This window comes from Rhopalosiphum padi, chromosome 2 (genome assembly GCF_020882245.1).
Source record: "Rhopalosiphum padi isolate XX-2018 chromosome 2, ASM2088224v1, whole genome shotgun sequence".
Taxonomy (NCBI): domain Eukaryota; kingdom Metazoa; phylum Arthropoda; class Insecta; order Hemiptera; family Aphididae; genus Rhopalosiphum; species Rhopalosiphum padi.
Window position 1 is genome coordinate 40,765,200 of NC_083598.1, and position 107,707 is coordinate 40,872,906.

At 28.8% G+C, this 107,707-nt stretch overlaps 5 protein-coding genes and 1 non-coding gene across 9 annotated transcripts in view; 4 read left to right on the top strand and 2 right to left on the bottom strand.

The window, feature by feature from the left end:
• LOC132921915 (putative ammonium transporter 1) overlaps positions 1 to 1,802 on the bottom strand; it is a 13,478-nt gene extending 11,676 nt beyond the window's left edge. The window contains exon 1 of the mRNA XM_060985157.1: positions 1,359 to 1,802. Within this exon, the coding sequence (XP_060841140.1) occupies positions 1,359 to 1,482 (124 nt within the window). The 5' untranslated portion in view covers positions 1,483 to 1,802. The remainder of the gene's footprint in view (positions 1 to 1,358) is intronic.
• Positions 1,803 to 5,641: 3,839 nt separating this feature from the next.
• Positions 5,642 to 14,471, top strand: LOC132921178 (vitamin K epoxide reductase complex subunit 1-like protein 1). The gene is made up of 3 exons (XM_060984046.1): positions 5,642 to 5,848; positions 13,237 to 13,346; positions 14,020 to 14,471. The coding sequence occupies exons 1-3, from the start codon at positions 5,679 to 5,681 to the stop codon at positions 14,244 to 14,246; spliced, it is 507 nt and encodes a 168-aa protein (XP_060840029.1). The 5' UTR covers positions 5,642 to 5,678; the 3' UTR covers positions 14,247 to 14,471.
• Positions 12,029 to 12,102, top strand: Trnai-aau (transfer RNA isoleucine (anticodon AAU)). Its single transcript has one exon. It is a non-coding gene; the product is annotated as a tRNA-Ile (tRNA).
• Positions 14,472 to 40,067: 25,596 nt separating the features above from the next.
• On the top strand, positions 40,068 to 98,739 carry LOC132919268 (uncharacterized). Of its 4 annotated transcripts, none has more exons than XM_060980695.1 (11): positions 40,068 to 40,398; positions 64,892 to 65,002; positions 69,208 to 69,244; positions 75,134 to 75,303; positions 76,686 to 76,871; positions 87,552 to 87,770; positions 88,208 to 88,549; positions 88,631 to 89,035; positions 91,853 to 92,739; positions 96,363 to 96,510; positions 96,966 to 98,739. In XM_060980695.1, exons 2-11 carry the CDS (start codon positions 64,892 to 64,894, stop codon positions 97,824 to 97,826), a joined length of 3,366 nt encoding a protein of 1,121 aa, XP_060836678.1. In that variant the 5' UTR covers positions 40,068 to 40,398; the 3' UTR covers positions 97,827 to 98,739. The 4 variants fall into 4 exon arrangements, with proteins under 4 accessions (XP_060836678.1, XP_060836679.1, XP_060836673.1 ...); XM_060980696.1 differs by having other exon boundaries at positions 40,070 to 40,398; positions 96,984 to 98,739; XM_060980690.1 differs by lacking the exons at positions 40,068 to 40,398; positions 64,892 to 65,002 and having other exon boundaries at positions 68,619 to 69,244.
• Positions 98,740 to 101,303: 2,564 nt separating this feature from the next.
• LOC132919955 (probable cardiolipin synthase (CMP-forming)) lies at positions 101,304 to 104,391 on the bottom strand. Its single transcript, XM_060981911.1, has 2 exons — positions 104,126 to 104,391; positions 101,304 to 103,633 (listed from the first exon to the last, which is right to left on the bottom strand). The coding sequence occupies exon 2, from the start codon at positions 103,597 to 103,599 to the stop codon at positions 102,673 to 102,675; it is 927 nt and encodes a 308-aa protein (XP_060837894.1). The 5' UTR covers positions 103,600 to 103,633; positions 104,126 to 104,391; the 3' UTR covers positions 101,304 to 102,672.
• A 132-nt stretch (positions 104,392 to 104,523) lies between these two features.
• Positions 104,524 to 107,466, top strand: LOC132919957 (DNA replication complex GINS protein PSF2). Its single transcript, XM_060981916.1, has 4 exons — positions 104,524 to 105,067; positions 105,128 to 105,236; positions 106,049 to 106,210; positions 106,361 to 107,466. The coding sequence occupies exons 1-4, from the start codon at positions 104,817 to 104,819 to the stop codon at positions 106,445 to 106,447; spliced, it is 609 nt and encodes a 202-aa protein (XP_060837899.1). The 5' UTR covers positions 104,524 to 104,816; the 3' UTR covers positions 106,448 to 107,466.
• Positions 107,467 to 107,707: the final 241 nt, after the last annotated feature.

The following is a 107,707-nucleotide window of genomic DNA, read 5'->3' on the forward strand; positions in this document are numbered from 1 at the left end:
TAAGTTGATGCGAATGTTTTTTAGTCCATTCTTTATACTTTGGATTCCATGACCAAAATAATTATAATTTGACATTTTAAAATTCCCGCTAAAATATTGATTCGAATTAAAGCGTTCACGTGCATTTCTTAATCCCGGAGTAAGAGTTAATTCGATTTGACGAATCGAATTAAATAATAAATGCGCATCAGCTTAATGCGAATTAAAAATGCGTTTAGATGCACCTAACTCTCGGAATAACACAATGTGCATTAACTGATGCTTATAAACGTATAGTAGTTGAGATTCAAGTTAACATAAATTGAAATGCAGGGGCCATGGAATTCCTTCAAGTTATCGAAAATTCGACTTATAGTTGTTCGAGTTAACGAGGTTCCACTGTAATTGAACGTACTTTGTATGGGGATTTTAAACTTGGAAACTATACGCTGAAAAACTAATTGGTATAAAACTGTACTCAAATATTCCTTGAAAGACGCGGTGAGTGTCCGTATAACTTTGTTTTTCAAGTGTTATAGGTTGCCATAGAATAACTCATACAAAAATTTCGTTTTAGCTCACGAAAATCAAATATATTTTTGTTTATTGCCCATCGGTTACAATAAAAGAGACTATTATTATAATTTATAATATAATATAATATAACATAATATACATAGATACTCAAAAACTACTTAATCGATTTTGTATAGAACAGTATAAAGAGTAATTTGAACCACGTTCGAAAATATAATGGTATATGCAATTCACCACAAGCTTTGGCCATTTCGGTCGAATTATACCGATATCAATTTGCCAGTGAATTGGGATCACTAAAACCGATATACATCTCTAGTGTTTTAAGAACAATATTTTATGCGTTTTAAGTGATAATCAACTATGCAATCATTTAATTTTTTTATCAACAATAATTTTTATTGAATAAATACAAATTTTGGTTTCCAAAATTTAGAAGACTCTTTACAATTACATAATTATATTATACCTTAATGCACCAAAGGCGGCTTATGAATATTCTATACGTTATTGTTATCATTAAAAACAAAGTACCCTGGAATAATTTTTCAAAAATAAACTCTCAAAATCTATTCGCACTATAAGTTTTCCAAATGACGATTAAAAATAATTAGTTAAAAAACATGCATACATTTATTTTAACCAATTCGCTTTTAATATTTTTTTATACTTAAAACTAATTAATAAGTTACTAAAATGAATAAATAATATACATATAATATAGGTAATTCGACAAACAGTTCAAAGAAAAGTATATTTTTTTTATGAATATGATTATGAAAATAATGTAATTAAACTTTTATAATATAATTTAAATTTAATAAGTTTGTCTATATACTCACAGGATACAATTATTCCATTCATAACTAAAAACATATTGTCGATGTTGTATTTTAATTCTTCCAATTCCAGGTTAGTGGCCATTATTTGGTTTAACATAAGTGTAGTGCTAATATTTATAGACATTTTACAATGGAAATTTAAAAAAAAAAACACAATTTTAAAATTTATCAAAAGTTTAAAGGAAAATCAACTTAAATGTAAAAATGACTGAATATAATATGTTTAATTTTAACACATTGTTGGATAGTATAAAAATAATGTAGGCAGGAGATAGTAGTTAAAAAAATATTATATTATATTGTATGTTATGCTGTAATAAAATAGTACTACTTATACCAGAGAAAACTTTTTGAAAACTTAAAAATAGTCGAGTGTGGTTCCGGAATGAGCAGAAACCAACTGACAAGTAAAAAATCAGTAATGCACGCCAAACCAATGTGCGATTATACCGGTTATTGCGAATAGGACTTATCCATACATATAGGAGAGGGCAACGACGGCCATAAAGATGGAACGCGAATAACGATCACTAATTACCTATACACACATATTATATATATATATTTTGTTTGGTACTAAGTAAGCTAGTAAACATATTAAGTTTTTTTTATGTACTCATCGACATCAATGTTATACTATGACAGTATTTTTCTGAAAATTCTCGGACAGAACGAATTATATTTAATGTTGCGGACTTCGGTGCATCACGATTTACGAGACATAATAATATTAATAAGAATTCGTGGTACGCAAAAGCATTATAATCAAACGAAGTATGTACTATGTACAAGTTTGCAGGGCTGAATTGAGCCCAAACATATAGCCTTATATATATATATATATATATATATACAATAATAATTAAGTAAGGTCATCGAGGAAAAATGTTCAAATATTTTTAATATTTTGTTTACATAATCCAATATAATATACCTACTCGAACTGAAGTGTCAAGTCATTTAAAAATTACAAGTTGTAATAAAAATTATACGATATAGAGTTAGAAAAAAATACATGTTGATACATGTACTTGTGTACCTACTACCTACCTTCACATTATTCAAATACATTTTTTTCGATTCTTATCTAGATTCTTGAAACAATTTACCAATTTGTTTAAACATTTTAAACTCTATAAATTAATGATACTTTAAATAATTAATTGTTAATAATAAAACGGAATCCGATTATTTAACATTTTTTTCTGGCATATGCAATATAGTAGACCGTATGTAGTTACATTAGTTATATTTAGTATGATTCATAAAACATGGATTACCTATTTGGCCGCGCATACTAATAATCTTTGATTATACTCACGAATTTTTATTTTCATATTACATACCATTATTATATTATTTACTGTTACACTATGTGCCTTGTAGTTTAATACTGATAACCTATAACATAATATTGTACCACTATTGACTATTGAAACTATTGTTTCTTTATGAAGGATATTATTTACTACTTACTATTTAAACTTCGGTTACTGTCAGTTTCTTTTTAACCATAATCACGACTGGAATTATTATATTCATGACTTCATGAGGCATTTATGTATTATATACCAGAGAATGATGTGTATCTGTAGCTTAAAATGGTAAGCAATTAAAAAGTGAAAACATTATTTAATAATCTGAATTATGGAATAATATTAATTTATTACTGGTAAAAAAATTAATGTACAGAATTTTCCAACGTCTGGTCTTAATCGCCAGGCATATATACCTAATACTGAATAGTCTATATCTTTATATCTTTATATAAGGGTAGTTTTGGTTTGGTATATTTATAGATACATGACTATCGTCTATCAATATATATATAATAGTTTTATTTTATTATATTTATCTATGTATATATCTTTTTTATGTTAAATCAATGTTACATACGTTAGTAATTTCATCCCTTAGTCACAAATAGACAATCTTTTATTAATTGAAACAACTTTCCTCAGTTATATATAATATATCCGACTATAAGGTAGATTATGAATTATGATGTATTGAAAAAATTTCTAAACTACGATTGGACTTCATTACGGGACTTAAAGGTGTATACTTCTTTACGTAGGTATACCTAATAAGTAGTAGTAAGTATAACTAACTATAATAATATTTCACATTTTAAAGTTTGATTATCGTTGAAAAATCCTGCACACTAATTATTCACTTGTCTTGGTCAGAGCGACTAAGGGCTGACACATGAAGCTCCCGGCATACAAAATCCTATCATTATCCGAAATATGTCAATAATAAAATAGTATAATAACTATTAATTATTTTGGTGGTGTGTGTACTAATATCTTGTATCATCGAATCTGCAGAGAAAAGCGAGGAATAGGTATAATATAAAGTTATTCCTATATATTTACTATGGTTTGTTTTTTTTTACATCACATTATTAATAGCGATCATTTTCAAGTAGAAGGATTCGTGCCTAATCTGTTTCCGGTAACAAATCACGTGTATATACTACGTATCACGTGATTGCGGGCATACTGGTCATTTTTTAGGAACCAAAATATTTTTATAATGAATAGTATTGTATAGGTAAAAATAAAAACTTTTTTGGTTGAGTTTGGGTAAATTCAACATTTTAGTAACAGGTTTACTCGATGTTTCTCTTTCTCACTTTTTTTTTTTCATATAATAAAACGTAAGAAAAACCCTCTAAACATTTTGCCGAAACTCGCTTTTTAATAAACAACTAACAACGTTTTTTTTGTAGTATTAAATCCTGTTTTTTATTTTTGCTATAATTTAAAAATTATCAATGCTAGACTTAAAACTCTCGAAAATTTTATTAGGTATATGTACATTGACAAATAAATAGAATAAGACCGTTTTACAAAAAAAAAATTTCTAATTTGAAATATTTAAATCTGTGTCCTGATATTTTTTCACAAAATATTGCTCTTTTAAGCGCGATGTTCATTCCAGAATAATTATTTTCTATATTAACTATTTATAAAAAATATTAACTGACTTTTTCAAATTGATTTTAATTTGTACATTATTTTGATAAATAAATAACTGCATAAACAATGTTGATAAAATTATACTATACTAAAACTAAAACTTGTTATTTTAATTATGATTACCTACAAATATTAACGAAAACTGCGACAGCAAGATGTAAAATGAAAATGGTTTTCGGGGTACTACATTACATTACGTAAAAAACATCAGGACGTTATACATTAATAATAAATTAAATATATTTTAAATAATCATTGTAAATTATAACAGCTACGTCGATTTATAGAACACGTGTGACAGTTTTTATGTTATTATATATAGCCATATAGGTATAAATATTAATATAATTCCATTAAAAATTCATCGTGACTACTCGTCTGTGGTGCACATCTCAGCCAAACTTGTGTGATGTATTTAAAATTATAATTTAGGACGAACCACCAATTTGTAGTCATCACAGCGATTACAAGTATAAGTATCAGTAATCAGGTATGTACAGTTGTTGAGTACATCGCTCGACCATACAATTTGGAATTTGAACGCGTCTGCGTGATATACTTGCCAATACTGTCATCCGTTGTATGTTGTGTATGTGTGTATATTTTGATATATATATAATATAATATTTTATGTTCATTATTATTATTAATAATATATTGTACACGATCAAATTTGATAAAAAAATTTAATTTATTTTGTTGGGTCAACGCATATTTACTTATTCTATTCTATTATATAGGAATATCTTTATGGGTTCCGTAAACCGAATAACAATAACAACAATAGTATTATGATAGGAACACAGAACTGCGTTAGACAAATTCCGTCAGGTAGTCGTAAACTATATAGCGATTCACGAAACATTTCTCTCCCATTTTTTCTTGGTTTAATAAAATAAACCAAATATCTCTTGATCGAAATACGTCACACAGCATATTATATTATTTTTAGTCATATAACATTTCAATTATTACAATAAACCTTAAAAAAATCCAAGGAAATATCGTATATTGTATTATTGTACAATAATAATAATAAAAAAATAAGAAGTCGGTGTTGATTTTTTTATAATTTAACATTTTTACAACCCAAAAATTAAAAATATGCTGAAATTTGTCGTCATCTCGGGTCGATCTAAATAATAGGATGACCCAGACACTGGTAGAGTATAATAATTGGTGCAATACAGTGTGAGTAACGCGACGTATAGGTATTTGCATAAAACCAATTTCATGTATGACCGAACACAATAATAGATAATGGTAAAAGGGTTGAGTGAGCAATGCGCGCAAGTTGCATCGAGTGTATACGAAGGGGTGACACGCTTGCCGAAACATGGTCCAGCTCGGTACGATCAACATGATCATCAAGGCGTACGCGTTGATCGGCTTTTGTGTTTCCGCATACGCGCTGTACGTGGAAATCTCACTGGAGAATGATCCGGATTTCGAGCCGCTGTGTGACCTCAGGAAGTACGTCAAATGTTCTCCAGCATTTATTTCACCGTAAGTTATTTATTATTAAACAACAATATTATTATATAACATATTGCTGAAATGTAGTTATATTAAAATTTCAGCTATTATATACATATATGTAGATAAATATTTAATTTGTAATGTACTAATGTATAATCATAAATATAACAGTGCAAATAAAATGTTTATAAAAGCACCATAAATTCGTATTAGCATTAAAAAAATATACGATACATTTCTATAAAACTGAAATATATAAATATATGCTTAAAAATATATAAATTAATATTTTTAGTTTTTAAATTAAGTATGTACAATGATTGAATAATATCTTGTTCTATGGATTGAAACAATATTATTAAGTTTTTGACTGTTAGTAGGACGCCATTTACGAAAAGTAAATTTGTGATTTTTTAATAATCTATAGTTATTTTAACAAATGATCTAAAACATTAAATATAAAGAATATATTACTATTATAAACATTTTTTTTTTAAATTATGATATAAACATATGAATAAATCACCCAAAACTTCAACGTGTTTATATTGTTACCTTAATTTAAAATTTGAGCTTTGTAAAAGTAGTCTATTTTATGATATAATAATATATTCTATCGTCGGGATGAATTATACGAGATCCACCTGGGTTGTCAATTTTTATCAAATTTTACGGTCTTATGAATTTTTATCCTTCACGACTATAATAGAATTTACATGAATGTAGTCTCAAGCAGACCACAAACTTTACAGAAAATGTATTTTTTCTGTTTCAGTAAGCAGGATTTTTACATAATAATATTAATAATTAGTCAAATAATAATAACATTATCGTAGTAAAATATAGTATGGTCTAAAATAATTAATGAATATAATGAATTTTGTATTAAACATTTTTTTTTTCATAAACAACTTCATATAAATATTTATCTGCAGTTAGGTTTGGCTTGAAAAGGTATTTTAAATTTTAATATATTTTTTATGTAACATATACAATTAGGTATACAATATATATTTTGTAATAACTAATTATAGGGCAGAGGATTTAAAGACCTAACAAAACACTAGATATGCAAGTTCGTGTGGACTAAAAATTGTTTTTATAGTTTAATTAAATTAATAGTGTATAAAATAAAAAAAAATACAATTATTTAATTAAAATATATTTCACACTATTCTAAAGTAAATAAAAACACATTTTGTAACATTTCTACATCACCTCCAGATTTTTGTGCCTGTTTATCATTAGATAATTATTTAATATTATAAGTATACAGGGGGGTTTTGGGTGTCCCCCCACGAAAAATAAAAATAATTATTAATTAAAGTTGTACATAATATAATATATATGCGGAACTTGATTATAGGCTAGGTCCATATGGAGGTGGTATCTTTGCATCACTATCGTGAAACTATTCGTGTCATTTGAGCGATATATAGGAAATCCGCATACCTATAAATACGCGCGATTGACTGACGCGCGTGTACGATAACAAATCGGCTATCGTATTTATCTCCAAATTTCCGATATGAAATGTGTTCCATGTATAGCCTCGTAAAAGAATTAAAAACGGTTAATTTCGGCCAAGTTAACTATACAGTGAACAACATAAAAAGATTTATAATACGATATTGCCACGTAAGTTTAATATTTTGTACTAATTTTTGTTATAATTTGTAGAAGATGAAAAGGTCAGGAAAAATAATGGATTTGTTCCAATTAAAAACAAATAAATTCCCAAAGACAACTAACTGAATACTGATACTGACAACATAGGAGATATCGAAAACATTAAAAATGAAAATTTAGTTTCTACGTCAATAAATTTCGATTCTCAAGACATTGGTCCGTACATAAACTTAAGAGAAAAAAATATTATTTTAAATGATTTGAAACTTGAACTACTACGTGAATTATACTTACATCTCTATGGGTCGCCTTGAGTGGATATGTATTTCCTATAGACAATACCAATAAACGAAATTTACGTTTTCAAATGAGTTGGATTTAAGTTGGATTTAATGTATATTTTGTTAGTACTTAGTTTTAAGAAAACACAAGCAGCATTAGCTTCATGAGATTTTGTATTAATTCAATTTTATTTATATATCGTGGTCCGTCGAAAATACATTTTCACAACTTAGGTACTGTTGACGTGAATATTAAAAATATATATATAGGATTCAGGATGGAATGAATCGGTTTTTATTAGTACAAAATAAGTTTGGAAGCGAATCCAAACTTTCAACACTTTATAATTTTTACAATTAGTGTTAAACTGATAAATCATTTAAAAATAATAAATAATATTTTAAACTTTATTTTAATATGGTTTATTAAATAATTGAACAATGTGATAAAAATATTTTTTGAAAAAAATTTTTAGTATCGAATTGTAAATTAACCATATCGAATTATAGTATAATTACTGCAACATCATCCTTAATGTTGAAAATCAGAGCATTGTTACTGCTTCAAAATGTGATGACAGATGCTAAAAAGTAAGATCATTAAATAATAAAAACATTTATCGCTACATTTAGAAACTAAAATGTACAATAAAAAGCCAAAAATAAAGAAAATATATGCCTTAAATAGCAATATTAAGACTAAATGGTAAATATATCTCAAAAAATCAAAAACATTCCAATATGCAAAAATATGCAATACAAAATTACGAATTTGGATTTGTCGTGATGTAGAACAAACTTGTACCTAGTTGACCTTTTTTTTACGATTGTGCAAATAAATATGCAAATAATGCTATAGAAGTCATCTGCCCTACTAATAAGTAATATTTGATATTATTTAAGGCCACACATATTCAACGAAAAATAATTTATAACTTTCATGCAAATATAAAATAAATTATGCATATTTTCGTTTACACACTGCATCTACATTAATGAAAACTCTGCAGGATGTATTATAATAAAATATCAATGATAACATGTTTTATTATTATTATTTGGTTATCGAATATAAAGAACCGCTATTGAAGCTGTTTGCGTTTATGTTTTAAAACCGAAAGCTTTGTCACTCAAGTTTATTATTATTTTGAAATCTAAAAAAGCATTTATTGCTGTCATAAAAAATAATAAACTAATTAAATGTTACAAATAAATAATATTTTTTACAAAAACTATGCAATTTACTTATTTTACTTGTTTACTTAATCTAACTGTTTAAATTATAAACATTTATAACTAAATGTAAATAGTAGTAAATTAATTTAAAAAAATATGTAGATAGGATACTGGATAATATACTATTATTATCGAACGCGATCCGTGTTAATTCTCCGCCATGTTGTACATTGCAGATTAGTTTACAATATGTACAAGGGCACAAAGCACACAGCGGTTGACGGTATTGTTAATCGATTTGTCTGAAGTGTAATGATTTTTTTTATAGTTATTGTTACTGAGCGTTTATATGAGCCATATAAAATTGATAAATTGTTGGGTATAATCACTAATTAGGTCTATTATTTAAAATGTATACATTATTTTTTTTATATAATAATAATATCTTGCATGAGTTATTAAGACAATATTTTTAAAAAATTATCCTAAAATTAACAATTCTTTAGATTCCCAAAAAAGTCGGAATCAGGAATTCACCGGAATATCTAAAATTATCTAATTGTGAGTGGAATATAACTTAATATAAGGAAAAAAAAATCAAAATTGTTTTATTGATTACTCATTATCATCGTAATATTAAGAATTTAAGAACACTAAAAAAATATTTATATGACATAGATATATTATATAGGCATATAGCTCTATTATTTTTTTAGTTAAATCTATAATAATATGGACATTGGTCAAGGGCCTAAAATGTATATATTATACTCTATAATGATACCAATCCGAGTATTATTATAATTCCTTACTATAAACTAGTATCGCATCATTTTATTATTTATATACTATCTTTCAAGGATATAACCTGTTTTTGTCATGTTTAAACGATGACATTTTGCGTGTTAATATTATTTAAAATCTGATTTTTTTTTTGTATTGCCTTTTTAAAAAAATCAGAGCTTTGTAATGCATCGATTTTACTAATATGGTATCGACCCCAGAGTACATAATTATACATATTTCAATTGAAACTGAATTTTCAGTTTTTATATTCTATTATTTATTTTTAAGCAAATTAAGTGATCTTTTAATTGTACATTTTTATAATTTGAATATTTAAATTATATAATTAATTGTTACGATTAAAAAAAAAAAAAAATTTTAATAGCCTAGTTGTCACCATTATATAACTTTATAATTCATAAACTATTCGTTCCATAATATTTCTGTATAATTCCAGTTAAATTCCCAGACATTCCCATCACGTTACAATGTTCCCAAATTTCCCATCCCTATAAATAGGTTCTCGCCGCTCGACAAAACTAAAAAATACAACAGTTATAGTGTAGTGTGTACAATAAAGTAATGTACGATTAGTTATTAGTGACTAAAATAAATATAAAACTAAGCACCATCTCGTTATAATTTATAAGTGATAGACTATGTAAAAACAATATGTGTCTTCCAAAAAAGTTCTACATTTTAATAATAATGGTCAAAACACAAAGAATGCATAAATATTAATTGTTGAAAAAATTATGTAGTTTTATATTAAAAATAGCATTGTGATGCGGATACACGGCGCGTGTATTGATAATAATCAATTATTATTGTTTATATAGTATTATTATTTAAATAATATTATTCAAAATATTCATTCATTTCAACAAGGACCCGCGTGAGTACTAAGTAGTCTCCATTCAATAGAGACAATTTTCAGTATAACATTTCTAAGTGTTAGCTTTAACATTTTAGAGTGAAATAGTGAATTAGCCTATCATCATCAAATTTAAAAGTAAGAATATTATCCGTGTTTATTTATTAGTAGTTGATTTTTATTGCTTATAGAGTAATAAACATTTTACACACCCATAATCAATTAAAAATGAAGGTATCCTAACACCAACATACAAACACAAATATTTTTTTAACTTTGAGATTAAATGAACAAATTAAGATTATTTTCACATTTGTTTAACTGCTGAAAATTTTGTAAATTTCTATTGTAACTCATATCCCATAGGAAGGGAACACTTCAGTAAATACTAAATTCATTAAAGTTTGATGACATTATAGGTAACCAATTTAAAAAAAAAAAAAAACTAGCAATAATTATCATTTGATTCTATTATAATATTATATAATATAGCATCCAGCAAATAATAATATAATATTATAATAATAATGAGAATTAATTAAATATTATTTACTCAAAAATTCATGTGCTATATGCGCCTTGTAACAGGCAAACGTAGTACATGTATGTTGACTAATTTGACAACACTGGTTTGCTTTAGGTGTTTGTTATAGCAACCATAATTATACTGTAATAATTTCATGTCGATCACGAAATAATAATAATAAATGATTTATCACTTGGAGATGTGATGAAAAATTCAGAAATCATGGTTTTCAAATTTAATTTTCAAAGTTGAGTAAAACATTTGCAAAGTTTACTCCGTTTATTTTCAATTATTAGGTAATGCATATTAAAATAATGTCGATATTATTATGAGAATGTTAAACCTGTATGTGTTGATTCCGTTTGACAAACACATAACATAGAACATTTTATAGATTCAGAAGAATTCATATTACAGAAAATTTTAAACTACTTATAGATCAATTTACTTTAATATTATATGTATATTACAGACTAAAATCAATTCTTTTTGACTTTTAAAAGTTTACTTCTTTTACAGGTAAGATAGTGACAGTGCGGTAGGAGTTTTAGTAGATAGGACGTCTTGAATATTGGTTAATAATTAAAAAGGCTGCGAACGATTTGATTCCCGTGTACCTGTTTACCTACACCGATACTTTTGAATTGATTCCCGGTTAATTTAATGATATAAACAATAGGGAATTAACTCGTACGCACCTATTAATGACCCGGGAATTAACTTATGTATATTGCGATTAAAAACACAGTTATATGATTATATGCACCCAACGGCCAGAAATGATATATTTATCACGCATTAATGTTAATGAATATAAAAATATTATTTTGCTGCATTTGTTACGATACTACTAGCTATTATCTATAAATCTATTTTGATACTAGGTATACATAATTCTCATTGAAATCATTAAAAATCGGCCTTTGAAGTACATCGGCCCATTAGCTCAGTTGGTTAGAGCGTCGTGCTAATAACGCGAAGGTCGTGGGTTCGATCCCCCCATGGGCCAACAATTTTTTGCTTTTTTTATATTTTAAAATTCTTTTATTATGCCGATTATTGTATTTTATTCCCAAAATTTTAAAAAGGTTCAATATTTTTTTTTTAAATCTCAAAACAATAATTTTATTTTTAGTGCAATATAAAATACAAAAGGTATACAAAATATACATAAATATCAAAATTAACTTTACAACTATCTGTGTTGTTGTTGATTAACACTTATTTTTATTTGCGGCGATATCAATTGGTCAATATCATTGGTTGTAAACAAAACGATTATCCTAATTTAGCAGTAATTTAGCAGTATTACAATAACACGTACATATAACTTATAGAATACTGCAGGGTGTCCCGTGAGGATTTACCTATTGCAATATCTCCTGAAATAATGGAGATTAATAATAATTAATTACGCTGTTTTTTTTTAGGACTTAAGTCACAGGGACAAGAACTACAAATAATTCATATTTTAATTTAATCTAATGTTTTGGTAAAAGAATTAAAAAAAATTATTTTAATTTAATTATTTTCAAAAAAATTGAAGATAGCCATTTTGTAGAGTTATTTGTCTAAAAATGTTGACGTTTCAACATTTTGTATTCATTTGCATCGTAATTTTAACATTTATTTTAGTATTGAGAATATTTTTGTATTATTAGGTATTTGTGCACACCCTGGCACACATATTTGATATCACTGGTAATTATTATATGGTATTATATACACAAATTTTCTCGAAACTATAAAAGTATTAAAAATCATGAAATTAATGAAAAAAAAATGCTGAAACGTCTAAAAATTAAAAATAAACTCTACAAAAAGGTTATTTTCGATTTCTTTTTTAAATAATAAAATAAAAATATATTTTTTTAACTGTTTTATAAATTAAATTAAAATATGAAATACTTGTAGTTCTGGTCTCCGTGAGTCTCATAAAAAAAACAAAATTATAGCATCTTCATTAATTTAGGAGATATCCCGATGGATAAATCCTTAATGAGACACTGTATAATCGCATCATTAGATGATGCATAATAAAATTAACTGATTATCATACAATAAAAACAATAACGATAAGTATCACTATATAAAGCAGTATTAACAATTATAATTAATTGTCACTATTAAATTATATTTACAGATACGCCAAAGGTTTTGGGATCGTCAGATACATATTCGGGGAAAATTCCGCTTTCAACGTGCCTAACGGACTCACTGGAATGTTATTCTACGTCCTGTCGTTCATCCTGAGTACGTTCGTGCTGCTTAGTGCTTACTTAATAGTTAATCGTATTGGTTTTCTTTGAAACACACAATTAGGCGTTTTGGTTTCTACCTTTAATTATAATATATACTTACAATTTACCATAGATGTGCTCAGATTCCGGTTTCAGGAATAGTATAAGAATAATCAGGCCCGTGTTGCAAATTTGTCATGAAATAATACCCATAATTATTAATTTCAATTTTTTGATTTTATATAAATTGTATTGATTAGTTGTAGTTTTGATAAAGTTTTATTGAATACGATGAATTTTTCAGAAACCCAAAATTAGTTGACGATAATAATTTTTCTATACTTTTAATTTGGGTATTAATTACAATGTTTAAAATTACAGTTCTCATCGCTCCCGATAAATATATATTATTGGATTTTTACAGCAATTATTCTATAACTAATAATTGTTTCTTACGTTTAATAATGTAGGTACATAATTACTGTAAATATAACTTTATAGAGATAAAACTTACCGAGGCCCATATCTAATTAAATATTTTAACGGCCTTCGGAAACCCGAAATATGCTGCTTTGGCTACCCACGTGCGCACGCCTATACGACTTACCAATTTACCATACATATTATTAATAATTAGTTGTTTAAAATTACCTATCATGTAATTTTTGTTCATTTTTGAATTTCAGGTTGTTCGGACAGGCATAAAATCGTAAACGTCCACTACTACCTGGCGATCATGTCCAACGTTTCCACGTTTTACTTGGCTTCCGTGTTGGTGTTCATCGTTCGGGAATTGTGCTTAGTTTGCTTGACCACATACTTCATAAATGCTATAAGTCTGTTGTGTGTGTCGTCCAAACGGCGTCAATTGTTGTCGCTATCTACGGACCATAAATCCTGCAAGGCCGATTAAAACATAATATATGTACCTATACCTATATTATATATTTATATCTTTATAAAATAGCGGAACACGTACCATAATATGTAATGTCACAGCGTATATAATATATTATAAAAGTAATAATTATCCAAAATACGCTAATTTCATATTATGTATTATACCTACCATTATAATGTTTTAACAACTGCAGATACGCATTGGCGATTACATAAAAATAAAATACGTTTGTGTTAAGAGTGGTCTTACGGTTTTAGTCTCCATTCAAGTCTGCTTATTATCTGTCTAAATACGTTATGCGATTTGCGTGTTACTATACCCGATGGCTTAATACAAATTAAAAATAATTAGTAACTGAAACAATATAATAACAAATATTTTAATTCGAGTTAAGGTAAACCAATAATAATATACATTTGAATCTTATATATATTATATTATGTAATTTAATAGTTATGATCTTATATTATAGTGTAATACATTTTTCAAAAGTATATAATCAGCGGCTAAGAGTGTGAGACACTTTGCAACTGGTATGTCATAACCGTGTTCGGCAACGAATAACAATTTACAATAATATATAAGTCGTATTTTAATACGTGTATTCCGCGTGGGACTCGTGGGCGCGCGCCTCATATAATAATAAATAGCTGCGGAGCTACATCATCTGCGACTGCTATATAGTATATTTAATATTATATACATATTACATATTTCAAGCATATAATATAATATATATATATACTGCATAGTATCAATAAACATAATAATATATAACATTAACATAGATAATATATATATATCGTTTAATGTATAATGTATATATTATATATTATATTATTGTACAATAATATCTCAATCGTATCTCCCGCGGCGGTGGCTCAAACATACGATCGAGTGGGTCAGATGCGGAATAGGTTTTAATTTTTTTTTCGGGAGTGTCCCGCAATCAGCCACAACAGATCCAAAAACATCACAATGTATAGCTCTCCATATTCGTTTTGTGACATATTTTTTATAATTTATAATATTATTGGAGGTCGTCTCAACGAAAACCACGCGTGCGCGCACGACATTGAAAATGTAAATATAATAATAATATATTATATTATATTTATGTATATAATCGGCTTTGTGTATAAACTTGCACTTGACACGAAACACACCTCGGATAACGGGCGAGGCGAATGCCATACCTACCTCATTTTTTTGTTTTAGAAAAATAAAAAAAAGTTTACATCATTATTACAGTAACAATAATATAGTATAAACAAGTATAATATACCAATTTAATACCCGAACGTTTTATAACAATATCTATCAATATTATTTTTTAATCAATACTATGAAAGCTTTAAAACTCTCAACATTTTACTCTAGTTGGGCATAACTATAGCTTATATTGTTAATATACATTATATAAAGTACAAATTTCTAAAATCATAATATTATTTTATATTTAATACAAATAAAATATGTATTATAGCTGACAGCCGTCTAAGCATCTAGGTAATCAGTATAATGCCAAAAAGCCAGGATATTGGGAATCATCCTGTGTCCCAGTAAGTCAGGCCGTCCCTTTCCTTAGCTAAAATTACGAATAATAAGTTGACATTGTGATTTGACTGTAATTCATTATGATTATTATTATCATTCTATTATTATTTTGTTTGTTTATGTAACATTTTAGATATTGTAAAGTTTAAATTGGAGTTTCTTTAACATGTTTATCTTGCACAATTTAGATTTTTAAATATTAATAACCTTGGTGCCTTTATATATCCCCCTTCTTAATAATGCATACTTTTCTGTAGTTCTTCACGCTAGAAATATCGTCGACTTCTAAAAAAAATCCAGTGAAATTTATCTATACTTATAGCGATTAGTATGTTCAAAAATAATATTGTACAATAACATACAACACGTGTACTTAATTAAAATATACAATATTGTAGACGCGTATATATAGTGGGCCTGGACTTCTCGAGATTTCAGAAAACAAAAGGCAATCTCCTCGAAACTTCGCAAGTCAATAATATACTGAAACATATTATATCGGGCTCTAACACTTGGTTGTAAATAAGGATATTAATAAAATATAATATTATAAAGTATAAAATTACAATCGACGAAAAATTACGTTTAAAGATAACAAACCAAATAAGTAATCCATCACTTCAATTGCTATATATTATATTATATAACTTTTTAGAACACAATATAAAAACCAAAACAATAAAATTATAGGTAGGTCGTAGGTACCTACTTATGTATAGTACGTTAAATTATTGATAATTGAAATTTTTCACGTACCCCACCACCATTCGATTGCACGGCCCACGCGTAATTTTATGAGTTACCTAATATTATGTGTATTATTAAAATTTAAAATATACATTTTTATAATAGGATTCACGCTTACAATTGGCCGAGTTTGTACCGGCTTTTTCTAATCTCGACTTTCACGATATCGTTTTAATTGCCGCACATCTTCGGCGCCCTGTAATAGTGTAATACTATATAGCTAATATATTATAATACTCGTGTATAATATTATACAGTAATTATTCGCGGATCGTTTTAGCAGTAACGGCGGTGATCGCAAGAACGACGTCTCGTTACAAATAGTATCATTATAATAATATATTATAAACAACTTTCACGCGCCATGAGCGGCTACGCCATTATTATTTATAATACTCAAATTCGCTGCGGTGGACGTCACGATGAGTTAAATCTCGAAGACCACATAAATAATCGTAGGCCGTATAATTGATATCGATAAAATACCGTACATGTTAATAATTATATGCACGCGCCACCAGAATTAATTACAAAGTCGTGTGCGTATAATAACTATAATACAATATATTCGCACCTTTACCGTAAAATTAACGCGGGCGTTGATCTATCGCGTGTATCTATAATACGTGTATCTATATACGTCCAATACCATTCCGTTTATCGTCAGTTGCGTTCAAATTTTGGTTGGCGTCCCTACGATGGCCCATCGTCGACGCGTTACTCATAAGTCATAACGTGTGAATATGAATTATGTTGACGTTGTTTTGTATAATATCTATGTACATATACCACAAAGTTATTACTAAGTCGCTTCGCAAAAAAAAAAATCTACTAGACTTTGATAAAATAATATTTTATTTAAAATGTTGTAAAATTATCAAATATTATATGTAATACGCTGAAAATTTTTATATATAGTATAGAAAATAGAAATATTAATAAAATACGGTTTTCTACGATCGATGTAAATACATTATATTGTATAATATGGATATCAATCCAGATTATAATATTGTGATTTATTTAAATATTAAGTTTGGTTAGAAGATAATTTTTTTCAAGAAAGTTAATAATGAAGAAAAAAATATTTACAATCGATGTTCATCAAATGTTTAAAATGTTTATTTTATCATTTTCTATACACGATAATTCAATTTTTTCTGTTTATATATTTTTATTTTTTAAAGTAAAAGTAACTATAACCTATATAATATAGATACTTGTCATATTATAATCATATATTCATATCGAATCGTCATTTAATAATCTATCCTCATTCCCCAGAGAATACCCAAGATGCAGTATAATATATTGAATTTATTAGTTATATTTACAATAGTACTTTTATGGCATAATATGTGCAAGTCGATGAAAACCAGTCGTCTGCTCAAACTTTTACGCACGCAATTCGACCTGTCCCGAAATATACTCACTCGCAACCTTGCTCTGTCACAAAAAAAACTACGCACGCAATTCGGTTGTTGACCAAAACTGCTCATTATTTTGGCACGCTATTCAGATGCAGCCAAATAGTTATAATACTAGTATATTTATTAGTGTTTGTATATTTGTATATACAAGGCTAACAGAAAGAACTAAATATTAATTATGCAATAAATCGTTAAAATTGTTAACGTGATTTTTTATACATCAATTTTATAGAGTAAAATATAATATAATGTATTTATAAATTTATAATAAAATAAGTTATTTATTTTATACTTAGACATGGATGATTTTACGAAAAAATGGTTACTTGACATTAGATTAAAACATTTGAAAGTAAATTTTTTTAACTTTTGAATTAAATTTATCGAGTTAGAAAATAATAATATAATTTTTAATAATTTAATAGTAATATTTAATATATAATATAAAAACGATATCACTAAATTCAATGTGTGATTAAAGGGCTCGCAGTTTAAAATATTTTATTACTTAATTTTTGAACCTTGTATTTTTAAAAAATTTAAAATTAATGTCATCTATATTAACAAAAAATGACACTTGAAAAATATTTTCTCAATCTAAAGTAGATCAATAATATTCAATAGTTTTAAAATTGAAAACATAATACATTTTAGGTAAAATGATGAAAGGCAATTAGATTAAAATTTTCGAATGATCTTTTTTCAACATATAGTTGAGTAGTCCTAACCTTGGATTAGTTTTAAGATATTATATTTTATAATATTATTTTTTAGAAGAAGAAATTAATAAAACAACATTATTTATGTTGACTGAATCAATGTTAGTAGACTTAGTTACAAAAATTAGACAAAGGACCAATTTTATAATAAATCAATTAGAAAAACTAAAAAATCCAATTGGAGTAAATATATTATAGTTTTCATTTTATTTATATCTACTAAATCAATTATTTATAATAATTAAAATTTAAATAAATGTTTCATTAGTAATTATTCAACTTTTTAAAATAATAATTCATAGGTTAGGTAATAAACACGTTTAAAAATATTTTCTAATACTAATAAAATAAAGTGTTACCTGGCGTATAGTATAGGCAAAATAGGTACATTACTGCAATGTTATTAGGTTGCCGATAATTATATTATCATTAAATAATAAATTTTATAACATAATATTCACGAATTACATTAGGCTTATATAAAAATATTAAGTATTATATCAGTTAGATATGGTCTTGATTGGCCGAAACCAAAATAGAAGAAGAAGAAGAATATCAGTTATTTATATTACTTATTTCCCAATGATAAAAGTGGAAACAACAATTGTGTATACATTAAAATTGTGTACGGTCAACTCAGTAAAAATATAATAATTATGTTGTGCAGTGTAATACTATTTACACAGATATAAATTAATACATAAAATATAATGAGTAATGACTTATGACTACGACTTAGTAATAATATTATGCATTGAGCACTCGGAAATAAAATATGCGTCAATATGTCTCCTGGTTATCAGATTATCCACTATAATTAATATTTCTTTAGTATCAATTAATAATTAATGTTAATTTAATTTATCAAAATAATAGGAATAATAACTTACTTATTAATATAATTAATAACTTATTCTAATATTAGTATTAGTACTTAGTAGTACAAATAAATAAATAAATTTAAAATTTAAAATTTAAAAATAATTTAAAAGAAAAATATTGCTTAAAATTTTGGATAAATCTGTATTATTTCTTGATAATAAGCACCTTCTCAATTTTTGAACTTATATAATATATATATAAATATAAGGAAAATTAAAAATTATATTTTACATTTAAATTAATAAATGTATTATTTTATATTTGTTTTACCTTCATTTTTATATTGAATAATTCAATGTTTTCGAAAGTTAAAAATTGCGAAAACATACGAATACACGATTGCATTAATATTTGTTTTTCAATTAAGTGCTTTACTTTATTTTTCTGATTAGTTGAAGTACATATCGATTTTGTTTAAAATTTGAAGAATTTTTTTAAATATGCAAAAAATACGATAAAACTCTTAAAAATGCTGTTGTGTTGTAAACTTACTGTTGTGTTAAATTTAAAAAGCACATTTTTTATACATTTAATGTATTTAGATTTTTTGACAAAAAGTTAGTAATTTTTTAATTTTTTTTAGACCATTCAAAAAAATTATTTGCATCATCATTCACATTACTATCTGATACCTTAATTTCAGGCATATTTGAATTAAATAGCTGTATCACTGCATAGTGTATAAAAATAGTAGAAAACAAAATAATTTAATATTACTAGATAAAATAAAATAAATTATTTGAAATTTGAGGAGGTATATTTAAATACTGAAAATATGATTGAACGTTAAACAAGTAATTATTCGAAATACTGTATTCTAAATACTTGTAAAAAGTTTTTAAAATACTGTATTAAATACTTTGAAAAAACAGTATTTATAAAGTATTCTGAATACAATATTTCAAATACTACCCAAGTCTGGCATTCTGTATCATGTACGATGTAACTAATAAATAAACAACAACAATTTGAAATCAAACAACAAGTATGAAAAATCAATAATATTATAAGCAAGACCCGATTTTGATACCGTAGTCTGTCTTCAATAACCCAACATGTTCATTACTACATACAACTTACAATAACTAAGCTTTAAGCTTCACCACATCGACCGTTCCTATTTTTTGTTATTACATAAAACCATGTACCTAAAAAGAAATTCTTCGTTTTGGACTTATTCGCTCTGTGAACATTCATCTCCTTAGCTCATTTCAAGAGAAATCGATTACTCTTGTCCGCGCTATACACATGTGTATATAGTAACTGCAGTTAAGAAATTATAGTAATAATTCTATCCAAAATAAAAGATAAACTGTAATAATATTAATAATAAATGTAATAAAAATAAATCATCTTATAAAAAGGCACATTAGTCTAGGTAATATTAGTAATGTAACAAATATAACCCTTTGATATGAATTTACTTTCACTGCTCGAAGATATTTGGATAATTATATATTAACATATAATAAAATAAGATTAAAAAATGCATTAACACGCGTTTTTAGCTATAATACCTGTATTGAAAGTGCTTGACTATAACATCCTAGTTAATATATTGTTATAATAGTTAAAATATAATATTTCATTCATAGCAACGCTCACTTCCTTCTATTTTTTGGGTTATTATTTATATTGATCTCAAATTAACCAACACAACGACTTAAAATCAAACTAAAAGTTCAAATTGCGTACCCGAAGACTAAATAATCTAGATCAATAAAAAGAAGTAAGCGGACATTGTTTTTAAAATTATGTTTGCAATAGCTATATATCTATTCTACAATATATTATAAAAGTAAAACGTGTATGATGATAATTGTAAAATATTGGCGTTTACTTTTAAACAACGAGTTTCACCTAGATGATTAACTGCAAGCTTATTATATTATATGTTATACCACCATCAAAGGATTATTAAGAATTCGAATTTTTTTAATTATTGGACGGAACGTGTTTATTATAGACAAGAAAAACATTTTCCAACATGCATACTAATTACCATATTATTAATAAATTGATCATACATTATTTTATACCAATGCCATCGAGGCATGACCTAAATCGCCATCATTATTTTATCCATAATAATACACAATATTATTATAAACATAGAACATGCCGTATATTATATTATACAAACACGATATCGAACAAAATATGTATACGATATACCTATATAGCTATATAGCTACATATAGTTATATATATATTCGTACAATAATGTAAAACAAAAATATTTTACTCGTATTTTTTCTTTTAGTATTATACATTATTATGCATCACGCTGCAGTGTATTCTGTATTTGTATATATTTTATAAAATGTACATGTGTTATTCGTTACTTTTCAGTTTACACATAATACATTATTATAATGCTGCTGATGATGTACCTATTTATGGAGGCACTTATAGTACACATAATAATACTTGTATTTATAACCTTATAGGTATGAGTGTATGACTGGTAAGTGGTATGAACTTATCACAGATATTAATACGTATATACTCGCACTGAATTATATACGCATAAGCTACGAAGCTGTTATTATATAATGTATTATACATATTAATATAATAATAATGTCATATGTGTACACATCATACAATATAAGTACACGTATTATCTACTTCGTTAGGTTATTTCATGTATATGGATTTTTCGTCGAAGACCAATCGTAATAATGTAGGTAATCATTATTACGTACATCTCAACAATAATTATTTGACATTTATAGTGTTGCGCAATGCACATGTGCACGATCATAAGATGCCGCGGGTCGTGTTAATAAATAAGTGATAAATATATTCAATATGTTTTGTCTGTTTTGTATAATATGTCATATACATTGTATATTGGCTGAAGTGAAGACTGACGAGGCTATCGAATGATCTGCGCGCCTAATTTAAATAAATATACTGCAATAAGTGCAATAGATTGCATTTTTTATATATAAATATACGTTATAATAATTTAAAATCACGACCTGTGTAATATTTTCACCTCGTTGACCTACTGAACACGTATAAACCGAGAAACACGTAATTACCGATTATTTTAACATCTATCGATGTATTATAATATATCATTAGAAATGCCTAATTATGAAATTGACCATATGAATAACACCGCGTGTGTATAATAATAACACACATATCACACAGGTTGGTTATACGGCTCGATATAATATGTATATTTTTTTAACATCATTAATGAACTTTTTTAACTGAGTAATAGTCCTTTAAACCTATATAAAAAAAAAATAAGATCACTCGTAGTTTAAATTTGTATTTTCTAGCACAATTATTTTATTTTGATAGCTAAACAATAAAAATATCGGTTACTATGGAAATATGGGTACTTGATTTTAATATCGGAATATTTTCATTATTAAAACAGTATTCAATATTACGACTTATTAGAATATATTTTCTATGCAATTTTTGTATTGATAAATATTTTTTTCTATATCACTTTATTATATTGCGTTGAGTTTTAATTTGAATTCGACGTCGACATGGTGGAGTTATGGAAAACCCCAGTGTAAGTGATTTTATATAATAATATGTCGTACAATTGATCATCACAGTTAAATTTTTTTGTGCGCCATATAGAGTACAGTGTGCTGGATTTGTGGACGGGAAATTCACTTGTAAGTTACGCCACATGAAACGGTACCGGAACATATTTGATCCAGTACAGATTTGTGAGATATGCGAGGAAAAACGATATTGGCCGTATTCCATTAGGAAATGTGAAAGTAATATACACGACATCCCGAATCAGAAAACTTACTTAATAATCTAATATGACATTTTTTGTGTCGTTTTTCAAAGTATGTTCGTTCAAAGGCCATAAATTATGTATCGAAGATGCGGCGTTGGAAGCGTCGTTAGTGAACTTACTACCTTACGATTTCGATCCTATTATACCTAGAAGATCCCGTGATTCCGAAAGGAGTTCCGTAAACCGTCCCAGCACCGGCTCAGAGGCGGGGTCGTACAGTAATAGAAGTCGTCCCAGCATCAGCTCAGCGATGGGGTCGTACAATAATAGTAATCGTCCCAGCACCAGCTCAGCGGCGGTGGGGTCGTACAATAATAGAAGTCGTCCCAGCATCAGTTCAGCGGCCAAAGTGTATAATAAAAGAAACATTCCGAGTACCAGTAAAACGGCGGCAGTAGAGGATGACAAAGGCCTGGCAAGTGGCAGTACTGTTGCCGTATCAGTAAAAGATACTACAAACTCTCCCAGAGCCGACGAAGTAGCGGCGGTAGTGGGTATTACAAGTGATCCCAACAACAGTACAGTGATAGCAGTGGTAGATACCGGCACAAGCATAACGAATACCAGTGCTGCAGTGACGGCGGTGGAGGGTAGCACAAGCCTGTCAAGTACTACCGGTACAACAGCGGTGTCGGTAAAAGATACCATAAGCCCTCTCGGTACAGACAAGGTTACCGTGGTAGTGGAAAATACAAACGTTCCAGATGCTAGTATGATGGCGACAGTGGTGGACAATACCGGCACAGACATGGTGGTCATTACCAGTGCTGCAGTGACGGCGGTGGAGGGTAGCACAAGCCTGTCAAGTACTATCGGTACAGCAGCGGTGTCGGCAAAATATATCACAAGCCCTTTCAGTACTGACGAGGTTACCGTGGTAGTGGAAAATACAAACGTTCCAGATGCTAGTATGATGGCGACAGTGGTGGACAATACCGGCACAGACATGGTGGTCATTACCAGTGCTGCAGTGACGGCGGTGGAAGGTAGCACAAGCCTGTCAAGTACTATCGGTACAGCAGCGGTGTCGGCAAAATATATCACAAGCCCTTTCAGTACTGACGAGTTTACCGTGGTAGTGGAAAATACAAACGTTCCAGATGCTAGTATGATGGCGACAGTGGTGGACAATACCGGCACAGACATGGTGGTCATTACCAGTGCTGCAGTGACGGCGGTGGAAGGTAGCACAAGCCTGTCAAGTACTATCGGTACAGCAGCGGTGTCGGCAAAATATATCACAAGCCCTCTCAGTACTGACGAGGTTACCGTGGTAGTGGAAAATACAAACGTTCCAGATGCAAGTATGATGGCGACAGTGGTGGACGATACCGGCACAGACATGGTGGTCATTACCAGTGCTGCAGTGACGGCGGTGGAGGGTAGCACAAGCCTCTCAAGTACTATCGGTACAACAGCGGTATCGGTAAAAGATACCATAAGCCCTCTCAGTACAGACGAGGTTACCGTGGTAGTGGAAAATACAAACGTTCCAGATGCCAATACAGCGACAGTAGTGGACGATACCGACTCAAACATGGTAGCCATTACCAATGATGCAGTTGTGTCAGTAGATGATACAACAATCTTATCCAGTTCGGTGAATGAAGGTAATACAAGGGTTCAGAGTATCAATACAGTGACGGCAGTAGATGATACACTCATATGCCTGCCCGGTACCAGTGCAATGACCGCGATGAACGATATAAAAAGCAAGTCCTGTTCCGATATAACAGTGGGATTGGAGCAGACTTCAAGTCCATCCGACATGAATGATGTTATGCATGATTCATATTCCAGTGTAAATGATAGAAAAAAGAAAAATCGATTCGGTGTCAAGAGCCAGTGGTATAAATGGTGTCGAAGGTCTGTTTTTATTTTCCTCATTTACATGTGCTAAAAAAATCCATGGTTACAGTGAACATCGCAAAAGCATTCAGTACTTTCTAAAGCAAGTACTTTTATAGCTGACTGTTCGTCTAAAAATTATTTGTACGTTTTTCAAATACCTAATATAATATAAATAAAAAAAAAAATAATATAAAATAATATGAATATTGAATTTATTATTATAAATGTATTACGATTTTTTTATTTTGCTGTAACTCAAAAACGAATCATTGTAAATACTTGAAATTTTCTCCAAATGTTTATATTGACGTTTTCTATTTACGATTAAATTTTCAAAATATTTAGAATTTTTTTAATCTACTTATAGACAATTGAAATTTTTGACTTTTTTTCTTAAAATGCCGATAAAAAAAATTTGGCTATTCAAAAAATCTTTAAAATTTAATACAAGGTTTATTATAAGTTAAACTTATATCGTAGTAAAAAAAAAATCAAAAATCAAAAATTTTATTTATAAGCATTTAAAGTTCAAATATTTACGAAATATATCAAAATCGCGAAAATTTGCAAGGAATTTTGAAGTTGAAAATACATAAAATTGTTGTGATTTATACTTAAGGTTCAAAAATCCAATACAAGGTTATTCATAAGTTTTCCTTTAAGTAATTGTAAAAAAAAATTCCAGCGTCAATATAGAAAACATTTTATGAGCGTATGCAATTTAATTTTTTACGAAATCGCGTAAAATAACGATATATTACAATTTAAATATAAGTAATAATAATATAATATATCCAACTAATTATCATTGACTGACAAATCATCTCCGTTCAGAATGGTTTTTCGTATACAATGATACCCGTCATTGCATTCAAATTTAACACATCCACACGACCAGTGACCTACTCTCCATATCTACTATACAGCAGAGCGATACCCACTTGCCCACTTTTTTATTTTTGTTATATAGATTATATAGTATAAATGATTCGTTTTACATAATATTTATTATAATGTTTAAACCAGTACTTAACAAACGTATTATTATTTTTATAATAAAAAATATTCCTAATAGACCTGAAACGATGTTGTCAAGTGTAGTAAACCATCCCCATATTTTATATAGTTTATTTTCTATCATTTTTTCAATGCATTTTCAACTATAAGATTGTGTAGCTCCCTTGCCAAGGAATCCTTGGTCTGTAAAATCATATCTCAGATATCGTCTGGCGATGTTTTTTATGCTGCTTCAATTTATTTTAGAAATGGCTGGTGTTTTATAAGACAATTTATTATTATAACATGGGTTGGCGGTAATATTACGTTGCAGTTAACTCTAGTGCCATACTTATGTAATGTATATATTTTGGGAGCCATATATTAAATTAAATTTTCATGTGTTCCCGGTATTTCGTTACAACGTGGTTCAATGTATATATTTGCACATTGGCTAACTTGCACTTGAGAAGGTATATTATTTCTCTTGCTTTCATAACAATTTACCCAATTCGGCCAGTTCCTTCGCCCTACATGTATATAAATTCTGATAAACTATATACGACGATAAAGATAATTTAAACAACTATAAGTGATATTTCCGACACCTCAACTTTACATAGCTGTTACCTTCTCAGAATTGTTTTTTAACTATTTCATAACAGCGTTTTTAAAAATTATTATTTTTTTTTTTTTATTAAACGACCAAAATTTAATTCATTTTGGACCAAACATCATCATTGCAGCTAATGAAGTTACAATAGTGTGAACCAAAAATAACGATAAATATTTGTACTATTATACTACTCAATAAAATACTAATTTCCAATAATAACTAATAATTGGTAACATGTATAAAACAAAAATCTGTATGTGCGTATTTGCCGATTACTTAAAAAAATAACTCGATTATCATTAATTTATAAAATTAGAAATAGGCTTAAAACTGTTCCACAATTTACTCTTTTACTTTAAAAATAATATCAATATAATCAGATGAGCAGTTTCAGAGAACATGTGTGACAAACATTTTCATACTATTATAAAATATAAAATTTTATAATTTATTTCATACAATTTGTATAAAAAAAAATAGTTATGTTTGACATTGATCTATCCCCTCCCCCCCTCCCCGTTTGACCAGCACTGAGCTGACTGCTGAGATATTTAGTGGTACCTAAAATCGTAATCACACTGTATGTCATATAGATTGAAGCACCCCGCGTCAAATATTGCAATTTGTGAAAAAACAATGCTGGGTAGGACAGCGCTGCTATGTGAGCTATGTAAAGTTGATGTGTCGAAAATATCACCTATACACCAAATCAGAAAACCAAGAATATTATTTATCCACACACATTACGCTAAATGTTAGCATTTTTATTATTTATTGATTTTTTTTTGTAGCATAATAATGTGAATACCATTGTCCATTACAATATTATTATGTTTATTATATTATAATTGCGCGCAGTTTTCATGTATACTTTTTTTTAATAAAAGGAAATTGAAATTTGAATACATATAGGTATTATAATTTTCTAACGAATTTAAAGTACCAAGTTTGGTTCTAAAATATACATATACTTGCTATGTAATATTTTCTCCACTCCACGGAAAAACATAGAATCATATAATTATTATTTTTTTTAAATTATGATTAAAAAATATATATTAACGAGGTTTACTTTATTAAAACTTTCTTTGTTTGTTTATTCATTTTAATTGATAAATTTTTTACTCTACATAATTCATACGAAAAAAAATTTACTTGACAATTGCAATAATTGCATAACATATGTAAAATTTGCTTACACTGACGCTTTCCACAAAATCACCATGTTTGACGTCGAATTCAAATTTAAGTTAAGTATAATATAATAGTAGATAAAAAAAAAATATTTATATTTCGCGGGTCGAAAAAAAAACGTGTGTGGTGTGATAACTGATAAGCAATATGTATATTTTATCGGCACGTTGGACTGATATGAGCATATTCAAATGTCCCGCCGTCATCGCGCGTTGCCGCGGTTTGGATAAGCAATATCGAGCCGATCGCTGCGTTCCGACCGATTCGCCATCTGTTGGTGGTGGTGAGCGTTGAGTCGTCGTACGCCGCAATCGGCGTCGTCAGTGAACGCCACAGTCGAGCGATCCGATTGCGGCCCGTCGAAAAATCGGTCGCAACCGATTGACGATCAGTCGGACCGACTCACAAGACACTTAATCAGACGTGGTGTTAGTCGGCCCGTTCGTCGACATCAGGCCTGGCGACTTTAGTCATACACAAGTCACAGGACGGATGCCGGGCCAAAATCCTCTCCCCTGTAACTGAAACTCTCGGACTGGCATGTATATATACCGGCGATCGACTTGATTTTAATGGGAGTGGTGTGTCCAGTGATGGCATGCTGAACATCGATCCCTGAGTGAAGTTTAGGCCGATCTGCTCATGCGTGTTCCATCACATGTTCCGGTGTCGCGGTTGGAGGACACTCCCGATGCCGCCGCCCGTGCCGCCCGGTCGCAGTGTCCCGACACAATCCTACGACGCGCAATGGGTTTCTTCCGCACAGAGAGGCACTTGTTGTACCCGTATGCAATCCGAACCGCGCGTGTCCCACACATCCCAGAAACGGCCCTGCTGTTCGCAGGTTGCCATTTTTTGATTTTTTTTTTTTCATCTTTTGTCGTGCTAATCTTTTTGAAAAATTATATCCTAATTTATTTATAATTCAGTTTCCAAGATCATTTTTAACGATACACCAATACAATGCATTTTTTTTTATCGTGCACGAGCACTTTGTCTACGGTCATATTTTTGCAAAGAAATTCGACCGTGATTCACTTTTATTCTTTAATATTATACTCGTTGCATATTTTCACGTTATCACAATAACAATAATATTTATATATGTAATATAATAATATTTGACCATGGCGGTTGATTTCGTCCGCAATGACACGTTTTAAATCGTTCCGTGGGCGAATGGTAATGAGTTACAGATATCTTACAGATATAACAGCTATAAAAGATATCGGTAATATAGTCGTGGGTTATGACTTATGATCAGCAATTCTTAGAAATTATTGTCGATTTTCAAACATTTTCATAAACACTGAAATAGTTATTTTAAGAAATAAAAATATATTTAGTGTATTAAATTACAACCAAAAAAATAAAATAGATATTAATACAAATTATTATAAAATATTATTTGTGTGTTTTTTGTTACTTTAAACTAATTAATTGTATGAAAAAAGTTTGAAAAATCAAGAATAACAAGAATAACAAGATAAAAAGATTTTTTATAATAATAATAATAATTAATATGTGTTAAAATGTGTATACGGTAAATATTTTTGTGTGAGCAGGAAATTGACGGTCAAAGATTGTGTAATATCCCTGTAAAATGTTGCTGTGAACATAAGTTACACGTTACACGTTTGAGAATTACAATAATTTTATTTTTGCAATAATCTGTTTTATTATTAACCCTTTATATCTGCTTATTTCAATATTGAACAATCGTCGATAATTATTTTACTAATACAACGCCATCAGTTGTTTTCTAATATCAATCATTTCAATATTCAAATTTTTGCTGATCAATACATTTTTAAATAAAAAACGTCGTGGGGAATATTATACGAATAATATTTTCACGCGATTTCGATAGAACACAATTCCAAATTCATTTGCATAAAGCGATTTTATTTCACTAACCGAACTGAGTACCGAACGGGATCATCGAACACGGAAACATCGCGATTTCCGGACGGCGAAATGCGTGGGCGGCAAAGTGGTGGTGGTCGGTCAAAGCGGTTGGTTCAAAATGAGACTAGAGCTGTCGGAATGGTGGGTGGGTGGGTTCAAAATGGGACTGGAGCCGTCGGAATTTAGGTCGGGTCGCGGCCAGCCACCGATGTCTGGGCCGCGAGCACTAGGATACTATGAAGCCGAATCGCCGCAGCGCCGCCTGGAACGATCGCCGCCAACGCCGCCGCCCGAACTCCGGCGGCGGCGGCTGCGCGGTTGCTGGGACCCTGGTGATCGCGGAGGATGTACAATACTTGGATTACACAACCTTGTTTACGCGCAACCCTTTCTCGCAGTTTGCGCTTACTACGTAGTGACGATAATAGTAGTAAAATGATATATATATCACGTTTTATGGTTATTGTACATGACGTACGCGTTGTTGTTGTTGTTGTTGTTCCGACGGCACGGCGGAGGCTGAAGTAGCCGTTGCCGACCTTGTGCTGCACGGAACGCGGATTTTATTGTTATCGTAAAATGTTTTTTGTTGTGTTTAGTTTTATATACTGTTATATATATTGGGTACTGTTGCCGCCCATAGGAGATCGATGATTCGGCGTTGCCTCAGGGTGTTTGACCTGAAAATAAAAACACGAACATCGCCAAAACGGTATTATTCTAGAGCAATATAGTATTATGCAAATGCAGATTATAATGTTTTATCACGAAATTACTATATAACTAATAATAATAATAATAATAATAATAATAAATATTATAAACATATAAACTAACACTTCTTATAATATGTAACTACACTATGTATTACATTATAATTTAACGTTTTAACGCACTCCTAAATATTATTTTACCGCTATTATTAGTAACAGGGAAGTCGGAAAAATGTACAGACTATATTTTAAAAATAAAATAATATAATGCATACATTAAATCAGCATTTTTTGTCTGCAGATGTTTAGGCTAGGTTTGAATGTAAATTTAAAATTTTTAAATCGCCAGATGGTATAAGTGAAAGAACTCTTCGATTTTTATACTTCTATAGATTAGGGAAATATTCAAATACGGGAAACAAATAAGTTGTAAGTATAATACGAGGTTATAAGTCGTTTTGATAAATCGATAAATAGATGATGATGACTGATGGCAATAATAATTATTCTTTGTTCTATAATTAAGGTTATACCTCTGTTCGAGAAACCTATTTTCAGCAGTCGAATCCGATTTATCTAAAGGATAATAATATTGTGTTTTAAACACTGTTTTGAGTTTATTTTATTAAATACCTATGCGTAAAAGATGTCATTTTTTTGTATGGCGAGATGCCGAGATGTGATATTGGTGATATTGCCACGTGGATAGACTGGATAGAGTAATATTTAATTCAGTTTTTTTTTACATATTAAATTTAGCTTATCATTTCGAAATTATAATCATTCGATATCATTATAATTGAACAACAATAGATTTAAAAAATTATTATCGAGACGAAAGGAAAAAAATATTTATTTTTTAAGTTCCAACGCGCAATATTATTCTATTATACGTTAGGCAACTACATCGGCTGCAGCGGATGCATCTAATTGGTCGTGTCGCACCTTTCTCATTGCGTATTGCGACATAGTAATAATCATTGATATCATTATATATTATTATATGTACACGTCAGTGATTATAATATTATGTGTGTAAAAATGTATAGGACGCATGCCAATGTGCGTGTTATCATTATTATTACTAAATACTAATAATTATATAATTGATTTATCACCACAAATATTATATTAATATGAACAATACGAAATTATAATATTCAACCACCGGCTATCCCGGAAATATATAACAATAAAAAACAGTATAATACTATGATCTTGTTGACTTCATAACCGTGTAAATAACGTTTATAACTTATAAATTAATTATAATTTAAAATCTGTCGAGTGCTGGTTACATAGGTGTAAATTGGGAGGAGGGGACTTAGGCTGTACAAAATGCTCTATATGTTGATACGTATTATAATATCATGTGTATCGTTCGATTCGTTCGGTCATCAGATAAAATTATTTTGTCGTAAATCACGAGAGGACCCATTGTCTACGTGATAATGATTTAAAATATATATCACAATATAATATTGTGGTTAGGTACAACATGTATTTATAATCTCGATAGCCGACTATGCGATTAAAGTATAAATTACATAGATAAATACATAATTATATTATTCATTGTTTTTTCCTTAAATAAATCATTATAATATTTATTTAAAATACATATTTTACAATATTATTCTTCTGTAACTCACAAATAGAAATTAGAATAATTTATATTGATTAAATTCAGCGTTCACCTTGTATAATGTAGGTGCACAATAGATCAATTTTCAGAATAACAAACTCGTGAACTTCATCAACTATATCGGAATACTACTGCAGTTCTGCACGTTTTAATTTATGAGTTGTAAGTATTGCTCACGTGAATGGTAGCAATACCATAATAGTAAATCAAAAAGTTATCGTTTCACGAGTACGAAGGCACATCGCCAGGATATTATTTTTCTCTATATTACACATCACGAGTAATAAAGTTAAAAATACATTTAAAGGAAACAATATCTCAGTGACCAGACTGGTCGCAGTGACCACTGAAAAAAAGTAATGAATGGAATTAATAACTTGATGAATACTTAATAAATATTATAACCACATATAGTAATTTATAAGTACAATAGGTAAATAAAATAATATGTATACCTATATGGCTCTATGTAGGTAATCATAATAATATAGATTCTATTATTCTAATAATATATAAGTATTATACAACCACTGTCCATACTAACGACATTTGTACGTCATAAACTTAATAACGAGCCTACGTTTCGATGTAAATTCTATAAAAAAATTTTATTTAAAAGTTTAAAACACCCATTCGTATAATAAATACTATTATGGAAAAACAATAAAAACCATTCGTATGGAAAAAATTAAGAGGCGTCGCGACGTTTATTTGAAAATTATTCTAGATTGTTTCATAACTGTATACGATTTAAATATAAATTGCATGCGATGCAGTCCATTATTTATAATAGGAGCTAAAACAACAAAATAGTAACATTTTTATTATTTTTGTTTTATGAATGAGTCGCATATTTTATGTATAATATATTAATGTATATTATATACATGTTGTGTTAGTGAAAATAAATTCTCAATGGTAAATTTCGATGTAAACAAACCCACTCGAGATCGAATTCTATGAAACGTGCTGCCCTATGTAAATTGTTATTAATTATTCATTTTCCGCTAAAAAGAAACGTTATTATTATTAAATTTAAATTTCGAATAGTCACTGTATAAATGAGTATAGGTACACCATACAATTTTCATGTATATACTGTAAAGTATATATATATATATATAATATATTAATATGTCATAAAATAAACGTATATGTTTTATCTGTAAGATTACTGAAGAAAAATTAAATAAACACAAAATAGTTTAATATAACCATTATAATATATTATGGTCTGTAAAAATAAAATTGCGCAATGTACATTTTTAGTATGTATTTTTTATAGTACAATAAAAATATTAAGTAGTTGTCATATAGACCAAAATTTCTCTAACTTGATCTAAAAAAAAAAAAAATTGAGTTAAAAAAAGTGTTTGAACAAAACATTAAATAAAATTTACTAAAAAATAGAATAAAGAATGTGTGGTACTCGTACATTTGGTTGCCTGCACATAGTCATTGGTTTGCCCATTGCATATTATAATATAGGTCCGTGTACTTATTTATATAGTAGTGGTGTGCTCTGCAATTATAGTGATAAAACTATATAAGCTACACACACCAACTATAACTATAAAGAAAAAATACTTTGATAATATAATGTATTCGATTCCTACAGTTTATGAACTTGTGTACCTTCGAGCCTTTTTAAATATAGGTAAGTATGTTTTAATTTAAAATGATTTCGATTATTTTTAGCTATTAATATAATAATATTATAATATGCTAATATTTTTTAACAATTATTTACACATTCAAAAGTGTAAATATTAAAAATCTAACCGGTTAAAGCACATGCAATATTCTTTTTTATAAAGTATATAATAGGTGCCTTTGCCCTAAACTGAACCAGAGAGTTGTAATCATGGAAATAAGGAATATCTTTGTTCCTATATTATGTGGGAGATGACAGAGAAAACAAATGTTGGTGTGGCGATCCCTTAATGGTATTCCGTATCCCGAGTAATATAAGTTGTTATCTATTTATAGTTCAAAATATTATAATTTTTGTGCTCACGAGTCCCATGCAAGTTCAATTATAATGAGGGAAATGTCGGTTGAGCGAAGTATGCCTCTATCTTCTCCTATAATATTACCTTATTGTTTTAAAACCTTCACCAATATTTTGGAATTTAATTGTGATTAATACTATTTGGTATAAATCAGTTTCTAAAATGATCCAAATGGATTTTATTTCTGTTTTAATAGGTCTAATATATTATATACTCTTCTCGTTTGAAAAATAGAGTTAACTCAAATAATATACACATGTATTATTTATAAATATACCTATATGGCTATATTTAATATTTATTGATATAAGTATTTAGTATACAACTTTAAAAGTCATTAATTTATAAACATATAATCCGATTTTAATACAACGAAATAATCAGTTTTATCAATCATATAGTAATGTGCCTATACACGTTTAAACATTTTTTGTGTAATTCAGAATTGTAATCTAAAAATTTAAATCCACAATGTATATAGTTATATGTAGTTATACATATAGCTATACATATATGCTTATAGTTTATAAGTAGACTGTAGCTATATTATAGATTATACTGCACATGTATACGTGTATTAATGTATTATAATACCATGTATTACCGACATCTTAGATGATGGTAAAAAAATTGCAGACGTTGAAACAATTGGCAATATAGAGGTGTACAAAAACTATGTTGGATAACCCAATAAATTCACAAAGCACGGAATATACATATTATTATGTATATCTAACGTATAGATAAATCCATCATCCATCAATATTCAAATCAATGACATTATAAGCAGCGTGAAGGATAACTGAACCTTAATAATTTCCTCTCTAAAAAAATGTCTAACCTAACCATTATAGACTAAGAAGGTTATATAGTTTATCCGATTAAGGTATATACCTTCTTATAATACATCTATATGATATCGGTAATAGGTAATACTGGTAATAGTACGACTGCGCGAGTGTAATAAAACAAACATTTTATTAATATTATTATTATTTTTTTTATAAAGAATGTTAGAAAAATTAATTTCCTAGAATTTGATATATTGCGACATTAACGATATGATATAAACGTATTATCATTGACTAAGTGCTATAGTAAATATTTGAATTTATAATCAATGATATCAAATAAATTAAAAACATTTTCTTAGATATATAACTTTGTATATCTTATATGCAAATTAATATTGTAATACTCAACAGTTCTATCAGAAAATTATATTGTTTAACTATTTTCGACGTTAGGTAAACTACAGTATTACACAATCATTTTAACTTATTCGTTTTGAATTTAATTAATACATTAAATAATATAAAACTAATTAGGTACTGATTGTATTTAATTGTAGACTCATAAATTGATAAATTATACGGGTTTACGTATGAAAACCAGGAAGTTGGCATGTTTGTAAATTGTATTTTTCTTACATGTTTTTATTTATCGTATCAACAAAAATACATTTTAGCTAATATTTAAGTTATTTCTTAATATTTATTATAATACATAGGATAATACAAACATAATAATTCCATAAATCATAACTGTAGGTTAGATAATATGACAGTCATATGAGTAAATTACACATTAACTTTTTGATTATCGATACTTCCAATCAAATTAGTTATAACATATAATTCGTTATTAATTTTATATTTTTATCTACATAATAATATAAAAAAATATTAGTATTTAATAGCTACTATAGTATTATATTAAATACAGTAATACTTCCATATAACGAAGTCGAATAAGCAACAAAAAAAAAATTCGTAATAAGTAGGAATAAATTCGTTAAATAGAATTGCGTATTTATTAACAATGAAGGTCATATAGGTCTTAAAAATATTTCGTTAAACAGAAAATTTCTTAAAATGGAAGTTCCACTGTAGTAATTACTAATTATCTATTATATGCACTGAGGGCCGTACTCAGCTTAGACAGATACAGGGAAAACTAAATCTTCCAGCCCTCTTTTCTTCTTAGTGTTATTAGAACTGATTTTTAAAAACAAAAAAAAATGTCTTATTATATATAATACAGATAATTAATCTATTTACAATAATACACAATTAAAAAATTAGTTGGGATCCGTTACCTAAGATACAGCTGGGGTAGATCAGAATTATTAATTTTTTTCTAAGCATGGGACTTTTAAAATATGAGCATCGAAAAGATGACTAGAGAATACCGGTCTGAATGTTGCCCCGTACACTTTTTATTTTCTAGTAAAATAGAGCTAACGATTATAGTAATGTGTATTTTTCAGTAAAAAATGAGTCAAGGATATACTTATTGAATAGACTTCTGCATTTTTTTACATAGAGTTTCATACATTATTATTACCTATGCATAAAATAAATAAAAATGAGCTCTTCATCTCCTAGGACCTAGATCACACTATTACGTGTGGCACTTTACGTTGCTATACAAGAAAAAAAATATTTTTCGTGACGCTTATATCAATCTATGATATGCATTTTGTGTACAACTAATTTTCTTTATTATTGGAAAATAAACAGTTTCCTATACATCAAAAACAGTTTTAAAAATTTAATAGCACATTAGCACCTATAAAATGCTAGAGGTTAATCATAATATCAATCGATCATAATCATTAATCAATGAAGCTATGAAGCTTTTTAGCAGATGTATTAAGTCACTTTCGTAATTTAATATTAATCCGTGGGACCATGAGAGGTAAATAATATCGGTAATAAATATCTAAGTATTAATAATAGTTACACGCTTGTATAATCAATACCAAAATCGATCATTTTATTACGATGTATTACAATAATAATGAGTAAAACATTACTAAGATGCAAATAATGCACATACTCGCATTCCACAAAACACATCACTTTAAAATCAATTTAAATAAAACAATTAAGTAAATTATAATTATAAAAAAATAACATAAATTAATCGCTCCATAATAGTCAATATTTCATAATTGAAATGATTTATTTATATTTTTGTAGTCTGTTTCTGCATGTTTTCTGGGTTTGATAATTACATATTTTTATGATCAACTCTAAAAAGGGGGAAAATAAATTATACAACAATATATTATATGATCATCGTCGTGTTGTGTACGTATATTTTAGCTAGTAAAATTTTTAAATAATAAAATATATGTACAATATATTTGTTTACGACTGAACCACCAATTTGAGAAACATTGTAAGTCAATAAAAGGTAATTCGAAGAAAACAATAATGAACTGTTTTTATGCTATAAGTTATTTACGATGGAAAAATACATATTACATCCATTGCGCGTACGCAAAAACAGCTGTGACCATTATTATAATGACAATTTGAATTTTAAGGGGATTGAAAGCGGTGATTTTCTGTCTTTGTCTAACATACACCCAATATAGGATTATAGACGTGTTCTATTTTCAAAGTACTGATTTATAGAATGAAGGGATAAGAATTCTAAAAACAGATTTGGAGTTGGCGTCAAGTCTTCTGGAGATCGACTTTCCCACATTTTTGATTTTTTGATTTCAAGTTCTTCAAAAATTGAAATATGTCAATTTTTTAATTATTCTTTTTAATATAACGTTTTTAGGATTTTGATGGGATAAAATCAAAAATGTGGGAAAGTCGATCTCAAGAAGACTTTACGATAAATTTAAATCTGTGTTTAGAATTCTTATCACTTCATTACATTAATCGGTACTTTGGAAATAAAACACGCGTATAATCCTATGTTGCGTGTGTGTTAGACAAAGACGCATAATCACCGCTTCCAATCCCCTTAAGTTTGTGGTCTAAGCAACACTTTTATATTTTGTCTTCTCTAATAAAGGGTTTAAACGACACAAATTGACTTAATTTATAATCAAAAGTTAACTAAAAATATCAATACACGTTAAAGACACATACAAAATAAAAAGGTATGAAATGAAATGAAAAAATACCCTATTCTTACTGTAAAAACTTATTGCTTATAAAAAAAAAAAAAAAACTAAATCATCGAAAAAAGTTTTTTGGCTCTCCTGAAAACTATATGAATTAAGTCGCTTAGACCCTTTTGCAGTGTCATCATCAATAATATTTTCATTTCACTTGATTTTTTTTTTTTTTGATATTGATAGATTTCATTTTGACACAGTCATTATTTTACTATAATTCATGCGACTAGATTTTAAAAATGTAGAAAATGTTTTTTTTTACTTAGTTAATGTATAAATATCAAATATATTATACCTATTATTTTTTAATACATTATATACATTATAGACTATTATAGTCGTTATATATCTACCAATCGTGTTTATAACCTATTAATTCTTGTTATAGGTATATAGTCGCATAGCTATATAAATAGCAATTTAGAGTGTTTTAATTATACAGTATTCTATGCATCATGATTTTTACAAGAATTTGTGATAGGTAATAAAACCGAATAAGAATTTAGTTAGGTATATGCAGTTATCAAAACGTAATTTAATTCAAGTTATGTTGAGGCCGCGATTGGTATACTATCGATATTATAGCAGAGAATGCATCAATAATCGATGTAGCAGAATGCCATTAAAACTGAATGTGTATTTTTTAACACAACGTAGGTATACAGTTTTTTAAACTGTTGTAACTAAATCGTTAGAGGCTAGAAGCATTACTCTATTAGTCTAGTAGTATAGTACTGGCACATTCTATAGTTGGTATAATATACTCTTATCGCAGAAATCTCGTAGGCATACCTTATATCTATAACATAACCGAGCTTATTACAATTTACAAGCTATACCTATACGTTATTAAGTGTATTCAACGTGAGCAATAACAACGATTTTGCCGAAACGACAATATCATTATTCCGTCACCAATCGACTGCGAAAACGACTAAAATATATATAATATTTATATCAACTATCAATGTATCATTATGTAAAACGATATTTTCGGGAGATAAACACGGGATTAGTGGGAATGGAGATTTGCAAAGGTTACATTTGCTGTTAATTGCATTTGTCTTCGAGAAAATAATATTGTCGATCATAAATAATTAATACGGCTAAATATACTATATTTTATAGTAATATCGTAACATAAGCATAAAATATGTTTTAGCCATTGAATCTTTCAAAATCTCACATTTTTAATGGCCATATTAATTTTTCTTCGTTTAATTTTTCGTTGTATAAATTTATGATTTTATTTGAAATTCCAATCTAGCATATTTTTTTGTAGGTATGCAATTTATTTTGTTTTTCTTCTGATAATCTCATTCTATATCTTTTTATACATAATAATATATAAGTCTATATTATTATAGTCTATAGCTTACTATTTTTTTAGTTTTAGTTTTTTTTTCGAGTGTTTTAATTATTAAATGTTGGTAATTTTAAATATTTATATAAGTATTAGGTAACTATTAAGTAGTAATCGTGAATAATATTTCATGATATTTTAACTGTAAACAATAATATTAATAATATTATACCTATTGCTATTCATTTAAATGCTTTTGACCTTTAATATTATTGTTTTTATTTCAATTCTAAACCACATTACGTTTTATTATTTTTAATTTCGATAAACGTATACAATACCCATTATTGTTTATACTTTATACATTAATGTTGTTATTATTTTTTCTATTCCCCACAGGCCACAGAGTTCGGATGCAAGTGGTGTAGGTACACACTACACTGTGTGGTGCCGGTGCGTCAACGTGACGGTAGCGCGTAGGCCGCAGACGGACCGGTTTGCCTACGAACACCGCTAGATGTCTCCGCCTCGTCGGCCCGCCGCTATTTTGCCGCGGACCTACGACCAGTGCGACCGGTCACCGATACGAAGTCAGTCAGAGTGTCAGTCACGCGTTCCCTCCAAAAACCGGCGCACGTGCCGATTACTCCGATTTTCCAAATTTCATTATTCCGCCATCGACAAAATTATACGCGATATTGTACTATTGCTGCTCTAATACGTTTTCGTTGTCGTGAAAAAGGACACGCGGGGTTAACTTAATGCCGTAAACGGTTCCGTGCCTGGTTGTGTTATTCTCAACTGCAGCAGCAGCAGTAGCTCTGCAGGTATCGATAGCGTACTGCACGTCCTGAAGACAAAAGCGACCGAAAAAACAAGGTAAGAAATTTAATAAGAATATTATATTTTAAAACGGCAATATTAGCCAACCGTACGTGCACATACTGTATACGAGTCGAATAAGCAAAAAATGTTGTAATTTATATTCAATTAAATAATATTATGGGGGCGTGGAGATAATAATAATTAACAAATGCGAGTCATAATACAAAATAGACGTGCCGCGCAATAGGTATCTATAAACTATTAATGACAATAAATTCAATAGTTATATAATTTAATAATTAATTATAACATTGAATCACACCTTGTGGACATTGGAATTCACTGTTTATAATTCATTTTTGTTTGTGCGACACCTATTGTTTTGGATCCACCATCCACAAAGTTGAGCTACGTGTGTTTCAGTAGACACATAAGTCACATATTTTATTATAGTTTTTGGTATAATACGCGATTGATTACAGCGAAATTGAATAGATATCAATAAGTTTTACAATCATTTTGACGAAAAAAAAAATGTTGTTTTAAATAAAATTATGCTCGCCACATAGATTTTTAAAGAAAAAAAATATTTTATAAATATTAATTGGGTCTAGTTAGTGAATATTACGGATTATTTTTTTAAACATTTGTGTAATAAAAATATTGACATTTTGAAATAATTTTCTTTAAAATTAAATTATATAAATGCGACTTAAAATTGTTTAAGATAACCAAAGAATGTTCATTGGATGCATACAAAAACGTATTAGCTTAGACTTTTAAAATATACCTTTATTTACCTAAGATACCTATGCGGATGTTATATCATAATTTTTCTGAAAATGTATTATTTTGCTTGTATCCTTTACATATTTTAAGATAAGTATTACATTATATTATGTCATCATAATAATTTTGTCTGTTTAATTCATATTAATTATAATTTATCAAAATAAAATCAGAAAAATACTATCATCAGTCTAGTATTAGGGAAATAAATACATTTACAATTATTAATAAGAATACAATGGTATATTAATTACATATTTATATTTTTAACGAAATTAATTGATTTTGATGGTTAAAAAGATGCATGGAAATGCTATTTATCGTATGCGTTGGGTATGGTATATTACACATTTAAACGCTGAGCTTATTATACATTAACTAAATTGAACATTTTAATCATTGTTTATAATATTTAATATCTTATGTCCTTTTTACACTATATGCGCAGTATTTGTATATTATATAATGTAGAAAATTTAAATTAGTATAATAAATTATACTCAAAATCCAGCAAAATCAAATGCTGTTCGGTTAATATTTAATATTTGAGATACCTATATGTCTACAATATAATTGGTGCTTAAAAATTATTTTAAATTCCATTGTCATAAACTCATAACTGTTATTTACTAATTTTTAATGCCGATTTTTCTTTTTCTTTGTGATTAAATTGAAAGTTAGAAAACTTATTGTTTTTGTATTTGAATGGTTTTATAACGTACAATTATATAATACTGTTATATTTATTACTCTATGATAAATATTGTTATATATTATGCATTTTTCAAGATATTAATACATTAATACCTTTAATTCTTTAGAACATTTTTATAAATAATAGCAGTAAAATAAATACAAAAATAAGCAGGTATCTAGTCTAGTATATAATACGATATCATTTACATTTTTGAAATTAACTCAGAATAGTAATAATATGAGTCTATTAAAGTCAATATTGGAATACATGCATGGTTATTATAGAAACAGGTCAGTACCTATATAGAAATTCTCAGAGGCGTTTTAAGCGAGATTTTAAGTTTCACTACTCATTAACTTGAGCAATGTCGAATTGTTCGATTACCATGTTTCGGTCGTATATAGTTCGATGTATTATGTTAATTTCGAAAATATAGTTCGCGGGTTGTCAATAGTATCTACTAGTCTATTATATTAAGCTAAATAGTACCTATAAAAATAGTTGTACCAACTCTGCGTTTTTTTTTTTTAATTTGCCCGTCGTAGTAACTATTAGTTGTAGGTATATTATATACACACACGGTTTGACGAAGCACTTTTCCCTCTGGTCAAAGATAAATAGTAGTTTTCTGGTTTACAATAACACACGCTATACGTCGTCGCAGCGGTTCTATTTGGGCGTAAGGTGTCGGCAGACGTACGTGGGGGTTATGAAAATATATAAACACAGTGCGCATATACAAGAACTGAGAGTCGGATGATTTTTTCGCATGTAGGTAGTAGGTACCGAATTAATGTTGCACACGGGACTATATAGCCGCGCGCGCAAAAAAAATAATACTTTCGAAATAGAAATCTGCGATGTCTGTTGCAAAAATAAGCGAATTCATATTCTCCGGTTTTATATACCGTCAAGCATAATATATATATATACACATTGTGGGCTAGGTGTGTACCTATACACATAAACATATTACTATACCATAATATTATGTTGTAATAATTGTCGACTCTGCGTTCGTGTAAATTGAGTTTGATGTTAAATCGCGTATATACCCACGTCATGGATCCAAAATATGTCAGAATATTAGTCTTGATATAATATACATTATATATACCTATGCCATGTATCTGTATATTAAAGTACAAAACTGCGAGTTCCTGGAACTGGAGAATTCGGAGTATGACGGATGTGACGATGACTAAGTCGGATGTTCGTCATCTGATTACGGTGTGACATCATACTATAATGTGATGGAGACGCGGTGCGGACAGAGCCAATACGATATTATTATGAACAGGTGCAGTGTTTCGACTGTTTTCGGCGGTGTAAAAATAATGGTTTAACAGTGACGATGGTGGTTGTTTTTTCAATGTGTCGAAATGAATTATCATTGTCTGCGTTGCGGTCGGCATTAAACATCATAATCTCAACAGCGAAAACTCGTTCAAAATGCGTAATGTAATTCTTGTATTTCAGTGATTTTAAGGAAAACTTTGCGACGACTATCAACACTATATATATATATACGCGTGTAACAACTTATATAATAGATGGAGGCTATCGTTCGTGAATATATACCTATTGTTCAAGCAATTTTATAGTACGTCAAACGCGTCAGAGTGTTTTCAAATGTTTACATCGTTCACTTGTTACTACTGAAAACAACATTTATATACACATCATAAAAAACGCGAGTACGCGCCTATATAATAATAATATATTACGTATTGTATTGTTTAATCGATCGCGTACGAGACAGCGAGCGTCACCGCCGAATGGTTTACGCGCGCAGACTTTAAATCAAGTCCGAGTAGGTACAGTCACGCAGAATATGTATGAGATATTTATTGCAGGCAATGGCGGGAGAGTAAAACGAACGCACATATTATTATTATTATTATTATTATTATTGTTAAATATACTAATTCCATGCAGCTGTCGTAATTTTCACGGACGTTAAACGTGAGGACGGAGACAAAACTGTTTACATCTATGCGTGTACGAAACGCATAAGATAATATAATACGACTATATAGTAAATATGTATGTGTGTGTGTATGTGTGAATGCTAAAAACACTGATCTCGCTTGACTGACTGTCGTCAACCCGCGCTGTAGCTTTTTTCAAACAACAATTAATATAAAAAAAAATATCTCAGCACGACGAGATCCTTGAAGTTTATATACCTATATAATTCATTGTGTCTATACTAATGTTTAATAATAATAATAATAATACACAAAAACGTGTACACATACGACGGCGACGGCAACCTGCAAAGAGTGCATTTATCGTTTATGTAATAATATTATATATATATATATATGTATGTATCTATATATGTATGAATATTATTAAAATATTCAATAAACCGACAATGCGTTGTACGGATCTTCATTTCGTCTGTTCGCGCGATTCTGATTCGTATATGAATATGTATTTGACAACATGTCGAATTCTATTTCTATTGAATGTAAACAGCCTGCTGTATATATGTTTATCACGATGGTATAGATACTAAAACAAAAAGTCAAAATATATTATATATTTTATTTTTACTTATTACATATACGGTGTCACGATAATAAGATTATGTACTACAGCTCTAATTTATACGAATCTGCAAATCGATGGTCACGATGGACTATCGGTATTGTAGTATTGTGTAATAATAATACTTTGTTGTTGGTTTTGAAAGGTTTTGGTTTTTTACGAGGAACGATGACTTACTGAAATGTAAAATTTGTATCAAATATAGAAAACTACAACTTTTTAGGTAGTGAATAAATTGCAGTATTATTTGAATTGTCAAAAGTTGTTGAATGATGGTAAATGTATTTTAAATTGTAATAATAATAAGACAATTTTAACAACCGCACTGTATTTTATATAGTTATATAGGCAACTATAATTATTAAATGTAATTTGAATGTTTAATAAACATTTTTATTAATTTATATCCAAGAAAATATAGAATATTATACATAGGAAATAAAAATGTGTTGCAATATTACTTTGGAATATATATAATGTAGTGGGCTTTATTATGGATTTATATAATATATTACAAACATATAAATGTATTTCAATTATCCATATATGTTGAATAGGGTCCCCTAAATCGAGGATAACGGGCAAACAACGTTGTCAAAACATAAAAACAAACTAATAATTATATACACTATACAGTATAATATTATACAATATTATGTATCTACTTAGTTTCCGAATATTCCGGTGTATTATAGGAGAGAACTCAGAGAACTGATTAAACATGAAAAAATAATAATGATTGACTGTTGTCCAAACAGCTATTATATCTGATTTTATAATCAATTTAAAAATATTATAAGAATTTCATGTGTGGGTCCGTGTGCTACTAGATATAAAGTTTCAGACATGTACGTGCAGAAGATGTATATCGCACAATATTCGTGACAGAAAAAATATTCACTTTATAGTTTCTATAATTTCATATTATGGGTCTAGTCTTCGCTTACCTGTATCTTCATATTACTTAACATATAGTTTCATGTGTACCTAGTCAATAAACGTAAAACAAAATGTAATTGTTGCTGGATCCATTAAGCGATAGATTTATGTATATTTAGCAGACATACCTCCGTGAATTAGCTTAAAAGCAGCGGTAGTCGAGTGGTGACTGGTGACACTTATTCAATGCCGTATTTTGAATTGGAACTAAGTGTAATGTGTTGCAGGACACAATCGAGTTGATTTAATTAAATATCGAGATCATAATATATTCAATTGTCCTTTAACAAAGGTGATAATAATATTCGTGATAATAACAATAATGTAAACAATAACACGTGCATGGACATCTGATACACCACGCATATATAGATGTCTATATCTTGTGCCCTTGACACATTGATTTCAAGTGATTATGTTACAAAACTACCTTTATAATATAAAGTGCCCATCCCCAGAGGCTTGGCAACGCCCGCGGAGTTTCATACGACTCAGAAGCCTTTTTCAGACGAGTCCATTAAATTAAATTAAATTATATTATAATTATTATGTTATTATTATGCAGCGGGGACAATGCGTTTGGGTATTTTATGAAACGATCACAATTATAACATTAGTCTCAAATCTGGGCGTTACGCGGTAGTAAACAGCTGGAATGGTATATCAGCTGAGGGCGCAGAGCGTAGGCTCTGTTCATTACATTATTTGATTATTAATATTGAAGTCTCTCGTCGCGCGGCCTTGTCTATACAACGCGACTTCTGCCTATATTATATACAGTGTCGTTTCCGGCTGTATCCGCGAAGCTTCCTACCTGCTTTCAACAAACGAGTTATATTTATTATATACATATTTTAACTGGGTTATTACAATGTTGTTCCGAGGCTGGTTGACAGAGCCGAGCTGATTTTGGCATTAACCTTGAAAGTCCGAAAAAAGTTAACAGGGCTGAATAGAGTACCTAATTTACTATGTAGCACAATAGGACTACGCTAATTGGTCGATTATTATACAGATAGTGGGAATTCTACGTATGACTTTAATCACACAAGACCATAATTATTACGTACATGAAAAATAATTTATACCATAATAATATCAATCTGAAAACTATGTCTTTATTATTATTTATAAAACAAATAATTTAAATTCGAGTGATTTAAATTTTTCGAACATCTCAGTGGTTATACAAAAATGTCATAAAAACCCAATTCAGAGTTGTATACAAGTATACTTTTGGTGAATTGTGAAGCAACAGCACAAAATGTGTCTTTTTACTATTATTGGCAAAATGGCAAATGAAAAGCAAATAATCGTTAAGTGGAGTGAATTATTATTACTACTTTTACTACTTCAGGTATAAAGCAAGAATACACGATATTCAATTATGGAAAATAGAGCGTACGTTTTTCAACTGTTGACCTCAGTCGTATTGTTTTTGATATAGAAGCAGCGTTTGATATATGTGTCTATAAGACATGGGACGTGGGTATTGCTTTTATTTAAGAATCCTTGAAACAAGGAGGTTATGAAATAATTCTAGCGAACAATATAAAATATTTTTAAAAAAAATTACGAGTATTTCCTAAGGCAATATTTATTAAGAGCCCCACGTATGAAGTATGAATTTATAAGAATTTAATTAATGAGAACAATAAACCCATAAAATTTGGAAATTGTATTCGTGTCTACAATTCAATTATAATTACAAAATAATATCATGTTCAGCATAATTCAATGATTTTTTTTTTTATGCTTCATAGAACAATGTTATATAATAAGTAATTTTAATTTTCACAGATCGTAATTCATAATCTCGTCAGTATAGTACTTATAAATAAATTAAAAAAAAAATATATATCACTCAAAGATGCGCCTAGTGTATACACGCGTCATATAATATCGAAAGAGTGTTAAGTAATCAAATAAGTACCTAAGTGGCTAAGTACATTACGCACACGATGAAAAAGAAATATACCTATATTATATTAAAAGGCGTGTATTCAGCGTAAACCACTGCGATGAGCGAATGAGTCATTCGATATACTGTCCACCAGCAGATTTTACCTTGTTTGTCCGTATATGGGCGAACGACTCTCGTGCCGGGGGACACTTCTATACATGGCCGTAACCTTAAAAACCGCTAATGTTAATAATACGTGAGTATTACCTAGATATTACATAGACGGGCAAATGAAGGATTCACCCCCGAAATTCAAAAATTCTAACAATATATTGTACGTGATATGTATTAATATTCTGGATGTCTGGCGCACGTAAAAACTATATTGGTGTTGCCGAAAGCGTATACGATTAATCCGAACGACACAATATTGTACACGAACGGATGTGCATCACAAAATAATTTAATATATAGGTACAATAGACGAGTGCATCCGATGGTGTAATACGCGGTGCACCAATGGGGAAGTGTCGCGGTCCAATGCAGACGACTACTATTATATTGTTATTGTACACACGATTGCGTGCCCTTGAAATCTACACTAGTTTTTGGTCACGATATTGACGTCATGACTCACCGGGAATTGTGTATATTAAATGAATAGGGGTGAGCTTTAAAAACTTTTGAAATTTAAAAACGCATTTATTGTAGATTATTGTTGAAAAATCGTACTTGGATTTATTGATTTGAGGTAGCTTTTGAGACATACTGTATTACTATATTCAATATACGTCATGTGCGTATTTATTACACGGTGTAAATAGATTAAAAACAAACAAACGAAAAAAAAAAGTTAATTTTAATCGTATACTAATTAATATATATTTATTTGTTTTAGTGTAATATCTCCTCTATATAGTCTCTATAATTTTAAAATTAAATTATCTCTTATAAACATTACTCCGAAGCTAACAATTACCGACCAAATAGTTACAGAGAAATTTGCATGATGATGATGACAATATAAATAGTTATGTTGGTTAAATAAAATCCTACCACACTATATACTTGTATGTCATATACTCATATTACATAATAATAAAATAATAATAATATGCAACGTAGAAAAACCTATTTGATGTGTAGCGGTCGCGTAATACCTTGCAGCAACGTAGTACGTCCAATCCCTCTCGTTTACCAAGAATAATCTAGTTAATTATTTGTACACAGATCTACATATACGGAGCGTGTGCCATGAATATAGTTTTAAGACGAACGTTTTGCACAATATTACACGTAGAAATCTATCCCGGTTAATCTGATTATAACAATAATAAATGTAGTTTTAATTAATCAGGATACTTTTATATTTTAATATTTTAATTATTTGTAATATAATAAATATGGATAGGAATATAGGATGCGTCTATAAGAATAGAAAAAAAGAAGAGGTTAGATAAAAAATATGCACCTGTAATAATTTATAATACTCATATAATAATCGCAGTTTTAGAAACGATATTGGTACCACTAAAAATATTGTAAACAAATATTATGCGCATATTTACCGTTACACACTAAAATATTACAATTTTTTTTTTTTTTGTAATTCACTATAATAAACGAAAAAGTATCTTTTAAATATTATCCCAAGAGTGAAGCTTCAGCCCACACAACTATCTTTCTATCCTGTATCCCGCACTGGATCGTGACTAGGTAATAAAACGAAATCGCGGTTTTGACTTCAGCGGCCGAAACGAATAAAAATAAGCCATGTAATATTTAAGTGCGTGAGTTGAGTTTATGCGCGTATTTATTTAAACATGGTTCACTATATGACAAAAGTTCTATAATTAATTAATTTTCCGTGGGGCGAAGTGGCTGGACAAAATCTACAATCCATAATTTTGTGTGAAAGTATGATCGTGTTACCTATGTAAAAGCACACATGTTGTAACTGCTTGTTCTTTTAATGTTTTTTTTTTCATTATTATTATTATTATTATTATTATTTTACCAACGTCTTTGATAAATACGATAAACAACGACGTTTATAAAACCCTATATCACTGCGATTTCTCATTGAAAACGAGCAATAACAATATTATTATTATTATTAAAACTATTATAGTCGGTGCACACTGCACATATACATAAAATATAATATAATCGCAATCACGGATTAACCTCGTTGAACTTACACGCGGACGGATCGCAAAGAGGGAAAGTCAGCGGCGGCGGTGGCTACTGCGGCGTTGACCTTGGCAATCGTCGTGCATTACTTGTCAAATCCCGTATGGGTTCAGGGATTTAAATTCGTTGTACATATTTATACCGAGATGGTAGGAATGTGCTTTTGTCCATCTGAAAATGTTTATTATCGTTAAAAAGTGTCTCTAAAATTTTTACGTAAATTTCCGTTCATTAATGATAATAATTTTCTCATTATAACCATCACTCAGTACTCGTTATATAAATAGTATACCTACTATTTTTGAGTCTCGTTTTACGTGACACATCTCAAATAACATTCTTCTCTCGCGATTTATACGTATAATCCGTAATCAAGTAGATAATAGCCACGCATAAACGCATAATATATAATTATGTAGATGCATCTCGTCATCGTATCCGCGAGAAAACTCCAAAGACCGCTCAAATCCTTTTGGTAATCGTTTGTACATTGCGCTATATTGTTTACACAATATTATATATCATAAATGGATTCCATCTGCACTTAACTCGCTATCATCTCCGTCAACAAAATTCTTGTTATACCATTATTTAAACGTGTAATATTTCTGCGCAATCAAATTCACTCGTTGTAATAATAATTATTTAACGTGTAATTATTATTATATTCATTTCCTAATCTATAAATTAAAAAAAAAACAAAAAATAAACCCTATAGGCTATTATAATAACCATCGCATGTATCGTGGAGTTTTCTCGTCGCAAACGAACACAATAACAATATTGTTATTATCGTTCCGAGTCCGGAGATATAAATCGCAATCACGGATTAACCCCGTTGAACTTACATATACTCGGACCTTAGGGGGAAAGTCGGCGATAGTTGACCTTGACAGTCGTATAGGTACGTTACTCGTTTTATATATCACTCGCACAGCGGCGGTGGTAGTGGTGTCGAGGAATTCACTAAACACCGAAACGCAACAACAATATAATATGTACTTATATTCATCTCATACCTAGCTATAGGTATCCGACACGGAGATAATATGACTACGTCTCTGTCGTCGAGGTTGTGTGAAAGTGGTCCCGGTGTGGAATTCGCTTGCGTCCTGCAAAAAAAAAATCGTCGACAGACGAGCTTAGGAGAAAAAAAAACAAATTAAATTTTTTTCCAATGTAGTTATCCGCGACTGGTTTTCACTTTTAACGCGCGCGGAGAAATCATTATTATTCCGTTCTCGATCTGGGTCAACACCAAAAATATGTTATATTATGTGCATATGCGCACGGCATATGTCTCTTGTGTGTACCTATAATATGTATATATAATATTGTATATGAGTTCGAGAGGCGGAGGGAACGGGAATATAATAATATTATTATGATGTATCGTTCGGACTACACAGGGCGAGCGAATGGTATATCTACGTTTTAAAACCCGCGCACAAACGTTCGCCCCGTGGCCACAGATCGTAATAGCTATTCGTTTATCATAATAATTGTTATTACGCGAACGGTGGCCCGCACCGCGTTTGAAATAAAAACGTGCATAATAATTATTACATATTATATACGACTTGAAATACATTATATATAATATATATATATATATGACTGATAATGTAATCAGGACAGATATATAATATTATGATTATTATACTCGTACCTGTAAATTTAGCTACCGGTTTTTATTGCAGCACAACGAACCTACTTCAATTCGTTTATCCCCTGATCGCTCGTCACGTTAAAAAAATTTCGTTTTTCGATTTGACAATGGTAGCCTATATATTATTATCGTTATTATATGTGTCGCCTGCCCCGGAAAACGTATAATAAATATAATATAAGTCATCGACCGTCCACTACAGTAATCCCGTCACGTATAGTCGACTGCTAAGTACAATATATTATTATGGTTATAAATTTGGACAGCCAAATAATTGTATCGTAAGAAATTGGAAAAAAATAAATTGTATGATGTCAACCCCGATTTGTCGAAAAAAAAAACGTTATCCGGTTGAAACGAGTACCAGTCTTAATTTTAACAGACATATAGGTGATTTTTTCCACCAGTTATATTCCGGATATATACCTACTATGTACATTGTACAGTATATCATATTCGCATACATAATAATAATACATATTATATAAAACGAGGTATATTTCTCTTGCATCTTGCATACATCGATCTCAATTTCGTTAAAGACTGCACTCGTATATTATATCAATTGTATCGTATATATTATAATATTATGTTCGTAATTCATGAAGTACTCTGCAGCTGTTATATAATTTGCAAATGTAATGTTTTACTGCGTGTGAACAGTATATTATAATATTATATACATAATTATACAGATTGCACTTCATCGTACGAAAATAATCATATGATTTCAAATTTTTGTTTCGACATTATTAAACTATATACTTACCAGGATTATTTTTAAAAGTTCTTTAATAATAGTAACATATTATTTTATAATACCGATTTCTATTGAAGTGTCATTAAATCGTTTGGTTTGATTTAAAGCAAACTGCAATTTGCATACCTTTTGCAGGCCGCACCTTTGTGTTGGGCGTGAATATGCTAAAAATAGGATCACATTACTGTGCATCAAATATAATTAGAGGAATTAATTTGTTCGCACCCAATGATGTACTCCTACAAAAAATGTGATCGTTATTATTGTAGTTCAATCGTGTACCGTTTTAAATATAGAATGAGTTATAGTTGTGGCAATTTAGACTTATAACACAATAGTATCAACTATAAATGTGTAGCATTATATTAACCACATAATTAATTAGATAAAATATGAATTATGTTAAATGTGTTTTAAAATAGATATACTTTTAAAGTATAAAAAATCTTTACCTAAAACAATTAACAATGCCTGTATAATTATTTTTGATTAAAAATTATTAACTCCATTTAAAAAAATTATATAACCTTTAAATATGTAAATTCAAAACTGTACAGTAAATTTTATTTTTTTATTATAATATAGGTATGTATAGTTAAATATTATGCGCAATATAATACGATTTTATGCTAAATGATATTGAAGTACAAAATATTAAAATACAAGCAGTTTAATACTTTTATTTTGGATTTAAATTCATCAAAAAAATATAAACAATAACAAATTAAATTGAAAGAATTTAGTTAAACAATTATAAATTTTGTATTATTTTGAACATAATAAAGCGATTGTGCTAGTTTTGAAACACATGTTAAAAGTATAAATAAAAAAGTAAATAAAAAATGTAAGTATAAAAAAAAAATTATAATATATAGATATACTATATGGCAGTGTAACCAACTTTAATAAACTTCTAAGTTTTTCCAGGTTGTCGCGATCGACTAAAAAAAAAAAAGGTTCTCATTAAATAAAACACATTTCATATATACGCGTGCTGCTCTTTTTTTTTATTTCTTTTACTTAGTATATTAATAAGTAATAATAACGTTTAATTTCATAGTTTTACATAATACGTATTTTAATATATTTGATTATAAATTATTACCTACTTTTAACTTATAATTAATTATTTTTTGAAAAAAATTCAAGAAAATTCGAAAGAGAGTCGCGTTCGACCTGTTGGCCACCTCAAATATATTGTATATAGGTACATACGGTATATAATATATCCAATGTACCTATTTAAATTTAAAAATATTATAAATAAGAATGATGACACATTTTTAATAAAAAAAATTAACCTTTAATAAGTAACTATATTGAAAAGGCCAAGGCTAAACAAGTTACTGAATAATTTAAAATTAGTCAAATTAAATTAAATAAACAGCTAAAAATAATTGTATATTTTTAAATAATTTAGTAAAATTGAAAAAAAAAATATAAACTTAATTTTACTTTTTAACTTTTGGGTGAAAATATTTATTCAAAATGATAATATAAACCAGAAAAAGTATTAAGCATTTATTAAATCGAACTGCGATCGAATTTAAAGTACCTCAGCTATTTCTATTCAAAAAAGTTATAAGTTAATAAATTATAGTTAGATAACTCAACCTTAAATAATTATATCAGAAATATTAAAGCTCCGCAGCTTGGAAACGACCATAATTTTTCAAAAGTAGTCAGCCACCAATGAATATATTTTTATAAATTAAATTAAAATATCGTATACTATAATAATTGTTGGACACGTGTAATGTGTAAACTGTATGTGTGAACAATCCGTAACGATGTTTGAGAGGAGAAACAAAATCTAAATGACACTATTCATTATTATATTTTATCATTTAAAAAAAAAACATTGTTGAGCGGCTCTATCATAACTATGTATGAAACGTATTTAATCTTCGTTATAATATTATTGACTTATATCGGATTCATTAAACGCACGTACACGAAAACGGTATACCATGCGTTGAGCACGATGCGTTTAGACCATAAGAATGCGCACCACGTGGGAAGAGACCGCCAAAACGCCCATCGGTGCTATCAGATTTTTGTCGACTGTATAATATAATATAACATATAATATGTATATATATATATATATACAGAATATTATAATAAACGACGCCCAATTCGGTGCGCCGACACTGACTTCGAGGCCTCGAAGCAATTAGCGATACCGTTTCGGGTACACACGCCGATATATAGGTACATATTATCTTATATAGTCACGGCGTGCCGATTAATCATCGACGGATAGTCATTTTATCGAAGACACCCTCTGATGAGCCGTCTACGGAATGCCACGAGTAGAATATTCAAATCTAATTAAAAATATCATTTAATTTCAGGCTCTTGCATTAATATCAAAATTGTTGGTTGTTATGTATAAATCACACAATTATATTATATGGAAAAACGGTTCTCGCAGTAAAGTACCGAGATGGCTACTGCAGTTTTATAAGTATATACGAGTACGGTATTAAATCTTAATCACAAAAAGAAGAAGACTTTAACGGTTTGGAATCTCTTTTTGTATAACTCCTGTAAAAGTTATTCAAGTTTGAAAAAAATTACAAAATATATAACAGTGTGGGCATTAATAATGTAAGTGTATTTACCTAAAACAAAACAATAATAACATTTTTTGAAAAAAAAAAACAATTACGTGGCACTAACAGACAGTTCTCCTCTTTTTACGCTGGACATTTTATAAACCAATCTTAATTTATAGGATTAAGTCTATGAGTTTTTTTTTCATGTGAACGATTTTCATCAAACAAAAATTATGGACGCGTTTTTTTTTTTTGGATATTATGTACATTTGATGGTTATGGGATATGCGTTGCCGTTGGTTGTAATAATGTATGCCTGAAAATATTTTACCTATAGATACGTTGTATTATCACGTTAAAATAATATATTTTATCGATGGATTCGAATATTTGGTTACTCAATATATTATGACATCTGACGGTGTGTTGGGAATTGTATAACCTATTAAATCGTTTGGGCAACTTCTACATCATTACATTAAACTGTTTAGTATACATTATATATATATATGTAAATATAGGTATACGTTTAGAGTTCGATATTTAAGAACAGTTATTGCATTATTGATTAATGTATCCCGATGGGAAAAGTGTATACTATGGGTATGCCAATGTATTATTATATACCAACTGTTATGAGTTGGAATGTTAAGTATAATAATATTTAAAAAAAAAATCAATAACATTATTTTAAACAATACTATAATAACTCATTAAAATAAATATGGGGTAAGTAAGAGTAACTTTACTTATTACTCAGTAAAACATTTGTGTAAAAGGTGCAAGTTTGAGTAAGACTATAGAGTTGTTGAACATACAATTTACTATTCAAATGCATAACATGTTACACAATTTTTAAAAATATATTTATAAAATAAGGATGGTGAAATATCTGATATACTTATTATAATAGCGATATCATTATTAAATATCCAAGGTCGTTTTGTAGATGTCATATAAAGCTTAACATGGAATACATCCATTTTGGATGATTTTATCTAACTGTGTTATCGACATAACAAGCAGTACTGATTTTTTTCACTCGTCATGCACTGACACAATGAATAATATTATTAAGATTCAAATGACCGAATTTTGAAGTAGTAAACTCACGCGTCTAAACTTAAATTGAATTTTGGCACACGATTGAATAAATAATATAGACATAACAACAAAAATTGTTCGTTACACTGTGTATAATATTTACTAAAAGATGTAATTAATTTTTATTATTGTTCACTATAAATGTATTATAATTTATAACAAACAAGAAAGTAGAAGGTATGTCGGTAATAATACCAAACGAAAATTATGCGTTTAGTTTATAGTTCACTTAAATTTTTTAAATTACGTATTCAGATTCATATCTCATGAAATCATATCAAATCTCAAACTAGTTTAAAAAGTATATCTTTTTATAAATACATTGTATATATTTACCTACTTATTGCGGTCACAGAATAATGTTGGATAGCAATACACGCGTGTTATACGTATTTATAATATATACCTTGGCCTATTGGCAATTTTTTAACATTGACCGATTTTTATCGAAGAAAATAATCTTTTCAAGATTTAAATATAACTATTATTATGAAGGATTATCATCTATATCAGGGGTGGCCAAACTACGGCTCACTTTTTAATATTGATATTGAATGATACACTAACTTCAAATAAAATAACATACTTAATATAATTTGATACTATAAGTACTCAATTTAAAAATTATTTTTTACAATATTATTAATTATTCGATTAAAAATCGTAAATATTACAGAAATTTTTTCCAAAATAAGATTTATTTTAATTCAATTAATACATTTTACACTCTAATAAATTATTATTTAATGAATAGTATTTAAATTTAAATAAAACCTAAAACATCACTATCTCTCTAAATGTATGATAATAACAATTGTATAACTTTATAAGATTATAAAAGATATACATAAATGGTAATTTCTTATAAAACATCTCTAATTTTTTTTTTTTATTTAGCACAATTTCTGATCTATAATATTATGGTAAATAGTAAATCAGCACACTTTTTCAGGTGTTTTTATTTATAAATATTTCGAGAAAATTCGTTTTAACAAAATCTAAATTTACAACAATTATCGAAAACAAAATTGTAATATTGTGTAAAATAATATTTTTCGTTTTTAGATTTCTACGTTATATATTATAATATTATATTGATTTTAGTGAGAGATGTTAAAAAAAAATTCTAAGTACGATAAAATGATAATATTTACTATATTAATAAAATAAATTGATTCAATGAAAAGCATATCAATGGAATTGCTAACATTTTAAGATATTATATTGGTGAGAAATATTATTTGAATATTTTTTTGATAATTCTTTACCCATACAAATATTTAGTATATTATATATATTTATATATATTTGGGTATTATACATTTTTAATTTTTAATTTTTATTGTATATGAAGGTAATAGATATTCATGGTTTTTGTATAAAATTAAAACGTATTATAGATAATTTAAGCTAAAATTCTAGTTCAACAGTATTATCATCTCCATACTTAATATGATTATGATAATTTTATAGATTACAAGGTATTTTTACTAAAACAATGAAATGCTATAATACTATAATACAGATTAAATCAATAATTTCGTATACAAAATAAAATGTATTTTTAGCTTATACAAAGATAAAATGTGGTTTAAGAGTATTATTTCTATGCTTACTTAATACTTAATGTTATAATTAAAATAATTTTCGAGATTAATGCTAGATTAAGAGGTATATAAAGTATTAAGTAAAACAATTATAGTACGAGTTAATTCACGTGTCACGCATTGCACGTGTTCAGAATAGATGTAAAATCGCAGGTAAACGTTTTTTGTAACTAAAATATTAAATAACAAAAAGTTTATGTTTTTTTTCGTATAAAATCAAAAGAATTTACGCTGTATCGCCCGGTTTCCGGTTGTCAATGAACGAACGCCTTCGCAAAATCTACTACGCAAGCAGCCAAACATATATTAAGTAATAGCTGACAATAGTAAAATCATCTAAAACCTGTTTCGCTGCGCTTTATAAACATTATTAAATTTGTACCTAGGATAGTTCCTTCGGTTCTCGGGCCACATGTGTCAACGCGTTACATTATAAAGTAACGATCCTGATTAATTTAATATTATGCTAAACACCAGTAAAAGTAGTTACATGTTTCATATAAATACAAATATATATGTAGATAAACCTATAGCTAATGCAAACATTACTTTTGTTTATGTACAATTATCACCGATTTTTGCGCTACATTAACAACCGTAATTGAAGTAAACGGCCGTATTATCATAAACGCCATAACATTTTTACTACAGCCATCGTGACGAAAAAATTATTACACAATACACACAGAAATAATGTAATGTAATGTTACAGTGTTACACGCGTACGGACAATCGTTTTTAAATCAACGCATTAAAGGTCACCGCAAAACGGAATTTACCCATCGTCAAATTTTAATTCACCTTTAACGTTTTAAATATTATACAAACAATATCAAAATCGATTTAAATGTGTGTATTTTACATAGTGCACGAATAACAATACAATACTATATTAAATTATGGTTTAAACTAGGTAATAATATAGTCACAGATAAACCTATTTCGTTTTACGGTCAAATGTGTTTAAATATCACGATAAATTGTACTCAGCATTGGATGGTCTGTGTACCAATGTATGCCTAGGTCATTTCAATAGATAGTTTTTACTCATGTATACGTCATTTTCGTATTTAACTTATCGAACTAGAAAATCTAGTGTTATATTATTCAGTCTGCGGCTGTTTATCCTATCTTAATGAATTGCTATGTATAATGTTGTGGTCGCACACTCGAGTAATTCGTTGTGACTGTTTAAAATATATACACGAGAAGAAAAAAAAATAATCGTTTGCAAAAAATTATTATTATTATAATACATATAGGACATAGGTATAGTTGCACAATAATATACGAACGGGTGCTACCGTTACACAACGCGCGAACGTTATGATTTCTACGGAAGCGGTCGTGATGTATACAATAAAACAAGTAAAACCAATTCGAATCGTTAAAGAATTAAAAAATACAGTATAATGTAAGGTCCCTCTATTGGCAGCTATTATAGACGTTTTGACCAATACGTACAATGTATTATATACATAGAGAGAGAGACGTGTTTTACAATTAATCTTTGATCTATCACTATTTATCTACATAATATAATATAGTAAATCAACTGGGTCTTTATTAATGAATAATACACGCGCGTATACTCATACCTATCGCATTTTTCCAATCGTGAAAGTCTCATTGCTGTAGGGTGGTGTTGGCGAACAAGAGGCCGTGCCTATTATATGCGTCTTTATATAATTTTCCAACCGGAGATCAGCTACGTCGTCGTCAGTAGCTGCAGCGGACACCCGTCAACTCGTATTAGGGCCTATATAATTGATAACCGGTCTGTTAGATTTAGATGCACTCATTATAATATTATTATATACGATAGCAGTATTATAATTATTATTATACTTCGTCCAATACACAATGGAGGAACGTCCAGCTGTATATAGGCCTAGCGTGTTGCCGTCGTCTTATGAGTATGCAAGGAATTTTTTTTTATATATATATATATTATACGACCAAAGCGGCTGTTTTTTTAGGTCATGCTGTACAAATACCACAATAATAATATTATCATCGTCATTCTTTTATATCTCTGTATAAAATCAATGTATTCGATGACGTGAAAAATATATGTAACTCCTAATTTTTCCATTGATCTCGTTTTGTATTTTTATAAGGTATTTCAAGCGGAAACATATATATTGTGATCACTGTTGGACTAATGAATGTCTGTGAATATATTATTTATTATAAAATATCTGATTGAGATGCATATTATGTGAGCTCTGACCTAGGAGTAGTGAACACTACATTATATATACAGTATAAATGAATTAAAAAGTGACACAAATCTTTTAATAAATATATTGTACAATTTTTATTTATTGTTTTAAAATTAACATCAATTTAATTCATTAGGTCGTATAAATTATAAATTATAATAGTATTATATATTATAATGCATGTTTAATTTTTATTATTTAAAAAAAAAATATACTATACTTAATAAAATATTTCAAAATAGTTATTAATCGTTACTCACTAAAGGAACGTCGTTTCAAAGAAGATAATATAAAATGAGACATATTATCTATTACACGATACCTATATTATCGCTTCGTGTCTTGCCTTCGTATACTCGTATATACATGTAAAATATAATAATGTATATCCTGTGCGATCACAGCCAGAAGAAATATGATTGTTAGAAACTACAGATGACTCGGCATGGGGTTAATCCTCTGCGACAATAAAAGTCTGTCGGTATGTCAAATCCCTCGTTTTAGTATTATAGACATTAGATACAAACAAATTAATGATAAAAACACGCGCGCACAATTTATATAATTTATATATTCATATATATTACTCATATTAAAAATCTATGTAAATACTAAATTATTATTTTTTCCCTGAATAGTCATATAACAGTATTATTTACGACTTGAGATTATTTAATTTCTCTTTCAAAAAAAAAAAAATAAAAAAATATATATATTATATACCTTATATCACGTTGGCATGATAATAAATTAGAATTACGCGAGTTATAGCCTACAAGACAAATTTTATTATAATATATTACAGCTGTTATAAAAATATAGGTTGAATATCTTAACTTTATGGTTAAGCGTTTTTACTTTTTATACTTATTATAATATGTGAAATACTATTATATCTTATAATTTAATAGTTTATTACATATTTTTGTATTCATTCATTTTTTATACTAACTGTTTATTCTTGTAATTTCGTATTTAAATTGTACTTTTTGGTTCTTATATAATTATATCACATACATATAAACAATTAGGGAACTAACTTTTAAATTGTGATATACGTGCTCCCTACATTATGCGTTCATGTTATTGTGTTATAACTTATCAGTTAAAATGTATTATCAAATATCATAATAAAATAAATATTGCCATGTCAAATATGATACTATTGAGTATACATTAAAGGATTACGAATATCGACTTTGAATTGTTTCGATTAAAATAGGATTTAGCCATTTAAATTATGTTTTATAAATATTTTATTGAACGCAGTAATATCTTGAAACACAAAAAAATTCATTGCTAATGAGAAAATTAATTAATAATCTAAAATATAAATGAATTGTTTATTTGTTAATACAATCTTAGTTATTTTTATATTAAACCTAAAAATAATTAAAGTATAGATTAATGTAATAGCATATATATTTCTTAAAAAATTTTTTTACAAATTGTGTTGTATTATAATATTTATTGAATTATTTTTATTGAATGTAATAATATAACGTAGAACTGAAGTCATGTAATATATATTTAATTATAAAAAAAATTAAAATATATTGTTTCTAAGGTTTTTAACACATCATAATAGAGTGATGAAGTACTTATTAAAGTTATCACACCAATTGTTTTTATTCTCACGTTATTATCAGGAAAATTAATATTTACATAATTATTATTATATTTTACTTAGAATGTATGGAAACCAAAAATTATTTTCAAACAGCTCATTAAGTATACCTATTAATTATTAAAGAACAAAGCAAACATTTCATTTTTTAATAATCTTAACATTTTGGATATTACATATAAATAGTACCCACAGGCCTCAATTACTGACTGTAGCTACAGTTGCTATAATACGTACTTGGAAATTAAGTAATTTCTATGTTTTATTTTCCTATAGACGATAAAATGGCAATTATCATTGTTAAAATGTTATTCTTACAAATATCTATTAGAGTTTAATTACAGAATAGAAAAAAAGGATTCTACTATTTTACAATAAAATCGAAGACGTGATTTTATACGTGTGTGGTCGATGGATGACCCCGAGAGGTCATGTTACTTATGTTTCTTTACACTTTGATTTGTTTTTAATAACATTCGTTATTAAAAAGACCAAAAATAGTCATCGGAACACAAATAAGAAATTGCACCCGTTCCCCAAAATTAATATCTCATTTGTCTCGCAGAAAATACAAATATCCTTTGTCTTGTGCCGCTGACCTCAAGCGTATAACAATACATCTGTCATCGAATGTGTGACCTTCGTATATGATTTATGTGTTGTGGTAACGTAATTCAAAAATTCAATAAGCAAAACTATTGTAATACCTAATAATTTTTTATAACAGTTTTCACATATGACACATTTGTAAAATTGCATTATTATAATACTAGAAAATATATATTGTTATCATAGATTAGATAAACACAAACAATGCAATAAGATAAAGTTTTAACAGTTAAATATCATTTAGTTTTAAAATAAAATAGTATTACATTTTATTTTTATGTACAAATAGGTAATAACATAAAAAATAAAAATTTCTCAACAAACACTTTACAATTTACTGAACCGCAAAAGTTAGATTACTATAGTAATAAAGTATGAAACCATATCGAGCTTAAAGCAGAACTATCTCTACATTATTTTGAGTGAATTATGAAATAAACCAAAAATACAGTAGTATAATACTATAATTAATACATTAATTCAGTATATTATTATAGTTATATAATTAACATATATATTGCGTGCGACTAGGAAATGGGCATTCTTAGAAATTAGGAGGTTAAAGGGTAAAAGAAACATAACATGTTTTTTCCGTTTTACGCTAAACAGTACATTTTACGTTAACAGCAGATTTCTATAATAGGCTTCTTATTATTAACAACACGTCACCATACAGCAGTGATAAGACTCGTATAAATACAAGTCAAGCATCAAACACTGATCAGAAGGTAGTCACAGTTCTAGACTGTCTATTTACCCCATATGTAAGACCATTACTCGTCGTGGACATTTGTAACAGCCACATCGCCACGAGTATATTTAGTCATTTCTGGTCTTAGTGGAATTGTGTAATAGCAGTAAGCTATATTAGTTTGTTATATTGTCTTATGAGTAATAAAATATTTATAATTATTTATATTTTAAACACAAGCGTTCTACTTATTAAAAACCTACCTTTCTCATTACCACTTCAAGTTAACCGTGCGACGTCGTAAAATAATTAACGTGGTAACAATTCCAGTGTTCTTCGCAGCGATTACTACATTTATTATTTTTCAATAGTTTTATGTACGAATTCGGAAAAACGACAAATTTTTAAAATATGGTTTTTTTTCTTTGTATTATTAATTTATAAAAGGAATGTTTAGCTTGTTCTAATTTAATTTTATTGACTTTTTATAAATACATGAAATATTTGTGAACCTTTATATTAGTACATTAGTGTATAAAAAAAGTGTATGTAAGTATGTAATATTGTATTATAGAAATATTATGCAGGTTGTTAAGTAGAATAAGATAAATTAAGGACGTACTTTTAATACTTACTTATGGAATGTCGAAATAATAATATTTAAAATATACATTTTAGATTTAATTATTTGTTATAATTGCTATAAAAGATAATAAAAAATGCATTATAGTACAGGCATTTTAAGATGTCGTAGAAGAATGTACATATATTGCCTAGCCATCACGCCGTCGCTAGTTTATACGAATTTTGTATAACATAAATAACTATATTTCGGTAAAAAAAACTTAAAACCAATTGATTAATAGCGGGTATAATCATGAAAACAATTTAAATTTTAAGTTAACCAAAAACATAAGTAATAGTATAGGTTATTTTTCTGATATCTACCGGAATTACAAATGGTAAACAGGATTTTAGTTGTTTACTGAAAATTATTAATTTTGAATGACTTACAGATATTATTACACTTTGAACTATAATTTCTATACCACGCCACCGATACTTGTATATTTAATGCATCTTCATAAATCTGAGTTACTTATCTAAAACACCGCTGAAAGTTATTTCATAATAAATTAAGTAAATCCAGAATCGTATTCGTGTAATGCTATCATGTATTATAACATTGAAACTAAACTTCCTTAATACGCGTTGAAAAAATACGTTTATGAAAAGAAATTGCGTGCCATGGGTATATATATAATTATTGTACGCACCGTAATAATAATAATAATTACACGTTTAATCTCATTGTGTCGAAGAAAACAACTTGTGTAAAGAAAAAAAACACTTCTCGTTCGCACGTGAACAGAGCATCAACTGTAATTATTGCCCCTCGACTACCATTTGATAATTACCTTTTAAGCGAGTGTATTACGGTTGCTTGCTGCTAACCGTTGAACATCATTTTTCTAAACGTTACGATGTTGTACGCGTTTACCTGCACTTTAAAACGATCTTAACGTCGTCGTTTGCCATTATTATATTTATCAAGAAAAATTTTTCCGCTTAAAGTGTATTACATGGACCGTGTGATGGGATTACTTCATTAACATTGTATTGAGTTTTTATTTATGTTTTAATCTCGATTATATAATAATAGTGTTATTAAAAAATAACTCAATACGAAAACCTATGTCCGTACTTTAACATGTACATAGATACAGAATAACCATTAGATATTTAACATACATATTTTAGGTCTTACTTAATAATATTTTAAATATGTTGACAGCATTCGCCTGTTAGTTATTACACATTTTAAGATAATATATTTTCACGAAAATAAAAACCATAGAAACAATTTGGGATCAATCGTATTTTGTAACTATGCTTAATAAATATTTGCAATATTTGGAAATTCACCATCAATACAAACTTATTTTGGCGTTCGCTATTATCTACCAATTTATCAATCTCACTAAAGTCCGGTTCGTATTGTAATTTATATGTTCGTATTATAGCGACTGTCCGAGTCTAATAGTCTAGTGTCATCACTTTTCGCGGGATATCTTCTTCGTCATCATTAATATCACCGCGCGTTATACAATGGGTCTGTTTAATGAAATCGCCTTTGTTAGAATACTTTAGGTATACAAAATATAAATAATCAAATTTTCTTTAAAATACCTAAAAAAAAAAAATTATATTAGTACTATAGTTACCTAACACTGACACATATTATACAGTTAGTTTATTATTTGTTCGCGCATATGTATTTTGCGTAATTATTATGAATATCTACTGTCTATTATACTATTTAACTTTTGTCACCCTTACATAACGGATTAACTTGTCCGTTGTATGATCTATATGCCTAGGATAAGTAGAGTTATTATTTTTGTTTGTATTTACACGAGGACAAACACCGTTCCGGCATTAACGGCCCGGAACATTTCTTATATATACATATTATACATTATACTTACCACCCGCGGCGTATGGTTCACTACTCGTATAATATATACGAGCAGCATATAATACAATAATTTGTATATATATATATATATTAAATATATAGTGATATAGGTCTAAATTAAACCGTCGAATGTTTCAGATGACTGAAGTGACGAGCAGGACCGTCGGTTTCAGAACATCTGCCGACGGCGACAGAAAAGCCTTGTCCGTGAGAAGATACGAGGCCAAACCTCCAGAAAACTTGGAACTGGTAAGTCACACGCATAATCACACTATACTGTACGACAGTGACGATGACAACAATAATAGATGTTGACAGTCGACTATTTTATATATATAACTACATGGTTACATAACCTAACCCAATCTGTGTTTTAAACATGTATATATATATAAAAAAAAGGTGAAATATGTTGTTCAATCTAGACAGCAGTATTTTAACCGCAGGCACGATATGTAAGACGATACCTTTCGAAAGATTAAAACTCCCATAAAATACTATACTTATAATTTCAAATTGGTTTAAAATCAGTTAACTTTTGGTTGATCAACTATTCGTCTTCAATCCTCATTTATTAAATAAGAACATGGCGCAATAACATAATATTATAATGATAGAGGAGATAATCAATAAAGTACGACAACTATAATGACTCACGTGTCTGCATTTCTTTAATTTCTATTTTCTAAAGTTATATTATAAGTAATAGTATATACTATCCACAATATATTTAGCATAATATAATAGTTATATTATAGTTTATTTTATATTATTATATTATTTTTTTATCAATGTGTTTAATTTTAACTGCATTTTGTTTTGGTTTAATCTCATTATTGATGTAGAAATAATGAAGACTATCTGGAATGCCTATAAATATAGGTACTCTAAACAATTTCAAAAATATTTCAACCAAAATTAATGTCGTAAGATTTCTATACGGAAATTTCAGGTAATATGAAATTTATGACCTGTGACAATATATTATAGAATCCCTATAAAGTATTATTAGGTCATAATTTGAATAATATGTCATTTTCACCGTACATACATTATAAATACATGTTGTTTGTGTAGTGTCATAATATTCTCCAAGATAACATGTCAAAATGCTTAACCCGTATAAGTACATTGGCTTATTGTTTGTACACTTTCTAGTTGTTCAAAATATTATTCACATTTGTAAACGCAGCAAATATTTTATTGTTAAGCCCATATTTTTATTTTTTTATTGCATTCCGCGCGTACCTAATATTATGTAGGTACCGAGTATTTTATAATATTAGTTTACCATATGATTGTATATTTATATTGTCTAAAGTACGTACCTAGTACTTATAACATCAAAATCTCATGGCTGTTGCGTGTACAATAATGTATTTTATTTAACAACATTAAACACCATTGTGCATATTATATTGTATAGGTACTTAATTAACATAATTTACCGTATCATACGTATAGTAATAAAACCCGTATAATGGTGTATCGCGTAAATTCTTACAAAAATAACTGGGTACCTCTATATCCATATTTTAATGACAATTATTATAGTCGAACAACTGTACAAGTTAATTGAACAAAAAACGAACATATTATACACGAGCGTTGGACAAACCACTGTGGTTTCGGGTGAGCCATTGGGACGGGCGTAAATGATGAATTTTTCTCTCGAAAGCGTTCTAGGTGCAGTTTTTCTGATTGTTTTATTGCAACAAATTTATTTATATTATTTTAAAAAAAGGAAAAAGCTGTTAACGTTTATAACGTAGAAACATAATATAGGTAATTAATATAAATTCAAATTCAAAGTTAATAGTAATTAAACATTTTAGTAGTTTATATTTTCATTGCTATAATATAATTAACTATAATTTAAAATTGCATATAAACTAGAAGACAATATAGTATCATAAAAATCAGAAAGTCATTTAAATATATTGTGATTTTAAAATCGTTTCGTTTTTTGTCATTTTAACTGCTATGACATTTTTTTTTTTTTTTTGGTATAATATTATTCCAAATATATTTAAAATAACATTCTTAGAGTACATTATTACGATTGTCACCTCGAATTAGAACATAATCATAATATGAAAAAATACCTCCACTATCCTCCAGATTATAATTAATCATGAAATATAATTAAATGTAATGATTTTTTTTTTTTGTGAATGTAATTGAATCACAATTAAATTTTTGAACGTACGTATAGTTAAATCCTCGACGTTGATAACCACCGTTCATTTTAGAATTCGAAATTAAGATCATAAACGTAAACTCTTTGAATAAATATATTACTTATTTTTATTATGTTGTGTAGGTTTTTTTGAAAATCTGTACATAGAATGGAGAGAATGTAATGTCGTGCGTACGAGTATATAGGTAATAATGGATTTTCGAATAGTTTCCATTTGCATAAGTGACACATATTATATTATTATTATGGATAGACATTATAGAATTTAAAACCGCATAAACGTGTCGTAGTTGGACCCGTGTCGACCTTTATGCGCGCATTGACTCGTTTTTCGATCAACAGGTCAGATACCGCCATATATACTTGTAATATATTATAATTTATATGTCTACGAACACCGCACAACGTTTAGTATACCAGAATCCCGAGTTTCCGGTTAAGCATGCATACGTGGTAGCGGTCAGTATAATAGTATGCCTACAATATACAAGTATATATTATAATAAATAGAGTGTCGATATTGCGTGTATATTAAACAGGATGATTTACCAAGCATGCTCGCCCCCATTTATTTCTTAAATAATGAATTTATTCGAATTCTGAGTTTTAGAACTTTGAAATATACGCATAGCCCATATTTTTAAATACTTAGATGTTAACATTATCTAAGAAGTATTCTGTGGTCATCCATATAACTTCTTTTTTTCAAATAAGACTTATCATTATTCTATTATAAATTGTTAATTATAGATAACTTCTGAAAATTGTGATGCACGAGTATTTAACTGAAATTTTAACTAATAGCTTTAAGTTATTTAACTTTGTGTATTAAAGATAATAGATCCACAATAAAGGATTTGAAATATACGAGAACATAGGTGATTTAAAAATTGTAGTAATTAATATCGGTATTAATCTATCAATATATATTTTATAATTTCGTAAAACCATTTTTAAGGACTATTATTGTTCTTGGTATATATATTTTAATAACACATAAACAACTCATTTGAATTTTCATTTAGATATAAGTACATCTTAATTTTCCAAAAAAGAATTCTTTATCACAACAGAATACTCTTTAAACGGCATGCGAACCTAAATAGTCGAATATACGGTCCTCGAGTACCTAGGTACTTAGCAATTCTAAAAATCGGAATTTGAATTAATTCATTATTAAAGAAGAAATGGAGGTAATCACGATTAGCGAATCGCCCTGTATAGTCTAATATCCTGATACACGTGGACAAATAAAAGGATTTAAAAAAAAAAATCAATCTGACCTCGAAGCCGTAGCTCGCGGAAAACACGGAAAAACAAGATTACGTAAATTATTAACAAGTATCTACCCACAATATTGTATTATGGTACGTGATCGCTAGCGGTGTGAATAGAGTGTATCGATTGCGTCGAGAGCCGACACTGATTTTCATTTCTATTTTTTCACCGACACGCGTTTCCGTAAAACAAAAACTCGGGCGAATAATAATAACAAAAAAAAAAAAAACCCTACGAAATCGTAACAGTCCATTCGCAGCCGGCGAAAAGTGAATGAGCGCCGTGTGGTACGCACGCACGTGTATGTGTATAGGTAGAAAGTGGAAGTGCGCGAGCGCTCGCGTCGGATGGAACGCGCGCGCGGTAAGAGGAGGATATGCCGCCGAGCGCGGCCACGGTGCTCTGCGCAGTCTGTCCGTCCGCCGGCTTACTCGTCGCTCGCGCGTTGGCGGCAAAATAACCGCGTCCGACCCCTCTCACTGTCGTCGTCCGCGTCCGCGTCGGTCGGTGTGTGTGCGGCGTGACACACGCGGCGGTCAAATCGTCTTCGTATTTATTCATTTCTCATGCCTCCGACAGTTCTATGGGTACAATTATTATTATAATATATGACATAAATAACACGATAATATTATAACCGTTTATTGTGCGCATGTACCTCCCACGCGCGATGTGCTGTTACGATCGTTGCGACATCGCGGATTATCGCCGGTAAATCGGCGTTGGTCCGGCACGCAAACCCGCAAATAAAGTCCGTCATAACGCCGTCGTTTATATATTCATAAGTATATATTGGTTACACGTCGTCTTTCGAATGGTAGTCATACTTATCGTGCCTGCACCGACGTCGCCCGATAATGGGTCTGCGAGGTACGGCGGAGTTGTCGACCCGGCCAAGAGCCCCGGCGACAGGTCCACCTCGACCACGTCCATATCGTTCGTGTCGTCTGATAACTCGTCGTATTGTTTTTCGCAGGTCGATCCGGACAATCTGATTGCCACCACCAAAGAAGGTAAGACCGATATGATTTTAATTATATACTATTACTGTTATTATTTTATATTATTATTACTAAGGTTGTTGTTCTCTATATTCGTTGCAATTTACTTATAACATGCATATCTACTGAAAACGTGCACCGTACCCATATAATATCGTATACATATGATGTATAGACCCATTTCGGAAGATTTTTTTACTTATAAGTCATCATATTGATAACCGTTCGTGTAGGTTAGGTTCTCTAAAAATCCGCCCTAAATATCTGAACTATATTGCCGTATTTACATTTAACCGAACTCCGTAAATACAGTGACACGCGGTAATCGCATTTAACGAGACGACGAGTGCATTATTTTGATTATATGATACATTTCAGAAAAATACGAACGAAATAAATATTTCCTATAATATTATTTACATAGCTCGAGTATAACATGTAGCGCTTGCATCATTAAAATAGAATATTACTGTATTATTTTGCATTAAAGATAAATATGCCTACTCCGTATGTTAAAATAGGTGGTGATTCGTGAAGTGCTTAGAAACATTTTTTAATTTCTTTATTCTCTATGCATAAAAACTAAAAACCAATCCCACGCTAGATTCAGTCCAGAATGGAGTATATATAAGGTATAATATAATATAATATATTATTATATACTAAGCCTTGTATACTTACGGATTTTATTACACTCTACGATATCAAGCTTTATAGTATTGGTCACCTGCGAGTGCTTATTTCAATAAGTATTTCAGAATTATGTATTTTAAATCTTTAAAACATAAATATACAACACATAGTAATTATCGTGACTCGAGAGTAATGATGTTCTCATTTTCTACTAATTTTTAATATTTTTTTTAAAATTCAATTAAGACACGTACTAGATAGTAGTAACATCTGCAGCGTTTAACCGTGAACATAATTAGCGCTGAACTCGTTAATATAAGTGCGTTTCTCATATACTTGGTACCATTGGTGTACGGCTACACATGCATATAAATAATATACAGAACTGGCCACAATTGACCATTACAAATCGCAATAAATAGAACGTCAATAAATCTAAATGCTGTGGTCAATTATTCAAGTTTTTTCCCCGTGTGGAATGTTAGTGTCATTAGTGCAAAAATGTTTATTTTTAAATTTGCATACCCGTCAAATAAGCAGGCTCAACCACACATTTTGATCGATTGTGATAGCATGTATATACAGATCACAATGTACAGATGAATAGTAAATACACCACCAACATGCCTTAAATCAAATAAAAATATTTTCAACCAGTTCAATATTGCGTGTCTGACGCAAATCCATTGGACTTTAGAAATCGTTTCACGTACACGAATTCATTATGTTGGCGTCAGTACATCATCGATAAACGATTTTCGAAATAATAATAATGTTCTTTGCACATCCGTGACACGAGATGAATAATAAACATTTTGAAAACAAGAGAAAACGCGAAATACGATCCCAAAATCTATACGATTATACATTAATACTTCTATGAATATGGTAATTTTTAACCATAGATATTTACGATACCTTCACATCAAAGTATCGTTGAACTCACAAAAAGTATTGTAATAAAATGAACTCATAAAACTATACAGCGTCCAGTATGACGTACAATTGTTACTGAATTAGATAAAATAATGAAACTTTATTTGACATACATTTTTTCCCTGGAATAATATAATAAATCCAATCGAACTATAGTAGGACTCACATAGATACTTTTAAACGTATGTTAAACGAAATAAAATACACATTTTACTTTATTTATGAGTAGTACAATTACACTGGTCATCGAGTACAACTTTTCTGATGCTTAAATTTATTATGCGTGATTAATATTTATTAATTTATTACTAAAACATTAAACAGTAATAAAATGTACTAATGTAACTGTAAAAACTATAAATATTTTAATTTATTATAGTAAGGTACCTAAGTTAAATAACTACCGTTGAAAAATTTGACTTATAGTTATAATTTACTAGAAACTTTAACTAAAGCATATTTTATATATTTATACAAGTTGATAAGTCCCCAAAAATACAGATAACATTTAAATAAATAATTATAATTGCAGGTATGTTTGATTTAATTGTTACATTTCTACTCGATATGACTATAAACTTTGTCACAATCCAAATTATAATTAATATTACTAATTGCTATAGTATCATATATACATAATTTAAACTTTTAACTTTGCACACTACTCTCAAATCTCAAGAATATCTAATAAACATATTTAGTACGTATATTTTAAATCTTAATTAATACAATAATAAGTTATAATTGGATTATTATGAAATCATATGTTCGCTAATAAAAGATTAATATTAAACAAGAATAATATGCTATATAAAATAATAAGTAAGCTAAACAATAGCACGAATATAAATTTTCAACAAATAAACATTACTATAAAACACATGTATTTATCATACAGGAACTTTGATTTTTTTTATCTACCTATAATACGTTTATAAGTTTATAACCAATGCCTTAAGAAATGTTACATTTTAACCGGTATTATGTGAACAGAATGTGATTTATAATTCCGTCATATAAAGTGCTTAAAAATTTAAATAATTTATAAGCTCATTATAAAAATAATATAAAATAATACTAAAAATCATTGATATCAGAGCTTGACATCGATTTATATATTTTATAAATAGATTAGAAATAAGAAGCGTACCGTCTTTTTACATTCTGAAGAAAATAATATTTAATACCTATCTTTAGAACACCAATTATTAATATAATATAGTAGGGTATATAGTATATGCCTTTAGCCTACTCGTCGACAATGCTATGGTTAACTAAATTGTTAGACTAGCTCAATTTGAAAATAAACTAAATAAATTGTAGGTAGCTAAGTGAAACTTAAATAAATCCATTTTTTTCCCCAGACGAATAAACATGCAATTAAAAGATAAAATATGATTAGCCAATAATTGATATGGGTGTCAAATCTCACTGACCTAGCGCTAGTTACTAAACTGGGTGTTGGTGGTTTCGTGGAGATTAAACGTCAGTGGCTTGGAATAAGATGATCAGTGTACCATGAAAATTATTATAATATTGTACAACTAAAGATAAACCTACATTAATATATTATACTACAACCTATTGATTCCTTTCATTTGTTTAACACATATTTTACATGATTATACTATAATTTATGATGTGCGAATCTTACACGGGATTTTAAATTAAATTAAAAATAGAAAAAGTTCGAATAAACATCATTCACGAGTCATTGATTAGTATAAAGCTTAAAAACAAGAGGCAAAATAATATTATTAGGAATAACGTATTGAGAGTAACGAGAATAACAATACAAATCGTCAAGGTGCTGTTTCTCGCACGTTAGCTAAATATTCGTGACGTACCGAAAACACAATAGATGGATAAAAATCTGTTTTTATTTGTGTTTTGCAATCATTATACATAGTGTGCAATTAACTTCTTTATAAAATATGGTTTATATTATACACTTATAGATACTATTAAACAGTAACCACCAAGGTATAAACTAACTAGCAGCGACTACAACCAGCATTAAATAAACGATATACAGTATACACCCATAATACATTAACATTATTTTAGCAATAAATAGTCTAAAGTATGCATTTAAAAAAATAAAAATTAATGAGTATTTTTATAATTTAATGAAGAACATGTATTGAAGATAAAGTAAATAGTGTTCTAACACTTGCTTTAGACTAAAATTTAAATAAAAATCCGAAAACATGTGTTTGAAATTACTTCAACATTAGTAAACATTAGTCAACATCAGTAGTATTACTATTAAGTTCAATCGCATATAATACACTGATTAAAAAAAAAAAAAAAAACATAATAATTATTATTTAATTTTTAAATCGATAATTTATTACCCGTTCACGCTTAAAATTACCTTTCATTGACGTAACTATAAACTACATATATATAACATATAAAATATTAGGATCATACAGATTTTAACCGGTTACATACGATTAACTTAACAAAGGTTATCGAATTTTTTTGAGAGTGTAATTTGACACAGCAAATGATCTAATTTAACCAGAGTTAGTTTTTATTTAATTTTTTTCTGGTTTATTTTCTAATAGTAGTAATAATAATAAAATACATTGTTTAAATTAAGACAATATTATGTAACTGACTCGAAAAATTAATAGATATTATGAAATAATTCTATGTTACACGATGTGTTGTTATAATTTTTATAGTTTTTACTTCAGTCAGTTTTCAAAAAGGAAAAAAAATCACACGCTGTTTTATGTGTGCTTAGTCAACAAAAATTTACCCAACCCAGTAAATAGATAACATAAAGTTTGTTTATAGAAAATATATATAACAGTTGCTTATTATTATCGTTTAAATGTACTGTTGTGACATTACATATACTATTATAGTTTAAAATTAGCATACTCGTATTACCACAATGTATCCCATGCGGAAGCATCTCTAACATCGGTTCGTCTGCAACGTTTTTTGAACAGCATTGTGTACTTTCTCCGGGGTATTGTTAAATTTTTATGTTTTTAAGGCCTCTACATGTATGAAGTCAAAACGTTTGTTATCCAATGAGTACGAAAAAAACAATAACGATAATAATAATAATTATTATATATTGCTTACGTGACTGGTGGCTACGTGTGAATGTTTTATTCATCGCAAGAAATTATAATAAAAAATTAAACATTATACCTACTAAACGTGGAAGTGTATACAACACCCTTATATTGCTATTGATGAGAAAACACCGTCATTCTTCCGTCGGAATGGAAGCTATATATATATATGTATATTATATATTCTCTCAGTTTTATTTATTATATTTTATATTATATGGTATAGGCACACTTGACATCCTCCACGAGATAAAAACAATTTGTGCACTTTAAACGATAATTATTAATAGTTCTCAGACAATAGAAAACGTACTTAAAATGTTTACTGAAGGCCATCATAGAAAATAATAAAATATAAAATCAAACTTAAACAAATGTACCTACTATAGAAAAATTACGAAAAATAATTGCTCTTTTTTGGCCTTATATTATATATTTGTTGCTTATTTAACACATACGTAATCGTTTATAACTCAATTGTATACATTTTATAAATTAAAATAATTATGTGTCGATGTGTGAAATCGTGTATATAAATATAGGCGTACACAGATATATAATAGGATTTTCAATGTAACTTTTTGCCATATGTTTTTGACCGCGGTATTTTGACACCATTTTAAATTGTGACAATTTTACACATACGAAAAATCAGGTGGTAGATCAAATCTTTTAATAATATGTCTTTCAATTTTGATTGATAGTCATTCGAAGTGTACAAAACGGTGTACACAAAAGAAGGAACAAAAACGTTTGTCCCTAATATATTTCTCGCTTGTTCCACAGCAGCGTATACATGCTCATTAATAAAATTTCATAACTATCCGTTGACAGATTAATAGGGTCCTAGTCTAGTCTATATTATAGTTCGAGTGTGTATGTGTGTGTATACGCACACCACACCGTTGCGTATAATAATATATATAAATATGTGTGTATGTGTAGACTATGGATACAATGTTTCCAAACCGAGAAATACACGACGACATGTAATTTGCCAAAGAAAGTGCAATTCGCCCATTTATGTATTATATATATATATATTATTATATTATTATACAAATGTGTGGGCAATTGTAAATGTCTCCGTTTCCGCGTCTACTGTTGCACTGCTCGACCTATATAATTATATACTATTTATAATGCTCTGCGAGCTCTGTATTTTCAACCATTGATCATTATGTTTTTCTTATATATTTGTTATTTATTTTGTATTTTTTTTTCACAATTTCAGAAGAATGGGTGACTAAGAAAAAAGTTGAATTGACTACCAAAAAACAAATCGAAACGAGAGTTAAGAGACAAGTCGTGTTGGAAGACGGTAAAATTGTCGAAGACTCTGGGCCAATAGTTACAACTAACACGACCGAAGATACGGAAAAACAGGAACATCAACAGACCGAAGTAATTTTAATTAACATGCACAGACTCTTGACTGCACAAATTGATAAGTTTTAATATCATCGATTAAGAATACTGTTTTCTACGCTCTCCGAGATTAAAATTAACTGCAGATAATCACAAAACAAATAAAAACTATTTTGAAATATTTAAATTTCTCGCAATGCATACACGTTATTCAACATTCTCATATAATAAAGCTTGTCGACTATATCGGTGATCTCTACACACGACTTACACTATACCGACTTACTCTGTACGAGTGGACTGGTAACGATATATCGGTTCTTATTGAAAAAAATTGCGTACAATATAATATGTGTATAGAACTGCGAAAGACATTTCAAACCAGTCTCGTAAAACACAAATTCGTTTGTATCCGCTATTATTGTGTATATACCTGTATATTATAACTTCGGGCTCCTTGCGAGGTAATATAATTACGATTTCTTAGCGTATAATAATATAATGAGAATTATGATTGGTCTTTTTCACGCGGATATCACATCGGAACATCACACAAAACAAGTTAAATTAGATCAGAATAATTATATTCGTTCTCGGTATATACAGTGAAAGGTAGATATTATCAAAAATAATATATAATACATAATATGTGCGCCTGCATTCACACACACACTACCATATACATGTGTGTAGTTATCGTGTACAAAATTAATAATAATTGACGTAAGAGTACAGAAACTGTATACGGTGGTTGTTAGGTATAGATACTGGATCGGTATACAAACATCTGCAGAATCGAGTCAAAGAAAAATCAATTTCTACACAATATAAAGTAGGGTTCAGCGAACGGTCCTATTGTTTTTGGCCGCGGTCTCTAGCCGGCTTTTACCTATTCATTATTACATTATAATTATTAATTCATCCATTCTTTCTGTCACGTTCGGAATCACTGTAATACTAATATTGCATTCCTTAAGAACGATGATCCTGCAAGAAATCGAGCTAGTCCGAAGGTGAATGTCATATGGTGACTATTACGGAATTCACAATTGAGACATGATCGGAATAATATAATTTTTGACAACACATTTCGATTTCGATTTTAACGCACACCTTTAAATTACGATGATATTATAATATATTATTATTTATCACACTAACGCCGTTTTTATTATGTAGTTTATAACATTGTTTTCAAATCTGTTTTTACTAAAATATTTCCGATCGTTTTAGGAAATAGATTGCTGAACGCTGTCTTAAATTTTATAATATATAAATAAACAAATAGGAAAACCATTATAGATTAATTAAACGTTTATCTCTAGAAATATTACTTAAATTTAATCATATAGAATTATTTAATAATAATGATAACGATCGATGTTAATTTAATGCAAATATCTCACTATTTTATTTAGCATCGTCAATTGGGTGACGAAGGTGACGGAGAAAATACCAAAGAAGTGGTCGTGAGAATATCTTCACTGGAAGGGAACCCATCATTATTGAAAGAAGTTAGAGAGAAAAAAATCAAAAGCCGAGAAGAAAAAGAAGAGCTCGTAGAAACGGAGGATGTGGTCCACCTAGGAGATATCAGCGATAAGGTTAGTAAACAATATATTATAATTTCATCATTGACATATTCATTCACCCACAGTAAAATATATGTAACATTAAGCCACAGTATAAATGGATACCAATTTAGTATAATAAAAGTATATAAAAGTATGACGATCGTTTAAAACATTAAAAATAACTATTGAGATTTATTGTACATCCAACTCTAAATCTGTGTGACGTAGTATACGAGTACGTGCGTACAGATATATATTTTAAATTGATACGTCGTGAATTAATTAAAATATAAAATATAGTGTACGATGATTACCGAAACCATTAAATCCATCAGATTTATCATACCTGAAAATCGTTTAAAATTTGCAATATAATACTTAAAGGGTATAATATATATATATATCATATTAAATCGTTATTTATATAATATTTAATAATTTCACTATAATGAAGAACTGTTTATAAATTATTACTTATTATTATGACATACAGTACATATTATATATTATTGTAATAGGTGTTCAAACGCAATAAGTTCTTTCAAAATCGTTCATTTTGCGCTGTATCGTGCATTGACATCGCGTCGTATATCCTGTGAATGTCCTGCGGAGATTGCCTACATAATATGTTATTTAAGGTTTGCGATGTTCTAAGCTCTGATCTATCTAACACGTACGTGACTGGCGCTATAATACGCATGTATTATATACGTTACGCTCTATATACTTCGATGATCGTATATTTATTCTAATGTCGCAGTGATATCTTATATATATATATATAATGTATATGTATAGTGTTGTGGATATTATATATGTTTGAGTGTTGCATAATATTCGTCATCGACCACACATTATTCGTACGATAATGTCATTATACAAAACACGAAATAGGCACTAGTTACTTATATACAGGGTGGTTCACTGGTTCACCAAATATGCACACCCCCATTTTTTCCTTTAATAATGAATTTATTCAAATTTTATTTTTTGGAAATATTAAGTACCTATACTTTTAAACATTTTATTTTTTACATATATTTTAACGGGCTATTGCAGGTCGATGGAATATGATATTCCAGAATCGTATTGACTCCACAAATATTATACAATATTACCTGAATAATTTTTTTCTCTTTCAGTATTCTGTATAATATATATATGTGCGTGTGTGTATGTGACGTAGTTAAATAATTGACTATTATTATTATTAATATAGTTCGATTAATAATAACCAGCAGTCAAATAAGACACCTGCCCATAGATATATACGGTTAGCAACTCGACCACAACAATCATAATAATAACTATCATTGTATTGAGCGCGTATACATTATACAACGTACACTATACGTCGTCGTTACGCAACATTTCCATTATTTGTGATTTTTCTCTCTCTACACAAAACCATAATATTATTATCTACGCGCGTGTCTACATAATATGCTATATGGTTATAAGAGATACTTCTGCTTCGATCGTATCTCTGTTCCATAGGTACGTATCTATACGCGTGGACCCGCAGTGCCTGCCGGTACCCACATTTTTTCATTTCGGATTTACAAGCTCGCTACAGCCGTATAGTCGCATAATATGAACCTCCTATATTGTGTATACGCCCCGAGGAGTGTACGGCGCAATTTAGTTTTGTCCAGCGCGCACGCATAAAGTGCGGCTCGTTAAGAGCTCAAAATGAAACCGGTTTTTGAAACAATTTCTTTAGCCCCTACCCCTTGTGTGTATACTGTGATAGGCTACCTACGTGATTGCGAAAATATATATTTTTTTATCATTTCTTCGAGATCTACTTAATGCGGTTTTTCTTCTTACATGTCGCACGGACTTCCTTAACACGTGTACGATCATGCGCGCATAACATTATCTGCAGCTCGTGGTATATATATATATATATCGGTAAGTACACGTGTTTACTTTTTTATAAGAGGTTTACGTGCAAAGTATTTAAGTATCAGATTTTCGTGACGTTGTTATTATAATCGTTCACATTAGATGAATCAAAAGGTTGTGATGGCTATACACATTATCATCAACTTGTCAAACTCATTAAGAAACTAGGTATATATATATATATATATATATATATATACCAATATATATTCCTATACAAGTATATTATATAAAAATTAATAGCCGTCCCACAGTTTTTTTTTTTTTTTTTGGTCTGGACCATTTGTTTCGAATTAAAATCCAATTCGAGTTTTACAATGCTTCTTTGGCGGGTATTCGGATTCTTTAATAGGATTTAATATATCAATGTCTAGACAATCTAGACAACGCGTTTTTAATTCCTTAATATAATATGGTTATTACCGGTTGAATATATATTATTAAAAATATTTTAAACGTGCAATTAAACCGTGTTTTATATGCTTCAAATTGATTGATATCGAATTTATAATATATATAACGTAATTTGTATAGTGGGATAAAATTGTTTTAATATCGTTTGTTCAGAAAAAATGCACGTAATTATAATTTCATAATTCATTATTATTTTAACGTGCATTCGGCGTATATTTATCTTTTAAGAAATTTATTATGAATAGCTGTAACTACATACACATGCATATTATACGCGACCATAAATTGACTAACCTAATAATTTGCACGTTGCTCCTATGCATACTTTAATAATTGCACCTACTGCAGGAATTTCACTACGCGCAAGAGTCAAGTCAATTTATGACTTTTGCTAATACTCGTATAGTGGTATGTAAACCGTTTGTCTTTTGACTCGTGCGTACTGTATTTTTTTTATGCAGCCTGTATCTCATATATTGGTGTCGTGAAAACCAGGTTTTTTTTTGTATTTATACCCATTTGCTTTCTACCAGCGGCGTTCACGACCTGAAACAGTCGACGTAAAATTGGAATTTCGTGTTTACACAGCGAATTAACTGATTCACGGGCTTTTATATTTGAACAGTTACGTACATAATATAAAGTACGGAAAACCTGTTTATAATTTTTTTTATTATTGTTAAAAACAACTATGCGCGCTCGAAATATGTGTTTAGCTAAACTTCTAAATAACAGCAGTGTATAATTCCCGTCACCTGGAGACACCACACCCATTGCAGGCAATACCTATATATAATGTATTTTTCTTACAATTTTTATTTCTGCGCTTCCCAAGGTGAGCCACTGCACTTGGTCTGTGGTTTATTACTCGTCGGACAGCACTCAAAACGGAGAAATAATGTTATATGACTGCAGGTATTATAGCTGTGCAGATACGATTATGCCCTCGTGTTTTATCACTCAAAGGAACGCATTTCATGCGATTTCGGCGAAAATTGGGTTTTATACATTGTGCATACGTAGCCTTGAAAAAATAAACATGTATACATTTAAATAAATATATAATATGCTTTAACGCTAATTTAAAAAATAAAAATAAATATCTTCGTTTAGTTCGTTTAAAAATGTCTATTCGTACAAAATCGTGTATTATATTGCATTAACATTTCACTGCGTATTTATTTAACATTAATACGCAATGAGTGTTTTTGGGAAATTTTAAAATATTCTATAATTTATTATTAATATAAAAGTTGATATTCTTTAGATTCTTTATTTCTTGTTTATTTTCTCTAAGTAAATAAACAATAATATTTACTTACTATATATGTACCTATCGGTTATTTAAAACTAAAATTTTAGGATTATCTAACAGTTATTACAATTGGTTAGGTCCATGTCCATAAATGATTGAATATACATAATATGTTTATGGCAATAATCTTTGATTTAAGTGTCAAACCGCTGTCAAGAATTTTAACCCTTTGAGTGCTATAGACGCTATGTACATTAACCATACAATGTCTTGGACACTCATCTATGCATTTTTGTTTTTAAAAATTCAACACCTGCTGTTAAGGTGATTTATAAAATTAAAATGAAACTCTTATATAATTCATAAATTGTTTAACTATTAACTGTTCTAATAATGATTAAGCAATATTATGGACATAGACGCAAAGTAGGTAATTATTATTAAAATAATGTTAAAATTCATTATTAGTGGTAAACACAGTTAAGATATATGTAAGTTTTAAAAGAAACATAATAACACATTAAACAAAATCCGTCGAATGTTGATACATTATTATTTTTCAGTTTTGATAGTTTCTTAGAAATTATGAAATGGTTCATTAAACATAATGACAAGTATATATGTATAAATATAATTTTAAGGAATGATAAATTATCTACCTAATTATTATAATCATTATTCATTATAATTATAACATCTTAACATATTTCCAATTTTGTATATACCAATAGCTCTCCAAAAACTTAGTCATTTGTATCAATTTATGTTGTTCACTTTACTTAATTTAGAAAGATTTGACTTTCAACTTAAATTGAGTTTCAATAAAAATAATTGCAATACCTGTAGGCATAGCTAGTTAAAATATTAGTTATATTTGTATGCATATTTTTTTGTAATAAGTTTACATACAAATATTTTGTGAACTAAGTTTTTTGTAAGTACTGAAATTTAAATGATAATTAATAGAGAATACTTATTATTTTTCATCTTAAATATGGTGATGATATTTTACTAGTACAAAAAAAATGATATTTTTTAAGACACCTACAAATATAGTATAAAAAGTAGTTGAATATAATTAAAGATAATTATCGAGTAATTGGGTTATATTATTATGATTTATGATATGTCTCCACAAAATAATTATGTATAATATCATAATATAATAAAATACCGTCTTTCAAGCGAATCGACCTGTGCAACGCGTTCAATTTCTAAACGATTGGGTGATTTTCCTATTGTCGCGTATACCTACGCATATATAATTATTCCGATGACGGTTTAAAAAAAAATAATAATAAAATTAAAAAATATATATATACTTTAGACCAAAATGTAAAAATTAAAAAAAAAATCGATCACAATGTCTAATACTCGTACTAAATTCGTATATTATGTAATATGCATTATATATACATATACGCTCGCCGTCGGTACAGTATCTTATATATATTTATAGGTGTACACTATACATAAATAATATAATAATAACATTGGCGCGTGTAATCACGTCTCCGTCTCATTGTTTGCCGGACTGTACGGAATTCTTGGTGACCCGGAGGAGGGAGTGAACGGCAGAGAAAACTGAAATATTAGAAAACCCGACGGACTCGGCCGCGGCGGCGGTGACAGCGACCGCGGCGAGCACACCGCTGCAGCTGTAGCATCGACGACGGACGGAGGGAAGGAATATAATAATAATAATAATACACTTATATTATATATTATACGAAGGTATAGTATATATGTACGCTCGACGAAGGAGTAAAAAAAAACCGAGAGTCGGCGTTCGATCGATCGGCTGGTATAATAATAACCGGTGTACTACTACCACACGGGCGAGCGTGCGTGCGCCAGACAGAGTGTATATGTTATATTAAATACATTATAACGCGTCCAGTCCAGTCCGTGTAATTCCGGTGAACTGGATGGGTGTCCGTCGGTGTGATACGGTCGTCGTATATGTTTTCGTCAAACATCGCGTTATTTTATTTATATATAGGCACACTATCGAATGTCCGACGACAACTACAGTGAGGTGTTTTGTTATTTATCGTATAATATATAAATTTAATATACCACGATTCGGTCCAAGCTCCGCGAAGAGACGTGCCGGATTCTGCAGACAGACATTATATTATATTATATTAAAGGCATTATACGTTGGGGTCGTCGTCTGCAACACCGTTGTCCACGCAAGACAATCGGCGCGTGGGCCGTGTACATCGCGTCTCGCGATGTGTACATAATGGTATAATATATAACAACACATAACGGTAAGTGTGGAATTTTCGAACTTGTTCTTAATAATATGTAGGTACCTATAATAAGTATCAAACGCGCATATCATTCTGTCGGTGATAGACGAGAGCGAAAATAAATTTAACCATCTTATAAAAACGACCTAAAGTTCACGACGCAGCTGTTAGGTCTTAGGTATATATTCGCAAGTATAAATATATATATATATATTTCATTATGTATATATTTGTACAGAAGTAACGCGATCGATACGAAAGCCATTTTTGGGGAAGAGGGAGGTTAGATTTCGAAATGTTGATGACAATATTATACGAGCCGCTCGCCTGCGGTTCGTGTATTGTGCACGAATGTATTTGTCAATTGTATTTGGCTAATGATTTTGTCGAATACAACACGCACTATAGAATCATATGTTAATATTATATAAATATAAATTATTTTATACAGTAGTAAATAAATTCATTGTAAGCCCGACGTTTTCGAGTACAAAAAGAAATGATTTTAATTATAGATTCAATTAACATACTTTTTAAACACGGCTTAGTGCTTACACAATACAAATTGTTTATTATAATATGAAGGTAATATAGTATAATATTCTGTACGTATATAGATACTGTTGTTCCCACTTGTAGGCAGGTATTTAGGCTGATGATTGATTGTTTTTCAAACAACCGCATAAATATAATTATGTAATAACCCTCCAAATTATGTACCTATACTATTATGTACACCGAAAGTTCTTCGAAAGAGACACGCTATAAATAACAAAAACTAGAACAATAAGACGTCAAAAATCTTCGTCAGTTTTTAAAATTAAATAAGTAATAGAAAGAAAAAAATATTACTCAATTTGTACAAATAAATGTATTGCATATGCATGTGTACAATTTGAAACAATATTTCACGTAAAAAATTCAGTTAACCCTACTTCGGACCGTGGTATAATCATTATTTCTCACGTACAATATCGCCACCGCGTAGGCGTGCATTCAAGTCTCTGCAGCATCGACGGGTCCAACGACTTCTAGTTGTCTGGGATTTGTAAATAATGGAATCTGACCGGTGTATATAACATGGTGTCAACTCTGTGTCGATATAGGTTCGTTTTTCACATTGTTATCGTACATACGTTCATTTATTACTATTATTATTATCTCGCACTATAGTTCATATAGCTGCGACTAATGTATAGAATTACGTTCATGTATCAAAAATATATATTGTGATAGACATTTTAAATATAAATAGACGATAAAATGGATTTTTTTTATTCCTAAATTGTATAAATTTCAATTTGTCAAAAATGAATTAATAATATACTTATTATTCCGATATATATATAATTACATAATATAAGCTATTATTATATTTAAATCGTTTACATTTTTAATTCAATGATGTTTCGAATAGTAATATATAATAAAAAAAACACATTTATATATGTGACAATATATATCTTCGAAAAATACCTTTAGTATTAATATAAGTTACAACTGTTACAAGTATACCTATTTAGACTCTTTATTATAATATTGTATGTACATTGTACATACAATAAATGATTTTGTTTTTTACGAAATTCATTTTTTATATTTTTCTTATCGATTTTTTTTTCAACCGAAACGGAACCACAATCTATAATCACTATATTCACTATATATATAATACATAATATATTATATAAGACCAATATCGGATCTTAACGTTTTTACTAATAATATACCATATACGCTACTATATATATAAATTACATGTATTCACAATATATATATCAGAATATTTAATATCTATAAAACTATTTTTTTATAGTGCCAAGAGAATATAATATACCATCACACGGTAATTTCAGATGTGTCGGTAGGTAACGGATGCTAATACGAAGTTTTTATGAAAGTGCCGAGAAGAATTTTGTAAACGCCTCATCATGAATATAATTAAATATAATATAATCTTTTTTTTCGAAGTGTGTATGTATACTGCATAATGATAAATATCCTTTGATATCGATTACTATGACCAAAGATAAAACCACGAACAGAATATCCATATTCCGTGACCGGACTTAAGAAGGCATTCGGACCCCGAGGACACGAATATACACGCGAGATGGAAAACGTTACCAATGTTGCCAGTTTTTCGATAATATAAAATATTATAATTTATAAGTAACGTTTAATTGTATGCAGAGTTTTTTCCCTGCAAACATTGCATTAGCCATAAAGTTTTGAAAGTACATAGAAACACTTAGCGAAACTAAATAAATTTCTACTGATAATAATAATTATATTGATATACGTTTTCGTAAAAGATGTTACTACTTATTCAAAAACGTATAGAGTTATTATAACTACATGATGATTGAAAGTAGGCGCTGAATGCTGACCACAGCACGTATTCCGAAAACGATTAACGTTTGGTCGTATATACATAAACCATTGTTGTTTTTTAGAGGTCCCTTTGCCAAACAGTTTTCACTGGTTTCTTAATAGTAGATATACCTGTATGACTACATATGTTACAGTACAATATATACATACATAATTAAGTTGAAAGTGACTATTATTATACAGTTTAGGACACACATAACATTTGCAATATCTATAAACACAATATTTTACTATACAACATTGTCGTATCTATCTTAATATGAAAACAAATATGAAAAATACGTAGGTACTTACATAAAAAAGACAAATAAAAGCAAATATTTTTTTCAAAATTACTAATTTGCATAAATTATTTATTGTATAGATTCGATCGTTTAACCGAACAAGATATCGTTTTTAACCTCTATATCATAATATCATAAAAATAAACAATAAATACATGAAGAAAAATAAATTTAAAAAAAAATATATAATATGTTAATATAAATCCATCATATGTGTTAAACTCGATGAGAAAAAATACGTATTAATAGTAAATCAACACAGTTGACTGTTGCAGACTGTACTATAATTTAAATAAAACGAAACCTTAATAACTAAATTTCTATGTTAAGTGCCTTTCAAAAACACATAGGTACTTTATAATAGCGCGTGTCCTAATAGGATGACACCTTAACGGTGATGTGTTCCAGTCGTCTGTCATTATTGTATTGTGAGTGTCTCCGTCTCTATATATAATATGACGCCTATGGCTGTCGTGACAATGGAAAAAACGCCGTTAAAGATTACATTTTGCGCCGTTTTTCGTGTACAGGTAGGTACGCGATACATTTCAGTCGCCGTAGAATTCGACTCGGACACATTTTACTATCATAATAATACATTCGTATAATATTATAGAGTCGAGGCAATAATACAATCAGCCGATAAATTCATTTGTATGGCGTATAATATAATATTGTGTACTGGACTTTAAGATCACGTTTTGGTCGTAAACGACGACGCTGTAAACTATTTTACTTTTTTACCAAACCGTATAGAACGGTAAAGGTCAATCACGTGGCCATGATTGATTCGAAGGAATCCGCCTGCATATAGTGAAAGTGTCGGGGTTTTAACCACAGTATTACACTGTGCACAGATGTATCTGATGTTGCTTGAGTAGATCAATGAACTAGAATCTTATGATATATATATATGTATAACAATTAACTGCTGAAGTTGCCTATATATATACTATGAAAATAGTAGATTATTAGTTGTACGCATGATGCGTTAGCATAGTCACACGCGTTCTTTGACACAAACTCTATGTGAATTCATTCCGGAATGTTAATTAAATAACATGCAATAAAACGGAAAATTATAATCGTATTAAATATATATTGGATGTATATGTAAATTATACTATTATAGGCATATAAGTACCGAATCGTAATAATATTATTAAAAACATACTTGAATAATTTATATATTATGCACTGGCCAGAATGGCTTGAATACCTATACAATACCGTCAATCTACCCCCCCAGCCAATAATGGATGGATTTTATAAACCATCATTAATTTTTCCACAGTCCATTGTGCACTGCAACTGAGAAATATGTCTGGCATTGATTAATACTAAAAAGACTGTTTCCAACGTCTACCTCACATACTTATACTCAAAGCGCAATCCAACCTCAATAGTAGTAGTATTATTATTATTATTGTAATAGCCAATAGGGTTTATCGGAATTAAATATTATGTACGTTATTGTTCATTTTAACGTCCTTCATATGACGTGGCAGTGACCTTCCTAGTCATAAATATTCCAGAGTCATAAACGAACAGTTAACAAGAGAATAGTTGTACATGTCTTCTACACACATACGATATAGGTACCCGTGTATTCCTATTACCTACCAGCTATATATATATATATATTGTATAATGTACCGCGCGTGTCTACATCATTAGACTATGTATATAGTGGAGCCGAGTAACCTAGTTTAAGGATTGTCAAGTATATTTTTGACATAATGCTATTAAAGATTAATATATTATTATGTATTTATATATAATTATTATACAGACACAAATTATACTTAAAAGGTTATTTATATTAGTTAATTAATATTCATTAAATTCAAAGACTGAATTGAGCAAATAAACGTAATACTTTTCTTCGGTGTTTTTTCATATTCAGTACGCAGTACTCACATAATTATATTATGTGCTGTATATTATGAACATGTTATTGAAATTAATAAAAGTTGTAATTTATTTTATACGAGAAATGTTTTAACGGTCTTGCGTTTAATAATTGATTTCAAGTATATCACACGGTTAAGAACATTAATTTTTATACTATAAACATTTTAAATTTTAGTTTAATAAATTATAACTGCCCTTTTCATAAATGATATTTTTAAATATTAAGAAAAAGAATATTATGATTTCAAAAGTACTTACACCAACTTTTTATTTGTTTATATAGGCTTATCAAGAAGCAATACAGAGTAAACGAGACATCCGTGAAGCTCTTGAAGAAGCCAACTACAAATTAGTTCACGTAAACAGTACTGGACCTAGGGTAGTGCATCAGAGTACCAAAAATAAGAAAGTAACAGACACAGAAGATACTAGACACACAAGAGAAGTTCAAAAAGATGGTAAAATCGTAACAGAAACATCAAAAACCACCGAACATGAAGAGGTAAACTATATTTAGTTTAAACGATTTAATAAACTGTATGTTCATTCCAATGAGTAATCAATTTAACGTTTAAACTATATTCCAAAATTTTTTACTCTAATAATGTATGTTGGTGTAATTAGTTTTATTGTTTATTATACTTTAATACATTTTTATTCTTACATTAATAAACAATTAATGATACACAGTACTATGTGTATTTCACTTTTCCAAATTAATACTATAGATAATTTAATTTATTAGAGCCTCTTTCTATATTCACCGTTGGCACACATTTTAGAAAACGGTTCTATACTTTGGAATTCTTCCAATAATAAGTGTATTAGAGTTACATTTGTCAAATGTATGAATTTTAATAATAAATAATATAATGTTTCGAATTTCAAATAATGTTATATTTGCGAATAAGATTATAATAATGAATTATTTTATTGTAGGTAAACGGGGTTGATGAACCAGACAGTGTTCCGTTGCCACCCTCGGCGTTACAAGAGTCGTTGCGCGAAAGTTCACATCGGTACGCCAAGACCAAGGATCAAGAATTGGTTGAATATTTAGCGGATGGTGAAAAGATTGGAGAACAAATGCGTTACGAGGCGACAAACGAAGAAGGAGATCGACTTGGTGATATCAACCAACTACAGATGATGGCAAATGCGGGCGAGTTGGTAGGCTGGGAGAGCTTATCGGAAAGAATACGTAAGATGCGTGATAGACAACAGCATCCAGTTGCCGGGAAAACTCTTGCGGACTTCGATGAAGAAGAACGTACTAGAAAAGTTCGTATAGTAGACAATGATAATATATTTACTTTTAACAATTATAATTACCTATTAAATAATTAATTTTGTTCTCTATAGGTGGAAACAGCTAAATGGCTAGAGCATCATTTTGGTAGTGAATCGACCAGATCATCTACAGGAAACTTGTCAGAAGAAGAAGAAGATGATCGAGGACATCAAAAGACCACGTCCAATAGTTTCATAAACGTGACTATGAAATCAACAGAAACGCCAGCCAACGGATACTTCAAAGGAGTGTCTGAATGGAAAAATAATGATTCAACTCCTATCAGACCACCAATCAGAAGAAAAAAAGAACAAAAAACAGAAATTATTAAAAACGCTGTTAATGAATTAGAGTCATCTCCGTTGTTCAATTCGGTTCAACAAAGGGTTCAGGGATACGAAATGACAAAAGATAAGTTGTCTGGACGAAATGCAATAAATGGTTTTAACCAATCGCATCACAACGGATATGCTCAGGTGAGATATCCATTAATTATTCACAATTTGTTAATTCATCATTTGTAATATTGACTTAAACTAAATTATATTTTGTATTTTATATTAATATGTTTAATACCTATACTATAATAATATGATACATTGTGTAAACAAAAAGTGACATATGTGCCTTCGCTATAATATGCAGTATGCAATGCTCACAAACTTTAAATCATAAGTATCTTATTATTTATATTAACTATCAATAGTATCAACATACATATTATAAAAATATTAAATATCTTTTAGACAAAGTCTAGAATTCCAATTTCTATATATATATATATTAAGCATTGTAACTTGTAAGAATATCAAGCACTTAATTAAATGTATTGTTAACCACTTTATCATGGTCAACCCTAAATTTAAGGTACCTGTAAATATTTCAAGAATGCATTCATCGATTGAAATTCGATATGGAAGCCAATAACGAGCGTGAAGATATTTATCTAAAGAAAAATACTAAAACACGAACTACACCCTAAAATATCAAATATACCTATAGATACCTAGTACTGGTAGTACCTAAAAATAATACACCAATACCCCAAAATTAAATTTTTACCTGCCTATTATTGATGGACCACCATATCAATACATTTATTGTTAATATAATTTGCATTGTAATTTAAAAATTTAAATCATATTCGAAGTACCTTCAATGGGAGGCATCTTCCCTCTGTCTCTTCTACCTGTTTTATTTATTTATTTTTTTGTTATGATATCACTTAAACTTATTGTTCTATATTGTAACAGATGGCTAAATATAGCCATTTTTCGCTAAAAAAAAATCATATTAAAGTATACGTAACATGAACTATAACATGAATAATAATTAATAATTTTTAAACATAATATTAAATATTATAATATGTAGTATATACTATGTATTATATAGGTACAATAAATATACTTATATGAATTTTATAATAAAAAGTATTAGCAATCATTGTTAATATTCTTTACTTGTAAAAAATTGGATAAGTTTTGTGGATGATATTTTAATTTAACACACTTTAAAAAAAAAAACAAGTACAATTAATACAATTATATTCAGTTTTCTAATAAGTAGTCAATTATTCATATAATATGACGTAGTATATTATGTGTGCTTTATAATTAAATAGTTAATTATCATATTCATTTTCTGTTTACCTACTTCGATTATTTCTTTCGATAATATTATAATAAGATAAATTAGATTTTACAAAATGTAATTATCTTATTTAAAATAATGTCAAAATTATTATAATTTATTTTAGTTATTGAAAAAGTTAATATATTTTCTATGATTTAAAAAATATTAAATATTAAGTGCATTTTTAAATATATAAGCAGAAAACTAATTCTAATAAAAAGTTTTCATTTTAAATTATAATATTTTACTAGTTTTAAAATATTTAAAGTGTCATTATCGAATATTAAAATTATTAAATACATAAATTGATAGATTAAATCTTTACATCTATTATTACAGATAATTTGTCATTCATGCTATAGAGGTAAATAATTCATACATTTAAAGATAAACATCGCATTATAATTCAATTAATACAATTATCAAAGTTGTATTTATTTAGTAGATATCACAATGACTTTTTTTGAATGTAAATTTAATAAATAAAATAAAATATTATATTCATGTTTAAATAGAAAATTAAATAAGATAATTCATTAAAAAAGTTATATGTTATATTATATTATACTATGCGTATAACTTATAACAACCTTAATGATGATTTAAAGTAAAAAATAAACAGGTTTATAAAAGTATATCATAATATTAATCTTCAGAGATTTTATAAGATGAAAATCAAAATTAAAATTAAAATTTTTCATTATGTTTTATAGTAATATATAGTGGTAGCAGGAAACAAAAGTATAATAAATATTATATATATATAAGTTGAAAAATTAATAAAATCCACGTACCAAGTTAACAAGCGAATAATTGTTTTCATATTATATCGTATAATTAAAATTTATCTAATCGTATAAAGAACTTGTTGAATGTGCATTGTAAATTTTCCTTCTAATTAATATTTTTAATGAGATTTTTTATGTAACTTAAGTACTATATATTATAATATTATCATTTATTAGTAATAAATTATTACTGTTAATTAATTACAGTATATTATGAACGTACAATTTAGTATATCATATGTATTAAATTCATAGTGAATGCGTGATGACTGATGACCAATGATGTTATGTTTGATTATTTTTAATCATGCTTTGAATATACGTTAACAAAAATAAACTGTTTTGTATCGGTCCATCTAAATTATATAGCGTATAAACTGTAATATCAAAACTAAAAGCACACTACTGAAACTGGTGAACGAAAATTCACTATGTCGTATGTGCGTAAGACGGATACAACACATGCGGGTGCGACGTCCTCTTAATCAAATATTAAAAATATTCCATATGAAATAACGTCGTGTCCATCAAAGCTGTACGCTTAACTACGATTACGGTTATTTAATTGTACACTTGCAGCAACAATGCCGTTATGATATGCTACACGACGATATTATTGTACATTTATATTATGACAAACATGATATTCGTCTGTGCGTGGTGTTAAGGAATGATAGGTCTCAAACTTTGCAGACACGATAAAAGATCTTTTCGTTCTTAATATGTCATATAATTATAATAATAAAAATTTCGTAATGATAATAATAACGACCATGACGATATTGCGTTGAACGGTTAGGTTCATTTTTTTTTTATTTATAATTAATAAAACGGTCGTATTATAACATATTATTTTTCATATTCTTGCAGACTGCGGCTACTGCTGACAGACGTCACGACTCGGTCGATTCGCCGGACGCGTACCGGTCATGGGACCACCGCCGGCGGCGATCGGCGGACGGCCAGCGCAATAATAAATCGACGTCCGCAGTGGCGCCAGAACCGAAACCAGACTATTCGCCGGAACCCGAACGGCGGGCCAGCAACGGGTCGTCGGCGGCGGGCGGGCGTTCCAAAAAGGTGTACCAGAAGACGAGGTTTGCGGCGGACGCGCGATCAACGCCCGACAACGGCGGCAACGGCAAACAGGAACGGAAGAAATCGTTCGGCGAGTCGTTCCGGCGGCTGGTGGGCAAGTTCACGGGCGGTGGGCACGGCAGCAAGTCGGACGCCGAGCGGAAGAAAAACCGGAAGAAACCGGAATCGGCCGAGCGACGGCACGCCGACAGCGGCGACGACGGCGACTACGGTTACGGCGGTGGTGACGGCGAGAACACCTACAGGAGTTACGACGGCGGCGTCAGACCGACCGTCGACCGTCACCAGCGGTTGTTCGGCAGCACGCAGACGTTGGACCGACACCGAGCCGGACGGACGGTCGACAACAACCGCAGTAGTAGCAAAGCTCGCGACGACGACTACGACGAAGACGAGTACGAAGACGACCACGACGACGACGTTCACCGGTACAACGAGCACCGCGGTCAGGACGCCAGAGGATCATCGCCCGTGATGAACGGCGGTGGCAGGACCGGCAACGGAGTGCACAGATACTACTTGGGCGAGGACCCGTTCGGCGGCAGTATTTACGGCCGCGAGAGGGAATACGACGGTGGCAAGCGCAGACCGCACAAGAAGAACGGCGTTACTTACGACTCGCCATCATCACATCATCACCACACACATTACGTCCAGAGGTAATATTATAAAATCCCTGACACGCTATATTATCCTTAAGTATTTATACCTGCGCGTCGCCGGTTAATGCGGATCCCGCGGTGTAGGTCTTTGCCGTGTGCCGCCCAGTTGCCGCCACAATCCCGTCCGATAGCCTGTTATTTTTTCATGTTGCCGCTATAACCCGGTTAGCACGAATTTCAGAGATTTTTGTCGACATTTTTTTGTTCATTATACTATTACACTAATCTGTCTTCGATTTACAAGCCATCGATTAAAATATTTACGAGACTAAATTAATCAATAGCAATTTAATTCGGCCAGATTTTTTAAAAACTATCCTTATAATATACATAATATCTTAGTCAAATAAGTAATACATGATTACGAGGATGTGCCTACTATACGTAACAAAATGACCGTATTTTTCCGTTAAATATGTTTTTTTACTTTTCGTTTTAGTTATTTAGTTTGTAAAATACTGTTTATTTGATCTCGCGTTATAAAAATATTTATCTAATTGTTGTAAAAAATAATTAATTAATAAAGGACCCGAGTACCTACTTATTGTAATTTTTATAAAATATATAATTTTTCTAACACTTCAACAAATATTTTATACTTATTTCTGATAAGCATAGGTATTAGTTAAATTATTTATTTTGAAGAATTATAGGTACTTACCAAGTAAAATATTATGTTGTATTACTAATTATATAAATATAAAATGTATATTTCTAATTATTATTATAGAATAAAAATTATTCTTCTTAAACCGCATCCTAATGATAAATGATAATATTTAATATATTATTCTAATGTATATTAGACCTAGTAAATATTAATTATTGTATTATATAAAAATAATTTTAGGTGGCTCAAATTAATTTTTTTTTATTCTAATTCATAATAAAATAAAGATAAAATAATACAATATATTACTTCGTTTACCTAAATATATTTGTGTTCTACGCATATTATAATACCATTATACCTATGAATCTTACTCTGAACAAGTTACTCGTTACCATTTATTTATTTATTCATATGGCAAACTCGATACTATGTGCAAGTTAACTATTGTTGCATATCGATTTACAATATTTTCGATCAATATTATTCACTACAATGACAATAATATTAATAATAATAATGATAATATTCTGTGATCATTTGCATTGTTGTTTATACGATTCAGCACCGCAATATTGCAAAAAATGACGGCTATACGAGTATTTGTCGTATCGTAACAATCAACCGTGTATAACATTATTAGCATATAATGGAACACTCCTATAAATATTAAAACGCCAACATGATTATTAGCCTGTTTTTTTTTTGTTTCCACAAAGAGGCTGGCGAAAATTGATAAACACATACGGACTTCATCATCAGTGCCGTGTGCTAATATCTTAAAAAGGCGAAACCTGTTTTTATTTTTAAAAATAAAGTATATAATTTATTAATTGCTACAAACCGATTTCGCACGAGGCGTGTCTCATGTCTGATGTCGTTATGTTATTATTATTTGCGTGTGCGAATGAAAGTGAACTGCAGATGCAATTTCCCCGTGTGAGGGAGACACGCCACATTTATAGATTTTTACGTAGGCTGCAGACGATTTCACTCAAATACACGGAAGTTTTTAAACAAACACACTCGTTATTGGTTATACTTACGAGTTAACCACATACCAAATTAAATTACGCGCAAAACCTGTAAATGTTCCATCTTAGAAAATTCTTGGTGTAGTCCACCAATCTAAACAAATGTACCTAAAATATATTTGTATTTACAATTTTTCAGTTAAACATTTTTATATTATATTACTAATGTAAATATTGACCTAATGTCAATCAGGAATATTGAGTTAAAATATTAATAATTGCTGTACACAATTTTAGTCTGTATTTGTCGTTTAATTGTCAGCAAAGTACACTACTATACAACGTTATTTTGTAAGTAGATTTTTTCGTAGTTTTGAAATGGGAAAACAAATTATCGGCTTATAATTTTAAATGTATATAATTCCCCCACGTTGTATTTCCTTACAAATAATTAATATCACTTACCTATTTCTATAACTTTCAAATTTTCAATATAATTTTTAAATTTTTAAAATTTGGAATCGACACTTTTAATAATTAGTTAATATCATCTCTAATCTAATACTTATACAGTCGTTCAAACCAAAAGTATTATTATTCATGACGTCTTTTTTACTCACAAAATTGAATATCTCGCTTGTTAGTTTCTAATTCAAAATCGTCTAGGCCAATAAACATATCAAACTCGTAGTCCGCAGGTATCATGTTATAATGTTCTAACAATTGCCAAATTATTATAATAAAATATTAGTCATGATTGTAAAATTATAGGATTATGCGTATTAGACAATCTAATCACCGGACGGAAATCCTTAAGCTATATTATTAAAACCTACCTTGAATTTGGATACTATATTAAAATCTATCAGAATTGGCAATGGCCATTTGTTTTAATTGTTATAATATATAGGCACAGTATAGTGACCACCATAGTAATATAGTTGTTAGTAGTAACACACGCAGTTTGGTCGTTTAATTAATTTTGAAATACATATATTGTACGACACTTTTACGCACTATAGCTAGTTGATACTCCGTTTTCGGTGATTTCAAGGTTGAGGCACGGCACTTCATTTACGTAGGGACCAATTATTTACGAGAAAAAAATGCAATTAATTTGAATCACTGCGTTGTAACACACCTACGTCCTGTTTTAAACATAAACCTACCTGATGACATACATTGTCTAGTTTTGACTTGTTTACGTTTGTTTTTCACGATATATTGCAACGGATAAGTAACAGCACGCAGAAAACGCCCACGTTAAAAATCCAAATCAGGAAATATACTACCTCCTATTTTCTACGATAATGTCACAATAACTTGATTAAATAGTGCAATTTATTATCAAACTCAATTATTTATATACCATCTAGAATTAGACAAGTAAAAATTAATTGTAGATAATATTCATACTTAGAAATTAATAAGTAAATTGTTTTTTACCACAATACAATATGCATTGGTACTAAATTTCATCAACATATTTTGACTGGTAAATTACATACCTAATTATTTGTTTTCTAAAAAATGTGTTTTATTTTGCTTAATTTAAAAATACTAATATTTTTTAATATTTCATTCATTTTTTGCCGTTTTTTGGAAAACAGAAAAAAATTATTAATATATTATATAAATATAAGCCAATTGAATATTACAATATACAATTATTAATTTATCAGATTTAAATTGTGATTTATAACGGTGTGTCAGCTTAACCAATACATTATACAATTATTAAATAAATGTTAATTTTGTATAACTATCAACTGGTTATCATAAATTATTATTAGGTAGGTACTATTCTAATATTATATTATATTATATTCCATTTCCTATCATGTTTAATTCATATTAGTGCATGATTAATACCTATGCTATCAAAATGATCATTTAAAACGCAAACCAAAATAATATCAATAACAAAATGTTATAATATGATGATATTATATTATATTTAGTTGTTATACATACAAACAATATATATTATATGTGTATGTATTAGAGTCAAATAAACTAAATAATAAATTTTGCAGGACTATACCAGTGAACACAACCAGTACTACATTGGGTCGATTTAGTAAGTCTACAGGACGTTTGTTATCTGACGATTACAACAGCGTGTCGGATAGAGCACAAACACTGCCGAGAAAACTCCGAACTGAGAGCAAAATAAAAAAGCAGGTAAACAAAATTATTAAAATTATTCAATATTATAATGAATTAAAGCCAGCTGATTTATTTAACGTAAAACATTCACCATATCAAAAATTAATTACATTTTTGTAAACAATTTTTACTTCACTGCGGTATAATTTAAACTTAAAATACTAATACCAACAACTGCAATATTTGGCCAAATTTTAATTTTTATATGATAAAAATTTCTGTTTTGGAATTAGGAATTAAAAATGTATGTTACCACGTAAGTGAAAAACTTAAAAAAAAAAAAAACGATGACAATTAAAAATTGTTAAAAATGAGTGTAAGTACTTGAATAAAATAATCACCTGGACGTATAAGAATATCTAACGAACCGCAACTATAAGCCGTTTAATAAGTTGTAAGACGTTATAATCATCATAACATTATACATACCTATTATATTGTATCACGAAAACACGAGTAATATTATATAGGTTTCGTTACTGCCGCAGGTGCACGCGTCCCGGGAGAACGATTACGGCGGCGTTACGAACAGATCGGCGGCCAATTCCGGGAGCATGATCAACGTATCGTTCGCCAACGGGCCGACCAAGCCGCAGCGGACGTTCTCCAAGCCGTCGCTGCTTCGGAGCCAAAGTTTCAACGTGCAACCGGATCCGGGACACCAGACGCGCCGGTCGATCAGCACGTTGCACCGACTGGAAGAGTCACCGCCGCCGCTCAAGAGCCCGAACATCGTGAGCATGTTGAGCAGGAGCACCAAGGACCTGTCGGTGGGCGCGGACGACGGGTACAGATCGCTGTCCGGCAGCTGGGCCAGCCCGGGAGAGCTGAGCAACGGCGGCGGCTCTGGCACCACATACCGGCGGGACGATCCGAAGAAAAAGATCTTCATGAAGGGCCTGCTGGATCACGCGCCCGAGCTGTACAAGACACTCAGCCACCAGGAGGACACGACCACTGGCCGACGGTATTCGCCCGTAAAAATGGACAGGCCGTACTCGAGCAGCGGCCACTCGTCGTCGCCGACCATCAGGCACGGCAGCGGTGAGGTGACCAACCGGAGCGTAACGCGCCGCGGTAGCAAGGACGATTACACCGAGACGGTACGGATCACGTCCAAGTCGGACGACCCGTACCGGCCGAGCGTCACCAACACCGTGCAGAGCGTCACCAAGAAAAAGGTGCCCAGGGACGGCCGGGTGGAGACCATCGAGTCGACCGAGACCAAGACGGTGACCAAGAGTCGGTACAACGGCGGCGACGCCATCAACGGTTATAACGGCATCGGTGGCGGCGGCGTGGTGATCGAGGTCAGGAACGGCAGAAACTGATTGTGTATTAAATGCAATACAGCGAAACCTCTAAACACCGGACATTGTGGGTCGACACTGACATCTTTTCCGTTATTCAGAGCGAGCGCAGTTTGGAGTTTATTCCCTCAAAAACGTCCGCTATTTGGGGGGGGAGGTATCTGTTATGTGGGAGGTTTCACTGTAAAGATAATACAACACGAGATCAGCCGTTATTATTATTATTATCATCGTCGACACCGCCGATCGTTATTATATAATTATAATATAATATTATGACGTATATACATATACTTATATTATTACTATTAATGACTAAAAAAAAAATATTATTATAATTTATACGATAAAATAACGAATCGATAATAAATAATATACTATAATATTATTGTTGATACCTAAAATAATATTTTGTTATTAGCTCTATAATACACCTAGTACCTAGGTATACCTATAAATAATATAATAATATTATGTCATAATCGTAGATCAAGATCATAGTGTTGTAAGGTCTATGATCATAATCGATAATATAATTATACGTATATATATATTTTTTTGTATCTAATTGTTTTTAACATACCTATCATTGTATTATTATTATACAGAGTTAATAATATTGTTGTAATAATTTATTACACTGGGGCACCGGCAACAAGAACCGATGCCATTAATACATTTTATGTTTTACTTATATTTTTATATACTACTAATGAAAAAAATATAAAACTGTCCAGACTAATTTATTTTTAATAGATATTATTTAAGGTTAGTTAATTGTGTCGAACACATGTGTAAGTACTAAAAAATTGTAAATAATTATTGTTTTATTATAATGTCGCTCAATAATTTTGTGATTTTTTTTATGTACTATGAGTGATTTTAATGAATGTAAGAGTAATAAGTGTTAATAAAAATTAACTCTACTCGTGTATGTTTAAACTGTGTTTTACATAAAATATATTATATTATCTTTTGGAAAAAACAATAATAATAATTGATATTCCTAAATACTTAATTATCAACAAAAAATACTTCGCTATTCGGAATTCGGATGATATTATTGGTACCTACCTATTATATTATCTATTCGAGTATAAATATTAAACAATTAAAATAAGTAGAATTACCTATACATTTTTTTTCGTTGTAATTTAATACGAAAAAATCATTATTTATTACCATTTCAACTACACTTATTTTTTGTATTACGTACAATGTATACATTATGGGAGCATCCACGTGTATTATTAACAGGTGCACCGCCACCCGCCAGACATAATTATTGGTGGAGGACGGGGGCCATATAGCTTATAGATAATGTGGGTCACCTAAACAAATTTACCTCTTAGATATTTAACACGTAAATACATTTTCATTGATGACAAAAAATAAGTAATAGTTTAAGTATATTTTAATTTTATTGACATAATATACGATGAGCACAATATTTGTCTCATATTAGTTATATTTATTATTATTAATTATAAAATTAACGCATAACTATTATAATTTATAGTATTACGCGTATAGAATATAGATAAATTAAAATAATAATAGCTGGTAATAATGTAAATTATTAATTATTGTAGCAATAGTGCAATTTTTTTCAATTTTTAGTTTATCAACAGAAGTTAATCTCTCATTTGATATAATGACTCCTCGGATAAGTTTTAATTTATATACAAATTTAGAAGGTTCGCTCTAACATAATAGACGAATTACTATAGCAATAATACAAACATAGTCACTTAGATATGAAGTTAATGTTACCTACTGAAAATTATATTTTATACTTAGATAGCCTAACAGCTACCTATGCAAAATCATTTATTATTTTTTATTTCATAATTCTTTTGTCCTTTATATATTTTTATTAACTTTAGCAGTAACTTAAATTCTTCTATTAATCTATTTAGTATTAATTCCATAATGTAATTCAAATAGCTTTAAGCTACTTTTGTTCAAAAATGTTGAAGTCATAGCCCATATGATTAATAGAACCAATTCCAGTAAAAATTTGATTATTGATCCCTATTGGCCTATTAAATATTTTATCAAGTTTATTACTAATTTACACTCAATATAATTTTAAAAGTTATTAATTTAGGCACATTTAATTTTTTAGATTTAATAATGATGATTTTGTACGACTGCAGCCATCATCTAGCTACATTAGTAGCAATAAAAATGTCTTAATCATTAACTTAGAGGTAACCCTTTACTTTTAGTAACAAATTCTACTTAGATAGTACCTGTGATAACGAGGGAGAAAAAAATAAAAATTCATAATACAATTTTTATGGTCAGAAAAATATTGGTATTTTTAAACCTAAGCAGTTTTTTGCAAAATTAATTTTGATTTTTGTTAAAATTCATAATCATAGAAATTTAGTTTTCACAAAATGTTTAAATTAATATTGACATGATATAATTTTCGAAATATTCTAGCTCCTTTTCTATTATTTAAAGGCATTTATAAAATATTTTCAAATTTTCTAGTTTTTTATTGATTATGTAATGAATAATAAAATTGTTTGATAGTGAAGAAGCGTGAAAATAAGATACGTTTTGGGTTCCTCATAAGTGGTTTTTACAGCATCATTCTATTCGTTCTAATATACAATATCAAAAATATGTTAAGTAAATAACACATTTCACTCATTTCAGTACACATTTTGACAAAATTGGATATTTGTTTAACCCGACGATTTCAGATATTTTGTTTAAAATTGTAATTTAAATTAAATTATTTATAATAACATGAAACTTTTCACTAACACGTTTATTATCATTCATTCACTATACATAATGACATTTTCAAAATATAGAGTTTCATTTTTATCTATTTATATACAGAACCGTTATTAATTTAGAACCTATTATATACCAATTATAGGTACCGTATTGTTACATTATATTTAAATATATTAATTATTACATAACATAATGTTTTTTTTACAATTTACAAAAATTAGTTTAATCTAGGTACCTACTATATATTATAGATTAATATTTTTTATATGATTTATTTATAAATTCTTTTAAAACTGACCTTAATTCATTAGAATTAGAATTTATAACTTATATTTGAATTTACCCACTTTAATCAGATTAAGGTTTTGTTGAATAAAGTACAATATAAATACAAAAATAAATAAAAACAAAAAGTTCAAAATTAATGACTTAAAAGTGAACCAGCTTCTTTTAAATTACCTATAAACTTAATTTATTAAGCAATAACAGAATAATTTAAGTTATTTTTTTTTTTTAAATAAAATAATTATTATTACATGGATATGAATTTTTCAATTTATAATGCCCAACATGCAATGTGTAAAGTAAGGGATAAAGCATTCTTATTTTTTGGATTGACCGCTTGGTCACTACCAATGATCACCATTTAGTGCTGCCATTGGTCATTAAAAATTAAAATACATACATTAATAATAAAATGCAGGTAAAATTTTGTCAATTTAACAAAAATAAATAACAAACTTTTGAAACAATATACTCATATAATAATAAAATAATGTATACAAAAATATTTCATTTGAAGTAAATAAAAATAAAAACATTTATATTTTATCCCTGACAAGAACATTTTATAGAATAATTTATGTAATATTTAAATCTTAATAACAAAACCTTAAAAACAAATGAATATTGATTTATCTTTTACTAGTATTTTATTAATAAATATACTAAGTGATATTGAAAATTAAAATTTGATAAATTTACAGTTGAAAAAACTTACAAATTAGACTAATATTAATACATTTTAATAATTATGCTTTGGTTTTTCTGAGTTGTTTTGAGATGAATTTTTGAAAAATATAAATTCTACTGTCACCAACTTGTTTCATTTGATTTAATTCATAAATTTTAATAATTATTTTGGTTGTTTTTCACATTGATTATTGTTTTTGATGTAGTAGGTATAAGTTAAATAATAAAAAAAAATAGTAATAATTTGGCAATGATAACTAATTATTTACTTGTGTGTAACATTAATATGATTTATGACAGGTGATAAATATTTCTCTTGTGGAATCTATGTATGTAAGTATCAATTTAAACATGAATCGTAATTCGTAATCAGTTTTAATCATTTAATAATTCTGATGCACATCTGATTGCAATTATTATAATATTTGTTATAATTCAAATTATTGACTTAATATGTTATATTTTGATTTAAAACAAATTGTATTTTTATATGCCTACCGAATACTATAACAAATATATTTACATGATGTCACTTATACAGGCTGTAATTTGAAATTACATGATACTATAATTATTAATTCATTTGTATTTCTATACAATTTACAAATTGAATAACTAATATTTTTCTCAAATAAAAATGAATGTTATTCTAATGGTATTAAACTTGTATAAGAATAACATTCATTAAAATATTACTAAATCAGTCTTAAAAATTATACTAATAATACAATTCTAATATTAAAATGACAAAATATATATAATACAGGTAGTTAAAATGTATAAGAAAAAACATAGAAAATTTACATCAAAAATGATTATTTAAACTTAGTAAGTTTGATTTATTAGATAAATAATATTTTAAACTAAAATTAAAATAATATGAATGATTCAACAGTTGAAGAATTTAAATTATAACTTTTAAGGATGGTATTGAACTTAATACACTTAAATTATTAACTAATTTGAACAAAAATATATTTTTGGAATTTATCGTACATACAATATTTTATAAATTATATTCAATGTTTACACATGATAAATACATAAAATTATTATTTTGTACAACATAAAATTATTAAAATTAAAACATTTCTTGTCAAAGATACTTTAATATATATCAAGGATTGGTAAAAAAAAATTATCTTTTTAGATTATTAAATATTTTATAAGTCTTTTTTCTATGCACTATATAACTTATTGCTGATGACACTGTAGTAGCAGTTGTTAACCACCACAATGCTTTGAGTGCAGGATGATCAACAAAATCAAACACTGGAGCTGCTATAGTAGCACAAACCATTGCTAATTGAACTGTGGTATTTACCTTACTTATGAACATGGGTGCTAATTGAACATTGGTATTAGTAACATCAAATAATTTACTTAAAGTCCTAGGTTTAGGTATTGCCATATAATGAATTTGGAAAGCAGCACCCATTAAAACCAGATCCCTTAATATAATTATACCAGTAAGGTATATTGGGATTAAATCTATATAAGTTAATGTGAAAAACATAGTACCCACAAGCACTTTGTCAGCCATTGGATCCAAAAAACTACCCAATTTTGATTTCTGACCTTCAAAATTTCTAGCAATCCATCCATCAATTAAGTCGGTTACACTTGCTATGGCCACAAAACTGAGAGCATACTCAAAGTTTCCATTAACAATAAGATAACCTAAGCAAGGACTTAGGACTATTCTGGTCATACATAGCATATTAGGTATTGTCCAAACATTCTCCTTTATAGTATCCCGTACCTTTGATTTAGTTTCCTTAATGTCATCCAGTATGAATTTACTTTTGTTTTGAAATTTTTGTTTAGTTTTTTGTAAAATAATCTGCTTATCTCGAATGGCATTTTTCAATTTATTGTGACGCTTTGAAAATCGATCATCAGCAAAATAAACATTTGTCATAATCCTGTGATTTTTATATAATCGTACTGATAAAAATGATTTATTATTTGAAAGTACAGTTGGAAAACACATTCTGCATTGAGGTAAATACATTTTACAGCAACATTGGCTTGAAACAAATATATATTTTAATAAATGATGCATTTTCACTCAGGTATCTAGTTGATTCTTCTTATCACTGTAAAAATAAAAAATTTAAATGCTTAGTATTAATATAATTTTATACCTAACTGTATTTTATAAACAATTCATTCATTTATTTTCATGGTTTTAATCATGACTAAATATTATTATTATTATTTTTTGTCATGGTTTTAATGTTGATTAGTGAAAATCTAACCACATAAAATATAAACATTTATGTAACTTAACATTTCTAGACTATTATTAAATAATATTTAAATCATATAAACATTATATATCTATAATTGCATTCACTGAGACCCTTAGATAATATATAAAACTTTTTTCACTAAGAGACTTTTCATTTAATTTTACTCATTGTTATTAGTGTTTTTACAATATGGATTTTAAATATCAGCTACTTAAAATAATTGCTCAAAAAACCTTATGTAAATCCAATAAAGTGGAAATTTAATAATATTTTTTCAATTTCTTAAATCTTAATAAAATATAATAATGTGATTAATAAATGGTATTAAATACTTACTTCATAAGATCCAACCACAGCTACAACAAAAATATTTTATCCAACAGCCTAGAGAATCGGTAATGAAGTTATAATTAGTTAACTTATAGTATTTTCAAACTTCACTCTAAAACTTTAAAATAATTTAAATTAAAGTATTTGCTTTAGTAGTAGCGATTTTTAGTTTGTCCTAGGCACCAGCCACTACTAGGTAATGTTTTGCGATAGGGTCAGATCTCCCGAAAAATGATAAGCGTGATAAGCGCTTTAAGAGACCCATTGATAATACATTTTTTTTTTTTTAAACAATGAACGGTTTAGTATTTTTAAATTAAATTTAGGTAGGTAATAAGACAAAAGTACATCGACTAGAAACATTTAATATCGTCCATTGCAAATGAATTCAAAGAAAAGGCGTTTTTGACGTTCTGCCGAATGATTCCAAATACGGATGGAAAACAGCTGTTGTTACTCCGAGGTTATGTACATTCAAAATCCCGCCAATAAACCAAAAATTCACTATCACAAAATAATAATTTATATAATTTTTATATTGTTTTGGTCTAAAATGAAAACAAAGTTATTATTTACGATTTTCGATATTCCAACATTTTCAACTGCCAAATATTATTCTATTTATTAAATATTAATATAATCATTTATCGGGACTTTTAATATTATTACTGAATTGTCGTCTTAGACATTTGCCAACATGATGCACCCTGCTGAAATCGAATTCCTGGCCGAAAACGAGATCATTCAAATTGTGCCGACGTTCAATCATGCCAGCCACGTACATCTGATATGCGGTTCTTATGGTCCGTTTCGTGCTGGTTTGCCGTTGAACGTTCCCATCTGGGTAGCACTAAATCTGCGACAAAAAAAGACTTGTCGTATCCTAGCTCCCGACTGGATGACCGTCGATAAGTTACAAGAAAGACTTGAAGAAGAGAAAGCATCCAAGTACTATGAATGTAATTTGTATCAATTATATTATATCTTCTAATAATCTTTGGTTTTCAGATTTTTCACACAGCTACCAACCAATTATTACTTGGAAATCACACAAATGTTGTTAACTGTTGCCAGTGAAGATATTCCACAAGGGAACGATATAAAAACTGCAGTTAAAGTGAGTTGACCCAGACTTAAATAATTGCATTATTTGCAAAATAATGCATTAGTTATTAGTGAACACTTAAATGTATTTCAACACTTAGAATTTAATAATTTTTATATATGTACTATACGTTTTAAGCAGTATCATAATAAGCTTTGATATTTTTATTGAAAAATTAAAATTAAGATATATTAGGTAATAAATATTCAATTAACTATAGTTATCAGTTATTTATCTTTTAAACTTGTATTCTTAATTATATTTCCTGACATAATTGCACTCAAGCTATCACCCAATTTTTTTTTAAACCTAAATAATAATTAATATTTATGATTTTTAAAAGAACTACATTGTCAGAATTGAGTGTAAATGTTTAGTTGGAATTTTAATGATTTAAAGTTTATCGTCAGTGGTTTGAGATTCAAAATCTAGTTTCGCAACTGGAGCCAGCAGGGAGTGATTACTTGTTATACTTTAATTAGCAACATTAAGTAATGTGCAAATTTCTTTTTGGCAATATCATTTTCAAAATATTAATTTACCTAAGTTTTGTATGATTGCTAAACCACAATAGTAACCACTACCATCTATTTACATTTAAAAAAATAACTTTTAATTATTTTTATACAGTAAATTCTAAATAGTAATCTCACTATGGATTTGGATGATAATGTAGCTTTTTATCATTCTTTGATAAAAGTTCTATAAAATATATACTTTGACGGCTAATAACATATTTAAATCCTATTTTAGAATAATATTGTAAGTTATAACAGTATTTAGTATTATTTTAAATATTAATTAAAATGATTTATTTTTCAAAGGATTTATGGGATTTAAGAATAGCAAAATTAAGATCTTCTGTTGATCTATTTATTAAAGAAGGTCGTGTTCAAGCTTCTTTAAACCATTTAACCCCAATGGAGATTAATTCTGTAAGGCCGGTATTCCCAGATACATTGGATGCTTTAATGACACTCCACGAAGTAAGATGTTAAACAAATCTATTATAATAAATACCTGTATTTACTCTGATTTGTTTATAATTTTAAACAAATAATACTTTTATTTTTACAAAAAAGAAGACTATAATATAAATAATCAATTTACTAAGTTACGGTTATTTTTCTATTTAGCACATTAACTCGAGTGATGACAGAGAAGATAGCAGTCAATCTTCAGGAGCAACTCCTAATTCAACATCTTTTTCATTATCCTTGTAAAATTGTTTATTTATTCTTATAATATTCAGAATTGCATTCAGATGGTTGTGTTTCTGTTTGTTAGGATTAGATTACATTTTTTGTTAACACCAAAAATTGTATAATATGATTGTTATACATATAATGTAACTAGTTTATAATATTTAGATTGTCTTGATCAAACATATTTTATTTTCTTCAAGATATAAATCATTGTTTAATTTTTTTTTTTTTTTTGGTAATATAAGTATTTTATTTTTATCTCAGTGTACAATAACTTTTTGTATGTATTAAGTAGGAATAATAGGCTTTTCAAAAAATAACAATCTTATAGATTAAATTGTTCATAAAAATATAATGTGCAATTATTAATACATCTATAAGTTTAGTTGTACAACAATGCCAACTAATGCATTGATGGGCGTATAGATAATTGTGCTTGCAGTATAATATTATTTTAAATGTCAAGATCAAACTATACTTACCATGTGTAGGATATAGCCAAGGTTAGGTGAGAATGTTTATAAGTGTATAGATGATTATAAATAGTAATACATTCATATTCTATATAGTGATTGTACTCTTTTACTAAAAGTTTTATTTTAGAAAGATAAAACATTAGATTTAGAAAATAAACAACTTTTTTTTATTCTAAAGTATATAGTTAATTGATTATAATATACACAACATGTTTGTTGAGCATAATATTTATTAATAAAACTTTAAAGTACATATATTACATAATTACATATATTATAATGTGTGAACTAATTGTTTTTATGATTCATTATTCAGTCATTTTATAGCATAGAAAAATGTTACTAAATATTAATGTTATTTATAACAAAATATATTTATTAGTTTAATGAGTTATTTACCCTCAGCGATATCTGACGAGTATAAAATTTAAAAAATCACTTTATTTTGTCCAATAACATAGTTTTATATTTGTATTACTTGTATGTACAAAATAAATTATTATTTTAAATTATTGAACAAACATTTTTGTAAATATAAATATATTTTTTGTATTACTTGTACATTGTTACTCTATATTAATTATAATTTATAGTTATTTAATAAATAGGTATTTAGTGTACATAAATGATACAAATCTATTTTAAGATTGTATTTTATTGCAGTTGCATACGATCATTATTTAACGTCTATGAACTGAAATTAAAAAATTATTTCAAATTTATCATAGTAATCTATGACCTAAATACCAGTTATAATCAAACACGGTTGAAAAAACTTCATAGTAATAATTATGCTATCAGA

Excerpts from the sequence above, each read along its gene's own strand:
- LOC132921178 (XM_060984046.1), top strand. The coding sequence starts at position 5,679 with ATGGTCCAGCTCGGTACGATCAACATGATCATCAAGGCGTACGCGTTG. Across the intron at positions 5,849-13,236 it reads TCTCCAGCATTTATTTCACC|ATACGCCAAAGGTTTTGGGA; the intron begins GTAAGTTATTTA and ends TTATATTTACAG. Across the intron at positions 13,347-14,019 it reads CGTCCTGTCGTTCATCCTGA|GTTGTTCGGACAGGCATAAA; the intron begins GTACGTTCGTGC and ends TTTGAATTTCAG.
- LOC132919268 (XM_060980690.1), top strand. The coding sequence starts at position 69,046 with ATGGTAGTCATACTTATCGTGCCTGCACCGACGTCGCCCGATAATGGG. Across the intron at positions 87,771-88,207 it reads AAACCACCGAACATGAAGAG|GTAAACGGGGTTGATGAACC; the intron begins GTAAACTATATT and ends ATTTTATTGTAG. Across the intron at positions 92,740-96,362 it reads CACACACATTACGTCCAGAG|GACTATACCAGTGAACACAA; the intron begins GTAATATTATAA and ends TAAATTTTGCAG.
- LOC132919955 (XM_060981911.1), bottom strand. The coding sequence starts at position 103,599 with ATGCATCATTTATTAAAATATATATTTGTTTCAAGCCAATGTTGCTGT.
- LOC132919957 (XM_060981916.1), top strand. The coding sequence starts at position 104,817 with ATGATGCACCCTGCTGAAATCGAATTCCTGGCCGAAAACGAGATCATT. Across the intron at positions 105,237-106,048 it reads ATATAAAAACTGCAGTTAAA|GATTTATGGGATTTAAGAAT; the intron begins GTGAGTTGACCC and ends TATTTTTCAAAG. Across the intron at positions 106,211-106,360 it reads CTTTAATGACACTCCACGAA|CACATTAACTCGAGTGATGA; the intron begins GTAAGATGTTAA and ends TTTTCTATTTAG.